We start from the raw sequence: 120,232 nt of genomic DNA, 5'->3' as shown, positions 1-120,232 counted from the left end.
AAACTAACAAGAAAAATAGAAAATATCTAAAACAGCACTCGACTGTTCAGAAAACTTTCAAAACCAATATGTAGTCAAAATGTAGTTTTAAGGTAAAATCTTTAACAAAATTCATGTGATCGAAAGTATTCGTTCAGTCCCCTCCAGATTTCGTTTCGGTCACCAGCAACAGCTATTTTAGGATTTGCAATAAAAAAAATCTAACGGTTTGTGAACGCTCGCTCTACACAATGAAGTACGCATTACGAACAAATTACAGTATTGAAATGATAGTGAATTAACATCGCATGAAGCAGTCAGTTTTTGTGCCCAATTATTATTAATTCATCATATTTATTAATTACTATTATGTTTGAAATAACAGTCAAAAAATAAATATAGATAACAAATACAAATGTTTATGTTTAGGCTTAAAATGGTAAATATACATAGGGTAATATTCCGACCCAATCGTTTTATCCTATCAGTCTTTAGTGACGAATGTAGACACAAAATCGCCTGATCGAACGCACGCACTTTTGGGATAATTATGACTATGAATTAGGACTGTTAGGCCTACATACAACTGTGTTACGCATTTGAACAGAATGCAAAATATAGCTTATTCTAATTACATCCAGTTTTTTTAATACGTCGAGGTCTAATCAGCTATTACTAAATTACAGTGGGATTTGATTCGTTTGCAGATCATTTGTGGCACAATTTGGACATCTGGACAGATAATTACTGGGAGATAATTTATGGAAATGAGCAGTGAGCCGTTGATGGAGACAGAGATAACACCAATCTTATCAAAGTGCCATGCGCTGATGCATAAATAAACGTCATGATTCATATGACACCAGCAGAACGTCAGGCGCGTGGCTGGGCCTGAGGAAGATGACGCGCGAGCAGGCGAACTGGAAAGACCTTGACCGTGATCTCCCATGGGAGCGCGCTTGATAGGTTACTTTTAAGGCTAATTAATAGTCACGGGCTGAAGCCAATGAACGTTTGGGGTGAATTTGATCAAAACAACGAAAAAGAAAGACCGAAGTGGCCTGATAGTACAGTTCCTGAATTTGAGGCTTCTAAAGGTGTACTGTAATCCTGTTTGCAATCAGCTTAAAAACACAGAAAAGCCATGTGATTTGTGGCCTTATGGGACGTTATTCAATTACCACTCCATGCTAATTCTCCGTTGGCCTCGCTCCATGGCAATTACATGAGATGATCATTATAACCGGCAACCACACAAAACTAAAGTTTAATCACATATCGCAAACAAGTGATCTGCAAAACACGTATATGAAAAGTTCAGGCATATAAAACTTCACCAAAGAGTTTCCGTGTAGTCACACATTGCATTAAAATCTGCGCCACTGATTAAGAGCCACCAAAATATTACCGCTGCAATAATATGGGCACCAGTTGAAACTAATTAGAAGCCATTAAGTGGAAATTTCATTAAGGGTAATGAAGAAATCAATGTTATCAAGATATGCAAATGACATATCAGCCAGTCTAGATAAACCCATCTATTCACAAGGCGCTCCCTCTGTCAAAGCAGTCTGTCAATTACAAACTGCGTCCTGCCCTCTCTTAGCCACCACTTCTGCTGTAGAATCTGTGCTGGCCTTTGTTGTTTATTGTGAGTGCAAAAAACCCACTCTCCCTCTACGGCTTTTAATAATCCACCTCCATATGAAAATGACTGCATCCTGATTTACATGCATAAAAGGACAAACTAATAAGACTCTAGATTAAGGAAAGATTTAGTTCAGTCATTCGTGTAGATTGGGGGGCCTATCAAAGACTGCGAGATCTGATGGCAGCAGATTAAAAGGCAAGCAGCTGTTGCAAAAAATTTGCTCTCTCTCTATCTCATCCGGGCTCACAAAGACAACTACGTAGGCCTATATATTTTTAAGTGAAATCTGCCATCTCCTGCATGCAAGCAAAACGTGACCTCCACATGAGATGTGACACACCCCTCTGTAGTTTTTAAAATCTCTTAAAATGAGAGCTTGACCAAACTTGTTACAATTACAGGATAATGCAACCCATACAAATATGTCGGAACGCCTGACTGCTATTTGTCTTTGCGAACAGGTAAAGAACTTTCACTCTGGAAGGTCACGGCAAGGTAATGAGCTTTGGGATGTGGCTGTATTATAGAGACATTGTATTGCATTAGCCCAACCCCTACACAGATTGCAGGCGCTTGATCTTCTCATGCCGGGCAATCTAAATGAAGAATCACTTGTGCTCTCTTGGTCATAATTCTGTATTTGCTATGTATTACAAATGAGGAATCATTTTTAATGTTGCATTTTGTTTTTGTGCACTCGCAACGCGCTGCACTAAGGAAAGAGTGAATTATATGAATGACAATGAAAAGAAAGCTTTAAGAGGATCATTCCTCCAAGTATAATGCCTTTAAAATGAATTGTGACGTATTTGACCTCTGTGCCCATAAAGAATCAAACGAAAGTCAAACATTTGAATTGTTCTTAAACGGGTTTCCTGAAAACGACCTTATCTGCTATTGGTTATGCATGCACAGTGGTTTATATGTGTCAGGCAGGTTTCTTTAAACAGTTTTGATACTGAACACAGTTTTGTACAAAAGTATTATTTATACTCTCATATTATTAAAAAGAAGATATTTTAAAGGTCCAGTGTATGGAATGTAGCGGCATCTAGTGGTGAGGTTGCAAATTACAACCAACAGCTCACTCCACGCCTCCCCCTTCCCTTTCGAAACACTTTTCACAACATGGTGAAGTAAGGGGACCCGCGATGATAGAAATAGCTCATTCTAAGGTAATAAAAACATAACGCTTCATTATGTAAGGTCTTTATATACCTCTGAACACATAGTTATGTATATTATATTGCATTTGTCAATATATCCTCTTAAAATTACACTCAGCAACTAATAAGGCTAATAAGGATCTTCACATTATATACTGAAGACAGCAGTCTGATACGGCAAACACCTTGTGCGGAGTAAGAAAAACGGTGAAGAAAAATCTTTCCCCGTATGAACCGTGTACGGCACCATGACCCGCTGATGCCAAGTGAGTTTGCTAGTTCCAGTTTTCTCATGGAACTCCCACAATAGCGTGTTTGGAAGCTGCCTGCCGGCATTGCTTAATTAGGCGAGGAGTTGATTAATTTGCACTAATTGACAGCTAATTAAAGGCCTGAGGGCACATCGGATTGACGTTTGTTAGGGCAGCAAGGCTCGCCGAGGTCAAGGCAACGGGTTGTTTATGGCTGAGCTTGTGTTTCTCTGTTCTTCCCCCAACCTTGGAGACAGCCCCTCTGTGGGGAATGACCCTCATCTTAAAGAGGATGTCTGGACACAACCTATTAGACAGGCAGCGGCGGGTGTCGTTACTTGAACTGCAACTTGCCGTTCACAACACACATTGCAAATCACCACTGTCACATTGTATGACTGCAACAAAGTCTAATAAACAAAACTGTATAGAAATGACAAAGTATAAAGTTTTTTCAAACTTTACGACCTCACGACTACACTCTTAAAAAAAAGGTGCTGCAAAAGGTTCTTCGATGACATAACAGAACCTTTTGGTTCCATAAAGAACTTTTAACGTCTGAAGAACCTTTCTGTTTCACAAAAGGAAATATATAAGTTTTTATAAAAAGGAAAGAAAGAGATGGTTCTTTAAAGAAGCTTTGACTGAATCTTTCTTTGTGGAACCAAAAATGGTTCTTCTATGGCATCACTGTGAAGAACCTTTTAAGCACCTTTATTTTTAAGAGTGTAGTAAACAGGAAAAATGTAGAGCTGTAGTTCAAATGGGAGAGCACTGTATTGTAAGACCAAAGGTCATATAATTTTGCTTCCGAGGGAACATGGGAATACTTACAGTAGTGGTCAAAAGAGATGCCTGGGTGGGAATATTTGTTTTTAATACACCCTATGGTTAGATTAAACCATCAAATGAGGTGAAAATGGATACACGTTTAAGGTATTTGGTAGACAAAATTGTAGACAGAAAAACAAAAAGCTCACAGGAAATAAAAGTTATGACAACAATTTGATCTGTTATTAATATTCCATGATTCTCACTTGTAGTAATATTTTCCTGGCCCTTTGACTCCACAAGTGTGTGCATTTGTTGCGTATATTCTTTTCTCCTTAAATTTTTCCCAAATATGTGCTTCAGATTACACTCTTAGCAAAACTGTGTGCAACATGCATACCCAAATTTAAATACGTCTTTAATATGGTATTTGAATAAAAAACAAAGAAATCAATTTCGCAAATGTTGACACTAATGTATAAGTTTTCACTGTAAGTTACATTGGATAAAAGCTGCCAAATGCATAAATGTAAATTAAATAGACAAAATGCAATCTCAAATAATGAGATTATTTGCCCAGAAAGTTGCCATGGCCCAGCAAACTTGCTTGCCTTTAAAAAAAACATTTAAACTTGATTCCTTTACAGTAAAACAAAAGTACTGAAACCTCTGAGCTTATTTGGACAGTATAAAATGAGATGTTTTGTTTAAGGTACATCAGCAGTCGCTTTGCAGCAGGTCGAGTCAGCAACTTTCTCAATCCATGTGAATCAGAAAGACAATTAGGGGCTTATTAGGCAGTGGGGGGATTCATACCTCTAAGAATCGGTGTGATCAAGAGTGAACTCTCGCCAACCGCAGCCGAAGCCTCTACGACATCTCCAGCCGAGAACAGTCCTGGCCACTGTCTAACCTAATTACGCTCGCTGGAGCATTCTTTGTTTGCCGTTCAGCATGCCTGTCTGATTCCCTTTTCTCCCAGACCATTCGCACCAATGTCCCTGCAAGTGTGCTAATTAGAGAAGAAATGGCCCTAGTAATTATGTCAAATCTTGTTAACAGGGATGACAATGAGCAATATTATTTTTATGCACTGTTTTGTGCTGGGGGCCTTCAAAACTTCCAATTCCCATTAAACTAAAAAAATGGCTTTGCACTCTCATGTCAAAGCCTCTTACTTGTCCAGGCCAAAAGAGGGTTATTGGAGCCAGTCAACGGAGTGGCATAGGCATGAAGTTATTGCCCTAATTAAAAGTTTTAACGCTGCTTCATAAACTCATTGTTTGAATGCTACTTTAAGGAAGCATCACTGGATGGCCAATGGGAGCCAAAGCTTACCAGTCGGTGACCTTAAAACCATTTTAGGACAAAATAGCATCTTTCATGTGCATGTAAAGCAAAACGAGACAGCCAACGGAATGCATATTTCACCAACGCAAAATTTTTATTAAACTGAAATTGTATTAAACTGTAATAAACACTGCAGAGAGAAAAATAAATACATTATGAACATTTATTGAAAAGTACTCCACTAGACTACTTCTATTTCTACTCAACACATGTCATTCAAGTGAAAACATGTTATGCTCAGCTATATACAAAAATGATGTTTTACTCGGAATCAGTCAAACTATAGTAAGAGCATTTCAAAGCTAATAGCATGCTACTGTTATTTTGCCTTAAAAGATCACATGCAGCTGGTATCCAACAAGTCAGCAGGTCACCGTCTGGATCTTCACTTTTTAGGTCTCTCCAAGATGTTCAGGAATTTCCCTCTTGTCATTTCTCTGGCTGGAAAAGAAAAAAGGTTGTTATTCATTTACATGAGAAAAAGTATGATCTCCTCTTTGCATGCACACTATTCTTTGTTTTTAAACACAACTTAAAAGCTTTTGGTAATTTTAAATCAGAAAAAGCAACAGAGGTGACATCCGACACTGTCAATTAAGTACATACTGTATATGTTCTTTCTGACATAAAGCTATCCAATTAAAACCTTTTTTCAAGATGTATAAGTAGTTTGTCAGTATATTACAAACATGTAAAACTGTTCTTAATGTTCCACCTAAATAAACTACAGCTCACTCTTCTGATCTTATAGAAAATAAAGCTGTAACATCTGTGACCTCTGTTGTAAGACGGGGATGTGAAGGGTGTGAGGTACAGGGCAAGCCATGATTTCGTTCGGGTGGATTGTAATTCAGATACCCGTGTGGAATATTAATGAAAATAAAAGCACTAGTGGATTCACATTTTCCATCACTGAATTAAATAGGATGCTGGACGCACGCACGCACGCACGCACGCACGCACGCACGCACGCACGCACGCACGCACACCACACACACACACACACACGACACACACACACAAAAGGCCAACACACACACACACACACACACACACACACACACACAGCAATGACCCTGTGAACCTTGTTGTCTTAATGCTTTACAATGTCTTGATAAAATTAAATAATTCTGGTGTATTAGCTGAAATAAATTGCATTTATTACAGTATTGTAATATTCAGGTCTAAATACTGTAAGAAACATTAACATACAAGCATTTAGAAGAAAGCATCAGATCCGTAGGGAAAACGATGACAGACATGTATACTGTTAACTAATACCTTTAGTAAAAGTATATGAAAACATTTCAAACCAATTCAAAATTATAAACAGAAATACTTGGTGTAAAAACTAATGAGCATTATTTGTTCATAATCTCACTGCAAGAGATTAGTGATTGAAGCACATTTCATAATCCAGGTTTCATGTCTGATGCGCCAGCAAACGGTTTGTTAAATGGGCCACTGGTTTCTGGATGGGTCCACAAACAGGGGAAAGAGCTTCGTCATAGTTGAACTAACAACCCCTCACTAACTCTTAGTACCCCTCTACCAGTCTCCCTCACATTTTCTGTCCAAAACAATACAGGAGTCTGTCTGGCTAAGCACTCTCCCACGAGACCCCTTCACCAGAGCGCACCCCTCTGATCCACTCATTAATTAGATTTCCATTTATCCTCAACTCCCGTCAGAGCAGAAGGGAAATGATTTGCATTGAGTGAGTTAGATTAAAAAGGGGAGTGTAGAGGTTCCTGCCAGCCAGCTAGCTTCCCTCAAACACACACGCATGCACACAGCGAGTGCTGTCACTGGATGGGGCAGATCAATACTGATTAGCAGGAGTTAGAGATTTGTTTAGTTGATTAGAAAGGTCAATTACTAATTCTGTACTTAGTTAATCAGCAGCTTGTTGCAGTTGACATCCATACTAAATGGCATATTATGGATTCCGGGTCCATATTATCTTCTTGATGTTGTATGTACGCTCATTAAAATTTCAACGAAGTGCTGTAAATATGCTTTGTGACGGGTTAATAACCAAAATAAATAATTGTAGACAATTATACGAGCCAGTATACAAGTAATAGGAAAGTTAAGTAACAAACAATTTAATGCAATATTTTTGTTGCTTCGAAGTATTGTTCCACATAAGATTACATAGATTATATGCCATTTTAATACAATGTTTTTAAATTAAACAGTGCTTTACAGATTTCTTATATTGACACATCATGATCTTAATCAGAAATTGATAATCAAATGATTGTTATTGTACAAACAGACAGAGGCTTTCTGGTTAAAGATAAAGTTAATATCAAAACAGGCAGCTGGATAACATAAATAACAAATCATCACCTTGGATTTATAAGGTTCTAACTGCATTCTTAGCAGTTTGGAGATACAAGCTTCAAAGTTTTTGCCTTCTATTTGAATTTGTAGATAAAACCTTTTTTCTTTCTAAAACAAGTCCTAAAATGTGCACGAAAAGAAGAAAAACATCACAAAAGTAAACTGTCACAATATAAGAATATGTGAATAACTTAATCTTGACAAAAATGTCAAATAGAACCTTATAATTCAAAGGCAACAAAATCTATGACAAATAATGAATAACACAAATATAATCTTCCTTGTTTTTACAATCTTCGAAAACTCTTTCAAATGGGCAAATGTGAGAATCTATTACAGATCATTATCTGGGTCATGCCACTTCCCTTTAAGTAATTTTGTACACATGTATTATACAGTATATCTTAATGAAAATATTATGCTAACTTTTAAAACAAGTCAAAATAGCTATGGTAACACGTCACAAACTTTATTTAACCTATTTAACCTGTTTTGGCCTGCCCCTATCGCTGTGCTCCAAATTTCAACTTGTTATATACACTCTTAAAAATAAAGATGCTTAAAAGGTACTTCCACAAAGAATCATACAGTCAAAGGTTCTTTAAAGAACCATCTCTTTCTTACTTTTTTATAATTTGAAGAATTCTTCAGATGTTAAAGGTTCTTTATTGAACCAAAAGGCTCTTCTATGGCATCGAAGAACCATTTTAAGAGTGTAGGTCTCACGATACTGGTTTAAAATCACACCCTGGCCTTGCAATTGAAATACAGCTTCATATAAATGATTTTTTTCACCCATATTACAGCAGGAGAAGAACCAGGTATTATCACCTATATATTTCATAATAGCTGCACCACCACCGTAAAAACAACAGTACTGTATGTCCCTTTAGAAAAAGCACTAAATTTAAGCCTCATTTTGGTAACACCAAATTTGAGCATTTTGAAACTTAATTGTGTACTCTGAAATCTTTATCATTGCATAAAAACATTCATAAATGCTCGCATTTGAAGCCTTATTAGTGACTCTTTTATAATTAAATGTTTAAGCATGTTGTCTGCAATTCATATAAAAAACTTTAAAGTGATAAAATACAAAAATGGTTTCTTTTTAAACCCAGAGAAGACAATGAGTCCCTGGCCCCAGAATTTCCTCCCAAACCTGGCTGCCCCTATTCACTTTCATTAAAAGTCAAGCATCCTAATCGTACCCCTGTTGCGCATCTGAAACTGCCACTTGGCTATTACGTGGAGTAATCTTTATTTAATAGATTTAACATTCATTCTCGCTGCCTAAATCTCACGGGACCAGGGAGGACAGACACGCGTTCGCGCACAAACCCCCGCCCGCCCCCCATGTTGGAACGCATACACCTGACGCTCATGTTTGTGTTCAAAATTCAATTACCTACTTATTGATACTTCACTGAGATATTTAAGATGCAGACATGTCGAGTGATTTCCCAAGGGAGCCACTGCTTCCTCTTAATGTCCCAGCCGAGAGCTCTTCTCTCCTCACCCCTCCCTCCAAGCGCTTGACACCGCGAATCATTACACACACGTGCACGCACACACCCAGCTGCCCCTGCCAGAGCCTATCCCTGTTCAAGAGGTGTCCTTATTAATAGGCAATCAGTCAAAATTCATTCATTAAAAACCCTAAAAGGTTTCACACGGGCACTATGATTAGCTGGGAAAGAAAATCCAATGAATTCCTAATGTATTTATGGAAATAAGGTGTCATTTCCGATCTGTTGACAGCGGTGGTGGGTAGGACAGAGAAGGAAGAGTGAGCCGGATGAATTTCATCCGCTTTGCTGCCATGCCAGACTAAATACAAGCCAATCTTGCATTTGTTATAGCCTATAATAGCCAATTCGAAATGTATATGAATTCATTACAATTAAATAAGTAAATTTCGGAAAAAAACTATCCTCCTGGAAACATTTTTCAGTACAGTTTTTGACTTGCTAGGTTTATCACCTTTCCACAAGATCTTCATATAATGCGTTCAGCTGTCTCATGGACATTATATGGTGAATGTGCGATTCTACATGGAGGTCTTTTCGCCTGAAAGCGTTTCCTCGGCCGTCTTTAGTTCTTGTAACTTTATTTTGATAGTTCAGGCAAAAATAAAAGATTTGTCATCATTTATTCACCGTCATGTAACCTGTATAACTTTTTTCATCTGTGCAACACAAAAGATGATATTTTGAGAAACGTCTTAGTGGTTCTGTGTCCACACAAAGGTTACCAACGTTCTTCAAAAGATTCTTTTGTGTTTTGCAGAAAGAAGGTCATTCAGGTTTTTGCTTGGAATGACATGAAGGTGAGTCAATGATCAATTTGGCTGCAGATACACCTGCCTCTTTTTTTCTAAATAAAGATAAATAAACTTTGAAATTCCACAAAAGTAAACAAAATAGATCAAGAAGTTGGCGTCTGAATGACTTAACAAGTAAAAAATTGTTTACCTATGAAAACAAACACATATATTACCATTGTTACAGTAATCTCAATCCCACAAAGATTCCCTGATCGATCCTGGTACTATATGGGCCAACAGGAAGCAAATTCGATATAGAGAAGGATTGTGTGAGGGGCGGGGAACATGAAGAGACGAGAGGACAGGAAGACAGAAGACAGTAAGTAGAGGAGAGCTACCCCCAGCTCAGCCTGTCATCTAGCAGCACTTCATAACCGCTTGCCCCTGCGGTGGGGTGTCTCTGATGGATTGATGGAAGCACATTACTACGGTAGGGTAGCATCACTGCAATCATATTCAGCGTCACAGTCCGCTTAATAGAGAAGAGATTGATCTAGGGGAGGAGGCAGTGAACATCGGAGCCATTAGTGCTGGACGAGTGTGACCTTCATACAGGGTGCAAGAACAGATTGAAGAGAGGATTGTTGAGTCTTCTGAGCCTTAGTTCTGCTCCTGATTTTACTTTGAGCAAATACCGCAGCAGAAAAAACAAGAGACCATTTAAAAGACCATTTTCAGTAGTTCTGAATGTACTATTTATAGGTATGTGTTTAGGTAAAATGATTACTTTTGTTTCATTATGGGAACTACAAACAATATTTCTCTCAAATTTCAAATGAAAATATTCTTTCTATTTGCATTCATTTGCAGAAAATGAAAACTGGAGAAACGGGTCAAAATAACAAAAAGATGCTCTGTATTTTTCAGACCTCAAATACTGCAAAAACAAGCTCATAGCACTTTTAGGCAATACAACAGTAATATTTGTACATCCATTTAGAAAAAATATTTTTTATGTAATAACCTCCATGTTTATCACAGTTTTCATGTGTCTTGTCATGCTGTCAGTCTTTCACATTGCTGTTCGATGACTCCTGAGGTTTGATTTTGTTGAAATTCAACAGACTGGACTGGAATGGCCACAATACATCTATAAATGCTGATTAAATGAAAATTTGGAATGGTCTCTTAATTTTTTTCCACTGCTGTATATCCTTACCCATATTCCTCCATATGCTTAAACTGTATATTTTACATTTATACAAACTTAGCTTCTGTAATAAACAGACATCTGTCCAGGTAAACAACAACAGATTAAAGGAAAAATGTACCCCAAATTTTAAATTCTTTCATTATTTACTTCCTCTTATATCATTCCAAACCTGTATGACTCTCTTTTTCTGATGTCTGAGACATTTCTCAAAAATTCTTCTTTTGTGTACCGATGTACAGATTTTAAACAACATGAGGGTGAATAAATTATGAAAGATATGTGAACTAGTTGCTAAGGCTGAACAAATCTCTTAGATAATTTGGTCCCTAGTTTTAGTTTAGGTCCCTTTTCATTTCCAAACAAGAAGAAATGTCCAATTACTTAACAGCACCATCAACAAGCCAACTGATATCATTCATGTCTACTGTAAACAGTTACAAGATTCCCCCCCAAAATTGCTACTAACCCCACAAAAATACAGTTGTAATCTTATCAACCCCACAAAAATACTGTTGTAATCTTATCAGACCTACACATGTCAAAATAATTGACGCCTTGTTAAAACAAATCCCCACATTTACTCAAGTAGAAACAAGTGTGTTACATCATGTGTAAAAGCAGCCGCAGTGGAATCAGGGGGTATCATCAGCACCGCCTGAGGCCTGGCTGTCCCAGAGGAGCGCTCTCCATTCAATTACCTTCAATAACAGCACTTATCAGTGTAGTGACTGGTCCTGTGGGAGCAGAGGGGCCTGATGACCATGCTCAGCAGCCCCCGACAGCAGCATTCATCACGGCCCGCAGCAGATGGGTACTGGTGGGGGGCTGGAGCGGTAGGCACGCGTCAGTCCCTCCCACAACGACCCCGATCAGCGTCACTCAGCTAAGAAAGGAGGGGTAAACGTCCCAGAGGAGACTGGTGTGCCACATGTCGCGCACACACAACGTGCACACACGCGACTTCCTGCATATTCGCGCAACTGCAGATTTCATTAGACGAAAAAAACAAACGCTGGCTGAGACAAATCAGGAGAAGCCTTCAATATTAATGTATATTTTTTTACTTTAAACTTAACGTAAGCCGGCGATTAATCAAAACTTAAATTATGCCAACGATTAGCATATTTTTTTCACCTGAAACGCATAATGCATCCGATACCTCCGGCATCTACATGTCCTCGAGCCCCAAGTAAATAAATAAACTAATAAACACTGCAGCTGATAACCTTGCCTTTGGGGTGAGTTTTCACTGCCTGATTGCATTATCCCCATTAACCAGATCAAGACTTTAATGGCCGATGTGCCAAAGGTGCAGTAAATCTTGCTGGTCCTCACCCTCCCATCACCTAACACTACCACTCGTCAGCTCGTTTAAAGGCGCTGAAGAGAGAAAGAAGCATGATGAAAAAGTAGCACAGATTTACAAGGCTTCCCCTGACAGCTAGGAAAAGGGAGAAAATTAAACCACACCACATTAAAGGGCGCTGCATTAAATGCTGCTCTGAGCTGAATGATAATCGTAATTTCATATCTACAGAGTAATGCCTCCTCTCTCCTCCGTGGAGGAGGCATTTCATTTCATGCTCATTTAAAAATACCCTCAACAGCACTGAAATACAGAATATTAAAATCAAACAAAATATCATTCTGAAATAGTACAACAAACAAATAGATTTTGTAACGCTAATTGAGTTAGTGGAACTAGTTCTCTTACTACGAAACCTAAATTACTTGTCTCATAATGATGATCTGTGGAAATGTGTGTACATACAATACAAAGAGACTTGAATCTCCTATGCTTTTATCATTTATCTTAGATTTTATGGCTGCAGACAACATGCTTCAACTTCATGCAAACATTTGCAACACAATTAATACCGCTAAAGATTTTAAACTGTCTATTCACATTGCAATAAGGATGGCCCAAGTGCCAGTGCTGTAATATATTTCACTATCATTGACCATATGCAGATTGTAATTTTATGGAATACAAACATAAATATTAGAATTTTTATCATGCAATGCTGTTGTCATAATACAACATTATTTAGCCAAAGCAGTAATAATCTGTCAAAATGTACACATATTTTAAAGCTGTAAGGGAGTTTAAAGGATAGTTCACCTTCAAAATGAAAATTCTGTCATCATTTACTCACCGTCTTGTCATTTCAAACCTGTATGACTTGACTATGAAAGAAGATATTTTGAAGAATGTTGCTAACAGCCCCCATTCACTTGCATTGGTTTTGTGTCCATCCAATAGAAGTGAATGGGCGGTGCTGTTCTGCTACCAACATTTTTCAAAATATCTTCTTTTGTAGAAGACAAAGTGACAAGAGGGCGTGTAAATGACGACAGAATCTTCATTTTGAAGGTGAACTACTCCTTTAAGCTGTTTGGTTATAAAAACGTTAAAAAAAGATATCTATAATACACACACATACACACGCACACACACACACACACACAAATAGACATTCCTAAGACGTTCTTTACATCTAACTTGACAAAACTGAGTGCAAAGTCACAAATCTTGACTGCTGACAGCACAGCCTCTATATATATATATATATATATATATATACAGTATATATATTTATATGTATATATTAGGGATGCGCCGATATGTACATTTTGGCCGATAACGATAATCAATAATTCTTGAACATTGGAAGCCTTGAACATATCGGATTCGGTATCGGCCGATAAACGGTCATTTTTAATGTTATCGGTATCGGCATATTTGAAAGAAAAACATAAAAAGCCAGACTGGAATTTGCTAAAATTCATATTGACAAGCCACAATCCTTCTGGGAGAATGTCCTTTGGACAGATGAGTAAAAACTGGAGCTTTTTGGCAAGTCACATCAGCTCTATGTTCACAGACGAAAAAATCAAGCTTTCAAAGAAGTGAACACCATACCTACAGTGAATCATGGAGCAGGCTCGGTTATGTTCTGGGGCTGCTCTGCTGCATCTGGCACAGGGTGCCTTGAATCTGTGCAGGGCACAATGAAATCTCAAGACTATCAAGGCATTCTGGAGCGAAACGTACTGCCCAGTGTCACAAAGCTCTGTCTCAGTCGCAGGTCATGGGTCCTCCAACAGGATAATGACACAAAACACAGCTAAAATCACCCAAGAATGGATAAGAACAAAACATTGGACTATTCTGAAGTGGCCTTCTATGAGTCCTGATCTGAATCCTATGGAACATCTATGGAATGAGCTGAAACTTGCAGTCTGGAGAAGGCACCCATCAAACCTGAGACAGCTGGAGCGGTTTGCTCAGGAAGAGTGGGCCAAACTACCTGTCAGGTGCAGAAGTCTCATTGAGAGCTACAGAAAACCTTTGCTTGCAGTGATTGCCTCTAAAGGTTGTGCAACAAAATATTAGGTTAGGGGTCCCATCATTTTTGTCCATGACATTTTCATTTGTTTTATTATTTACAATATTATGTTGAATAAAAAAAATCAAAAGCAAAGTCTGATTTCTATTAAATATAGAATAAATAATGGTGGATGCCAATTACTGTTGTCAGTTTCAAGTTATTTCAGAGAAAATTGTCTATCTTCTATTTTCATTTGGTTCAAGGGACAGTTCACCCAAAAATAAAAATTATGTCATCATTTACTCACCATTAAGTTGTTCCAAATCTCTATATAAATGTATTTGTTCTGATGAACACAGAGAAAGATATTTGGAAGATGCTTGCAAACAAACAGTTCTTGCCCACCTAGTAGGAAAACATACAATGGTAGTCAAAAGTGCCCCAGGCCCAGAACTCCTTGCTTTCCTACATTCTTCAAATTATCTTCTTTTGTGTTCAACAGAACAACTTAAGGGTGAGTAAATGAAGACAGAATTTTCAGTTCAGGTGAGTTGTTCCTTAAACAACGCTGTAACAGTACTTTAGAATCCTGACCGTGTATATTTACACAAATAAAGCTTTTCAGCAACAGATAAGCTCAATTTAAATGTAGAGTAGGGCTTCATATATTGTAAGTAGTTTGTCATTAGTTCATGTAAATCTATAAACATCAAATCCATTCTCTCAAACCAGATACCGTGGTAAGTTTCAGATGCTTAACATGCCATCTTTCTAATGATATGTACAAAGAAACGGTATCATAGATCAAACTGTGATAACAACAATTAAAACATGATAAAAGTCTAAGCTACTAGCTTCATATGTGAATTATTTTCTTTAGTGTAATAGCGCCATCTAGTGGAGAATGAGACTGAAATCAGGGCACTGGCACCAACACAAATGTGACCCTGCCTGTAAAAATTCAGCTAGTCATTTTTGTCATTTACTGTCTTCTACATAAAACCATCCTACATAATGTAAGAAACATTTTGTAAAAACAAAATCTTGATATCTTTAATATTGACAGAGTATAGCCATGTCAAAGATTGAAATCATAGTGAAATTAAAGGTTGAAATCAAACTTTGATGCTAGTTATCTCATAATCACAGACTTCAACCTGGTTTTCACAGGGAGGTTGACAAATTTCTGACAAGTTTCCAATTGAGGAGAAATCTGATTTTACTCACACTCTTCCAAGCCCAACTGATACGCCAGATTCTGCAGGCCCTTCACCTTCTCCATCAGATTTGCTGTGGTCAAACTTCCTAATTCTAGTCCAAAAAAAGCACAAGAATGATTTATTGAAAACAAATCACATTTAATCTGCCCTGTTCTATACCACCACAACCTTTCTAAATTCCTAACTTTATGTAACTATTTTTATGCCCCTTCATTGAAATTATCACCAGAAAACATCACATTTATACACAACAACAAAATTCAACATTTTGGAAATAAAGAAGAACAATATGTATTTGTTTGACTTCATTCAGACCTTTTAACATCTCTATATCTTCTGATTCCAGTTCAGCCATCCACTTGGGCGGAGAATTTGTAATAGGCTGGAAATAACAAACAGAATTCTCAGTTTCATTTCTTGCTCTTTTGCCTGCAAATCTTAAAGTGTAGCTACATAATACTCACATTTTTGAAAGATGCAGCAAATTCTGAGACACCCGGTACTGTAAAAATTTCAAAGAGGGCATGGTTTTAGGAGAAAATTGCATGAAACCTTTAAATGGAATTTTTAGCAATACTTTTGTGACAATAAAACTAATCTAAGACTAACACAGTTATTATATTTTAACAAATATACAATTGAAAATTATGAAAATATAAAATGGTGATATTTGTGAATGGGGCATTACATAAAAGTCTGTTATGTACGGTGGCCGCTAGGTGTCACCGCGCTGCAACGGAAGAAAACACATGCAAATAGAAAAAACACAATCACATTCAGAAAGCATCTTCATTAGTTTGGTGACACATGCCCTGCAAATTCTCGCAACACAAACAAATACAGAAACGCGCTGCAAATTCTCACAAAACAAACAATTGCAGAAACGCGCTGCAAATTCTAGCAACACAAATACAGAAACGCGCTGCAAGTACCACAAACGGCAACGGAAGTGTTTCCAGGGGACTACAAAACTGATGCACCATGGTTGGGACGCATGTCATTTCAGTGATATTCCAATCCGAAGTGAGAAAACATCAGTTCAAAGGGCACTATGAATGGCGTAACTGTTAGGGAATAAGGGAACATTTACATCACTTCGCTAGAAGTGGAGAGGGAAAACCACCCAACTGCGCCGCATCGCGAGTCAGAAAAACAACGGACGAGTTTACATATTGTGAAAGATTTATTTTACTATTTTAAATTATCTTTAATTCTATGATTTGTTTCACATAAATCTGTTATTTTACGTTTTGTAGCATTGTTATTGTATTACATTTGAGATGATGAATGAATGCCTTCACTGTTTATATTTTTATTTATATTTTATTATGGAATTAAAAGACGTTACGTATGCGTGTGAGTATTCATTTATTTTATATATAACTTAAAAACTGTTGTTCTTTAAATTCATGTTCGTTTGTTAAAATACAGCAACTTAATGCTAATTTAAGCTTAAAACATGAAAATGTATACATTTCACAGCGACTATTGAATTTGGCTTTAGCATAAGATTGTTACCTTTTCCATAGCCTACCTAAAAACCTGTATTTTCCTCCAAAGAACTTTGATGTGGTCGTCGCCTTCAAGTTATAGCCTGTAAATTAATTTGTAGCTGAAATTTGCACAGATGTTTTTTCATTTTAAAACGCGCTGTAGTTCCTGTTACCTTAGTTGATTTTATTTATTTATACAATGCAGAGTTAAATAAGACAGACACTGACAATGAAACGACAAAGAGAACAACATATATGCGCCGATCACTGATCGGTAGAATTAGTAAATATCTTCCTCAGATGACGGTCACTAATAAACGGGAAAACAGGCAAATGGCTCCGTCTTTGTTGCGGGGCATTTGTTAGGATCTTAACTCATACAGTCGGCATGGAGGTATCAAGTTTTTATTTATTTTTTATTTTATCCAGATTACAAATGATAAAAATTCTTGTCCGGCTATTGTCAGTCTTCTCCGCTGTCGGCTTTACAGTAACAGGCTGAGGAACAGACTTTCCGCTTGTTTTCTTACCAACAACATGTAAACAAAATACAAAAGATAACCTTATATCACAGACTGTCAATAAACATTCTGTTTTGTCAGTTTTTTTGTACATTCTGTTTTATGCATTTGCGCCGCGTGGGTTTAAATGCAGTTTTTATGCATTTGTCTATTCTAGCCGGCCGATTTGAACAATTTAACAAAAGAAACTATGAAATGTAGTGTTAGCTGCCCGACATGCTTTCACAAGTGTCACTAATGTGGAAGGATGAAAAAGTTTCATATTGTTTAATCAATTATTAAGTACATTTAACATGATCAACAACAAAGAAAATAGGACCCCAATATAAGTTCTTCTCCACCTACAAATATGGGCACAGTGAAATGAAGCACGTCCCAGCCATGGTGCATCATTTTTTTGAGTCCCCCGGAAACACTTCCGTTGTTGTTTGTGCCACTTGCAGCGCATTTCTGTGTTTGTTTGTGTTGTGAGGATTTGCAGCGCGTCTCTGTGTTTTTTTGTGGTGCGAGTATTTGCAGGGCATGCGTCGCCAAACTAATGAAGATGCTTTCTGAATTTGCTGGTGTTTTTTCTGTTTGCATGTGTTTTCCTCCGTTGCAGTGCGGTGACACCTAGCGGCCACCATAGTTATGGACCAAATACACAACCCTACACAAACATAAAGAAACTCACATTGCTCTGGCCACAGGTCAGGAGAAGCCCGGTCAAGTTTCTCAAAACTTAGTAAAGAGGACTCAAAGTCCTCACCTATAAAAAAAAGAAAACAATTATAGTGACCCACTCAGAAAAAATTTAGAAAATAATTCAAAGTATCTATAAAGCTTGACTGACATGAGCCAAGAGACATACTTAGTTTAAAGTGATACCTCACCCAAAATTGAAAATTCGGTCATCATTAACTCACACTCAAGTTGTTCCAAATCTGTATTAACTTCTTTGTTCTGATGAACACAGAGAAAGATATTTGGAAGAATGCTTATAACCAGACAGAATTTCCTCCCCATTGACTACCATAGTAGGAAAAAATACAATGGTAGTCAAAAGTGCCCCAGAACTGTTTGCTGTCCTATATTCTTCAAAATGTCTTGTTTTGTGTTCGACAGAACAAAAAAAAGATAAAGTAATTTTTCCTACTATGGGAGTCAATGGGGGGCAAAATCTGTCTGGTTATAAGCATTCTTACAAATATCTTTCTCTGTGTTCACCAGAACAAAGACATTTATACAGATTAGGAACAACTCAAATGTGAGTAAATGATGACAGAGTTTTCATTTTTGGGTGAAGTATCACTTTAAATGCTACGACAAAACAGTCTCAAGTTGGCAGGACATGAACAAAGTAACGTTAGCACTGGAGCGTGACGTGTTCGGTTTAACTGTTACTCAGCAGTGTAACGTTATTGTTGTTGTGAAATAGTTAGCTGGATGCCAGTGCTTATTAAAAGAGATATATATCCTTAAAAAAACTACGCTATAACGCAAAAGTAATCTTTGTCTGAATAACTGTCAGCATATTTATCTTGGGCATAATATTTATTGCAACATCTGATGTCGCATGACACGTAATTTAGCTTGCTAATGACGAACTACAAATTATTTTAAGACACTATTCTGAACAAAAACCTTCAATTAAACTCAAATACTTAAATTAATTAATAGAGTGTAATAGACCCCACAAATGTTTCTAAGGTTTAATACGCCTGTTATACTGCTACAATAACAACTAATCCTACCAGGGAGAAGAGGAATTAAAATTTACCTCCATTCGGAGACGCCATCTTGACAACAACACACGTGATTTATATCAGCCAATGTCCGAAGGCTGTTTGCATCCGTCGTCCCGCCCTCCTGTGGTGTGTTGTGTCTTCAGTTATTTGTTTACAGATTCCTTTGTTTATAAACGTACTTTTACGTGAACGTACAGAAATTAGGAAGTTTTTAGACTGATAGACATTTGATACACACCAGTGATACACACATACTTACTAAAAGAGCCGCAAGTTATTATAACAAATAAGCATTTAGTGTAAAGTAGTATTTCAGTCAGCGTATTGGTAAACAACCAGATGCAAAGAATATATTACATTCTAACTGTGATGTTCATAATGAGAAAGTATAATTTTCTGTGTTACTGTGCGGTATCATTGTACAGTAATGGTATCACACATAGCAAAGATAGTTGATTTAAATTAACTGGCATTAATAATCATGATTCTAATATGAAGGAAAACAATGAATAATAGCCAAACGATTTTTGTTTTAATCTTGCATAAGTGGCTGCTTTTATATTTATAACAACAGAAATTTGTTGTGTAAATAAACAAATGTCATACCAAATGACACTTATGCAGTTTTAAAATATTGTTAATATTACATTTTATTGGTAAAAGCCAATTGTATTTGACAAAATATATTACATAAAGGGGTGAAAATGGAAATCAATTTTCAAAAACATTCACCTGTCCTCTTTGATCTTTGAAAAGTGAAGCACAAAGGGAAAAAGTATCGCAAGCAGACTGTTGATTGAAATGCAAATTGAAAGAGCAAATAAATTAGTAGATATCACAAAGGGGAAAAATGCATAAATCATTGCTGCTGAAGAGAAATGGGACAATAGCTTAAAGGGACAGTCAACCAAAAAATACAAATTCTGCCATTATTTATTTACCCTCAAGTTATTTCAAATCAATATAAATGTATTTGTTCTGATGAACACAGAACGATATTTGTAAGAATGCTTGTATAACCAAACTTGTGCCACTTGTTTGCTTTCCTACATTCTTTAAAAATCTTCGTTTTTTGTTTAACAGAAAAAAATAAATTTACCAGAAGAAATTTTTCCTACTATGGTAGTCAATGGTGGCCAAGAATTGTTGGAAGCTCCTGTCACCAAGACAAATTCCTTGTGTGTGTAAACATACATGGCAATAAAACTCTTTCTGATTTAACAGTCTATAAACCGGGAAGGCACTTTATTGCTTATTTCAATTTATTTCAGTCCAACTGTATTTTAAATTCAACTGTAGTGTAAAATACTACTTAAATGTCATGATGTTTTCTAACATGAAAGTAAATACTGTCATTCAGCAATGAAATTACTAAATGTGTAATGAAAGTAAACCTACAAAGAGAAACACTGATAGAATCTATCTATATTCTTAAAAAATTATACTTCATGCAAGAAAAATGTCTTCCTCCACTTGTCAGTCAGTTATGTGTAGCAGCAGTCCATAGGTAACAACGAATCTAGTGTTTCATCAAGTTTCAAGCACTTTGAAAAGGTCTAAAATTCCCAGGAGTCCAGCCACTTGAGACCTGCCATTGAGGAGGCGGGGTCATCTGCCAGCGGCCCACTCATACCATAGGAGAGTGGGTGGAAGAGGTAAAAGCTAAACATGGTAGAAAGTGAACAGTAGTGGTTTTAATAATTTATATAAAAACTTCAACGATTCTCAAAGAGAATAAATAGGTAAAGATGAAAGAAAAGCATAAATGAGCCTTACCTGTAGATAAACCCTAAAATGAGTATTGAGTGACCTCCTCTCCAAAAATAACGGGCAATGGATGGCCTAAATATGATGTCTAAATTCTTCAGGAAAATGTCCAGTGTAATACCTTAAATGAAGATGTATTTAAGTGTTAGAATTTCATGTTATATTCTGACAATTTGGCCTCACCATATACAGGCTACGTGTTAAGTAAAATTTGTATGGAAGCAAATGGTATGATTTTAATAAACTATGCTACATATTATCAAAACACAACTAAAAGAGTTTCCTCCCTGAACACACCGATGTACGTCCAGTATTTTGGATATAAGTACTGGATATTTGCTTCAACATTTGCCTCGATACCTGTAAGCATACTGCTAAACAGCATCGCAGGGAAGTAATGGTGATAGTAGAGTACGCGACCCATGATGTAGAAGGGTAGATAGTGTAACATCCAACCCAGAAACAAAATTCCTCCACCCTCCATCAGTGTGTTATAGCGCACTGAAAAAAACAGATCAACCATTTTAGACCCAGATGATGTGCACACTTCATCTGAATTATGATTGGCTCATCTCGAGCAACATGATCTGCTCACCTTTCCTCTGTTCCTGCAGATTCACTCCTCTCTGAACTGCCACTGCAAGCACTGTTGCCATGACAACAAATAGACCCAGGCTGAACAGGTTAAGCCACCAGGTTATCTGAAGGACAAATATAACCTTCACTATCGACGGTCAAGTTGATCAAAGCAAAACTGCAGGCAATAGGAAGATGCACTTACTGGGTTTCCCAGGAGATAAACTCGATACTCTGTCTCATTAACTCCCGAAAACCTCAAACCCTAAATATCAGAAAGATCAGATGGGTTTAAATGACGATTAACGCCTGTTTTCTTTGTCAAACAGATTTTAGGCGACATACCTGATAATTGATGGGCCAGTGCCATGGCTTTGAATTTACTTCATTGTCTTTGGGTTTCAAGCCACTGTTTCCCTAAACAAAAAGAATCAATTTGGCCAATTCTGGTACAATGTACATTGTTTTCAATGTATTATTAATGTGCATTGTCCCTTATTAAATAAACCAATAATAAACAGCAATAATATAAATAAAAATGACCCTAAATATATGAAAAAAATGAAAAATATGCATATTGCCTTTTACAACCTCGGATGTCCAAATTCGCTGTTTTTCAGGAAATGGAAAAAAAACACCATACGTTTTAAATAATTAAATACGGTGTTGTGAAAGTTGACAAGTACTTTTTAATACTTTATATTGTTTAGATATATGCAAAACCCAGTGACAAACATAAATGGTAACTAATAAAAATCATAAAATTTGGATATACAAGGTTTTAGAATTACAGCAGCAATATGCATATTTCTTTTTTAGCAGAATCTTACCCTGATCATTACAATATGAGACTCCCAAAGAACCTCCAGGAAAGTGGGTTTAAGCACAGACAGACTGATGTTTGGCACTACAGATAAATGAACACATCACATATAAGCACTTGAACATAAGATCCAACAAATGGCTGATTTTTACAAACTGTTTTTAGACAGAAGTATTATTTGGGTGTACATTTAGGATTGATGTGATCCTCAATGTTCCACTGTGAATTGGGGGTCTCTTTGACATAAGGACTACACGTGACTTCAACTTGCTCCCACCCCCTGAAAAAAAAAAAAGTGAATAAGTGTGTTCTCTCATTTTATTATTCAAAAGTTTTAACATACAAACGTATTCCTTTTCAAACTATTTTTAACAGTTTAAAATAATATTCCAGAAAGTTAAAAAATTTGGTATTACGTAATGACCAAAAATGTTAAACAATTCGAAAACACACACATATCAAACTTGTCATTTGTAAAGCCACACTTTACTTTGAAACACTGCTTACATTCTTACAATCAACTTCATGAGATGCATCCTGGGATGCTTTTTAGACAGTGTTGAAGGAGTAACTTGTTGGATATGATTACTCCTTTACCTTATGACTAAAGTTCCTCACCACTTAGGGAGGGTCCTTCCAGAAGAGTAGAGCACGCAGCCCGTGGAGCGATGGAGAAAACGCACTTTACTACGCAGGACCTTTACTGGATCTCCGTTCTTACCTCCACACACCTCCACCTGCCACAAGTCATTAAGATCTCCAGACCCATTCTGAAAAAAACATTGGGGTGGTTTCCCAGACAAGGATTAGCTTAAGCCAGGACTAGGCCTTAGTTAAATTAGGATAATTAAGTTGTTTTAAAAAACATACTTTACAAAAACATATTACTGTGTGCATCTTGAGACAAAACAATCACAGTGAAATATTTTAAGATATGTCAGTGCAAGTTGTTTTCGATCAAGGCATCTCTCACATTTAAGTTAGTCTGAGACTAGCCTTAAACCCTGTCTGGGAAACCACCCCATTGTGTTTAAAATATGTAGTGTAATACTATTAAACATGAAATGATTCCTCATTAAAGTCAGTTTACGGACAATGTGCCATATTCAGCGTTGCATTTCTTCCCATTCATAATATCTATTATTATCTTTATTTCGCATCTACACATGACACAGACTACTTAACTATCATGTACGCATACAGTATAAGAACATTTTTATAATGAAGTTTTTATATCAACACTAAAACTTTGTAATATGTGAACACCAACATTAACTGAGAAATTTAGCAGTACTTACAATACCGTAACCAGTGACCTGCTGGTGTTTTTTGGTCAGAGGAGCTTTGTGGTAATGACTGTGAAGATTCCTGGTAGTTCTAATGAAGAGAAACAGCTGTTTAAAACCTCACCATTCAAACTATACTTTCAGATGATTATTCTTACACACAAAATAAATGAAACCGAAAAAACATGCCACTTACTCTTTGTGTTCCAGTCTGATGATGTCCCCATGTCGGACGAGCTCTGGGGTCCCTGTGAAATCTTGCATAAAACCAACAATGTTTGACTTCTGATTAGGGATGTAACGATTCACTGTGAGCCGGTTGAAAAACGATTATAATATGTGATGAATCAGGGTATCTTCCGTCCATTCCATATTCATTTTCAAATTAAAAACTCTTTTTTTCATTTCTTTCTCAAAATTAAAAATGAAATGATTACCTTTTTCTATATTGATTAAACTGGGAAAATGAAATAATGAACGTCTTCAAGCGGCCCTAACACACGCGGTTTCTGCCAATCTCATATTAATCTTGAGTACCTATAGAGTAGTATTGCATACTTCGTATCTTCGACGAGTATTTAGTTTGATCACATTTATAAAAGATAGATACAGGTGTACGAATTTTTCCGAAAGCATACGGCGCGTGCGGGGGGGAGCTGAACTAAAGCACGTGCGCACCCATTGCCAACAAAACACAGATATCAGTTTCACTCTCCGCATGCGCTTCATGTCCGGCATCTTTTAGCGCTGGGACGCCTCCATATATCAGTTTCAAACGATCTCCAAATCCAGCGTTATATCCACCGTTTATATAACATTCATCACCCAAATGCAGTGAACACACAAACACCTGAACTTTGCGAACGTATGCTCTCTCTCTCTCTCCTGCACACAAGTGAAAGTGACGTCTACGCATGCTCTTTCTCCTGCTCTCCTTGGTGCCACGTGGGCGTGCCGCATGCTTTTCTGGGAGAATTGTCCAATAAGAGAAAAAATTGTTACGAAACAGTTTTATATGTTCAAAAAAACCTTTCCGAGACCTGTACGATCGCTGGGGGAGTGTATCGAGCACAGAAATACTATGTAATATGCCCAACTCGTTTTTTGACAAGTTGACCATGTTAAGCATGAGAAGACAGCACGTTTAACATTGTAAAGAAGTCAGAATGCAAGACACACCGTTGCAGCATGCCTTTAAAAGGCTGTATTTTTAACCATAGGCTACAGTACATTTTGTCATAAACAGTTGTAAAGGTCGCCAAAAGGGGGAGGAAAAATACGGCTAATACGAGTCGTCCAAGGCCAGTTTTAGATATGCTCGACACGGTTCCGTGGTCTTAACAAAGGTCTTCTGAAGCGAATCGATGTGTTTGTTTAAGAGAAATATCCATATTGACAACGCTATTAACGATAATGTCTAACATCCGCTGCAGGCGAACGAGAGGCTTGTTTCTTGTTCTTTGATGGATGGATGGATGCACTTTTTGGAGCTTAAAAAAGCTCCCCCCCATTCACTCCCAAGTAAAAGTATATTTGGTATTATAACTCCGACTGCATTATTCTTTAAGAAGAAAGTCACATTCACTTAGGATGCCTTGAGGGTGAGTAAAACATGGGGATATTTTGATTCAAGCCTGAAGTATCCCTTTAATGGACTGTCTTACTAGATGTCTGCCTGCGGGATCGCTACAGTACAAATTCTTACAGCGATGGATTACATTTTTGTATAAAAGATGGTAAAGGTCGGGTTCTGTGCCTACTTTGAACGGGACGGCAGCCTACGCCTTCTAACTAACCACATGTGCAGCCTGATTTGAGGACTGTATTATGTATGCGCAGGGGTGTGTCTAAAAGTGTGGCACAGGGTGGCACCGGCCCCCCACAAAATATGCTTTTCCCCCTTGTGTCCCCCAACAGCACAGACTGATCAGAGTATAACATCTGCAGGAGTAATTCGGGTGCATTTAAAATCTCACGCGCTGTACTGATGTCATAATCTGCAGCGCCGCTTGAAGTAGAACACACCTACTCACTGTCTGGTTCACTACCAATTATTTCCCGTATATTTACGACACCATTGGATTAGAGTACTTTCAATTTTATATTGCTCAACGTCATTGGATTAAAGTGCTGTCAATTTTACAATGCTCAACGCTACTGGATTAGAGTGCTGTCAATTTCATAACCAATGCTCAACGCCATTGGATACGCTATGCGGAATACACACAGCTCAAACAGGAGAAGTGCGATTTCGCAGGCTGCACACCATGTCTATGTTCCTGTAAGTATTAAATTAAGTATGAAATACATTAAAGTATGTTGAAAGCTTGGTTGTGTTATTCAGCCTCGATGCATCAGCACCGCTTAAAATAGAAATCGTTGTGTTACGTTTCTTCCTGTTGTTTCAAAGATTAAAGGTACAATCACTGCAGTAATGTGGTAAAGGCTAAAATTCTTAGGGTTTTAAGAATGTTAGCGTTCTGACACTTGGAATTTTAGGATGTAGAATAGTAAATTTGAATAAACAAACGTTATTGCGTAATAGAGTCTTACATTTTTTTTTTGTTTGCAATGTTCAAGAACAGCTTCACGTTTAAATGATTTTGTCTTTAATCAGATGAAAATATGCTATTAAATATACTATTTGAGTAGTATTGATGATTAAGTTAGAAGTTTGTTTATTTTTAGACAGAATTTTGTAGAAAAAATGAAACGGGCACAAAGTCAGGCACAGCAGAAGGACATTCAAGGTTTCTTCAAGAAGAAACTATGTCAAAGACAGGCAGATGCAGTACAGTGCAGTGCAGTGCAGGTCAGAGCCAATCCAACAGCAAGGGCCAATTTAGCCAGCAAATTAGCAGCCCTGAACCTGGTAGCACGGGTCAGAGCCAGCCAGAGAGGGCCAGTGAGGACTACACCAGCATCCATCTCTGCAGCAACAGGTGAAAGTCAGAACATGAGCAATATTTTCAAAAAGTTCACACGATACCACTTCATAATCATAAATTAACCATTTAAAAATGACAATTGAAAAGAAGTTAACAACAATTATTGTCTGTTTAATGTATTTTATTTATAAAACAAGAGATGTGTTGTCCAGGCACTTGTGCAGTGCCATTTTTATGTCATCCCACTTTTCCCATGGCCCCCCCCTGTGCCGCCCCATTAAAAAAATCCTAGAATCGCCCCTGGTGCTGCGCGGGTGGGGATCAGTTCTTTGTTATAAGTTTAATTTGCATGCGTCAGCCCCCAGACAGAGCGGGCAGGTCGCCGACAAGAAAACCTAGAGAATAGAGAGAGCGTTCGGGTCAGTCATCCCAAAGAACCGCTGAACTGAAGAACCACTGAAGCACCAAGATATGGTTCTATATGGTACTTAAAGTGGTTTCCCCTATGATTACGAGCCAAGAAATATAGCACCATTTTTTTGAGTGTATAAATTGAGTTTAAATCGTATTTCATGTTTTTAATTTATTTTCTCTGTGACATTTTGTCTACTGTAACTGTGTTGACATTAAAATGTAAAAACAATTTTGTATATCGTCAAGACGAATAAAAATAATGACACATTTTTTTGCATAGCCTTCATTTTGTGTTTGTTATGTAGAAATTCAAATGTGAGATCTTAAATGTGAGATTTGGAATCGTGATCTAAATTTAAAGGGATCCGTCGGGTCGGGACAAAAATCATTGCTGGAGAACACAGAGTGAATTCTCAGTGGGAGCGGGTGGGTGCAGACCGACCAGCGGGCACTGCCCAGTTCTCTACACTCATAAACAAGGGGAGGAGTTTCATCATCAAATAACACTATTAAATAAGTTCACACATGCATTAACATAAAATTGTTATATGTTATATGTCCATAAGTGGTTATTAACTCTTTTCTTGCTAAGGATCTCATCTGCAAGTCCTGCTAAATGCCATAATAGTTTGTGTAAATGGATCTGAATGACTATAGTTGCTTAGCAGCATCTTTGCTCCCCCTGTTGGTGACTTTTGCAACTGTTCATAAAAAACGTACTGTAGCTCAAGGTTAAACATACAGTCTTTTAAGATGTTCATGGTTTCATTTTCTCAGTTAAAACAAAATATAGAAAAAGGTAATAATGTCCTTTTTATTTTGTGAAAGAATGAAACAAAAATGAACGTTTTTTCATTTCCGTTTTTGAGTTGAAAACGAAACCCTGATTGAGATGATTCAAGTCGGTTCGGGTAATTTTAAAAGAATCGCAGTACATGTTTTGAACAGCAGGGGCCGCTGTTTTTCTGCAAACTGTAAACGTGGATATGCTGATATTTCTTAAAAAACTAAGCTAGGAAAAGCACAGACACAGTCTTAGTTTGTTTATATTAAATAGACTTTTGTATTATCATTTTTTATTTGATTAGTAATTTTATATAAACTGTAATTTAGTTTTGTTATTTGACACAAAATATATTTTTATTTTACAATGAAATGTGCAGCATTTGAGAAATAATAAAAGGGCAGTTGTTCATTTTTAATTAATTAATTAACTCATTCTGTAAAAGAAATTGTGAATAAAATCGTATTGCGAGATCAGAATCGTGAATCGCATCGCATCATGAGCTGAGTGAATTGTTACATCCCTCCTTCTGATTATTAAGCATGTGCAGAAGAGTAAACTTCAATAAATATGTACAAAGATCTTTTCTTACCATCAGAGTCGTCAGGTCTCTTAACCAACCACAGGTTGTTATAATCTTTGTGCATATAGGCTGTCACCTAATAGGGGGTTAAAATGAAGCCAAGAACAATTCCCTTGAATAATTCAGAGTTGAAACACAACATAATCCTAGTTGTACATACAAGCATTTCAGTATCCTTGTATATGCAGAGCAGTACACGCAAGGGGAGACTTCAAAACATATTTTTTAACAGTTATTATTATGACTGTTGGATCAATTAAGAGAATATGAGAGGAACCTGACCTGCTGCTGCTGAACTCCAACTCCCTCTGGGTAAAGATGCCAGTGCGAATGCAAATAACCTCCTGCTATCCGCAAGTTCTTCACTGTTATGATAGAGCCATATGCCAGATCTGTAAAAACAATGTTGATGATAGATAAAATGATGACCCAGACAATAAAAATGGCAAAATGTAAAGCTTAAATTGACACTCACACTCTGGCATGGAGGCGTTGTGAAGGTTGTTTCCAATTAAGCATGACTGGAAAGCAGAGCTGAAGAAACCATCTCCAGGCCCGCTGTCAGGAAGAAAGTGGATTTAGTATTTTTTCATCTCCCTGAATTGTTGCTTTATAAACTAACACTGGGTCAACCATACCTTCTGTTTAAGACAATAAAGTGGACAGCAAATATTGTGGTGTACAGGAACAACGGGAGCATTATCAATCCAAAAACTCGAGCGAGCAAGTGCTTTCCAAAATCCATCTGATAAAAAACAACAAAAAGTTTGTATCCAAAACACAGATATTCAGACTAGGGCTGTTACAACATCAGAAATAACGGGTGCTTTATTATTTGTGATATCAACATATGTGTGGAATTAACAAAATAACAGCAATCATGTTTTTTTTTCTCACAGTTATTGTAAATACCTGTTTATGGTGACACCCCTAATTCAGACTATTTATTTAGACCACAAAATGTAAATGTATTATTTTCTAAAGTGATGTTACAAGATGTATGGGAACCCATAATGCATGAGACTATACAAACGTATTCGCCATTTATACCAGAGACAAACTGAGGTCCCCAAGTAACATCCAGAGATCCGAAACAGTGTTGAGTCCCACCAGCAGAATGACGAACAAACCCACAAACTTGACCCCAAGTGACCCAGAGAGGCACACCCCGGTCAGAAGCAGCCACAACCCCCAAGAAAAGCTGAAAGGTCTGATATTAGGACAAGTTAGGACAACAATATTAGAAAGTCAGAGTGCAATTATTTATACATAAAGAAACCAGTAAAACCACACACGCCACAGAGTTTCCTTTACCTTAGGCTCTGTGTGTTGAATTTGACCATGCACAGAACAGATCCCATGACGAAAAACATCAGAATGGGATCCAGAAGAATGTACTGAGAAACGGTGATGCAGCCAGTGTCTGTTAAAAAACAGACCATAATGATTGATTTGTTGTGTTTGCTATTATGTTGTCCCACCAAGGCCCTTGTACTATTGCACAAATTGTTTCTGTGTTGATGATTACTATCACACTTACCAAAGATAAGCAGACATGCCGCGACGAGAGCTGCTGGGGTGGAACTGGACAGCTCCAGGACAATAAGGAAGGCAAAAGGAGGCAGACATGAACCAAGAGCTGCACAAAACTGAACACAAAACAGGGAAATCACAGGCATTAGAGTTTAAACCTAAAGAATGACAGACCAGCAATGCTCATTTAAAGTGAGATAAAGGTTTACCCCTCTCATTCCCACGTAATTGTGGTGCTCATATTTGTCCCCTGGTTTTATGAAAGGAAAGGTGCCGTCATAGCCCGTCAGGTATCCAGCAAGACCGATCAGCATCTACGGTGGTGAAAAGCGTGTTAAAAGTCAGACACAAAAGACTTGACAAAATATTTCTGATTGCAGTGCATACAGCAAGGGGTCCAGATGCATTGAAACCCATACCTTTCCAAGGGGTGGATGGACATCAAAGAAAAAGGTGCGATTGATGTAATAGCTTCCCATTTTCCCAAAATGCGTCTCATCCCAACTGCAAATGGAAAATAATGTCTATTGATCGAGCATTGTGGCTGGGACGACACTTCTAAAGATCAATACTCACCATACATGTGTAGGTTCGGCGATCTTATAAAAGCGTGTACATACAGACAGCACGACCACCACGACCAGAGTGTAAACGCTGTCATTCCTGCAGGGAGATCCAAGAGGTCCATCTCGTCTGGGAAACCTTTTATATTCCCCATTAGAAGTCAGTCTACCAGCAGGATTGTATGTTATGGGTTTTTCACTGACCCCAGAGAGCGGAGACACCGGTTTGGCGTGGGGGAGACGTTCCCCGACCTCGTTTACCTTGCATGCTTTTCGATGTCTAACAGCTGATGTGTCTTCTCGTGTGTCATGCTCCTTAAGTCTGTCTTCCATTAGCAGCTTTCTGGGTGAAAAGGAGTCATTTATTCACGGCAAGGAACGACTTCAATTAAACATTCCGTATAGAGTTTATGCAATGCTTCTGGCTTACATTTTTTGTCCCTTCCACTAACTGTTCTGGATTGTTGGTTTGGGAAGTATTGGGAGTGTTTGCACTCAACTGCCACCTACAGGACAGGAGAAGGCCGCTCAGTCCGTACAGCGTAGTAAATCCAATGCACGATACTTGGGTAGAAACGTATGAGAAAAAAGGTTGAAAACAAACGTGATCAATTAGGACGTTTAACCTGTTAAAAACCTTTCTCTTGACTTCAGTGCATACTAATAATAAACGAATAATAATTACATTTATGGAATACACAATACCAAGTTGGTAGCTAAAAGGATCCCTTTCACATGTATACTGTGAGGTTATTTTTGTTTACTTGCATAATCCTTACATATATCTGCCCTGTTTTAGTTTTATTGACAGTTAAAATGTTAGATACTTTCTTAGATAATTTATATTAAAAAAAAACATTAAAACACTTGAAGGAAAGACAAATACAACGCACAACACTCTTGAATATACAGTACAACACAAACCTATTTTACAGGCTTTTAAATATATTTTATTCAGGAGTGAAACCATAAATGTGCATTTACTTTAGGTCCATTGGTCTTTACCCATTGATCACATTACAAAAAAATTAAACTTTCCACTCCTAAAACTCCATCAGATGAGTATAAGGTCCATTTGTATCTAGCTTCAGGACCTGTCTGTTTCCATAAGTTCCATGTTTAACCTCTGTAAACGTATCCGTTTTTTGGCAGGTAGAGAGTTCACTTTGACACAGAGACACAAAGGTGTAATAGAGCTTCAACCCTTCATCTTTCCCAATGATACAATGGTACTGCATCCCCTTTCCTTTTGGTTTCCCCCCAAGTGTGGCCTGGGGTACAATAAGAACACTGCCAGGTAGTTCAAGGACTGAGGTGTATTTTCCAGTAGATGTCTCACAAAGCTTCATGTTTAGCAATGTTGTCACTGAGAGGAAACAAACATGTTATAAAGCAAGGTATACATAACAGTGTGTTTGTTTGCAAGACAAGCAACATACCCATTTTGGGAATTATATCTTCAGTGGCGCCTTTGAAAAAGCAAATGTAGATCACCATCCCCCTATTGATCTAATCAGAAATGCACGTGCTGAGTAAGTTCATAAGACATTTCATTCATTCATTGAACGTTGCATGTTTGTATACCTCAACCCATTCAGCATCAATTTCTGCGTCTGGAGGTTTAACCTGGAGTCGTGCATGTAGACACTGCTGCAGAACCACTCGTGCCTTAATGCCGTTATCGGTTCTTTCGGCCATTGTCAAGAAATACCGCTGATGACAGCAACAGCAATCATTAACTTAATTCATGTATTAGATAAAAGTTTTTAGTATTAATGTTTATTATTATATAAATATGCATATATACGATATAATGCTACGGTATAATTTGATACGAAAAGAAGAAACTTTCCAGGAAAATGTCTTGGTTAACACCTTTTGACAGTGAACTATGGCACGACTCGCTTCCGCGTGAGAATCCAAACAATACGTCATCAAGAAGCGACAACAGGACGCAGCCTGAATACGATAGCTTTCTTCTAGTTTGTGAAATTGTACTGTATTTTGCCTCTCTACTTATGTTATTTTGAAAAAACTGCAGTGCGTTGAGTCGAGTGAGGAATTAACAGCCACAAAGTGTCACATGGAAACCACACTAGTGTTTGTATCTGTTGTCCTCTGCAGCCAGTTGGCAATCTGAAAGATTTAGAAGAAGATGGTTAAATTATACGACAGCTACAGAAAGTGTTTGCATATATATAAATTTGCCTCAGATAATATAAGCACACCTTTGTGGCCTGGCAGACATCTTCCATTGCTTCAACATAAGCATGAAATCCGTTTTAAGGTAGGTAAATATCACAAATAAATAACCATCTGCATAAGGGTTTGGTTAATATCACTCCGATGGGAATGTTATGTGTATATATAACTGTATGTGGAGTTCAAATGCATATGCACCCCAAAATGAAATCAAAATTATGTCATTTATTCACCCTACATGACTTTCTTATGTGGAACACAAAAGAAGATATGAGATATGTCTTAATGTGTCAATACATTGGAAGTCAATGGGGTCCAATGGTTTTTGTTTATTATTAACATTATGTGTTGAGCATAAGTCATACTGGTATGACATGACTCAAGGGTGAGTAAATAATGAAAGAATTTCATTTTTTTCTCTTCAGACGTCAGGTGCTGGTGAGAGAACATTGCAGGAAAGACAAAGGCAGCACATGGCACGAGGTTTGCCCAAACAGAAACCCATACCAGGAGTCAAAGAGGTCATTGTTGTTGCATCAGGAAAAGGAGGGGTGGGAAAGTCCACAACAGCAGGTCTCATGTCTTTTACTTGCCTTGACAATTGTGACCCTGGACAACAAAACTAGTCTTAAGCTCTCTATTGGTTTACCGCTGTAATTACGTTGTGGAGAGTAGATGAACCTGAAAGCTGAAATTCTAAGATTAACATAGATGCCAAACATGGGTAATTCTCAAAGAGCGGGCAGAAGCGAGTGAAGTTTGTAGGCATGTTTCCGGCCATTTTTGTTCGCAATTTTGCTGCATCCACTCACAAAAATAACGTTTTTATATATTTACGATAGGAAATTTACAAAATATCTTCATGGAACATGATCTATACTTAATATCCTAATGATTTTTGGCATAAAAGAAAAATCGATCATTTTGACCCATACAATGTATTTTGGGCTATTACTACAAATGATCTCGTGCTACTTAAGACTGGTTTTGTGGTCCAGGATCACACTTTGTTTATTGCCATAATCCCCCATATGTCTCTTGAATGCTTAATGTCTTCACAGTGAATCTTGCTCTTGGACTTATGGCTAATGATCAGGTAACTCTGTCTTAATCAATGTATTGACACCATGACATTATTGATATCACTACAGATGTAGATTTCAATTAAATCATTTCTTTCTATTTGGCTATTCTCACCACTGTTTTACTGGCAAGTAGAGTAAATCAGTGGGTCTTTTAGATGCTGATGTCTATGGCCCATCTGTTCCAAAGTTAATGAACCTAAAAGGAAACCCTGAATTAACAGACAGTGAGTGTTTGAATAATATCAGCATTTTTTTAAAGAGATGATTAGATAAACAATAACATATTTTCTATATTGCTTATATTGTTTTTTTTTCAGACCACTTAATGAGACCTCTTGTGAATTTTGGAATTCCTTGGTAAGTACATGGCTAAGTTATAGTTGGGGTGTAATAATTGTATCATTGAACTGTCACACTGTTTGCCTAATGGCATACAAATGCACCAAATGTGGTTAATGGTAATATGATAATTGATAGTGGTATATCATTGAATAATAATGATCGACTAATCAAACTTATAACCATTACTACCTCTGTTCTTTTCTTTAAATAATAATTTACTCACGTTTAACCATAAAGCCATTTTTCCCGTCTTCTAGATTTAGAAGTTTACTGTCATGTACAAACCCGATTCCAAAAAAGTTGGGACACTGTACAAATTGTGAATAAAAACAGAATGCAATGATGTGGAAGTTTCAAAGTTCAATATTTTATTTAGAATACAACATAGATGACATATCAAATGTTTAAACTGAGATAATGTATCATTTTAAGGGAAAAATAAGTTGATTTTAAATTTCATGGCATCAACACATCTCAAAAAAGTTGGGACAAGGCCATGTTTACCACTGTGTGGCATCCCCTCTTCTTTTTATAACAGTCTGCAAACGTCTGGGGACTGAGGAGACAAGTTGCTCAAGTTTAGGAATAGGAATGTTGTCCCATTCTTGTCTAATACAGGCTTCTAGTTGCTCGACTGTCTTAGGTCTTCTTTGTCGCATCTTCCTCTTTATGATGCGCCAAATGTTTTCTATGGGTGAAAGATCTGGACTGCAGGCTGGCCATTTCAGTACCCGGATCCTTCTTCTACGCAGCCATGATGTTGTAATTGATGCAGTATGTGGTCTGGCATTGTCATGTTGGAAAATGCAAGGTCTTCCCTGAAAGAGACGACGTCTGGATGGGAGCATATGTTGTTCTAGAACTTGGATATACCTTTCAGCATTGATGGTGCCTTTCCAGATGTGTAAGCTGCCCATGCCACACGCACTCATGCAACCCCATACCATCAGAGATGCAGGCTTCTGAACTGAGCGCTGATAACAACTTGGGTTGTCCTTGTCCTCTTTAGTCCGGATGACATGGCGTCCCAGTTTTCCAAAAAGAACTTCAAATTTTGATTCGTCTGACCACAGAACAGTTTTCCACTTTGCCACAGTCCATTTTAAATGAGCCTTGGCCCAGAGAAAACGCCTGCGCTTCTGGATCATGTTTAGATATGGCTTCTTTTTTGACCTATAGAGTTTTAGCCGGCAACGGCGAATGGCACGGTGGATTGTGTTCACCGACAATGTTTTCTGGAAGTATTCCTGAGCCCATGTTGTGATTTCCATTACAGTAGCATTCCTGTATGTGATGCAGTGCCGTCTAAGGGCCCGAAGATCACGGGCATCCAGTATGGTTTTCCGGCCTTGACCCTTACGCACAGAGATTGTTCCAGATTCTCTGAATCTTTGGATGATATTATGCACTGTAGATGATGATAACTTCAAACTCTTTGCAATTTTTCTCTGAGAAACTCCTTTCTGATATTGCTCCACTATTTTTCGCCGCAGCATTGGGGGAATTGGTGATCCTCTGCCCATCTTGACTTCTGAGAGACACTGCCACTCTGAGAGGCTCTTTTTATACCCAATCATGTTGCCAATTGACCTAATAAGTTGCAAATTGGTCCTCCAGCTGTTCCTTATATGTACATTTAACTTTTCCGGCCTCTTATTGCTACCTGTCCCAACTTTTTTGGAATGTGTAGCTCTCATGAAATCCAAAATGAGCCAATATTTGGCATGACATTTCAAAATGTCTCACTTTCAACATTTGATATGTTATCTATATTCTATTGTGAATAAAATATAAGTTTATGAGATTCGTAAATTATTGCATTCCTTTTTTATTCACAATTTGTACAGTGTCCCAACTTTTTTGGAATCGGGTTTGTATATAGAAACACTCTGGTTCACTTATAAAACGTTCAGTGTAATGTAAACATGGCTATGTGCATGTGTAAAGTCCGTGTAAGGTAGGTTGGAGATTGGCTAGGTTGTATATGCACAATCTGTGTTTTGCTGTAATACCGTTATGAATTAAATGATTACGGACCAATAAATCATTTATAACAAATGCAACAATATTCTGTTAAAAAATGAGCATTGTCATTTTTTATTTCATGGTGACTTTAAATAATGCCTGCCCTGTCTTCTACAGTATGTCAATGGGCTTTTTGGTCGAAGAGGTTGCACCAATTGTGTGGAGGGGTCTGATGGTGATGTCAGCTATTGAGAAACTCCTTAGGCAGGTGTGTCATTGGATTTAGAAATTTTTGGTAATAATGAGTTTTTGACTGATTTATTTGTCGTCCTCATCCTGTGCAAAAAGATTTGGTCATTGGAGGCCTTTTCGTATTATTTTCCTGACTTTTTCCCGTGTAGGTAGATTGGGGGCATCTAGATTATCTTGTGATTGATATGCCACCAGGAACTGGAGATGTCCAACTGACTATTACTCAGAACATACCAATAGCTGGTAAGTGAATGTTAAGGTTTATCTAGTCATTACCTGATATTCAGTGACAGTGTCTGTGTATGCAGTCCGCTTTGTATTGTAACATAATGCAGTATACACTGCAGCCAGCCAACCAAGAGGCATAATGTCAGTCTTAGAGCAACGGATTTTTTGCTATACCTGAATCTCTTCTAACAGGACCCGTATTATGGTCTTGCCCTCGCTTTTCAGGTGCAGTAATAGTATCCACTCCTCAAGACATTGCTTTGCTGGATGCACGCAGAGGTGCAGAGATGTTCCGAAAAGTTAACGTTCCGGTAAATATTTTGTTTTTCATGCATTTGAAACCCTTTTATCATATGAAGGGAAAAACAAAGGTTGAACAGCGATCTAGTGGATTTTATGTTGTGCTGCTCCCTCTATATCTCCATTAAACACGTTTTGTTCATTTTAGGTGTTGGGTCTGGTTCAAAATATGAGTGTTTTCCAGTGTCCCAAATGCAATCATCAAACACACATTTTTGGCTCAGATGGGGCTAAAGAGCTGGCTCACACCCTTAATGTGGAGTTGCTTGGTAGGATTGTTCTAACATAAATGTAACACTTGGAACAAAAAGTGAAATTTAGCAAATGACATAAGAAATATATATCATTTTAAATATCTATTTGTAAAGTCTTGGTTTTCTTTGTTCTAACTGCAGGAGACATTCCTCTGCATCTCAACATTAGAGAGACATCAGACAAGGGACAACCTGTGGTTGTGTCTTCCCCAGATAGCCCAGAGGTAAGTAGATTATTCTATACTTCTGTCTTGCCTTTCATTGTTTTCTGCTTATAAGGTTCATAAGGTGCCATTGGTAAAAAAAGATTTTATAGCATTGATTGAAACACACAAGATCTTTGAAGCATTCTCAGTTCATGCTGGGAGATCATAAGGTTTTACAGCCCAGGGTGCATTTTGCATGCCAGAAGATATTGAACATGTACTGATAGAGATTGTTATGAGTGAGCATGTACTCACTCACATTGTTATGCTCTGTTCTGCAGGCTGAGGCTTACAGAAATGTTGCAGCAGCAGTGATTCGACGACTGGCCGAGCTTTCAAGATGAATGACCTCCAGATTAGATGTAGCCTCTGTGATTTGAGGAAATGATCAGTATTCAGTTTCAAGACATCTTCAAAACAATGCATCTATTATTCATATGCCTACTAAAATATAGTTATTTATTTTCTCTTTATGTATCAACATGCAGTTGACATACGTGTGTACGCCACTTTCCAGGCAAAGGTTGTGGTCTATTAAAAGCAAACGCTGACCCATGAGTGCGCACATTTTGGAGACAAGAGGCCACACAAATGGTGAGTTAGTGAACTCAAGTTAGATTGCAGAAAGTAAGTGTGATAAAAACGATTAATGCCTCTGTTAAAGATCCTCATTATCACAAAGATTAAATCTGCAGAGTTATTTGCGCTTGAATTGAAAGTTGTTTCATGCACCTTCTTGTAAAATCCAACTCAAATCTTAAATAAAAATTCAATCTAAATATTTAATCAGCACTGTCTCACCATCACACTATGAGCGCAAATACGATAACTACAGAACACATTGTAAATAAATAACTAAATATATTTTCCTTAAATACTGTGCATAATCATCAAATGTCAAAGTCTGGAAATATAAGTTTGTCTTTATGTCCTCGTTATCAGTCCTATGTCTATAACAAAACCGGAATGAAGAAACACCTCTTTTGATTTTAATGAGGTGTTAAGGATCAGTCTAAATGCTGTAAACACCTATAAATGCTGCAGAGACCTTCTTTGGCTTTAATATAATTATGATTAATAATTATAACAATTATTAATTTGTAAATCTCAGTGAATCTCATGTGTGGCCATTTGTGATTTCATTACGGTGATAAAGGATGGGATCGGGGGTTTTCGGCAGTTTTACATCTTTTTTTGTTATTTTTTATGGCATCTGATAGCGGGGGCACGTAAGGATCCTAAGCACATTTTTATCAATTAGACCCCAGGTGTCTCCCCCTTCTCGATAGCCTATTTCAGAGGTAATTTATGACTCTGCTATTTTACATGAATAATTATAAGTTTTATACAACATAGCGGCTTTTAAGCAGCTTCTCGAGCCATTTCACACAATATGATAATAATAAAAATTATTCAAAATAAATTAAACATTTTAGTTTATTTCTTGTTAAAATGGCAGACTTAATCAGTTACACGCCACTACATGGCTTCGATGTTAGTCTATGAAAGCAAGGTTTGTGGAGATGGTTTTATTATGAACAACAAAATAACACAATAAATGAAAAAATATACGCTTACACATAGGGCTTATTTAAACACTATTATTCATATTGAACGAATTAAAAGATGTGTAAGTTACAAATGCATTTATGAATGTGATATTTAACTAATAAAATAAACATTAGATAAGCATCACGAGTAATTAACATTCATTAATATCTTAAAATAAAACTATCGATATGTGCTTTTTCAGTGTCAACATAAATTCTCTGTGCGCGTCTGATTTGTCTCTGTGATCACATCAGTGAAACTACACTACCATCTAGTGGCTAAAACTGAATTGGCCTTTTATTAGTAATTCCACGAGTGGCTCTTGCAAGTTATCAAGATCTGTTTCACATTTACTTTTCCAACAATCAGAATTGATTTCCATTGGCATTTTCACCTTTATATGTTGTCTTTAATGGCAAAAAGTATTGGCTGTTACCAACAACAACATAAGATTACACAGCAGAAACTGCACTTGAAATGTCATTTATTCATTTACACAGAATGTTAAATGCTGGTCATATGTGAAATTGCATAAAGTAATGAGTTTAATTTAACTGCATACATGATTTAAATGATAATCAAATAAAAAATGAAAATGACAAAAAATGCTCTTTTTATGTACACAGAAGCAAATCAGCATCAGAAGTGTCTTTAAACTGACATAGCTCAGAGCAGTATATCAGATATTATAAAAAACCTTTGCCTTTTGTATTATAAAAGTCAGTTAATGGAGTGCATTAAAAACGGCATATTCTTATAGGCTACAGAGACTAAACAAGCTAAGATGCGTTGATGAATTGTTGAAATTTTAAATTGAAAACGGTTATTCAAACCAGGAATAAATATATAAAGTGAGGCATCACTGAAGGATGACTTCTGTTTAATCACACAAAACTCACTTTATATGAATAAAAAGTGATAAAACAAGCCGAGAAGCTTAAATTAATGATTTTATTGCTGTTTTAGTAAATCAAGACTTTAAATGTACTTGTCTTTATGGCATGACCAACAAAACAGTTAGAAATTGTATGGAAAGTGATCAAAGTATTATATATAATATTCAGGGAAAACTGCTAAAGGCTGCTAAATGTAACGATTACTTTCCTGAAAAACAGCCCTCGTCTACAGCCCTTGGTTAGACTTTTCCACACACGCCGCATCAGATGGCTTTTAAGCAGTGCACAAAAACTGAAGGTTAATGCTGCCTTTGCCTAAACTGGCTGGACAGGACAGATGTTTTGGTGGGCTCAGCTAGCCGACCCCTGGCCATGTCTATATCCAGTCCCACCTTCAGAATAGGTGGGGCTACACCTGGGGTATACGCCTGTCGCTCTCTCTATAACTGATACTGCATTGATTTAGTTACATTATTTTCAATGTTTTCACGCCATGACCGCAGGGGTGGAAACCATTTCACATTACATGGGCACTGACTACACCCACTTATTCTAGCATTGTATGTTGAGGAGGACTCAACATAGCCTAGAAGCCTTAGAAGGACTGGTCTAGGAGGGTTGCAGGCTCCCTGTATGATATGAAACAAAATTGAATTAAATGTACTAATCCACTTACTTTGGAGCATAAGAACTGTAAACCTCAATGTCAACATATATTGTTGAATTCACATTTGTTATCTTTTGTGTTCTGCAGAAGAAAAAGTGATTTGGAAATAAACATACAAATTCTGACTTTAGGAGTCAGCAAGAGCACACTTTTGTCATTATTTGGTGTAAACAACAAGTACATCTTAGCTCTTCTCACATTATCAGAGACATCATTTGTTGCCCTCCTTTCTGCAAAGTGTACATGTAAGAGAAATCGTGACATTTATGATCATAAATCGTTTTAATAACTACAGGTTGGTCAAACCGTTGCAGTCTCTCGGTCCTTCCGGTTTTCTTACCACCTCTGCCTTGCTTTCGATTTCAACATGGCGGCGGAGGCGTGAAATCAGTCTATAATACATACATGTATATTTTAATAAAATTATGTAAGGGATAGCCTATACCTTTTGTGGTCCGGGTTGATATATATAATATACAGCCGTGGAAAAAATTTAAGGCATACTTCACCCAAAAATGAAAATTCTGTCATCATTTACTCACCTTCGGGTTGTTCCAAATGTGTATATATTTCTTTGTTCTGATGAACACAGAGAAAGATATTTGGAAGAATGCTTATAACCAGACAGAATTTGCCCCCCATTGACTACCATAGTAGGAAAACATACAATGGTAGTCAAAAGTGCCCCAGAACTGTTTGCTGTCCTACATTCTTCAAATTGTCTTCTTTTGTGTTCAACAGAACAATAAAATGATAAAGTAATTTTTCCTACTATGGGAGTCAATGGGGGGCAAGAGCTGTTTGGTTATAAGCATTCTTCCAAATATCTTTCTCTGTGCTCATCAGAACAAAGAAATTTATACACATTTCGAACAACTCAAAGGTGAGTAAATGATGACAGAATTTTCATTTTTGGGTGAACAGACTATTTCAGTTTTTTTTTTCATTTTTCTGAAGTTACTATTTAGATAAGCATTTAGGTAAAATTTTGTGAACTACTAAAAATATTTCTCCCAAATTTCAAATAAAAATATTGCTTCTATTTGCATTTATTTGCAGAAAATTAAAACTGGAGAAACAGATTAAATAACAGAAAAGATGCTCTTTATTTTTCATATTCACTTATTATATTAGGAAAAGTTCAAAAAAAAAGTTTTTGTGATAACCTGAATTTTTATCACAGTTTTCATGCGTCTTGTCATGCTGTCAGTCTCTAACATTGCTGTTGGATGACTTTATGTCACTGAGGTTTGATTTTGTAATTCAACAGAGACTGGCCAGAAATTAAAATTTGGAATAGTTTCTTATTTTTCTCACTGCTGTATCCACATTAATGCAACATGTTGCATCTTGTATAAAAGTCAATATTTTTCAATATAAGAAAGCTGATAGTAAACATCAATAAATTTGCATGAAATCTCTCTCTCTCCTAGTCAAAAGGCTTGTCTTTAGTGATCCGGAAACCCAGCCCTTCCCACAATCCCAAGTGTGAATCCATAACCATGGCAATGTAGCTGCCAGCAGCAGCTGGTTCCAATTGCACCAGCACAAGGGAACGGGGCAAATGTGCACTAAAAGGAGGTGGTGGATTGAAGGTGGTTTTGACTCCAACTCCAGCATTTACAATAAACTTTGAAAACATATTTCTGATATGTATTGGTTTATTATCAAGAAGGAGTTAAAGCTGTATTTCATGCTAAACTAGTAGTTTGAGTATTTTGAGGGGGTATTTATCGAAAATTAACTTGAGGGATACACTTCCTGTATGAATGTGTTTTTTTACCTCTGCTTACCTCATGTTAACAACTGTAAATCCAGACTGCAATGACTTGCTTCATCTTGCAAAATTAGACCCCACACAAAGGGTGTGGACACCGGTACTGCTCAGCAAGACTTCAAGCGCAGCTGATGGTGAATCTGCAAATCTAAGGGGTGCTGGAAGGGGATTTGGGGGTGGGGGAGGGTAAATAATTCATGATGTAAAAAAAGGGGAGATTTAAAAGAGGCAGAGAAAACAGACACATTAGTGAGGGTTGATGTGAGGCCTGAAGCTGAGCTTTTGATGTTCACACATTTGCACAATGTTTTGTGAGCAGCAGCTTTCACTCTAATGCATTTTAATTAACAACATCAATTGCTAGTCTGTATACAACCTGCATTAAACGGTGTGTGGGAAGCGGTCAACTATTACAGAAATGAATGTCGGGCTGTCTTATAGGCTAGTGTTGCTGTTAACACGGCACCCTTCAAAGAATCATTCTTTGGGAATCTACGGGATTTAACAAATCGGAAATATGTGAACGAAAATGAGCAGATTTCAAATATCTTGCCTACCCTCATTGTTTGGAATATGAGCAGAAGATGATTGAAACATGGCTGATGATATTCAGATCTTACACTAGCTAAGAATTAGCATTTGTCTTAGGGGCTATAAAAAAGGATGGTTTTTAGATAATATTAGATTGCCTGATTATCATTGAAGGACACAAAAATGAGCAGCAGAGCTCCTTTTGTCATTGGAACGCTACTGGAATCAGTACTTTGGCATTCAGACGCTTCAGCACTCCCAAAGTGAGTTATGGTCCACAGAGTTTCGAGAAGATATGAATAGAAATGAATCTCCTTAGAGGAAATAATGGGTGTGGATGGCTGATGCCTAACATTTGAATGTCAAATACACAGATAATCATGACTGATGAAATTCACTCTGCAGGCTTTTAAATGCAAAACAAATCAGCTCTGGATAATACACTGTAGATTTGGAGTTATATGAACATGATTCTATTTCCTGTCTTGACAAACATGATGACCTGCAGTGCATTATTCTACAACAAAACAATGCTTTTATAACGCATGTGTTTGATTGACCATTTGCATGTGCGGAAGGAGAAACTTGACATTTGCGCTGTTGTTCGATTCAGGGAGGGGCTGGCCACTGACCACACATAGGCGCTCTCTTGGGAACAGATGTTCTCTACACAATTGGTTTGGTGGAGAGATACTTATTTTATAAAACACAAAAAGTTAGAAATACAAGTCACTCATACACACTTAACGCAAAACCAAAATAGCAATATGGACACACCTCAGTGTGGGCTTACTCTATCCCATGCACCCATGTCTTGTCCTTATAGTTAGCACCAGAGGATCCTTTTGCCTAGCACAAAAAATATATTTTTTAAGAACCTATAGCACATAACTCTATAGCACTAGTAAGAATTTAGCTAGTTTTAAATAGATTCAAACATTAAGAATGCAGTATAAAACAAATAATAATCTTATGTACATTTATTTTATTTAATTAAAAAAGTGTGCAGTGGGTAAAAGTATGCCCATTCAAAAATGTTTAATCAGTTCCACTAAGCTCACAACTGCTGTTAAGATTAAATTAAATTGATTTGGTATTTAAAATTGTGCACTGTTTCAAAACAACTTTACATGAAAAGAAATAAAACCAAAATATACTTAGTTTACTTAGATAGCAAACAACGTGGGCCTTCAAAACATAAATGTTGTCCTGATTCTGTGTGTAAAGGAAAACAGCAGGTTGTAGATTATGAATACAATACATGTGTTCATTGGATAGTACGCCTAATTTTAAAGTGAATCACCAAGACGATCACTGACATGTTTTATTAATGTAATATAAATGGAAAATAAACCAGGTTATTAGAAAAGCATTTAACTTAGAGAAAAGTTAAAACTTTAGACTATGAATAGATACAAATAGGTGCAAACAGGACTAAAGGGAGCTTCTTAATCTATCCACTGTGTTCTCACTGAAATTGAAACAATAAAGCTGTACATTTAGAAACAGTTGTTTAAGTGAAAGAGATGTATAGCCTATATCACATAAACTATAGACATGCAAATAGATAAAAAATAGGCCAAATTAAAATTGTACCATTAAACTGGGATAAAAACATCAAGGCTATTTTTTATTAATAAATAAACTTTTGCAATTCACTTTTAAAGATTTGACACTTGAACACCATGAACAGCAGGAACCAAACCCACCTTCCCTTGACTCATATCCATCCAAGCACGTACGTTATTACAATGTAAATACACAACAGTGCATATTTAATAGTTTATTCCTTGACCTCACTCGTTACCGTAAAAGACAGGTCGCATTAAGAAGACATCACACAAATTCACAGAAAGTATCTGTTTAACCTACATGACCCTAAGAGCCAGTCGTGAGCGCGCAACGTGCCCCCGCGGTGAGCGGAATGGAAAAGTTAGTGGGGAGAGAGTGAGAGAGAGCCGGATCTATCCGTCGCCATTACTGACTGGAATGAGAGGGGAGGGGATGACTCTCCGGTTACACGCATACCACACTTACTGCTAGAAAACACCGAATACAGTCGGTTCTGGAAATTCGCCGATTATTCCAATCACTCACGGATAAAAAAGAAAACCCGGAATTTATTCTGGGACCGAATCTGTGGAAATCAAGGGAAATAGTTGGAATGCCACCTCCTGTCTGTGGTGTCGGGAGCTGGGAGCGACCATGTTAGGTAGGGGAATGCACAGGGAGTTTCTATAATGCTTTTTATGGTTTACTTCACCGAAATCACTTTGATCGGTTAAATGAGGCTCGCAGTTCCATATGGAAGCGGTAGTTATGTGACGTTAGCTTTGGATAATCGCTGAGATTTGTCCTCTTCGTTACAGCGCGTTGAATCGGTGTCACACTTAACTAGCGCTGGCTAACTGGGAAGCTAGCGAGCAAAGGAAGCGTCTAATGCCTTGTTAGGGGCAAGGCCCGTGTCGTTGCACACAATTCTAAACAGCACATTAAAAAGAAACTTAACTTATTTGACTTCGCATATTACTTGATACGACAAGCAGGCACGTGGTATTCATTTCATGTGTTGGTGAAATTCTGAGGTGAAAATCCTGGAATCCAGAATCGTAGTCGATACTTCTGGGTTGAGGTGTTTCGTTAAACGAAACCCAAGTGTTTGCCAAATTCTTACCCGGACCCTGCAGTTTGAAAATCTATATTTGGCTCGTTGTCATAGCACTGATTGCTAAAAAAATCTACTCTAGTTGTGTGAAACAAAGTCTACGCGAAGTCCTCGCGAGCACCCGTAACAATAGGGCTGCTCGCGTGCTCTTCTGAATTCCAGCAGCACGGTGATGCTCTTCACCTTCAGCCTATGCTCCCGTCTGCTTTACATCCTCTCCTTTTACATTTACAATTTACTAGTACATCCAACAAAGCTACCGAGATTTGCCATAATTTCAGAACGTGCTTGACAACGATAATTTTAGGTTTCTACGATGTAACGATTGTGGGATGTAGTCGTTGATATCCAGTAAGTGCGACTATAGTTTATGACATTGTTGACACCACTTAAGAATTTAAAACCTTTTATCAAGTACCTTTTATTTTAGATTTAGACTTTCTTCGCGCTTCTTTCGGAATAACAGCCAACCTAGTTTTTCAAAGGCAGCGATATTTTAGATTCTGCGGTTTTGTGACATTTTATATATTTTGCAGGGGTCTAGACTAACTTTTTGCACTGGTTGCACTGGTGCGCCTAACCTTTTTTCTTAGGTGCACCGGCACAAAAGTTAGGTGCACCCATATTTTCGACCGCATCGCACTTAACACCGCAGTTTTACCAGTTCACTTTTTTTAAAAATCGCTATCCATATAGGCAAAATTGACTTGTAAATGATTAACTAACAATCTGGTCAACATAAAGTTCTTTATTTGACGCACAATTCTACAAGAAAGGTAACTTACTGAAAAAGTGTTGGTGCTTAAAGTGCTTCACTGAACTGAAACTTAAAACATCTCAAGATAAATGGACCAGGGCTTGACATAACCTGGGAGGTTGATGGCTCCGTGTCAGAGCATTGCTTATGATTTTCGGACCTATCAGGCCTTAACTTAACATTATTCACGAAAAAGTTGTTAATCGTTCTTTTCATCTTCTCTCATCATCCGCGGCTACATCCACTCTGTTTAACTGACAGGCCTACAGGCTCTTCACATCTCTGTCTGACTGCAGCACACGCATTTTCACACGTACACACCAGAGGTTGCGCTAGACATTTTTATTGTCCGTCATTTTGACTGACAGGCTCGTAAAAAATCCGTCATAATCTATTATTACCCACTATGGTGCAAAGTGGCTTTACGTGGTAATTAGTATGTTCGTGACGTCATCACGCTGTACTTGCGTCTCGGAACGTGTTGTATTTTAATACAACTGAATGCCCAATAAAGCCGTTGTTGTTTATATTCATCTATATATTTAATGTTTTAATGTTTATGTTCATATGTGATTCGATCTGTGAAAACCCAACACATGGTGCAAATTTATATATTACAGTTTTTGATACCATATTCAAGCCCTTTCCAAAACAGTTTTAATTTTGCTCATACCTTGTGTATGTAACAAAAGTTATGGCTGAGGTCGGCTGAAGCGCTATGATTTTCAGGAACGGAATTTGGAGGAAAACGGGTTTAAAGATGAAAATAAAAGCACAACAGTCCAGTATCACAAGTAAAAGTCACTTTAGAGTAGTAAAAGACTTACTCTAATAACAATTTAATAAAAAAACATTTCCCAGTGTTGAAGTCTATAAAAATACTGTACAAAACCGTTTGAATAAAACGAAAGTAAGGAAAATAGTGCAGGGCACACTTAAGGAACGAGAGCTCTGCCATTATCACTACACAAGGAAACTAGCAAACATTACGGACAACAACTAATAAGCAGTGAAGCAAGTTTTACCTTGTTTATCATGTGCATAGTGTCTGGACTTTTGATCATCCCTTGTATGTTTTGCGATCTGATAACTCCCGGTGCTGCAGACGGGGAGCTCTGTCATCTCATGAAAACATTGTATAAAAAACTTTGCATGCCGTAGTTTACACAGGACTGGCGGGAAATGTGCATTGCTACTCCTTAATTCTTCATGTTATGTGGTTTACTTTGATAGGTGAACTCTCTTTCCCGCGTCCCAGCGCGACATCCGACGGGTTTTCCCAGATCGCCTCACATATGTCTAATTGGTAACAATGACATGTGAAAACACGCACGTCCCTTCGCGAGCATATCACGCTCTAATGAAGGGAAACGGGGAGTTACAAATTGCCCTCATTGTAATCCGTCAAAATGACGGACCGACGGCCTTCAGGTTTTTCCGTCACTGTTAAAAAAATCTGTCAATGACAGAGAATTTTCGTTTAACGCGACCTCTGGTACACACACGTACAGGAAAATCTGGACCACGGCCAATCAGAGGGGGGTCCGCCCTTCACTATCTCTGATTGGTTTAGACCACGATATGGGCCTAATGTGTGTCTGTTGTTGAATCACAGGGATTCTAATTTAATTCTAATTGCACTAACAGTGCAAGGGATTTTAATGCTAAACTTACATCACACGACAGCAGTTTGAAGTTATGGCTGCACTCAGTGACTTTGATTGGAGGTAGCTGGGTGGGTGTTGTAGGGAATGGGGGGGGCTTGTTGGTTGTGGTTCGGGGCGTTTCATTTGTTGGGACTGTGTGGGTCTGGTCTGGTTTGGTCTTGTTTTGTGGTCGATGTCGGACAACAGAGGAATAAAGTTAATTATGCCATTACTACTTTTCCCTGGTTGTCCCTCTGTTGTCTGTTGTTGACCACGGAATGGGACCGGGTTGGACCTGCACGGTTTCGGCGGGTGGGGCTTCCTGGGTCGCGGCTCGTGGGCTCTCCCTGTTCTTCGTGGACGTTGCTCGGTGGCTTGGTCGGGGTCACTGAGTGCAGCTATGACACGTCAGAGGAGATCTGGCCCTCCCGGCTGAGCCTGGTTTCTCCCGAGGTTTTTTTTCTCTCCATTATTCAGCATTGGAGTTTGGGTTCCTCGCCACAGCAGAGCAGTGCAGTGTTGGATTGCTCACCGGGAGACTGCATTTATTTATTTATTTATTCATTTATTTATTAGATATTATTTATTATAATGATCTTGCTTGGTCTATAAACACCATGCACTGTGCTGTGTTTTACCTTTCTGTGTTTTTCTTATTTGCTCCTGTAAAGCTGCTTTGGAACAATGCACATTGTGAAAAGCGCTATATAAATAAAATTGAATTGAAAATTGAATTGAAAGGGAGACTTTCAGAGTCGCGGAGACTTTTTTTTCTCCCTCGAACGGCTGGTCGCACCGGTGCGACCTCAGATTTTTCTTAGTCGCACCATTGAGAAATAAGGTCGCATGTGCGAAATTGGTCGCACTCTAGAGCCCTGTTTTGTGCCAATAGGTAACAAATGTCATATAAAAATCTATATGGTACGGACAGAGGCAGTTTATTTATCAATGCAAGGCTATGTTTACCTAATGACAAGCATTTATTTTAGTATTTAATATTTTAATTATTTATTATGTCAACCCTCCTATTTATAATCACATATTATGTTAGCTCAGTAAATCAGATGTGTCACACATATGACTTAAAGCATTTGAAATGCTTTCATATAAATGGATCATAGTACCCTGAATAAGTTTCGAATGTGTAGCAGTGGGTTGTTGCCATGATGACAGACTTTGAACTTTAAGAGTGGAATTGAATGTATTACCTTTTCAATATTAGAATGACAGGCATGTGTGTATTCCAACATTTTCAGTTATCATTTTTGACAAGTAGTTATTGTTATTAGGTTATTATAGTAAGCACGCAGTGCTGTTGTACTTCTTGGCATTGTGTCTGTGTAATTTCTCAAACTTTAAAGGAAGAGTTAAGCCAAAAATGAAAATTCAGTCATTATTTAATCACTGTCTTGCTGTTATAAATGTGTAGTTTTGTGCATTGTTTTTTATATGTAGAACACAAAAATAGAAATTTAAAGACTATGCATTTCCCCCATGAAATTACAAATAATGAAAGCTAAAATGTTTGTACAAAAATATTCTTCAGAAGACATAAGATAGCTTTGTTAACGAAACAAGCCAAGTAAGAGAATGAACAGCCATCAAAGTTGTTTCTGTCTGTTCCATCGAAGTTATTTTGGGCTGAACTATCCCTTTAAAGTTTATCTCATGATCAGTAATTGCATTTGTTTTATTGCAGGAAGGTGATAAGAGGGGAAAGATCAGTCGTCCGGGACAGATGATCCACATTAAAGACACATCAGCTCATTCACAGCGAAACATGGAAATGCACCTCCACTAGCAAATGGAAGTACACGCTTGCCTTGCCGGCATACTCCGCTCTGCGTAACAAGCAATGAGAGGGGCAGTATAATGGCCAAGAACAAGGAGTCCCGTCCGTCGTACGCTGTCAGCGTTGTCGGGCTCTCAGGCACAGAGAAAGAGAAAGGCAACTGTGGTGTAGGTAAATCCTGCCTATGCAACAGATATGTGCACCCCAGTGCGGACTGCTACTACTCGGAGCACACTTCTGTGTTGAGCACAATTGACTTTGGAGGGCGCGTGGTGAATAATGACCACTTCTTGTACTGGGGTGAAGTGTTTCATCGAGGGGATGATGGCCTCGAGTGTAGAATTCATGTCATTGAGCAGACCGAGTTCATCGATGACCAGACCTTTTTGCCTCATCGCAGCACAAATTTGCAGCCCTACACCAAACGGGCTGCAAATACAAAACTTCAGTCCGCTGAGAAGCTCATGTACATTTGCACAGACCAGCTTGGTTTAGAACAGGATTTTGATCAGAAACAGATGCCTGATGGCAAGCTCAATATTGATGGCTTTGTACTGTGTATAGACATAAGCAAAGGGTGCAATAGAAAATTTGACGATCAGATGAAATTCATTCACAGCCTTTACTCTCAGATTTCCAAGACAAAAAAACCCATGGTCATTGCTGCGATGAAATGTGACGAGTGCGTCGATCAATACCTAAGGGAAGTCCAGTCGTTTGTCGCAGGTAAAAAGAACCTTGTGCTGGTCGAGACGTCAGCTCGAGTGTCTGTTAATGTTGACCTCTGTTTCAATGCTCTGACACAGCAGATGGACAAAACTCGATGTAAACCCAAAGTAATTTCTTATTTGGAAGCTTACAAAGCCCAGAGACAATTAGTAGCTTCAGTCTCAGACAAGTTTGAAAAGCTCATTGTTCAGACTGTCAGAGACTATCACACGAGCTGGAAAATTGTGAGCAATAAATTGAAAAGCCACCCAGACTATGACGAGTACATCAATTTAGAAGGCACCAAAAAGGCGAGGAACACCTTTTCGAAGCACATTGAACAGCTAAGACAAGAGCATATCAAAAGGCGGAGGGAGGATTATCTTACCAGCCTGCCAAAAATTCTTAATAAGTTGCTTAACAACCTCGAGGAAATCGAGACTATGAGTTGGACTGAGGCTCAGAACCTTATAAAGAGCATTCCTGAGTTCCAGTACTTTTTCATTGAGTTGGAACAAACACCGTGGCATGAGACCGACCACCTCAATAAAACCGATGACAGAAGAGTGCCCTTCGACATCCTCAAAACCATGGAAGGAGAGAGGATTTATCAAAACCACGTCCAGCATTTGAAATCCGAGAAGAGGCGGTCGGAGATGAAGGAGAAATTCAAGAAGACCTTGGAGCGAGTGCATTTCATTAGCCCCGGACAGCCATGGGAAGAGGTCATGTGTTTTGTCATGGAGGACGAGGCGTACAAATACATCACTGAATCAGATCGCAGAGATGTTTATAGCCGGCACCAGCAGGAAATAGTTGAACGGGCCAAAGAGGAGTTTCAGGAAATGCTTTTTGAGCATGCAGAGCTGTTCTATGACCTGGATTTGAACGCCACCCCAAGCTGTGACAAAATGAGTGAGATTCATGCTGTACTTAATGAGGAGCCGAGATACAGAGCTCTTCAGAAACTTGCCACGGACAGGGAGTCTCTTTTACTGAAACACATTGGGTTTGTCTATCACCCCACGAAAGATACATGCCTCAGCGGCACGGCCTGTGTGGATCTGAAAGTCGAGCAAGTTCTCGCAAACAGGCTGGTTCAGCTGGATCACGGCCGCTCGAATATTTACTACAATAGTGCCAACATTGATAAAGTTAACCTTTGCCTCGTAGGCAGAGAAGGACTGGCACAGGAGCTTGCGAATGAAATCCGAGCTCAGTCTACTGATGATGAATATACCCTTGATGGGAAAATCTATGAATTAGAGCTTTTGCCTGTGGATGTCAATTCTGGCATGCTTTTGAATCATTCCTGGATATCGACTTTCAAGCCCCATGGGTTCTTTTGTGTCTTCAGCTCTATAGAGTCGCTTAATTATATTGGGGACCGTGTAAGCCGAATCCGAGCCGAGATTGCCCAGAGCAGAAGGGATAGGTATACTCAGCCAGTGCCATTCATTCTTATTCTAGCGAACCAGAGGGACAATGTTTGCAAAAACATGCCTATTTTGAGGCATCAGGGCCAACAGCTTGCGAATAAGCTACAGTGTACATTTATAGATATACCTTCCGGCACTTTTCCCAGAAAGTTTAATGAGTCTCAGATAAAGCAGGCCCTCAGAGCAGTGTTAGAAGGCTTCAAGCACAATTTCGACATGATGAGCCCCATGCCATCCATTAAAGATTTGTCCGAGACGGACTTGCGGATAGTCATGTGTGCCATGTGCGGAGATCCGTTCAGCGTGGATCTCATTCTTTCACCATTTCTGGACTCGCACTGTTGCAGTGCCGGACAGCCCGGGCAGAGCAACACTTTGATTCTTGACAAAATCATTGGTGACAGCCGGCGACGCATACAGGTCACTGTGCTCTCATACCACTCCTCCATCGGAATTAGAAAGGACGAACTGGTGCATGGGTACATTCTTGTTTACTCAGCAAAACGAAAGTCTTCCATGGCAATGCTGAGGGCGTTTTTGGCCGAGGTCCAGGATGTCATTCCGGTTCAAATGGTGGCCATTACGGACAGCCAGGCGGACTTCTTTGAGAATGAGGCGATAAAAGAGCTGATGACTGAGGGGGAGCACATTGCCACAGAAATCACAGCGAAATTTACAGCGCTCTACTCCTTGTCCCAGTATCACAGGCAGACAGAGGTTTTCACACCATTTTTCAACGAGGTTCTTGAGAAAAAGAGCAACATCGAAAGCTCCTTCATGTTTGAGAACAGCAGAGATGGAACGGGCACCAGTGAAGACGTCTTCCCTCAGTCCCCTCATAGACATTCACCTGCCTACCAATATTACCCTGACTCTGAGGATGATGGGGAGGGACCACCACCTTACAGTCCAATAGGGGATGATGTCCAGCTGCTGCCCAATCCGAGCGAGCGCAAGTACAAAATCGACCTCGAAGGCAATGAATACCCAGTTCACAGCACACCTGTTGGAGACCATGAACGCAATCACAAAGTGCCTCCTCCAATAAAACCCAAGCCCAACGTGCTGCCCAAACCCAATGTTAAGAAGCTGGATCCTAACCTCCTGAGGACCATCGAGGCTGGAATGAGGAGCTCCAGATGGGTGCGCAGTCCCATGATGGTTCATGGCGATGACCTTGAAGCATCAGACAACTATGCAGAGCCCGTGGATACGCTCCTCAGATCGAAAGGCTTCGGCGACGACATATATTCCATACCTGAAGATGCACACAGCAGATCTGGGAAGATTCGTAACTCGTTCGGTGGACTCGCTCTGCATGTGGATGAGGAGAACGGCTTTGATACCATGTCTAAGTCTCAGAGTGGCAGAAGGCCTTCAAAGTACAAACATCGGTCCAAGATCCTCTTTAGCAAAACAAAAGCTTATCATAGACGAGTACATTCAGATGTCAGTGATGATGAGGGTGGAGCTGCAACGCAGAAGAAGAAGAAAGGAAGGGGCAACAGGGGGAGTGAAGAGGACCCTCTTCTTTCACCAGTGGATCCTTGGAAAGGAGGAATAGACAATCCAGCCATCACATCAGACCCAGAGCAGGATGATAAAAAAATGAAGAAAAAGAAAGCACCAAAGATCAAGGAACCCAAAAAGGTTGGCTCCTTTTTTTACTTATCTGCTCAATTGTACCCTCCCTTAATCTAAATATCCAAAGGATTATATAATATGAATTATATATTTGTTTTAAAGGTACATAATGTAATCTATTTCTAATACACTATCTATTGCGCCCTTTATTATGCATAACTTCCAACATGTTCAGGTGGATAAGAAAAGCAAAATGTAAGCGCAGATATGTCTATATCCTACATTGTCTATGCATATTCATGTGCATCATCTTTCCTGAACAGACAAAATCAACAAAGACCACAAAGCCATTGTACCCACCAACTCGACGAAACTGGGAGAGCAACTATTTTGGGGTGCCTCTTCAGAACTTGGTCACTCTGGAAAGACCCATTCCTTTGTTTATCGAGAAGTGTGTTGAATACATTGAACGAACGGGTAAGTTTCCTGTTTTCTAAAGGTGTGAATATCTCAATTTAAGATCAGTAACTCAAGATATCTCCTGAAAATCTACTCAGTTTTAAACTGTAGGCTGTTATAGTCTATTCCGGGCTATTTAATCGGTTTTGAGCTTGATATGAGCTTTCCTCAAGATGAGTCCACCGCAGGCAAATTTTGAGGCATTGTTGTTTGTCTCTATGGGATGATTGTTTACAGGGGCTTGTGTGTTTTATTATTAGTGGCATTATTAACTTCTTAAAAACGAAACCCTTTAGTTTTTTCTTTCCTGGTTCTAATATACCTACCTGAAAAGTTGCACATGCTTGCATTGGGGTGTGATGCAACCAGGATTCTAAAGGGCAGAAAATTCTGCACACGATTCATGTATCATCAATAAATAAACAAATGAACGAAATCCATTACTCTGAGGTAATAAATTCTGACACAACAGGAAGTTGATGGCCGGGGGAGTAAGGGAACTCAGTCTGGTAAATGATTGAATGTTTTTTTATGGCCGTGTGATATGATGATCTAATTTTTCCCAGAGCACTTTGTTTAGCCAGATTGCTGTTTTCATGAAGTCTACAATCGACTCGTAAACATTTAGAGCTTGACATATGTCAAAAACACTAGATGGGATTTTAGTGCACTATTTCAGTATTAACAAAATGTGTTTCATACGTGTAAAGCAGTGATTCAGGTCTTTTGACAGTGGCAGGTTGTTTGATGACAACATGCCCTTCAGTAGCTTGTTCTGTAACTGATTCAGTGTTCAATGGAAACTCTGACTAGCACATCTGTCAATAAAGCCCAGCTGACCTGTCATATAGCTTGAGGTTTTATTAGCGAAGAGGTGACACTCGCATACGGCTGTGCAGGTTGGCAGGAGATGAGGCTCAGTCAAACTGCATGGATGAAAAGCACTGATGTGGTTTCTGAGGGAAATTATTAAGCTGCTGTTTGTGGTTTTTATGCCTGCGTTCTGGAAGTGGGCAAAGTGTCTGTGGTGAGAATAATACGAGACCAATTTACTGGCTCAAGTGGTTTTGCTTTGTGTATGTGTGGCCATGCACACATGAAGTCTGTGCTGTACATGTAAACGTTAGAAAGAAGCAATTTTTGTGATCTAACATATCGATTTCAAACAGTACTTGGGATGCAGTTAATGTGCACAACGATTAATTTGGTTGAAAAGTCACTTTATTCTGAATATGACACTTTTTCTGGTTTGTAAAGAAGCAGTGATGAACTGATGCGTTTTAAAATGTAGTTTGATCTTTTTATGACTTCTTTTCCACTCGGTTTAATGTTCTATTGTCTAATGCAGTAAAATGCGTTTTAAAAGTGGCTTGGTGTCTAAATAGTATTGGGGTTGTGTTACATTTTGAAACACTCATTTTGTGGTGAGTGTCTATTAACACAAGCTTTATGATGTTATTTAAAGGGATAGTTCAACCAAAAATTCTGTCATCATTTACTTATCCTTGTCATTTCAAACCTGTATGGGTTTCTTTCTTTCACAGAACACACAAGAAGATATTTTGAAGAACGTTGGTAACCGAACAATGATGGCACCCATTGACTTCTAGTGTACGGATTAAAAAAAACACTGCTAGTCAATGGGTACCACCGTTGTTTGGTTACTAACATTCTTCTAAATATCTTCTTTTGTGTTCTGCAGAAAGTCAAACAGTGACGAGGGTGAGCAAACGATGACAGAATTTTTCTTTTTGGGTGAACTATCTCTAAAAGACTGTGTGGTTAAAACTGAGCTGTGTTTTTGTGTTTAAGGCCCAGTGAGACGTTAACTTTATCTGGGCCTTGTTACGTTTTCCTTTGACTTCCTCCTGAATTCGAGAAGATGGCACAATATGCCCATAGCTTTATCTGAGCATCGCAGGGCAGTGTTTAAGAGCTTTCTGAAAGCATCTCAATTCAAAGAGCACTGCAGGTTCATTGCATACCATTCCAAAGGCCAACCGCTTACTCCTTCCATTTTATCTTGTTTTTCTGCTTCTGTTTTTGTGAAGAAACGTTAACCTCATTGTAGCGAGGAAGGCGGGACGAGAGCCGTGGGGCAGGAAGGCTGGGCCGGTGGCGTGAGTGATAATGAGTATCAGCTGTACGCGCACCGGTCTCGCATGCCTCACGGGGGAGCTCGGGAGCATAAGAGGACGAGCGACGGGACTGCCGACGAGAGAGGACCGGGCCGGAAGTGTTAAGTTTTGTTTATGTTCGTGTGGCCGGCAGTCGTCTGTGAGGGGCTGCCAGCCTGTTTTTACTGCTATTTATTGTTTATTTATTTTGGATTAAAATGTTTAAATGTTCGCCGGTTCCCGCCTCCTTCCTTCCGTTTTATTGAGCTTTGCTACACTCATACTTAACTTGGTCCAGACACAACTGGTCCAGAACCCACTCCTCCAAACATGCTGCATGTACATAGATTCTTTATTTTGCGTCTTGTGTTCTGAAAATCAAGAGCCTGTGGCATTAGAAACTGTAAGGAGAAAATGGACTTTATGGATGTTTTCTAATTGACTTTCATGGCTCATTTAGGGGCTAGATGCTCCATTTACCCAGCAGAAGAGAACCCCCATTGTCGTTTCCCCCTCACAGTGCTTCATAGTAATAAGCTCTTCTGTGCGTATCTCTTACGAAATGTTATGGATATTTGGATGTTTATTTGAGACACTAACTATAAAATAAGGTCAGAAGACCATGAACGGAACAGACAGTTAGAATACAAGCACAGAAAACCCCAGCTGCGTTAGTTCCAGGCATTATCTCAAAGGCTTGAATAGACCTTTCACAGTTCTTACTTGTTCGCCTTGAGTGATTACATGAGCTGACCGCAGTTGCTGTGATTGGTAATGGCGCTGATGTTGCAATCTTTAGACTGTCACAGTTGTATCTTTCTATCCAAATGAAGGAATTTTCTGCAATTATTGGAAACGCAGCAACAAACAAACAAACAAACAAACACAAATGAGGTGCTTTTCTGCATTTGATGTGTTCCCTGTGGGTGCAGGGGTGCATTTAACAACTCTTTAGAAAGGGTATAATTTATTGTCAGTTTTCCTAGCATCATTTTAATGTTTAAATGCAGTTTGGTCCAGAAAGCTGTTCTAAATATCAAATAGCCTTATTGTTTACCTGACAAACCATTTCCTTAAAGGTCTGGTGTGTCCTTTTTTGGAGGATCTATTGAAAGAAATGCAATATAATATATATAACTATGTCTTCAGAGGTGTATACCTTACATAATAAAGCGTCATGTTTTTATTACCTTAGAATGAGCTATTTCTATCTACTTACAGTACACCGCGGGTCCCCTTACATGGAATTTATCTCAAGAGGTGCCTACATGTTTGTCCTGTGTCAGTTGCTGTAGTGCTTTGAAAGGGAGGGGTGGAGTGAACCGTTGGTTGCTCTTCAAAACCTCACAACTACATGCCGCTAAAATCTCCACATTGTTCCTTTAAGTGTCATGAATTGTTGTGTGTGCAGTTGTAGGCCTGCTCTAGTTTTAGCTCGTTTAAGCGCAAGCTAGCCGTGTGCAGCAGCAAAACAGGTGAAACATCATAGCCCGTATTTCAAGTATAGTTTACGTTGCTTTGCCAACATCATTTCATCAGCTGTCATTGAAATCAACAAGATGGACTCAGGGCTAGTTGCAAAGCCAAACACAAAGGCTTCCCTGTGGGCTCATTGGGGCTTAACTCAAATCGAAACAGAAAGCCAAATAACTTGAATGGGCTGGCAATGCAGCAAAAAGGTGGAAGTCAAAGGCACAAAGCTGCTTGTCCTCCGCAGCAGGAGTTGGTGTCTAATATGAATGTAATATGAATGCATCTGAAGCTTGACAAACAATAGGAATTGTCTGGAAGAGATTTCTTAAGAATTCCAAAGATATCATAATTGACTAGTTTTGGATAGCTTGAATCTCTGTCCACGTGTGATGAAACTGGCTATAGGTTATTGTGACCCTCATTGGTGTATTATTTTTTTTTGTTTGTTTTCTTGTTTTCTAAAATAGCTGGATGGAACATAATGCAGGGGGCTATTTTTCTATATTTTGAACTTGACTCTATTGTTGTGGGATGCTCGAAAATGCAGGGGGCTATTTTTCTATATTTTGAACTTGACTCTATTGTTGTGGGATGCTCGAAAATAGCATGAGACAACTTGTGTGGCTTAAGTGGTGTTTTAAAGGGAATTCATTTAAAGGTTGCTTCTCGTCTGTGAGGGTTTTGTCATGTAATCCGCTAAAGCGCATACACTTACAGTATGCTAATTAGAGATGTCGCGATGATGAAATTTTTCCCACCGGTTAATCGAGATGTAAAAACACTGGTTAAGAAACGAATAAGAAAGGAATACGAAACGAAAAACATTTATGTTAAATAAATAAATAAGAAAGAATAAGAAAGGAATACAAAACAGAAAAAACGTTTATGTTAAATAAATGGCAAAAAAAGCACTGGCTTTTGAAAATTAGAACAAAAAGAAAATTAAAACTTAACTGGTTCTTGATAACAGTGCTTACATATTCTACTACATGTTCTTTGCCAGAAAAGCCTCCACCATCCGACATCCACAAATGTTATTGCATTGTTGACCCTAATAATTCATTACCTCACCGATGACTGGACTTTACAAAGTCTGAAATAAGATTTTTACCAGAAAATTCATTCAGTGTGTTTTGGGACACTATGTAAAAAACGTTGTAGTAAAAGACCTGCGTAAGAATTGATTTATAATAGTTATGGCAGCAGTAAACTCAGATGGACATTACATTTACATTTATTCATTTGGCAGACGCTTTTATCCAAAGTGACTTACAAGTAGGAGAGCATATAAACATTTTGTCAACACGCTAAACAGTTAGTTTACAAGGCCATGCTACTAGGCGGATTAAAGCTGGAGTAAGCAAAGGAGAGAATGAAGAACAGACAGTCAGACTTTTTTTAGACAGACAGACAGTCAGACAGTTATTGGTTAGTCAAATAAATGCTGAACTGGTATATGTTCTGAGCTGTTTTTTGAAAGATCTGAAGGATGCTGCAGTTCGGATGGAGGCTGGCAGTTCATTCCACCACAGGGGAACCGAATGAGTAAAGGTTTCTGCAAGCGATTTGGTGCCTCGCTGTGATGGAACAACCAGGCGTCGCTCATTTTCAGAACGAAGATGACGGGAGGGGATGTAGACCTGGAGCAGTGAGTTAAGGTAAATGGGCGAATTTGCCGTTATCGTTCTGAAGGCCAGTGTCAAGAGATTTAAACTTGATGCGGGCGGCAACTGGCAGCCAGTGAAGTGAAATCAGGAGGGGTGTTACATGGGTTCTTTTAGGCTGATTGAAAACTAGACGTGCTGGATCATTTGCAAGGGGTTGACTGCATTGGTTGGAAGGCCGGCCAGAGAATTGCAATTAATCTGCAGCCAGAATTTCATTGCGACATCTGCAGAACGCAGAGGTCAGAAGTGTATTTACAGACAGTCCGATTCATCTGAATGATGCTACAGTGGACTGTTTTCCCAGAGAAATTGAGAAATTTTAACAGGAAAAGCTTGTTTACGTTTTCCAACCTAACAAGCTTTAAGCCTGTGATTATTTTCACATTATAACACTACACCGCGGAACAAGTTTAAGAAAAAACTGTGAATACCTGACTGCGGTGTATCAGCCCTAAAATTGCTTTCTCACATGTATTACTAAAGGCAAAAGCTGCTCAGCTAAACAGCATTTTTGACAACACCTATCTAGACAGCAAGCATGCAGATAGGTTGTAGGACAAAGCCTCTTTACGGGCAGTCTTTGTATATCTCACGTGATTTTACCTTTGAAAGCATCCATACTGGCCACCGCCACAGGGTCACAAAAGCAGGATGCTGCGTTTTTTCAAAGATCTTGTTGCAATGATGCACTTTTTAAAGTGACTTTCTTGCACTGGAAGTGTAAGAGTCAGCCTTTTCACAAGTCCTTTAGCCTTTTAGCCCTGCTTTTCAATACGGCAAGGCTTCCTCTCAGCCACAGGGATTACTTAACTCAGTGGGGAATAATTGTCATGCCCCATTTCTGCAGCTTGAGGCCTACGGCTGCAGAGCAGCACCACTCAACATGATGTGTTGTGTTTGAAATGAGATGATAGCAAATCTTAGAATAAGGGTCCTTTGTCAGGATATTCTTGCAGTATCGTTATAAAAACATACCATTTCTATAGTCATTGTTATAACATGTGCAATCATTTTGAATTAACCATGTGTTAATCAGTGAATTTTTCTGTCATTTTGTGTTTTGATGATACTTATGGCTATTAACAGGTTTTTGGTGGCATTTGGCATTTTGGTGGAAACGTTGCTTACTATGATCATGATTTCATATTGGGTATTATAATAAATGTTATGTCTGCTTATACCTGCTCTGAAAATATGGTTACAAACCAGACTTGCAACAGGGAATGTTTCATTTTCTGATGTGCCCTGTTAAAGAGTATTGTTGTGTAGATGGCCCGATCCAAGATAATCCTGAACCTGCAGACACTATGTCAATGTAAGGTGTGGCTTTGGTTTGTGTTGTAAGAGTGGCTTGTATTGTTAAGTGCCCTGATTTACCACCTTGCTCCCTTTTACTAAAAATCATTTCTTATTAACTCTTAAACGTGTAAGGAAATATCTCAGAAAATTCATTTATTGCTTTTTTTCTCATACTTTTGCCTTTATTTGGAATTTTGCAGCTTGTATCCACCACATAAATAACAATTGTTTTTAAGATAAAGATGGTGACAGAGTTTCTATATCAAGTCCCTTGACCTGAGTACTTACATTGGTGTTTCCCAGAAACTGGGCCCACTCACTCTCTCACTGTCGATATTTGTATTCAGTGACTCGCTTATACACGCTTTGATCGAAGCACCTCCCTATGATGTCACTTCCCACTCTTCGGTTGTATGACAATTAAGGCGCGAACAGACACATTTGATGTACCAGGCTGCTCTGCCCTTTGATGACTGTTGCTCTGCCCACTTTAGACAAGCACCTTGCTGGAGGGTTGCAGGAAGTTTTGATGACTATGGCTTTTCCCTCCTTCGACACATCAAGGTCTCCTGTGAATGCTTAGCAATAAGTGTCCGACAACGCAAAGTCCTGTTATTCCCCTTGGTCTGCTACTGCTTGTTATGCTTGAGGGAAGGGGACGTCAGAAGCACTCGGCTTTGACATGCTGTCGGCACACATCAGGCAGCGCGGATAGACCCCAGAATGTGGCTTAGAAAATGTAATGAAGGGTGATGATGCCGTAGGCTTTGTGAGTTGGTGTGTGAGGAAACCAAGAAAAGAGCTGATGTGCTTAAAGGATTTTAGAAAGGAAGTAGAATTTTACCAACTTTTTGTGCTCTTATGTGCCTGATAAAGATTGCTTAGGGATAGTGTCCTTATTTGTGTATGAAATCTATGAAGTTCTTTATTAGCACAAACTATCAAAAGCATTGGCAGTGTTTCGAATAGTTTGCTAGCATACTACTACTCCTATGTTTGCATCAATTCGATCACAAAATATCCATTAATTTATATTCCAGAAAACTAGATTTCACTAAACGGGTGATTCTCACAAAATCTTGGTTTCAAGATGTCAAACATGATTTTTTTCAAAAACACTTGTATTAACAAATTCCTTTTATATTAATTTAAAACAAGGTATGACATGTTTAAAGGCATTCATTTCAAAACTTTTACTGACAGTTTAACAAAAACTCAAGAAAAAAAAAATGTCTCATTACCATAACCATTTAAAGGTACAGTGCGGGATGTTTTGTATGATCTATTAACAGAAATGCAATATAACATACAAAACTGTGTCTTTAGATGTGTATAAAAACCTTACGTAATGAAAAGTTATGTTTTTATTACCTTAGAATAAACCAGTTGTATCTACATAGGGAGCGGGCCTATTTACATCGAATTTGTTATGTTGCGCAGCCATGTTTTGTACAGTAAGCTCTAACGGACAAACAGCTCTACAGAGCGTGTTTCGTATATGTTGGTCTTCGTGTGTGTTTTTAGACGCAGCTTGCGTCATCACTGAGTTGAAGACGCACAAAGTAGTAAGTCGTAGTACGGAGAGGAGGAGTAGTCGTCGTCTAGCTGAAGCAATTGATTGTTCTGTCTTAGAAGTTTTGATAAAATGGAGGACCATGCGTATTGTGCACAAGCGCCAACAGAGCGTGAATCTCCGTCGTCAAAGAAGCACAAACGTGATGCTGCCAGACGAATTAGAGACAAACGGCGGCAGAAATCCAGGATAAACATCGGTGTATCTATTACCAGATGGAAGGCACTGTTGAAAGACAAATGTTTTCAAGGCGACGCCGAAGTTGCCTGTTTTCTGCTAGACTGGTAAGATAATTCAACATTTTCAATGTTTCCACTTTTTCAATGTTTACCAAACAACTGTTTTGTTGAAACGGTAACATTAGCATTTTATACAAATGGCCATATAACCTCCGAATAATAATGTTTTTCCGTCCCTGCAGTACGTACTCCGGTTGTTCCTGACTTTACAAAGGGGGAGACAAACGTCTACTAATTTACACCTAACTGCCTATGTCGCTGTCAGATCAAACGCTTTGAACAGCGTTGCTATTTACGATTAGCTAACTTTAGTTACTTCACTACTCTCAGCGTGTACTAGATAGCACGCAAGAAATATATCTAATTATAGAATTGTAACAGTAACTTTCACAATAGAATACATGTTAAATGATTAATTACGTTAATATATTGCCTTACCTGCTTGTATCACTACTATCCGCTGTCTCAGTAGACGACATCCTTTTTTACTCTTGCGGCCTCCGTCGTAATTCGAAAGGGAGGGGTGGGCAAATGACTCAGAGATTCATTGCAAAACTATAATACAAAGCTAGTGGCCGCTGATTTTCAAGAACTGCGCCTTTAACTTAAACTGTCAATTTCAGCATGTTTTGCCAAGGTTTTTCCTGGCTCAAAATGAGGCGGAGGTGGTGCCATCCTGATATTGTACATACGCAGCGCATGTGTAGGCCTACCATCCCTTTAAGTGGATTAACCAAACACTTTACAAACAACATGCACCGATATGTAAATTTTGGCCAATAATGATAACCGATAATTCTTTAACATTGGAAGCCAATAAACTATATATTGGCCGATATACAGTATCTTAATATTAATATAAAATTCCCTAATACTGAAACAAAAGGCAAAAAGTGGACAACTGCTTTTATTTGAAAACATTCACTGCAGAAAACAAGGTAACCATTAGTTATCTTTTTCCCCTGAAATCATGCACCAAGCCTACTTTACACTGTTAACGATGCTTTAACCTTCAAACCTTTCTGGTATAGTTTTTATTTAATGGACAAATTGAAGATGTTCTTCCAGAGCAAACCCAGAAAAATGTTCTTAATAGCCACATGTCTAACAGGTCTCAAGACCGAAAGCATTCAGACTGCAGTCTGATTCAAACATTATGCTTTTGTTCCTATAATTTACACATTCATAAATACTGTTTCTACATCAACAATGTTTTGCTATAGCAGTAAGTGAATGATCATGACAGAAAGACAGTACTGTATTTTAACTGAGCAAGCGTGCAGCTGAAGAAGTTTAACTAGAGGAAATTCTTTATGATTTATCTTTATGATTTATCGATGTTGAATGCATGCTGTCTTTTATTAAGATGTGATGAACTGGGCTTGTTTATTGTTTTATACTGTTGTATGAGGTCTACTTATTACGTTCGCGTGGTTTTTACATTCAAAAACATCAAAATCAATAAGTAATAGGCTATTTTCTACCCAGGTTTTGAGGCCGGCTTGACAAACGATCGGTTTGAATGGGTGTTCCGCCATGAAGACTTGGAAGTAAACGCCCACTGCTATGATTGGATAGCAGGTTGCGTAGTAAACTTAGTTGGAGCCTTCTGTGAATTTGGTTAGAGACGTAATGTTAGGTTACACATTCGCCCTATTCGCACGGGATTAGTATTATCTGGGGACCTCGTGTGATTTATAAATTACCTCCCCACATCTGTATTTCATGTGGCGCATTCGCACGGGATAAATGAAGCCTGTGATTTTACTCAAATTTACTTATTTCCCGGATGTGATGGCAACGCTTTGCGTATAGTTTGTATAGCTTATAGTTGTATGCCATTGTCAACCTCAGCCTTGTTCACAAAGGAATCCGCAGTAATGTTTTACCCATGTAAGCTGGAACGTCTTTAAAAATAAACTTCAACCACGCATTACTAATGTCGGAATCCGAAGGAAGGTTATGCAGCGACTGTGTTTTTCCACAACCAGGCACTGACTCCACAATATTTTGCGATCTTTAACGGCATGTTTATTGCTTGCTCGCTCTATCTGGTTCCGCGCAACTTGTGTTACTTCAGTACTGTCATGCGTGTACCAGTGGGCGGGGCTAGAGAAGTAGTCATTGATATTTTTCTGTGGAGGCAGTGTTCATAGATAGGTGCATTCCATCGCTGAGCCTCATGTCAATAACAGTTGTAATTTCAGTAACAAGGGCGTTTTCAGTTCTGACACTTACAGGATGTTCGCTTGAATACGATTCCCTCTTATGTAACAAAATCTCGGGTTAAAATTGAGGTCTTAATTCATCACCCCTTTAAGACCCCCTACATAAATTTAGCCAGAGACTGAGGCGGCACGAAATTTGACTGAGGCGGCCGCCTCCAGTTTTTCTATGCAGGAAAAACCCTGTTTGCCAAAAACAAGCTAAGCCATGATGCCTAAACAAGTTTTTATGATCACATATAACAAGACATTAATGAATTATATTTTAATAAAATATTTTACATGTAAAATCATTAAATGTGGAAAACTACCTGTATTGGTAATGAGAAGGGAAAAAGTCGCGTACACAGCGTGACAAGAGAATATTAAGTGTTTAACTAGAAAAATATAAAGTCATTTGTTAACCATTTAAAAGGTACTTGTAGATGGGTTTCTTGACATAAAATCAAACTTCATGTAAATATATTTGTGTTTAAACAGTCTTTAAAAAAATGTTACAGAGGATGAGAATATCAGTCCTGGACACTTCCACTATTTCTTCATGTTTATTATACATAACTTGTCAGGGGATGGGAGGCAGAACCCAGGCGCAGACAACAAGGGGTTAAACATAACCAAAACTCTTTATTAAATAACACAAAGAAAAACCCACAAGGGGGTAAAAACAAAAAACAGGGGAATATAATAACACAGACTTAACAGGAACACTAAACTAAATAAACTAGACTTAAGACAACACTTGACAAAGACTTAACACTGACTAGACTTACTGTGACCAGAAGTTTCCAGGACATGAAAAGCCGCAACACAAAGCATTGAACACATCGAACTGGCTCAAGACAGAAAACATGAAGGCATTATATAGGGGAAACTAACAAAGGGTAATTAACAAGGGACAGGTGTGGGGAATGAAATACTAATGGAAAGCTAAACGAGGAAACGAGTGGGGCGGGGCCATAGACGAGACCGGAGAGAACGCACATTCTCCGACATCGTGACCGACAATAATATGTTTCTCTCCACACAAAACAAGAGGCTCTGCCATGGTTCTGCCACAAGACCAAGAAAGACATGACAAGAAGAGGCAGAACCATGACATAAATATTCTTTTTGTAATTTGAGAACATCTAGTAGAACATCCAATTGTTATTTTCACAATATTTTAATTTTACCCTCTTTAAATTATAACATAAGTTGCACACAAGACGCGTTACGGTTATGAGAATTTCATTAGAAAAAGCAATAAAAATATATAAATAATGAATTCCAATGTCAAAATTATGTTTTGTCCAAGGTAGAGAACACAATTATCTTTATTATGATCATTTTTGTGTTACCGAATTGTTTGTTTTATAATTCAAATCTTTACTGCCATGATGTTTCAGTGGTTTCTTGAGATTCACCCAAACGTGCAATGTAAGAACAGAGTTGCATACTACTCAACTCAACTCAACTTTATTTATATAGCGCTTTTACAATTTTCATTGTTACAAAGCAGCTGCACATGAGACACATTGACTACAAGCAAAACAATCAAAGTTGTACCTGCAAAAACAAGAAAAGGTTGAAAACACAGAAGACAGACACACCCACACACAAAACACTCCACACACACAACACGCACACGCACTAACACACACACACACGGATGCGCACGCACGCACACACACACACACAACACACACACACTTATTTTCACAGACAAGTACGCACACACACACACGCTCAGTGAGAGCACACATTTAGGATAAAGGAGAGAGAAGCACAGGTCAAATATAACAGACTATAAATTCCTATATGCAATATTAATTAAGTAAAACTTTAACTACTGTTAGAAATGTTAATCATTACATGTACAAAAATTAAGCAGCACGCAGCACATACTGTAAAGTATAATGATTATACAGTAGTTTAAGATTTCATATTTTTTATGTTGCTTGTAGCAGTAGTGTATTCTCACATTAAAGAGCTTCAGTTTTCTCGTGAACTCACCTACTCTCAAATGGACACGCTCTCTTATGCAATTGCGGGAGTTTGCAGATAAAAAAAGCCACTATTTTTAAGGATATCCCATCTGTTTGTGATGAATTAGAGATGAGCTGGAGCGAATGATGCCATCACTGTTTGCTGAAGGACAGATGTCCTGTGTATGCTGGTCAGTCTGAACAAACTGACCACAGTTCATCTGACTAAAGCCAGACGACACATTACACATGCATCGCTGCCTTAAGCACAGACCCCTAACCAGCATCACTGCGGTGGGAGCACTGGTTCTGAATGATAATTGTTGCTGAATAATTGAACGTGGTTTGTTTTTTGGTTTCATTAGCTTGCACGGCTAGCTTTTCCGTGATATCAGAATTCACGTCCGTCAACCCGTCACGCACCTGCATGTTGCAAAGCAGATATTCTTTGTTAAATCAGTGTCATGCAGTTCTCAGGGCCGTGCGAGGGGACGCCGTTTAGCTGCAGGCTGTAGATAAGGCCGCTCAGCTCTGCTAAATCCTTCCGACTGCCATGAATTTCTCATGGGGCTAAACACACGCAAACCCACCCCGTTTGATAACAACCAACTTGCTGCATGCACAACTTAGTTTCGACTTGTTTTATTTCTTAAAAGCACTTACGTCAGTCACGCAGCCGTCAACTCAGCACGACTAAATATGTCAAGGCTTAATTTTGAACTACTCTCAGACAGTTGCTTGCCTTTGGACGCATCTCTGTGTTTATGTAAAACATTTGATGACACGACTCGATCTGAAAATATAGCAGATCTTACAGGGATTTGTTTTGGGACTGACGTTTCCAACCCTCTTTTGCTTTTTTGCGTGTTATATCAAAGTATTTTAGGGAAGTCTGGGCACTTGGCGGCAATGTTTGCAACGTTGGGCGTTGACTGAAGACTGAAGTCCTATCAACTTGAAGAGGGGAAGATGATATCTCTCTGGCCACAATCACAATTAGATAACATATTTCAAACCAACAATTAAACTTGACATCAACTGTAACTTAACCTTTGGTTTTTAAGCTTAACTTTTGCTAAAAACTAATTTTTTCGAGGTTGCTTCAGCTACTGCGCATGCGCACAGGTTGGCTCACGAGATTCTTTACAGAGCCCCTCTCCCAGAGAATCGTCAGTTGTTATCAATTGACGATTGGCTCTTTTTATTGGGAGGCGGGACTTAATTTGCCTCTATCGGTTTTTGTTTTTACTTGTGCGTTGTAGTCGTCAGTGTCCAGGGGCGTGTTGCTTGTGTAACCAAGACAAGAGCCGAAGAGGAAGCAGCTTGTTGTGTACGCTGTCGTAGAAGCTTGAAGCAGTGATAGCGGCAAGTAAACAGTAATTTTTGTTGCAGCTTCAGTTGTTAATTATAGAACAAATAATTTACTTAAAGAATTCATTCGGAAATGCGTTTGATTAAACGCGACGCAATCGCTGATTTTGTTTACCTGAGGGAGTGTTCAAACAGACCAATCACAGCACTTGCGGTCCGCATGGTGTCCGTGTTTAGTTGATGCAATGTTACATTTTTGGAGGGTGCACGTCAGGCTACGCAGAGCTACACACAGCCTACGGCGTAGGTCCTACGCACAACCATATATTGGCCTTAAAAGCAAAGCCGCATCTTGTTAATATCTATTATCTTTGATGTTATATCCACAGTTACCTATAAAGCGACGCTGTCGACTCGTTTTTCTCACATTGATTTTTAAATCAATAGTAGGAGAGCTAACACGCTTTGATATTCCACTTCGCATCTGCTGCTTTGATTTTTAGATGCTGAGAACTGCAGGGAAGGGCAATTATTATCACTGTAGTGTTGAAATTGATGACTCGACTGGGCTTCTGCACCTTTGTGCTTTCCAGAGAAGCTTTTGTTTGTTTGTAGAACTGGAGATGGAGTAACTTTAAGTGACACTTATGTTGGCCTGTGATGGTTCACGTCTGACGTTGCAGGATCAACCCTGACCTGCGCTCATTTCCCAAACCTTGTTACGTTTATTGAAACCCTGTGAGGAATAAGGTTAATAAGGGTTGGTTTATTTTTAAAGAGATTTCCTGTGGAATGAGCATGTGAGTTGACACCTCCCCCCGCTGATTTATTATGGGGTGTTAGTGGAATGCTGAGGCAATAGCTTTGAGACTCACGTTTGCCCCCTGCTAACACAATCATACTGTATCTCATGGAACATTTCTTCACCATGTGTCTGCGCTGACAAATGGGGGTTGCCGTAGAAAAGCACTTTCTCTCCATCTCTATTTTCCGACCATGATGTTTGGTCCTCAACTCGACTGCGGGGGTGGGCATTATGTGCGGAATAATTACGCAGATGGTGATCGTGTATAATAGTTCAGCATGGGATGCACAAAATCTTCCCATTGATTTAAATGGTTACTGGAAAGATGGCTGAAGTGACTCACGGTTCCTACACTGACCGAGAAGCACTTCTTGTTTCAGTTTTTTCATTTCACACATACATTTTTGTTTTGTAAAAAAGGTTTGTTTAACATTTTGATTTAGCTCTTAATGTTCTATTGGTTGTATTTTGTGCTAAAGTGTGCGTAGTATTAAAAAACTAAAACAGGAAGCGCTTCTGGACCTGTGTTGTTTACATCTTGCGAAACGGTCTGTTGAAAAGACAAGCTATGTTCCAAAGTGCAGTGAGCTGCCTTGCTGTATGGTATTTCTGTGTAACGTGTGTCGCTATGCATTGTGGGATTGCACTTTTTGTGATGGATGCAAGCAGTTCTTCCAAATATCTTTCACTGTGTTCAGCAGAACAAATTTATAAATTTATACAGGTTTGGAACAATTTAAGGGTGAGTAAATAATGACAGCATTTTCAGTTTTGGGGGAGCTATGCCTTTAAAATACTGTCTAGGTCTTACCATGTTTTGGAACAGAGCTTGTGTTTTAACACCGTCTTGAAATTATGTATTTATTTAACTTTTCATTCATGCTGTGCTTTCAAGTTTGGGCACTGTAAAACAGAGCCATCTGGGTACCTCGAAGGAACGCTTGCTTTTAAAGCAAATTGTTCCTTTTGAGATACCCAAACATTTCAAAACCACAAAAGTTGCAATTCCAAATGCAAGGTGTTGCATATGAAACGGATCAAAGTCAGCACTGGGAATAGTATTCTGCGTTGGGTTGTTTATACAGGCCTCTGTGAAGGTATGAATCTTTTGATAGCAGCCCATCCCTGGTGCGTTCCTCTGCAGGCACACCCTTTTCAGAAAAGATTTGATGACAGCATCATAAAGAAAGCTCAGTAAAAAGGTTACCGTCCCGGCGTGACGTTATTTAAGCGCTAAAGCAAGAACATTGATTCCACGCAGACATGTGCTGTAGCATTGACCCCAAGCCTTGTCCTTTTATTGCATGACCCCTATTCGGACATCAGGGTTACATGGGAGGAAATATGGCGCGTGACATTTGCCATTATACACTAGCAGTGGATCTAGTTTTGCCCGAGGACCCAGCTTTGACATTGGACATCATGTGGCGACCGACAGGGTACCACAGTATAATTTATTGTGTAAAAGTAAACAGATTTTTGTTGTTTCTGTTGTCTTCATATCAGTTGGTAAATGTGTGTTAAAGGTAAACTGTGCAGAAAATGAAAATTCTGCCATGAATTATTCACCCTCAAGTTGTTTTTACAACCCTAGGACATCCGTTCATCTTTGGAACACAAATTAATAATGTTTTGATGAGGTCCGGCCGTCCGGGAGCGTTGAATTGACATTCAAAGGGCATAAATTTCATTTTTCGGTGGAGTTTCCCTTTAAATGTGTTTTGGTTTGATAATCCCAGGCCTATGAGCCAGGGCTGTGTATTGGCAAGTGCCTCCCGATACGATACATATCACGATAGATGGGTCACGATACAATACATTGCTATGTATTTCGATACGATACACATTTGCGATATATTGCAATACTTTAAATAGAAAAGGGTTTTCTTTAAGGATAAGTGTAAAAACATCCCTTACCTCTGCAGAGTGGCCATGATGTGCGATTCATGGACCTTTAGATCAGAGGTTTGGGTTCTCAAACTGTGGATTGCGCCCCTCAAGTGGGTAGCACAGGGGAATAAGGTGGCTCACGCAAGTCACTTGGCTGTTGTGGTGCATTACAGTTAAAACACTGAACACGGGCAGTATAAAACCTCTGGTTCATCCGTGCTGTAAATGTGCTGGTGTCACATCCGTGAAAGCACAATAAATGTCATTGTTACTTTTCTTAATAAACTTTTTGTCTAATGCACTGCAGTAGCCAAGTGACTTGTGTCATGACTTGCGAAGCCTACAAACAGCATTAGTTGATATAACTCATTACTCCATGACTTATTTTGAAAACCAGAGCACACCCACACATCAGCTCTGAGAGCTCTAAGCGTTCTTATATTTTTCGCCATGCTTGCTTCCACTTACTTTTGGCCGTATGTATATGACATGATTTTAAAAAAATCGATAGTAGAGGTATCACTATCGATACACTATCGGGAAAAAAAAAATTGCGATAGTTACATGTATCGATATTTTTGCACAGCCCTACTTTTTACTGTCTTAAATATTCATGTTATGTTGTTAGTCGCCTTTTACCATTTGCATTTAGCATTGTTTTCTCTGAACAGGACAGACCCACCAGTTGTAAAGCACTGCTGTAAAGTCCAGTCTTACTCTCATGAACAACCTGACAATGATGCATTTGTTCTCATAGTGCAGCGTCTGATAGGTGGAGTCTGGGTGCAACACCTTGCTTGTAATATTGTCCACTTTCCCATTGTGTAAACACTCACCAGGCGGTCTAGAGATAAAACAGCGGCCCTCAATGACAAAAGCTTCATTACCACACTGACCTTTTGTGTACCTTGTTTCATTTAATTCCAAGCCCGGGTGGAAATGAAATGGCTCTTTTGACGAGAAGTACTGATGTGTCAAGCTTGTAAATGGAGCGTGCATTTGGATTTCTGGGTTTCAAAATGTATTTCTGATTTGATTTATGGCATGTTTTTGCAAACGCATTCTATTTTGACATTTCCTTTGTGATTTCCTGCATCACGATGGCCTTTTGTTGCCTGTGAGGCTGTGTGTGATGATAATCTGCTGATGAGGAGGTCCAGATAAAGTCCAGTGGTGGATAGGGTGGGCTTTGAGGGACAATAGATGTGCATCCAAATTAAGATAGTTTCCCTTGGTGACGCTTCCTGTTACTGCTTTCATGACACCTATGACATTGAACTTCCTTGAACGATTTAACTAAATAAGATCTTCACATCTGAATTCATTTCAGCGCACAGAATCTGTGGCTGCTGTGTTTAATCGCACAATTACTGATAAAAAGGTTTTCCAAAAGGTTTTTTAATACCCCTGGGGTAAAAATTATGTCTTTGTGGTGTTTTTAATATGTGTTTGCTGAACAACAGAAACAGAAAAATGTCTATTAGAACGGCTTTATTGGGCAGTTAGTTGCATTAAAAAACAGTATGTGACAGTTCGGAGACTAGAAGCAATAGTGCCAACACTAGTCTGACTAATACTACGTGATGATGTCATAAATATGCAAATTTGCATATCTGAATCGAGCCATGACCCTCAGAATCGATTCTGAATCGATTCGTAAAGGACCAGAGGATTCTCACCCCTAGCATATACTGAATGAAGCAATCATGTAGTTACATTTAAGCTATTTCAAAGCACAAATATTTTTTTTTACAGGAAACAACTTTAAAGAGTAACTATTACAATGTCCTTAAAATTACATTTCATGCAGTGTGTAATGTTGCTGTGTGTAAATGGAAAGCAGTCTGCCAAGTAAAGCCGAAAGTGAACGAATAACAAAGTTCTTGGCTAGGGAAGAAAGGAGTCGACTCGTTCTTTCCAGATTTGTAATGCCCGCCTACGTTCCATTTGCGACACTGCACGTGGTAGACCAATCACAGCAGACTAGACCATCTGACCAATCAGATCAGAGTAGGCTCACAGAAAGGAGGAGATTAGACAGATGAATCGCCGAACAAATAATTTGAGAGTCAGTCAAGAAGTGAGGTAATAATAACTGCCTATTATTAGAAAAGGAAAGTGTTTTTACACCATGTATGTACGTAAACTTGTTTTTGGAAACTCCATAAATCAAAGTAGGACCTTAAAAATCACAAAATATTTACTCTTTAAATATGTAATTTTGATGATCAAAGATGAGTTTTAAGGGATACATTTATTGACTACAGGGGGACTTTAAAGTAGTGTTGTCACGATACTGGAATTTCTCATTTCGATACAATACCTAGAAAAATATCGATATTCGATACCATTTTCGATACCACGGGGAAAAACTGCCACAACATTAAGGCCTTAATACATTTTCTTTTTATTAAAAGATAAATATAACAAGGCTAGAACATGAAATTGAGCTTGGATGAGGTATATTTTAACATGAACAAAAACATATTGTGCAGGTCAAAAACCTTTATTCCAAGGCAATAAAGTGCAAGAAAAAATAAATAAAACCGCACAATCTTTTGTATTTTAAGAAAAATATTTTTCTTTCGCAAAGCATGTCAAAATATATATATATATATACAGTATATATATATAAACAAAAAAATGACATGGGAACAATTATTATTCCATTAAATGGACACATTTTCTACAGATGTGAGTGAGAGTGACATCCTAATTATAGCCTAAGGTTTCTTTGCAACATTCAAATTTTGAGCTAGGAACACCATCATGTCAATGTGTTCCTCTGTAAGTCGTGCCCTTCTTGGACTGCAAATGAGCCCTGATGTACTAAAAACACGCTCTGAAGCTGAGCTTGATGCAGAGATACACAAATACTTCTTAGCAAACTGGGCCAAGTTAGGTAAAGTCTTCTCATGGGTCTTCCACCATGAGAGAGGGTCCTCTTCTGCACAGATTTCGGGCATCTTTCCATATACTGAGAACTCATTTTTGAGTTCCGATTCTGCACCAATATTCTCTTCTCTGGATGATACATCTTCCAAGTTCACTCTTTTTTCCCCTTGTATGCTTGTTAACAGTCCCTTCAGATCTTTTTTAGCTTTCTTTGCTGGTTGCTGCTTGTCACCTGGAGAAGATGTTTGCTGACTTTGGCCCCCTTCTTTTGCCAAATTCACATTGACAACAAGATTATTTTTAACCTCCTCTCCTAAAGTAACAAAACTGTTTTTGAACCTTGGGTCGAGAAACGTGGCTGTGTTCAGTGTCAGCTGAAGATGTGTGTCCTCATATCTCTGTCTGAGATCTTCTCTAATACGATCTTTAAGCTGACATTTTAGGTTGCTGTCACTTTCCTCAACTGTCAAAGTAGAGATGATCTTCCAAGTCAGAGGCAGAACGGCAGAGAGTGTGGTGTGTTTTTCACCACTTAGGGCATCCGTGAAAGAGCTGATAGGGCTCAATACATCTTTTACAGCCTCAAGAACTGTAATGTCTGAATCCTTAGGCATGAGGTGCCATTTCTTTCGATCATCAGCTAAAACAGAACAGACCGCCTGCTGCTGTTCTAGAAATCTCTCCACCATTTCATAAGCTGAGTCCCAGCGTGTGGGCTCATCATGGATCATTCTGTGTTCAGGGAGTTGCAAATCTTTTTGTTTCTTCTTCAGCTGTCGAAACATCTTCGGTGACCTGCTGAAGGCAGACACTGTCTTTCTCAATCTTGACAGTGCTCCAAACACACGGTCTATATCCAGGCCCTTGTTAATGGCAAGATGTAAATTGTGGCCAAAGCAGGGGACCCATGTGAAGTCCTGCTGAAATGCTTTCTTGTTTGCCGAGGCATTATCAGTGGTGATACCAGCCATGTATGACATATCCAGCTTCCACGTTTCTTGTATGATTTCCTCCAAGGCCTCCCTCAAGCATTCTGCAGTGTGCTCACAGTTGAGCCCAACACACCCCAAGCACCAGCTCTGCATGTTCCAGGATTCAGTTATAAATTGCACAGTTACTGCCATGAATGTGGAAGTGGCCCTGCTGGTCCACAGGTCAGTGGTGCATGAAAAAAAAGGTTTATCCCCAAGACTGTTCATGAGTTTTTCTTTTGTTTCATTGTATAGGGCTGGGATTTCAGTGTACATGAAGTAGTTCCGTGAAGGAAGGGCATACCTGCTATTTAAATGTTCAAGAAGTTGTCTGAACCCAGGTTTCTCAACAGTGTAGACAGGGACCTGATCCATGCATATGTACTCTGCTACGGCCCTGTTCAGTTTCTTTGCTTCATTTGAGTTTGCTTCATACTTTCTTCGTAGTTCAAAAGCAGCTAGTAGGGTGGGCTGTGAGTGGGTTTTCACTGTAGATGGATTCTCAGCTTCCTTCTGAAGCTATAAAGGAAATATTTCACATTTAATTTTTAGATCAGGCCTTTAAAATGAACAAAACTACCTAATCTTAGAATTTATGTTAATGGTAATAACTTGCAAAAACATGAATAAACAAATACTTCAAGTATTTATTAATCTACTGTTAATACATTTACATAAAATCAAAAGTTGTATAAGTGTTAATTTAATTAAATAACCCAGAGTTATCATGAACTGTAGTATTTTATGAGCAGATTTTAATTTGGGCTTTAACATTATCATTGATCAGCGCACACATAGAGCCCTATGGTAAACAAAAGTGCAAACGTGCATCACACGCTCACTGAAATTACACGAGAGTTAATAAATTACATAATTTTATGGCATTTTCTTGTCAGATGCAACTACTTTGTCCGAAATTTTTAGTCTGACAACTGTCTTGGGTTTATATTACAATTAAGGGGAAAACGGGTCAACACACATCAATTTGATTTGTGATTAATGCTACACTTTTGTTTAAAACGAGAACAGTTACCAACCTCTCTAAATTCTTTATACAAGTCCGCGTGTCGGTCCTTCAAGTGCTTTGCTAAATTAGTGGTGTTAGCGCCTTTTGTTAGCACTCCTCTGTAGCAACGCTTGCATATCGGCTTGCTTGTGTCCTTCGCCTTTCCATGTTCATTTGCCTCAAAGCCGAAAAAGTTCCAAACAGCACTCCTGCCATGTTCTTTGTCGACCAAAGCCGGTTGCGAAGACTCCGCATTGGCCATCTTTCAACTCTTCGCACAATTTACATGAGCGCATGAGACGAGTCAGTGAGAGGAGGCGGAGCTCTGTTGATACTGCGTGCCGCTCACGTGCAGTGTGTCGGAGAGGAGAGAGAGAATGGGAAAGCGCAGCTGGCATCGATATATCGATACTGTTGGACATGAGTATTGGAATCGTTTTAGATTTTTCAGAATCGATATGTATCGAAAAATCGATATTTTTGACAACACTACTTTAAAGCATACATAATGAAATAAAGAATGAATCATGCATTAACTACTATAAAGTAGCTAATTAGTCTTGTTATTTTGCCAAATTTTGGCACAATCAAAACTTTTTGTTGATATGATCTGTGTATATTTGGTCTTTTTACAGCTTTCTTTATATAGTTTAGTGTAGACTGACAGGAAATAAGGTGGGATGAGACTATTTTTTGTTTTCTAGCATTTATTCTAATAAGTGTGGCATTATTGTTTTGCATTTTATTGTTAACTAAAATACTATATTTGTTGAATAAAACGGTCATATTTAAATGGACTAAAACAATGGACTCAATGGACTGAACAAAAATGTCTCACAATAATGGTGGTCACAATATGGATATGTGGATTTACCTTTATAACCCGGATGATTTTATTTGGCAAGTGTCTGATACTGTTGTATCACTGCTGGGAAGTGATTTTTTTCTGGCTGAATCCCGTTTCTACTGTTCATCACAAATCATTCTTGGAAAGCGTGTCACCCTATTGGCTACATTTCAAGGAACATACGAGTGTTTGTATCGAATGTTTGTACTGCGCTTTATCACTGCTGTAGTAAATAAGCTGCAGCTGACATGTTCCTGAGCAGGTTGACAGTTTTGTATTTGTGAACTCCTTCTAAGCTTTGTCTTTGATATCATACAGTGCGGTTAGTGTCGACATGCTCCTGCACTTGTTAGTGAGCTCACGCTCTGTTCACAGTGACAGACTGGACATGACAGCACCAGGCCTGACAAGAGCGCTGGATCCAAACCCACGGCATTGCATGGGAACCACAGTAAAGCATCACTTAATCTCCATGGGTCATCTGTTGGCCTCCAATAATGCACATGCCCACAGTTTTAGTTCAATGACATCACATAACAACAAGCTACAAGCTTTCTCTAGTTCACATTTAGATTCTAGGTGGGTTGATATACTGAATATATTTTTATATTACATCCATTTTGTGAATAACTTTTTAACAGTTTTATTTTCCATTATAAAATTTGTATTATAAATAGCCAATACAAAGACACATCTTTCAAAGGATCTCTGTTCTGTTACACCTTGTAACCTGTTTGTGTATGGAGGACTAAACCTGCAAAAATGTTAAATAAATAAATGTATAAATAAATAAATATATAAACGAATAAATGTAATAATATGAAAATAAATAAAGGAATGAATGGTTTGATAAACAAAATAATTCGTTTTAGCTATTATTGATCTTAGCTTTAACTTTTCTTTTCATTTTTTAAATTGATTTATTATTTTTTGTGTCCATTTTTTAATTATTTTTAATTATTATTATTATTATTATTTTTAGATTATTTTATTTATCATTTCCTTTTATTTTTACATTTATTTATTTATACGTTTATTTATTTTTATATTTATTTATTATCGCATGTATTTATTTCCACTTTTATTTATTTATTCTTGAATTTATTCTTACTTTTCTGTGTCTTGTATGATAATTAGATGGGTTGGTCTTGCCTACTATTGGTTCAGCGTAGATTGAAGCGTTTGATCGATTACTCTTGTCTTGTTTTGGACTCACGTCACTCACTGATCGTTTGCTTCGTGTATAACGTTAAGTAACTATGGCGGGCGCACAATTAGCTAGAGAGTTACAGCATTTAGCCAATGAAGTCGATAACCATGCATCAAATGACTGTGTGTCATTTAGATTAGGTGCGCTTATTGATGTTTTATTACAGATTGACGGTGAGATAAATGACAAAGTTCTTCCTATAATAATAGCTAAAACGAATTATTTTGTTTATCAAACCATTCATTCCTTTATTTATTTTCATATTATTACATTTATTCTTTTATATATTTATTTATTTATACATTTATTTATTTATAATTTTTGCAGGTTTAGTCCTCCATATTTGTGAGGTCACCCAGGCAGCGAACCAGCCCATAATCGTCACGCACACCTGCCCTTCCAATAAACGCGAGTTAAACAGGTGCCGTTCGGTAACCTCCCACTTCTGAGGAGGAAGAACTAGCTCTGACATGTGGGAGCATCTGAAGAATGCGCAGTTTTGACTTGAAGCAGTTAGCGGCCCACAAGGCTTCAGCAGTGAGTGCGGGGGCCTGAGCAGAGCTGCACACAAGGTCACAGCTTCACAGAGCTATCTTTAGCTTGATAAAAACGAGCTTTGGTGGATCAGACCAAATGAAAAGAAGAGATACAAACGGTGTTATCTGTCAGGCAACGGGGAACTGTGGGCTGTATTTGACGGTATTATCTGCATTACTGGCCTACTTTTTCTGGTCTGGTCGTGATATCAGCCGCATGTCCACTCATCCATTCAGAGTGGCCCAGTTTACCAGCTTGAGTGCATGACGTTAAATATTTGAGCATAAGAACCGTTCTGTGAGGTGTGGGTTTAAGTTGTATTCGGTCTTCAGGGAAAGATTTGCACCGGTCTGTGTACATTTCTATTTAAGTGTGTATACATATATATATACATATTACACACAAAATTAAGATACCATTCCAATTTCTAGATGTATTCTGGTCATTCCAGTCCATGTTGAATTTCAACAAAATGAACCCTCAGTAGTGACAAAGTCATCCAGCAGACACATAAAAACTGTGATAAAAATTGAGGTTATCACAAAATATTTTTTTGAACTTTTTTTGTACAAATGTGTTCTATTGCTTAAAAGTGAATATGAACTTGTTTGCTTTGTAGTATTTGATGTCTCAAATAAAATAGAGCATCTTTTCTGTTATTTTGACCTATTTCTCCAGTTTTCATTTTCTGCAAGTAAATGCAAATAGAAACAATATTTTGATTTGAAATATTTGGGAGAAATATTGTTAGTAGTTCACAGACTGAAACAAAAATTTAATAATTTTACTTAAACACATACCTCTAAATAGTCAATTCAGTAAAACAGAGAATAATTTTGAAATGGACTCATGGCATGGCGCTAGCAAGGTCATGGGTTCGATCCCAGGGGATTGCACATACTCAGATACAATGTATAGTATAATGCAATGTAAGTCGCTTTGGATAAAAGCGTCTGCCAAATGCGTAAATGTGCGCGTGTGTGTGTTTATGTGTATATGTATGTGTATGTCCTAAATGTCATCCATACAGTCTATTAAACAATTATGAGTTTATGAAATGTATGTTTTTATGTTAAAAATCCATAAATAGATAGGCTTCGTTTTTTTTCTCTTGTCCTTATTGTTTATTCTCTTCTTTTTGCAATAGCTTTTATCCTATTACAATGTTTAGTATGGAATAGTAGCATTGATAGCTATGCTGTTAGGGCTGTCACGATTATTAAATAATCGTCTCATCGCGATTGTTTGACCTCATCGCTATGGTTTCAGATCATCGCAATTATTGCACATCTCTATAGAAGACACTAGGGGGAGCTGTAGTGCATCTGCATATTGCATATTTTATTGTATATATTGTAACTAAAGCATGGTAATACTTGTAAAATGTACCACCACAACACAATCACTTAAAAAAAAACTAAAGCATATACCATAAAAATAACCTGCAGTACAATTTAATATTATTTCAGTGTGAAAACCAGTCTACCGAAATCTCATTAACATAGAAGTAAACTTTTATTGTAGTCTTGCAAGTGAGAAAAAAACAGACTAGAAGCTTTTCTATGACTGATAGTATTTTAATGGTGGCTTCAATTCACTCCTGATCAATTTACTTAATTTACAAGTATGTGGCAGTTGTATTATTGACAGTTAAAAGCCTAAACCTTAAGTATGATGACCCAATTTTTTCCTATGCTTTTTCAAGAAAAAGAACAGTCTTTATTCAGAACAATATGGTCGTTTCAAAGCTGAATAAAAAATGTATGAGAATTAAAAGTCAAAGCTCTAAAACAGACAATTAAGCGTCATAATCGCAATGATTTATTAGACAATTAATCGTCAGCCAAATTTCATAATCGTGACAGCCCTATATGCTGTTTTCTCAAATCACCTTTTTTATGGTTTCTTTATATGGTACTACTACATTGGAACTGCTTTGTTCCACTGAGGTTTTGTTGCGTAACCTTTTCAGGATTGATTTTAATGAAGTGTCGCTCTTAATTCGCAGGTCTCACCACAGAGGGCCTTTATCGAGTGAGCGGAAACAAGACGGATCAAGACAACATTCAGAAACAATTTGACCAGGGTATGTACTGATTCGAACTCTGTGGGAAAATCAGGCTTCATATGTGTGCGTTTGATGTTGCTACAACACATGTAGGAATAGATTTCACGGTTAAATTGTTTACTTGATTTGGTCTTGCACAATAGTTGGATATCTCTTGGATTCATTATGGTTAAGGCTATCCTGAGAGATGCTATCTGCAGTTTTTACATAGAGAAGTTTTTATCCAGCGGTTTGCCAGTCAAACAGTTTGTTCTGTAAATTCGCTGTTTATTGCAGTACAGTACTTTCTTATCTACTCTTTATGGATGGTATATGATTTTAAGAAGCCAATTGGAACATAACCATTGCTGTTTACTATACGTCTATGTGGGTTTTGGACCAATGAGATTCTCGATGTCATTTGTACTTTGGCCACCAAACCGCAACACTCAGTGAAATATTAACTTGTTCCCCAGTGCTTCAATTCCTACATTTCTAGCATCCAGGCTTAAACAGCGAGCTCTCCATTCAGCATCTTAAAAGAATGCAGCTGCCAAATAAATTTAAAAAAGCACTGAATTACATGATTATAATCTGTCACACTGCAAATGGACCATTTCTATGAAAACAAACTTGACATTTGTGGCTTCTGAGAGACGTGCTGCCGGCAGGCTACCATCAAGCTGTGATTCACATTAGTTGTAAGGTTATGCAGTATTTTTTCCCTTTTACTCAAATCTCCTCATGACTAAACTACAGATATTAGATGCTGTCAAAAGTGAAAATTAAAATCCATCTCGGAAATGTATCGAGACAGATACAGTCACTGCAGAACACAAAAGAAGATATTTTAAAGAATGTTGGTAACCAAACAACGCCGATACCCATTGATTTGCACTGGTTTTTTGTCTATAAAACAGAAGTGAATGGGTACCGCCATGGTTTGATTACCAACATTCTTCAAAATATCTTCTTTTGTGTTCTGCAGAAGAAGAAAAGACTCGTGAGGAAATGGTGAGGAAACGATGACAGAATTTTCATTTTTGGGTGAACTATCCCTAAGTTTAATAGTTTTAACAGTAAAGCTATATTATTAATGCTGAGAACATGTTCGCATCAGATGCATCGTGTGATGTAATTTTCTTTGAACATTTACGATCGATTGTTGCTTATTATTGTTGCTTATTCGCCGCTGTGGCTCGTGTGGAAAACACGAAATAACTTAGAAACGGTACCTTTTGCGATCTTGTCTCATGTGGACACGCTTTAACTGTGATTGAATGTGGTGAATTCGATGAGCCCGTTATATTATTGCGACACGTTGCCTTGTTGCTCGGCAGCCAAAAACAACTAAACTCTTAAACAACTTCATGTTTTGTCAAACAATTCCCCTTAGTTACAGGTTCTTCCTCATTTTGCTTGAAATACGAACACTTTCCAACACTCTTATTTGTACCACTTCACATTTTTCTCATCACACAGTGTAGTTTATATATGCAGCTCAGCTACAGGAAATAAATTTGTGACCAAATGAAACACACACTGTGTTATCATACATCTTTCAAATCATATACTGTCATCTCTAGCTGGTGAGCTGTGCAGCGGGTGAAAATCTTCAAGCGACTGACCAGATTATTCACTCAGTGAGCCATCGCTCACCCAAAAGAGCCACTGCAGGCATCAGTCTGCACGCTAGCTAAAAGCTATTAGTCTCTCTCTCTTTCTCTATCCCCACAAATCTGTGAATTAGCTGCTTCTTGTGTTCATTCAGTCCTTTTAAAGAGATTTAATCTGACAGCTGTCATTTCAATTTAAAACAACTCTGTCCCCCTTTCATCATTATTTCCCTCACTTTCATTTTTCCCAGTTTTCCTTCATTCTGTTTCAGCTAAATCTAGTTAGTTGTTTTATTGCCTTTATCATCACACATGAGGCAGTCACACGCTAACACTGTTTTCCTTTCTCTTCCAGACCACAGTATAGATCTGTTTGTGATGGATGTAGCTGTGAACGCCGTGGCTGGGGCTCTGAAAGCCTTTTTCGCCGACCTTCCCGACCCCCTTATACCGTACAGTCTCCATCCAGAACTAGTGGAAGCAGCCAGTGAGTATCGACACCATCACTTCCTGTTTTGTTCTTCCACTTTTTCTTTTTGTAAAGTTTGTGGTTGCTGATTATGTTGGAAAAATCACATTTTACTCACTGCAAATGGGTTAAGACTTTTATTTATTGTGGTAGTTAGCGGCTTTTCTTATGTAGCTGTAAATGTATTGTTTTAAGAGGTTTAAAGACGTGTTTATACTAAGAACTAAAGAAGTGCTTTGAAACTGAGGAAGGACGTCATTTGAAATACTACCTCTATCTTTTATACCAACAGTACTTGCACAGATTATGATTTTAGAATGACTTACTCCTATCTTGAGAACAAAAAGTGATGGATTTTTAAGAATGTTGGTAACCACAACATTGGACCCCATTGACTTCCATTGTGTGAACACAAAATCACTGAGACTTTTCTCTAAATATCTTCTTTGTGTTCCACAGAAGAAAGAGTTGTATACAGGTTTTGAACATCATAAGGCTGAATAAATGATGACAGACGCAGCATGTACAATAGAGGGTATGCATTGACGTCACTTTCCCACGTGAACACGCCGCGAGACGCCCCCTTAAGTGCCAAGACACGTTTCCTTGAGTGGTAAAACACGCAGCAAAATGGGTGCTTTCAATAGGAGGAACACTTAAACCGGGACTAAAACACGCAATTATTTGCTGAAATTAAAAGCAGTTGGACTCGACGTTGATCCTTACGATTTACAAACGAACCAGGTGTCCTTGGACACTGATATGTTGTGCGGAATTGCGTTTCCTGATATTGTAAGCAGCCATTTTGCTGAGTGTTTTGCCACTCAAGGGAGCGTGTTTTGGCATGTTCACGTTTGCTCCATACATGAAAACATGTAAAGACCTGCTTGTGTTACCTCTCCAGCCTACAAGTCTAGTTTTTTCTTTCACATAGCCGGTTTCTTTTTCTACTGCTTTCAACTACGTTCGATATTAATCCCATCACCACGTGTCTAATCCCAGCCCAAGGAAACTGGTAAAGTCATTTAAATGCATCTGCATTTCCGTTTGATGCTTCCGAGGGCTGAATTGAATCCAGGCCCCCTGTGATGTATTCCTCATTATTTCTGATCCACGCCGCTGTAGATAAATGACTTTAAGCACCGGGATGGTGTTCTCTCTTCACTTACAGCTTTTTTTCAGCATTTGCAATTTGTACATCATTGCCCAATAATCTGTGTTTAATGTGTTGGGGCCCAAACAGTGTGTGTAAATCCAGCGCAACTGTTATTATTTTGGTTGCTTGGTCTTTATTATTGCGTTTTTGCTGGAAACAATAAAATGAGTTTAATAAATTTCTTGTGATATTAGCACACTTTTCTAAGCCTGATTGTTTTCTTCTAATGACGTTATGTTAAATGTGTCTCTCCCCAGAAATTGTAGATTATTACGAGAGGCTGCAGGTGCTTAAGGAAATCGTGAGAAAATTTTCTCCTATAAACTACGATGTTTTCAAATACGTCATCACTCACCTCAACAGGTAAAGCCTTTTCCTGTCTATAGAAATAAAGTCGATGTGAATTTTGAATTGAACCTTTTTATTTGTAATACGCGTTCTATATCTTATTTTGCACAATTTGTCAGTCCACATTATTTCAGTGGATTTATTTTTACGATCTTCCATTAAATTGTAAATGAAAATATAACGTATTAGGAATTGTTAAAGTAATTGTTGATATAGTAAAGGTTAAAGCAAGGAAAAAGCATTGGAATGTTGAGATGCTCTTGAGGTTAAACTTGATCTTCAGCCTCCATGTAACACACTATTTTCCTTATCATTCAGTTGTAGAAAATATTTTGTTAAAAAATGGACTTTCGCCTCAGATTCTGTGTTCTGTTTTCTGAATTCTCATTAATGTACTATTAAACCTCTGTATTATTAAACCTATTATCTTTCACTACACATTATATTTCAGATTTTTTTTCACTCAATACATTTTTAAATTAATAGAATTAAACAATAAAAGCCATCTCTGCATCTCCTCTTCTCTTTACCAGGGTAAGTCAGCAGAGCAAGACCACGCTGATGACCGCCGACAATCTCTCCATTTGTTTCTGGCCCACACTGATGCGGCCCGACTTTGAGAACAAGGACACGCTTTCCACCACCAAACTCAACCAATCCGTCATCGAGACCTTCATCCAGCAGTGCCAGTACTTCTTCTATGGCGGTGACATCACGGAGCCCTCCAGCGCTGAGGGAACCCCTCCTCCACACGGCCACGGCTTGGAGTCGCTGCTGGCCCTGCAACTCCCTCCACCACTCCAACCGCAGCAGATCCAGCACCCGCTACCCCCCGAACCCCTCATATAGACCCTGCTTTTGATGTTCTGACTGCAGTGCGCGTGCACCCGTGCGTGTAAAAAGTGAATTAAAAAAGATTTTGTACAAAGGAAAATGTGACTGTTGCATTAGACATTCGTTTTTTCAGAGCCGTTTTTATTTTCCCTTTTATGCTTCTCGGCCAGACTGAATATGAATATAAAAATGTAAAAAATGTCAATGTAAATTTGACACGACAAACATGCACATACACTAAATTTAAACATGGACGTAAGGACGATATATTTATATGACCTTTTTTGTTTGTTTGTTTGTTTGTAAAGACAATGAAGTTGTCAATCACTAAAATCAACACCACGCGCACGGCTTGTTTTTGTCTTTTTTGTTTTTATCCTCTTTGTGTCAATGGACTAAAGAGATACTTTTAGGATATTTTATCTTAAAGACAGCAGGAGTTGTTGGGGGGGGTGGCATCCCGAGGATTTGCTCTACTTGGGATGGAATTAAAAATCAGGGGCACCAGGATGCATTTTGTCCTGCAGACGTTGGGCCCGTCGTGCCCTTGAAACCACTGAAGGGAAAGAGCCCACTGCAACCATTTGGCACATCTCAGAGATCCAGGTGTTTGAAGATGGCCTGGTTATCTCCGTCTCGTTTAATGTTCATTTTTGTCTCGTTTCAGTTGCGTAGACCACCTTCGTAATTTCCATGGTTCTGTTTATTCATTTCCTGAACTGAACTTGCATGTCATTCTCCACTTGTGATAACTGAAAGAGTTCAAGCGGAGGAAAAGAGTTAAATGCTTTTAATGCCAGTTTTTTAACTAACTTGTTTGAGGGAACATTAAACTGGGGTTAAATTGTTCTATTCGTTCATTTGTCATGCCATCATTCGACTTTTAATATCATATTTTGGCATTGTTTCCCTAAAATAAGAAATTATAAATATCTCTATATATACAGTATATATAACGTCAGCTTTGAGAGTTGACGAAACAAAAATCACGGGGTACTGGAGCTCTGTATAATCTTGTAAAACCTATAATCAGATTTCATTGTGGTATGATGTATTAAAAATTTGGGCTTAGATTCATTGACTTTGTACTTAATTCCCTATAAAACTTTTTTTATTAGATGGTACTGAATTTTGTTCCACTGTAACAGATGCTGTGTAGAAAGCTTGCAGTCTTTGTTTGGAATACAGCACAACACAGATGTTTAGTTTTGAGCGAGTGATGCGGGAGTCTGTATGTGAACAGAAGCGATAAGGTTTTCGCCAAACCTTTCTAAGTTGAGATTTATATCTTAATCGAATCAATAAAACTGAGGAAAGGGCTCAATAGGAGTGTGTGCCGCTGCTAGGATCCCATTAGTCTAGTTCGGAAAAAAAAGGGCAACATTGTTCATATGACTGCCTCATATGATGTACAAACTAAATATTTTAACATCATCTGCTATGTATTATAGTAAATAAATGATTTTGACAAATGGCGTTTGTCTGATATTATTATTAATTTTATTTGTGAGTTTTATGTGTAATAAAAGCAAGGCCCTGTTTAAAATGTTGAGTTTCAGAGTAGCACTGCAGACCTGTGAATGAAGTGCGCCACCACCAGGCCATGACATCAACTACACAACCAAATATAATACTGTGCACTACTGCACTTCATCTATTTATGTTTTTTCATATTGTTAGGCACAACCTTTACATCTTTTTGCTGCGAACATTCACATACCTAGCCCCCTAAACAAATGAGGAGTTTTTGTAAGTTAAAGATAATCAATTATTGGATAAAAACACAAAAATGATTGTTCAAAATTACTTTTAATGTCAATACCACCTGGGTTCTTGTTCTGCAGTCTGAGTACGGCTGAAAGATTTCACGGTCCTCTTGTGAGAATTTGACACCGGCACACTTGGTGCAAAGCAGATTGTTCTTGCTCTAACATCATACATCTGTTATCTCTGCTCTCTGTCTGTGTGAAGAGTAACAAATCGAATAGATATTCTTGGCTGGAGGTGGAAATCTTGTCTTGTGTCAAAATCTGATCTCTTTAAAGTCTTGCTGTTTCCTCTCTTCACCTGTGAAGGCTGAGTGTATTTTACAGACGGCAAGATATTGATCAACCTAAAAAAAAGAGATACGGATCACATTGAAGAAACAATTGCCCTTATAAAACATTTTATTATATTCAAAAGTCTTGAGATAATTTAAGCCTTTATGACACCAATGCTGATAATGCAATCTGTTTGCTAAAATACTAGAATCCTACTACAGTTGGGAGTTTGTCTTACAGTTGGATCCAAGTCTGAGACCACTAGTTAAAACACCCATTTTCCGTTTTTCTAATATTAATGAATAATAAAAATATATAAAGGTCCAATGTGTTATATTTAGGAGGATCTATTGACAGAAATGCACCATTATATACATTAAATGCAGTTGTGCCACTGTTGAGTAGTGTTGGTCTATGCATCAAAGTGCTTTATAAAGGTCCAGTGTGACATTTTTCAGGGATCTATTGACAGATATGCAATCTTATATACATACCTATATCTTCAGAGGTGTATAAAGTGTGGAGTGAGCCGTTGGTTGTAATTCATAACCTCACCACTAGATGCCACTAAGTTTCATACACTGGACCTTAAAAAGCAAAACTAGTGAAAATGAATACTGAAAAACTAATCTGGGTTTCAGAATTTCATAGTATGCGGTTTCACTTTTGCTTTACTGACAGCATGTTCTCCAGCTGTCACAGACCGCACAAATTTGTGAAAGCCCTGATGCATTGTGTTAAAACAGAATGTTCCCATAAGCAAACAAGGAAATCTGTCCTTTTAAACAATGTCAAATTTGCATAAATAATTTGGAATCCAAGTTTTGAATGTGATCTCAGACTGTTGGATCCCACTTTATATTTGTAAACATGGTGGCAGATTTACGGCAGAAGTGAATGGGAACGGTTAATACGAGCAGGTGCTTGTTGCAGTAGTGCAACAGCCTGCCAAGCACAGATTGCACTTGTAAAACATAACATGCACTAAGAGACTTGACTCCAGTTCTGATGGGAACAATGTTAATCACTCACAGCTGCTCGATTTGCAGAAAAACATTCATGTTCGACCTGCAGCTGATAAACATATTCTTCGTAATTTCATCAAATGACTTTAACCAAGCATCATTTCACCATTCAAATGGCCATATTTGGATTTATTTCATTTCAGATTTGAAAGCGTCTATTATGTTACAAGGCAAAATGGCAACCATCTCTACATTTTGCCATTGAATTTACAGGGCTGTTTCACCTGTTGTTGCAAACCGTGACAAGATTTTAATTGATCATAAATAGTACATTTTTTAAAAACAAAAGTGTTCATATATATCATTTTAAGCTGCACTTTGTATCAGAAACTCTGCTGAACCCAAGTGGTATAGCTAAAATGTTCAGTGTTAGTATAATAAAGTTGTTTTTAAAGCTCTTAGGGACTGCCGAAACAAGACCGTGTAGTTTAAATGTGGCATTTTTCCATGTCAGTGTCATTGTTCAGTTATTGTTGAAAAGCAAGGGTGCCATCACATTTTGGCATTACACAAGAAAACAGATGCCGAGGCTGAAAACCAGGACTAAGTCAATGCAACACGATACTGACTGAAACATCTGTCAGTGGACTCCCATTCACACTCATGCCAGTGAACAAGCCTTTGTTATTTTTGCACAACCCAAACTGGAGAAGTATAGTGAATGAAAGGTGAGACATTCTTGGCCTCTGTCAAGATAAATGTCAGAGCGTCAGATCCTGAGATAAAAAACAAGACTAAAATGAGATTCTTTCAGTGAACAAACTCAACAGATAATCAGTCTCATTCAAGTGTTTTGTGCGAACGATGCTCAAAGCGCTACTTGCGCGAATCTCACAAACTCAGTCTGATGAACACAGAGAAAGATATTTGGAAGAATGCTTGTAACCAAACCGTTCTTGGCCACCATTGACTCCCATAGTAGGAAAAATTTCAATGGTAGTTAAAGGTGCCCTAGAACGGTTTGCTTTCCTAAATTCTTCCAAATATCTCATTTTGTGTTCAGCAGAACAACAAAAAAGATACAATAATTTTTCCTACTATGGACAACTTGAGGGTGAGTAAATTATGATTTTTGGGTGGAGTATCCCTATAGCTAGCTCAATGTACCTTAAACATCTTTACTTCACATTACCATGGAGCGTTAAATTGAGTAATCTCTGCATTATTTCGAAAAAAATAAACACAAGATGAAGAGTGAGAAGCAACATTCCTGGTACTGTAAAAGAATCCTGAGATTGATGATGTCATTGTTTGATCTTTGCCTCGTCCGATGAAATCAAGGCTGAATTCTAATTGGCTGACGGGATTGGCTCTTTCAAACAGCATGACTGTAAATTATGTTAAAGCTCGTTGGTAAAAACGTTTGAATTTCAGCAGAAAACAACAGTTCATTCATCATGACAAAAACGTGTTAGTTTAAATCAACCTAATGAAATTATTAGTGATCTACATAAAATAAAACCCTTTTAAGATGGTTTTCACAAATAGGCCATTATATTACTCAACAGAAGATAAAAACAACATAAAATAACTTTTCTAGAACAAGAACCGTTCTACATCAAGTGTCAGAAAGGTGCAGTCCTAAGCACTGTACATTTAGTCTTTTTTTAATCTGTCTCATTTGTGAAGCACTGAACAACAGTCATGGACTAAGCTCACGCAGAGATGAATTTGAAGGCCACAAAAAACCCCACAGTTCCCTTTGCTTTTCTATTCAAATGCAGATCAAAAGAAGGCAGAAAAGTGCAAGAGGTAAATGGTGAATGAACTGAACAATTCCGGTAGGTAGCAAATGCCAAGAGAGAACCGGTAAGCGGGATACACCTCTCCACCCAAACACAACCAGAGAGCAAAGCATGAAAAGAGAACAGGGTCCATCGGCCCATCAGGATGGCGATGTTATTCCAAAAGCACTTTGGAACTCTCAACCGTGTACATCAGGATAATATTTTCTCAACTTGCAAAAGGCAAGTGCTGCTCTGCTTTCTGAATAACACCCCATCCTTTTCTTCACAATCATAATCTCGTATATATGTCTTTATCCCTATCCCCAAGCTTCTGTTTAAATACTATGAGCCCGGTGGGCTGTGAGCATCTCCGTCAGGCCACAGGGTAGCAGGTCGCCCCAATGTAACGGCTTCTGTTACAGACGACGGCTGCAATTGCTCGCTAACCAAGTTCTCGTACTCACTACTGTCCCCATAATCGTCGTCCTCTTGATCTTCCTGTCCGGTGGCCTGACGGTTCAGTGAATCCGAGCTCGAGCCGTCTCCGTTGCCCAGGCCCAGACCGGGCGAAGGGTGGCCGGGCGAGCCCACGGCTTGTGGTCGAGGCAGCAGTATAGCATTCGGTGAGTCCGGAGGCAGCGTTGTGCTGTAAAGTTGTGGAGATGAGGAGTTTACAGGTCTCTCTAAACTGGGCTCCGCTGAGGGAGTGGAGGAGAGCTCGGCTCGCGTCAGAGTCGACGGTGAGGGGTCGGGCGGAGCCGAGTCATCGGGAAGTGTGTCGGGTGCGTTGGTTGCCTCTTGGAGTCCTACAAAGGTAACAAGTAAGATATTCAAAACCTCTGTTTGTTAACAGATACCGTAACAAATGCAAAGGGTTCAGCACATACTTCTCTCTTCCTCTGCTGCATTAAGTTTCCTGAGAGCGATTTCGTCTTTGAGTTTGTTCACCTCTTCTTGGATTTTCTCTCTCACTCGTTCACTCTGATCGACTTCACAACAAACTGCCTGGAAGACAGGAAGAAATTTTAAGTCATAAAAGTGTGGTCACATTACTGACAAGTCGACAAAGCTGGTAAAACTCACCTGCACTCTTTCTTGAAGAGCGCTATACACTTGAAAAATAGCTCGAATGTCTTTCATCACCCCATCCTTATCAAAGAACTCAGCCCTATTAATTCAAAGTGATTTCATTAGCAATCAGTTATTATAAATCCGTTAATATTCATGAATTTGCTCCACGCAAAGTTGGATCTTTCCATCATGCCGTGCTGTTTATTATCATCAACTTGCAGTGGAGGTGAAATTTAATTAAAATATTTCACAGAATGCCAAGTAAGTCTCACCCGTGGTCTTTAATGACACTAGCGTAGTTTTTGGAAGTGTTGGGTACAGAAGAGACTTTATATTCCTGTTGGCTGGTGTTGCCCAGGTTTGGGATGCTAAGAGATATCCTCTGATTAAACCTGAGGTACAGAACCAAAAGTTATTATCAGCAGTTTCAAATAAAAACATGAGAAATGTCAAGAAAAAATCTTTACGTCTACGTACTTTCTGTTGGGCCTGAAGAGCACATACTCCAGAGCATGCGTGGAACTGTTGGCTGTGGAGATGAAGCTAAACAGAAGGAAGACGAGATCTGGGATGCCAAGTATATGAGTCAGCTGCTTATGGATCACCTGCTCTCTGAATGACATTTGCTGCTGGGTGTTTCGTCGAAACCGGTACCAGCCGATAACACTCTGCATGGAAACGAACAGAAGCAGGTAGAGATTAGCAGGGCTCAATCCTACAGGTGTAGTGCATTCATGAATATGACTATGATTTTGAAATGTGTGGATATGAAAAAATTGTGCTCATAAACGACTGTTGAGTTAGTAGTCTCACTTAAAGGTCCAGTGTGTCATTTTTTTGAGGATCTACTGATAGAAATGCAATATATACTATATATTCTACACTGTCTTTAGAGGTGTATAAAGACCTTACATAATGAAGCATTATGTTTTATTACCTTAGAATGAGCTATTTCTATCTAAATACACAGCGGGTCCTTTTACGTGGAATTCTTGATGTTGTTTCTACAGCAGCCCTAAACAGACAAACTGCTCTACAGAGCGTGTTTCGTAAAAACGTTATTTCCTTCAGCAAAGAAGTGAAATGTGATGACATCTTAGTTCTGTGTCAGCCACTATAGTGCTTCGAAGGGAGGGGTGGAGCGAGCCGTTGGTTGCAGTTTGCAACCTCACCATTAGATGCCGCTAAATTTCATACACTGGACCTTCAAAACAAGTGGCGGCTTTGACACAGAGATAGTATTTCTTACATCTCAACTTAACAAGCGGATATTAGCATAGTATATAAAAAACAGGAGAATTGCTTTTATAGATACAAATCAAGAAGTTGTAAAAATGCAGTCAATTGTTTTTTTTAAACTTTTAACGCATGATATTAATCAGATAACAGCACTGCTTACTTTTCTTCTGTCCTTGAGGATTCGGTTGAGATATTCTTCATTTATATTACCTGCATAGTCATAAAAGCTGAAAACATAAAAAGTTACTTTCAGTCAACTACAGGGAAACTGTAATATAGACATTAAAATGTATATGAACAGTAGGTAAAATACACAAATTTTAAAAACAATTATATATTAAAAACGTCGACTAAATCCAAAGGGATTTTTTGGAAGTTCTCACCTAAACAGTTTTGCACAAGGTTCATGATTGTGGACCTCTGAAAGACAAGCAGAACATATGACTAGTCATCAAATCATATTAATTGCTTTTTAATTTCTCTGACAATACGTTTAAATCTGATTCATCTAAATCTGATACAAATTTTTGCTATAATAGCTCAAAATGATTAAATAAAAAACGTTGACAAATAAATCTGACAATTATGAAAAACAATAGATAAATGAATGTCTCTTTATTCAGTAACCTGCCAAATAAGCTTGGGCATTGAACATGAGTCAATGAAAAATAGATAAAGAATACTTGAATCAGTTCTTCCCTCTAACAACATTTGATCATAGCCTACACAACTGTGGAATGTTATCTAAAAAATACCACTTTTGAATGTTAAAGGCCTTTGTAAGGTCTTTCTAAACTGATTTTTTGAGATAAAGGCATCAGAAAATGAATGTTCTCCCCCAAATATTGGAGAAAAACTACACTGTCTACATAAGGCTTTATCTCCTATCTTAACTGAAAATATATGTTGTTAAGTAATGAAGTGCAAAATTAATAAATATTGAAACAGAATTAAGTGGGTCACTGGCACGACTAAAAAAACTCTTAAGCACATCTTAGTTAAACATGTCTTGTTATCAGTTTGTTAGTCAAACAGTTGGGTGATTGTCAGGTTATTGACAACCAAGCTTGTCGAAAGCACTTTGGATAGGCCTAGTTGACATAAAGCAAACAGTTTGCTCTCTACCTAACCAAACATTGATCATGCAGTGATGTCATGTGCTCTGTCTTGCATCAGACCCTGTGAGTAGGTCATGCCATATCTTCTACTGATAAAGACCCCCGTGTTTCCAGCTACCATGACAGTTCACTCACAATACTACCCCACCCAACATATTATGTCTATGACGTGAGTCTGATATTCTAGGAATTCAAAGATTGCATACACCATGTTTCAATGTTGCATTGTCAAGGTTTTAAAATGAAAGGATTACATTTTGTCTATAGCTTTGGCACTGTTTATGTAAGCAAAGTTGGTTTTACCTATTACACTAAGGAATTCTGAGCTACCGATGTGTGAGTCACTGATGCTTAAAGTCTCCTCCTGTCTAACTTCTCCCAACAGGAAGCCCTCCTAGAAAAGTCAATAAACAAACAAACAAACAAACAAACTTGTTTGTCTGTCTGGACACTTACAATTGCATGTGAATGACAAAAAAGTCAGAAATCAATTAAACAGTCAAATATAATGAAAATACCTAATATTTAACCAAACATTGCTGTAACAAAACTGCTATAACAGAAACACAGTTGTCCTACTTTTAATTTGGTAAAATTAAGAAAATATACTTAATTAATACATATAAACAAAACACATGCACATTTAATATTGACTCCACAACTTTATAATGTTTGTAAACATAAACATACATTTTGCAATAAAAATCAAACTATGTTTACGAAGGTGTTCTAGCATCAAAAGCCATGTAAATGCTTTAGATTTTGTCATAGTCCCATGCTCAGATCACAGATAGGATTGCTGTCAATCAGATTATTATTAAAGAAAAAACGACTGAAAGGTTTACAGCAGGTTAAGCAAAAAGTTAACTGATAAACCTGTTAATAACAACTATGCAAAGCCTGCATGCTCGATGGAACAGCACGTACTTCAAAGTACCTAAACTTATAATAGTGCAGGCACAAAACAATGCTGATCAGTTATCATATCAAGCAGAGTGTACAGATATCATCATATGAGTTGTATTATATAACGTTACATATAATATTCTATTAAATATGACGCGACTTGTTACATAGTTTGGATTTGACAGTTGTTGCTGACAAACAAGTTAGCCGGGAAGCTAATGTGACTTACGTCCTGTAACACGACCTAGTCGAAATATAACACACTGAAAACCACTCAGTGTTACACATACATTACAGTAAACAATCAAGCAACGCTTAAATGGCAATGTCACTTTTTGACAAGCTTGTAAATGCTGTCGGCTTGCCAGCTGTCATCCGGGTTGTGTTACTAAACCTAGGGAGCTGCCTACATAGACATCATTTCTACGAATCAGAGGCGCATTCCGGGACATCTCAACTTGACCTATTATACCTGAAAATGCTGCTAACGCAAAACTCTCTAAAAAAACAACTAACTAGGAAAATCGATCCTTTTAACTAGCCTATGACAGCTTGCAATGTTGTCTAGGTAGACAGCTAACAGGGTTTTAAGACACAGCCCCTGTGCAGCCACACCAGGAAGATGACACCGGGAAATGAATTAATTTTGATTTAATGGTGCAATCTGCTCGTTGTTTCGATATGCGGTCGTGCCCTAAACCATTAACGTTAACTCACAAAGTCGGGTGGCAGAGTACTTACATGGTCGGAATTGCTGTTGGCACTGTGATAACACACAGAACTAAAAGTGTAACCCGAAATTGACGCCGCCATGATGGAAACATACGCGCCTACCCCACAATCCTTTGCGCTCGCACTGTACGTTAGCCAAAAGAGATATAAAATAAAACCAGAATATTAATAAACAAAATGTGTGGACTTTGGTGTGTTGGTAGTACTGAGACTTTAAAACGAGTCAAATATGTTTTCTTTGAATCTTTTCTGCTTTTGGTTGAATACTTTTTAAAGTCCCAGTGAAATAAAAAAAATACAATTCTTATTTGTTTCATGAAATATTTCAGCGTTTTCAGTAAATAGCTTATCAATGTGGGTCATTTTCTTTTTAAAATTCATGTACCCTCATAATCTTCAGTTAAAATTTGAAAATGCACTTCCGCCCTGAAATGACTATGCATCTCAAATTACGTAAATTAGATGGCTTGGGCGGAGCATCCGTTAACCCCTCCCCTTCAAGTGTCAAGGCTTTTTCGAGATGACCCATACTAGCCTGCCACTGACTGGCGAGATCAGCCGGTTGCAGGCGGGGGAGGAGTAAAAAGACGTCCGTCAGGTCGGACACTTCGTGCTTCCCGTAGGGAGCTGAACCTACAGCAGGCCACGGGATATTCATTTCTTTATCACAGATTAAGTGAATATGATAGGAATACCTATTTTTTTTGCATTAAGATCAGTACGATAAACATAAAATGTGATACAAAAATCAAATTTGTGAGTATAATCGTAATTGAGTGTGTCAGAATAAACACGCAACACATTCACGTGAACATTCTGGCCAATGAGAATAAAGTGCGTCGTCACCAAGGCAAAATCGCAGCCGATTTTGAGCAACTGCAGCGCCTGACCTAGGCGGCTGGTCTCGTTTTGCTCTCGCGGTACTTTAATGACACATGTGATCTTAAGGCGCCGATCAAAAGGCTCCGATCAAAGTTGGACAAATTAGGCTTGTTCGACTTGATGTGGCGTCACCGCATCAAGTCGAACAAGCCTATTTTCTAACCAGAATGCATTGCTGTTGTCAGGTGGATGCAGATTCTTGCGGCGACGCATGAAGTCGAACAAGCCTTCAGTCTGCTGCTAGTTTCACTTCAAAATGCAACAGCTGTTTTTATTCATCCAATCAATTCACAGTAAAAAACGCAAGCCACGCCCACAATTTTTCTCCTTTGAAATTCCTTTACACTAGGAAATGCGTCAGAACACGGAAGTAAAAACGATCGCTACTTCATTGGTAGTGTTTTCAAAATAATTCAAAATAAAACATTAAGTTAACATTCTTTAAACAACATTATACCACTTGTCAAATGTATAATATTTTTATATTCTGTTATTATTACGTTTTTCACTTTGATATCGTTGAATTTTGTTTACATTTATGTTTTCATGATGTTGTTTTAAATAGTGTCATTGCTCCCACCATTCAATGGCTTACAACTTTTATTTTGAAGTGTTGTCACATCAAGCGTCATGACTTTAATACGTCCCCGGATGTTGTTGATTTGAGTTATGATGGAGCCGTCAGTGAGCGTACATGTGACAGTGGACTGTCGGCTGCAGTGTAATGAAACGGGAGATGATTTTGCTCCATCAAAACTCGGAACAAAAGAGTAGTAAGTGCTATCACTTATTAAAACGTGGTCGAGGGAGAACACCCAGAACAGGGGTACACGTTGTTTTGCATTTTTAACACAGTTACATGTTTTATGCCAGCAGTTGCTAACGTTACTAATAAAATGATACATCTGTGTCCAAAAATGTTTTTCCTTAAGTGATTGCTTCGTCATTTGAAGTTTGACTTTAAGTTAGGCGGGAAGTGCCTTTATTTGACTTTCCCATCCATTTGGTCTCTGTATTTGAAAACTTAAAGAAATATTGAAACATTTATTAGTATTTGAATGATCTTACAACGAATAAACACATTTTTTACAATGCTGTTTTCATTGAAGCTGGGATGATGCTTATAAAAGGGAGTTGCAGTCTTACAAGGATATCGGAGATGTGGGAGAAATATGGTGGGTTTGATTTTTCTTGTCTGTCAGACATTTTCTCTTCAACAGTTTTGCTTAAAAAGATGATATTGTTGTACATTAGTCTAGTCTGACAGCATATGTAATACATTATAATCACCACACTATTATTTAGTATATTATGTGTGTATAGATTTGTTGAACTTTATGGACCATTTAAAAACCTATATGCAATACATTACATTTTTCATCAACCTTTAGGTTTGGTGAGGAAAGCATGGACAGAGTGATCAGATGGATGGCAGCGCAAAATTTACCCAAAAATGCTTCCGTGCTTGACATTGGGACTGGAAATGGAATCTTCCTTGTGGAACTGGCAAGTCAAAATTTCAATATGTCACTGTATTTAATGATTTTAATGATATGATTTTTTAAAAAAATTATAACAATTGTTCAAACTGTCCCTTTAGGCCAAGAATGGTTACTCAAATCTTACCGGTATTGACTATTCCAAGACTGCTTTAGAGCTTACAACAAATATTCTTGAAGAGGAAGGTTTTACAAATATAACAATTCAGGTAGGGAAGGTATATAATTAGAATTGATTTAACATTAAAGCGATATTTCAGAGGCAAAAAATTTTCCCCCTGTTTTATTCACCCTCAAGGCGATAATGTTATTTACATTTACATTTAGCAGACGCTTTTATCCAAAGCGACTTACAAAGAGTTCAGGGAGCAATAAGCGATATGTCATACATTCGTCACCGGAACTTACGACACGCCTACGTCATTTGCTGGAAAAACAAGCCTAAGGATCACGCGCAGCCGAGGGATAACGAAACTTAGACATTAACGTTAATAGCGCTCTCAATATGGATAAATGATATGTGGTATTATAACTCCTACTTCATTATTCTTCAAGAAGAAAGTCATATTCAGTCAGGATGCCTTGAGGGTGAGTAAAACATGGGGAAATTTTGTTTTGCCTCTGAAATGTCCCTTTAACATATTACCATTTTATTTTGTAATATGTAATGTGGACAAAATTATTTAATACTTACATAACTTTATATAAGTATATATAGCTATATATAACTTTACATAGGAATATTGCCTGCGATATAAACAAATAATTTGTTAAAAATGTAAGTTACACAAAGTGTTTTTTATATGCTTTCAGGTTGAGGATTTCCTAAACCCCAGCACAGAAATAAAGAGTTTTGATACATGTATAGATAAAGGTACGTTTGATGCCATTAGTTTGAGTCCAGAAGGCAGGGAAGAAGCAAAAACACGCTATGTGGCATCTTTAAGAACTGTTCTGCAGCCAGAGGGCTTCTTCATTATCACCTCCTGCAACTGGACCAAAGAGCAGCTGCTGCAGATCTTCAGACCTGGTACAGAAGTAAAAACATTTTTTTATATAAATAATGATCTGTTGTAAAATATTAATATAGGTATGTTTCTTGCAGGCTTTGAGTTGGTACAAGAACTGCCTACGCCTCGCTTTCAGTTTGGTGGTGTGACAGGAAATAGTGTGACGGCTTTAGTGTTCAAACGAAATGACTGATTTCCAAATTTAATACAAATCTATTACTACAAATAATGCATTTGTGTAGTTCCTTTTTTCTGTTTTCTTCCTGTCATTTCAGTTCTATCGTTTTTTAATAAAAAGGTTTTGAACATTTCTCATTGGCTAAATCATTACATTTTCTACGTTTAACACTTTTAACAACATACTTTTAGCATCTGCTAAATGACTAAATGTAAATGTAAACATGTTTGGTGTAATAGCAAGCTAATACTCAACAAATTAACATAACAATTTGTTCATATTGTGGAATAAGTCAGAGTGACTTCTTATTTCAAGATCAATGACTGTATTCTTATTGACAAGCCCAATCTCATTGATTATAAAGGATTGTTTGGTCTATAGTAGTGTTGGCTCGATACCAAAATTCTGGCTTCGGTACGGTACCAGAATCTAATACCGGTAATATCGGTACCACAGGTGATCAATAACCAGCCCCAAAATAAATTATTTGAAAAAATATTAATAAGACTGCATGAAACTGCTTTAATGCATATTTTATATATTATTTTTATATTTTATATAGCACAGTTTTATTTTTACACTGTATTACTGAAAAATGCTTTGGTTATATAGATTTATCATCATAATCCCACAAATATGAACAATTAAATTTTGAACAACAATTAAATGTTTCAAGTAGGTCTATTTAACAGAAGCATTCAAGATGAAAATTGAATGATCAATAAAAATAAAACACTGCACACTGTCTTCACTGTATAAAATAAATATGGAATGACTCTATATAAAGCTACAAAAGTTTCATTTTCTCTTTAATATGTGACACAGATGCATTAGGTTACTGTCACTTTAAGGCTAATTGTTTTTTGATGCGGATATACATTTAAAACACAACGGACTGTGCTTATGTGAACCTTTTGTGTTTTTGACATAACAGCGTGTGTATTTGACGGTATAAGAACATATACAAGACGCGAAAGGGAACTTCATGATGATTAGTAGGCTAACTGAGATGTCTGGAACAGAGATAAAGTTATGCTATGTATGCCGTTGAATGGGGATGTACAGACGCATCGCAGCATGTAGGCTAGAATATACGTTACACTGAAACAATCTAAAGATCTCTCAGCAAAAGTAGAAAGAGCCGAATTTGTAATAAATCACTCACAGTAGCTGCGTTTACATGGACCAATGTATTGTGATTTAACAGTCCAATCCGAATGAACACGCTCCATATAAACACGTCCTTCAGATTAATAATGCCCAAGCCGATTGAAATTTCATTTGGATTGTAGGGTGGTTTATGTCGTTTGTAATCCGCTTGATATTTAAAATGTCTATGCATTTAAACGGTTTCCCTGGAGTGAGTTTTTAACGGCAATTTCTCAGTTCGTTTTTAAAACACGATACACTTGCAGATGTACAAACATACTGTAGGCTAAAATATCTAATAATAAAATTTCATTTATATTCGTAGTAGCTACTAAACATTTATTTTATTTATCGTTTACTTACATGTGCTTTGGAATGATTAACTGTTTTTACCATGGTAAGTCACTGTAACAACCTTGCTTCATTGATATGTAGACATTATTTTGCGTTTATGAATTGTACATTATTAAGGGCTCAGCATACTACAATCGAAATCTGATTTTTTTTGTTCCAAAGCGACAATTCGTTTCACTAGTTCGCAGCAGCAAACCAAACAGAACTCTCCGGGAAAGTTCGTGTTGGCCGGTAAACACCCTCGAGCCACCATTGGTCCATGGCCATTACGTAATAGGTGGGTGTGTTGTTTGTGTGGCCACGTGCGCAGAGGCTATTTGGATACGTCATGTAAACCCCGCCTGCAGAAACAAAGGGGTGTTGGATTGTTCGAAAACACTATACTGTCTCTCAACGTTTTCGAGCTTCGTTTTATCCCCAAACGCAGAACGAAAGCGCAATTCGCATGGACTATGCTGAGCCCTTTATGCTGGTGTCTGTGACATAAAATAAATACATCTGTGCTTACAACATTGTTCGAGTAGCCATTTCGTGAATATTATAATGATACCCGCGTCCACCACGCCGTCTCTGTTTATACCGTTAATGCTGATATATGAATCCGCATATTATCACTTCTAAAGTTCGGTATTAGCTGTTGTTAAACATTTATTTTAATTATTGTTTGCCTGCAGACTCTCTGGTGGGTCTTGGTAGTTTTGTCATGGTAAAACCGCATCGGATGTGCTCGTGCTTCATTGGCGCGAGACATTACTCTGCCTTTATAAACTGTACATTCGTGCCGTTTGTAAAATAAAATATACACAACATGTGCTTTAAAACACTGTTTTAGTGGGTATTTAGGTGAACACTTGTGCAGTGTGTGCATGTCAGCAGATTATATCGGATTTAAGCTTGTCATGTAAACACGCACATCAATCATATCACTTAATTTACCTTTCATGTAAACACTACATTCAGATTGCACAATCTGATTAAATTCAATTCGATGTGTCCATGTAAACGCAGCTAGTGTCTCAGTTTAAATGGTCGCAAAAGTGCTTGTGTAACCGGTCCTACTCGCCCCGCTCTGCGCGGGCCTCGAACCGACGACGGTCCGGATGGGAGACGGGCGCTCTAACGAGGAGGCTAAAGACCGCAGTCTCTAGCTAGAGCGTCTCTGTTGGTCGGGGAGTGAGGTTTACACACTGCACAGCTCTTCACTAGCTGGCCTCCGTTACACTCACCACCCTAAACCTCACTCCCATCCGGGTCACGGCACCAATGTAACCGGTCCTACTCGCCCCGCCCTGCGCGGGCCTCGAACCGAAGACGGTCCGAATGGGAGACGGGCGCTCTAACGAGGAGGCTAAAGACCGCAGTCTCTAGCGTCTGTCGCTAGAGCGTCTCTGTTGGTCGGGAGTGAGGTTTACACACTGCACAGCTCTTCACTAGCTGGCCTCCGTTACACTTGTAGAGAGATTCATCTTGTTCTTCGATGTTGTCGGTTCTGTGGCATACTGCCGCATAGCAGTGAACTGTGGAACAGCAGTTTTTCAAGTATCGAATTGTACCGAACTCACCATAGGATCTTGAGGGAACGACTTCACATCGCGTGGCCACAACATAAGGATGTCGTTACCTCAACAAGCTGATCTCGTTGCCACAACATAATATCGCGTTCCCACGAGGTAACATCTCGTGTCACAACAAAACTAAGTGAAACGAGCATGTCCCTTCCCGGTCACCGTAAACAAGCCTTTTGAAAACGCATTCTTTGCGCAATGCATGGTTTGCTCAATTTGGGTTTTATTGTTAATTTTACAATTATTTATAGGAGATTTATTTTCCATAGCCTAAATTAAACTGTACAGAGAAGAAACAATATTTGCAGTTATTTTTGGTGGAATTGGTTAACTTATTATGATTTGGTAAAGCGATGTAGTAATAGAAAAGCAATAAGATGTTACATTTTTTTATTTATATAATTTTATAATAATGATTAATGTGCAAACCTCTTTTTAATCTTTTCAATTAGTTTAAATGTTTTATTTTTTTTATTCATTTTTTCATATATTGTTCTGTTAAATGTGTCTTTACATTGTGCTTTCAATAAAAGAAGGTTTGCCAAATCATCCAGCAAAGCGAGATCAGCCATGACACTAACTACATTTCAAATTGTATATTTACGCACATTTCTAGATATAGGTACAAATTGGTAGATCCCACACTTTGCGTGAAACTGTTCTTACGCACTCACTACGCACACATCTAAGAGTAGCACTATTGATAAATGAGGCCCCAGGACTTCTAGAAGACAATCTTTATTTTGTTGTAGTGTACATATTGTGACACATGAGGGTAGTATTGAGTTACATTTGGTGAATATGTCGGGTATTTTCAGACTAGAGGATGTGTGTTGTTTTAGACTTTTAGTTCGTTTACTACAGTGTCATTTATTTGAATCACTTTTTATTGTCTTTATTGTTTATTGTCTTTTAAGTTTAAAACTCTTAGGGGCGGTTTTCCGGGACAGGGCTTGAGCCTAGTCCCAGACTAACTTAAATGTTAGAGGTGTCTTGATCAGAAACAACGTACACTGACATAAATATATCAGTTCAATTGTTTTGTGTTAAGATGCACAAGATGTTTTTTTTGTAAAGTATGTTTTTTTTAATGACTTAAAGAGTACACAACAAGGGATTTTAAGGTCCTACTTTGGTTTATGGTGTCTCCAACAACAAGTTTATGTACATAGAAGGTGTAAAACACTATTATTTCGTAATAATAATCGTAATAGGTAATTATTCTTACCTTACTTCTTGACGAAGTCTCAAATGATTCTTGGGGGATGACTCGTTTGTGTGATTCAGAGTCGACTCCCTTTTTTCCAAGCCAATAACTTTGTTATTCATTCACCTTAGGATTTACAACTTGGCAGACTGCTTACTTTCAAACACGGCAACATTACACACTGCATGAAATGTAATTTTCTTGATCTCATGTTATGTACTCTTTAAATATCCCAATTTAAGGCCTAGTTCTGATTTAAGATAATCACTGTCCGGGAAACCGCACCTTAGCACTCCAAATATAATCAAATTTTTTTTTAATGTTTAAGCATGGTTTCACTTTGTTAACAACATACAGCAGGATAAACTGTAAAAATGATTAACCAATCAATGACTATGTGCAAGAAACCCATCTGGGAGGTTAAACCTGGTTGTTTATGTGTGCATCAGTAAATGTTTGTAACGATGAGTCTCTGACTTGCCCTGTGTGAAAAGCTGGATCTCAACATCATCCTTGTTGGAAAGGTGTCAAATAAGAATTGTGCAGGACCTGGAAGATTTTCTAAAGACCAGTGGAAAAACAAGACTGATCAACAAATAGCTTTTTCAAACTGTTTCTTATTATTCCCAAATTGAAATTTTCCAGATTCTGTAGACATAGTGTGAACATATTACCCTGAGGGTTCAATATATATGTATATATATGTATGAGTAGTGAATGTATTCTATTCTCAGAATTGACCAAATTACCTCATGACAGTATCACTTCCATTGATCGTACCTTTTAATTACACTCTAAATTGACTTCAGCCATTATTATTTGGTTGACAATATAGATGTATTTCCTTTTATTATTTTGGCGAAATTTAAAACATCAAATCAACAATAGTCTTCAAAATAGATTTTAAAACAGTTGTTGTTTTGAAAAAGAAACAAGCAAAATAACATGCATAGTTAAATGTATTCCCTGTGAAAATTGCACCATTTAACGGTAAAAAATATTTCCTATATGTGCTGTGCTTGGATAAGGTATCTCTGGTTTTCTGTATTTATTTAAGCTATCAAGGCCATATATTGAAAATGAATTTAATGAAAGAATTTAGAGTGTAGTTTGTATGAACTTTGGTTGAACGTTTTCATGCCCCAATGTAAAAGCTGATCTAACAGCAAATTAAACAATCAATTCAACTCGAGCACAATATCATCAACTAGCTTATTTACGTAATTTAATTTTTCTTATCACAATTTTCAAGCAGGAACATTTTACCCTGCAGCATTTAGGGCACTTTCAGGTTTCTGTGCTTGAATAAATGTTTCTCTCTCTGTATCCTTTTGGAAGTGAACAAAAAAGGCTGAACTTTTGCAAATGTCTCTTGCTTAATACTGGCTCACAGTATTGACACTTCAAGAATAACATCTTTACGTATCTGTAACCTCTCTTTTACTCTGGGATATTTCTCTTTTTCTGGGTCATTTTTAAGAAAAACTCTTGACAGCTGTACTTGATAAGAAAATGATCGAGCATCCAGGACACGACCGCTACCACGGCAACAGTGAAAGAGCAATAAAAGACTGGCTTTGGGCCATGACTCTGTGGTCCTTTTTAAATCCCCCACCCCTCTTTGGTTATCATCCCATTCCCTGCTAGCCGGAGAATGAAATGAAAAACAAAACCTGAATTTGAATCTCTCTTGGCACCCACTATAGTTCAAAAAGAAGTTTACATAAAATAAAAAGACTAAGGGTGTGAAAACTCATTTTTTCATGGCTCAGCATTTCTGTGTGGGTATAAATCTTAGCAGAGCATGCAGGCTGCGTTTACTGTAGTAGGGAGTACTGAAGGGTGATTTAATAGTGTGCGAGATCGATGGATGTAGCCAGTGTACATAATATGTGTGGCAATTAGTAAATTCACAGCATTGGATCAGCTGTATGGCCATGAGACGGTGACCTTGAGCTAGTTAGTAACTTGCAGACTGACTATTAATTATTATGAGTGCAGAATAAAATAAGAACATTAATGGACCCAAGAGACAGTTGCTGGTCAATTGCCAATAATGTATGGTACGGTACCACGTTGATTCATATTTAAAAGTAAATATATTGCATGAAAAAATGTCAAAATGAACAACTATAGAAAAACCCTATACATTCTCAGAGAATTTCCTTTTCAAGTTTTGACTCAAAATGCTGGAATTGCCCATCCACAAAATACATATAGCGTACATACTGTATACCACTGACAGGTTTTAACATGAGTGAATTTAAACAGGTTGCATTAGATGAATCATAAAAGCTCACTCAGTATTCTTCAATGTGAAACTTGATTGTTCTGGACTGTTGACCCGTGTCCTCTATTTGAATTCCAGCGTACGGCTTCATTTATCTCACATTAATCTGTATAATTGGGTTGCTTAGCCTTTAATTCAACATCCAAGCATGGGCTGCTCTAATGAAGAATAAGGTATCCACTGTGTTTAATTGAATTAATTTACCACACAAGTCTGCGTTCTCCCTATTGTGATAAACACAGGCTGGATGTATCTTATCAGGTGTCATGATTTCGTGTTTGGTCATGCTAGCTCTTGGTTTTTCAAGGATCTTCATCAGACAAATGGAAGGTGATGGAAGAAATAAGAAACGGGGCTGGAGGCTGTTCTGAAACATCTTGCACACAATCTTTCTCATTACGCACAGGAACGGGCCCCAGCAGGTTCAACACATACTAATGGCCAGACTAAAATACATCACCTTTGTTCGAAGAGGAGGTCGAGAATTTATGGAAAAAAAGATGAGGCGGTTAGAAGACGGCGCATACAGAGAGAAGCAGCGCATATGACATCTGACAGCGATTGATAGGGTTTTGGTAAATTGATGGCATTCAGTTTAGGGCTGTTGTGGATGCAAACAGGGACAGGTTATTGTTTACGTATAGATATACAGCCGTGAAAGGACTGTTAAACTGTGAAAAAGGAGATGAATGAGATTTGATCTTGCAAAAAGTATTATCACAAATAACTCTCTTAAGCTTTCAATTTCATCTTCTATCAAAATACATTACATTTTCATTCGGCAGGGGTCAAAATCTACATCTAAGGTAAATTGTGAAAAGGTGTGTTCTTAAACTAAAATGAAATGCTGACAGCTACTTTAGTAGCTCCAAGGTCATTCTGTCTTTTGGGGTCTACTTGTACATCAAAACACCTTTGGGATGTAAATAAAGACGAGTCCTGTTGTAAAGAGGCAGTCTTTAAAATATTCTCATTTTCAGTTGGGCTTATATGGTGTCTAAAAAACACATATTACAAGTTCATTTTTTTTGATGGATGCTAGGCAAAATTTATAATACACGCATTGCACCACACCTCAATGCATCATGTTGGAAACCTTTTAAATTTTTTTATTCCACATGACTACATTGCAATACAATGCATCAAATATAAGCTTGTATAAGCTGCATATTCACTGTGTGATATATTCACACTAATGTACAGACAGTGTTGGGTAATTTACTCTGAAAAAGTAATGAATTACTAGTTACTAATTACATATTCAATAGTGTAATTAGATTACTGTACAAATTACTCTCTCCAAAAAGTATTTAATTTATATATATAAAAAATCATTAATTACGTTCTATATTCTTCATCAACTTTGATTAGAATTGATTGAAGGATAGACATGAAACGGCTCTTTTATTTCATTCAAATAATTAATAAATAACTTTTTATTTATTCTTATTAACTGACCAAAGTATACAAATGTGAGAAGGATACATTAAAGCATACATTTTAAAGTTAGACTAATAATTTTGATGTTATTTCCACTATTGAATATATTGCACAGTATTTAGTTCAATTACATCAGAAGTAACTGTAATTAAATTACAGAAAAAATAAGCGTAATCCCGTACTTTATTTTTTCTAAGGAAAAGTATTTAAATTACAGTAACTAATTACTTAGTAACTAGTTACACCCAACACTGTGTAGAGAAAATACTATCACACTGCCAAGCTCTACTATACTAGGTAGAGTTTACTGTTGTTCAAAATCAATTGATGCCATTTTTTTATACTTCTGTGGAACACAATATTATACATTTCGAGAAATGTGTCTTTGTATCCATTCAATGGAAGTCAAAGGATGCCAATGTTGTTTGGTTACCAGCATTCTTTAAAATATTTTCTTTTGTGTTCTGGTGAAGAAAGAAAGTCATGCAGGTTTGAACATGCGGGTGAATAAATGATGAAATAATGTTAATTTTAGGGTGACCTATCACTTAAATAGCATCTAACACTAAACCTAACCTAAATCTCTCATTTGCTCGCAAATGCAAAGGTCTTAAGTTGTTCTACAGCAGGAGCCATCATAGACAAACAGTACTATGCAAATAGGGAGTTGGGTATGATTTAATAGGCAGTAGCAGAAGTAGCACCTCTGACCCCCACAGTTCAGAAGGAGATTTAAAAACCCAACCGTTATTCAAACAAAAAAATATGACAGATTGACTAAATGGCTCCATAGTAATTAATAGCCACAAAATCGATAAAGTTGGAACAGAATGTACTTGGCCAGCTATAGCCTACAGAGAGGCCTGCGTTACTGTATGCTATACGAGTCCTTGGCCGGATCACAAGTGTGAACTATCTGCATGGAGTTCATAGAAGCAATTTCCATATGATAACTAGAGGCTAAAGGTCCATCTGCAGCTCGCTGTGATCTCCATCTGGACCCGTGCAGACGGATGTGCCATTACTGCTGTAGACAGGACAGATGTTGCAGATATGTCATTAGTGTGACACCCTGCTAGTTAACTACATTAGTTCACTTTTCTCACTATTTGCCCTCTTGGCTGTGCCAAGGACTAACAAAGACGGCCGTCAGCTTTAATGAAGGCTGTTGCTAATGCAACGTTATAATGGAGTACATATATCAAAGTGATGTATGATAGAAAGCATATATCATACAGTATACTATAGCATGCATAGATGATTTGTAGTATATACACAGTACATATAGGTTTCTTAAGGTTTCACATTTTAAAACAATATATGTTGTTCAACAAAAAAAGTATTTGGACCCTTAATGGTTGTCAAATGGAATTGGGATGTAAAGACATAGTTCACCCAAATATTTTGTCATCGTTTATTCCCTCGTGTCAATCAAAACCTGTATATGACTCTTCTGTGGAACACAAAACAAGATATGTTGAGAAATGTCTCAGTGGTTTTGTGTCTGTACAATAAAAGTCACTGGGTCCCTAATGTTGTTTGGGCACCAACATTCTTCAAAATATTTCATGTCATGTTAGGACATAAGTCATACAGGTTTGGGATGACAAGGTTAAGAAAATAACTAAATCATTTTAATTTTAGGTTAACTAAACCCTTTAAGTGACTTTGGGGATTTCATATCCACTAAATATGACACTGGAAGCAGATGGTTAAGAATAATTGGAAAAAGTGGCAAGTGAACTTGAGGAAAAAGTCTAGCGTCATTTGTTTGCGGATACCACTTGGTTTTGATACTGCAATGAGTTTCATACATTTGAAATGACTTTAGTAAACAATATCAGTCAAAATTTTGGACATATTTGCCCAATATAAAATAAAATAGGATAGTGATGAAAAAGCAGCCACAGATTGTCACGAAATACGGAGTGGAAGAACCCAGATGCAGGCAGGCGGTGAAGGGGTTAACACGAGACTTTAATTTTAAACAAAAACACACAAAACAAAAACCCACGAGGGGGTATCAAACAGGAACTAAACTAAGAAACAAACAGAAAACAAAAGACTTCCCACGAGGGGGCAAAAGGAAAAACAAGAACAGCAAAACCCTAACTGGTCGTGTCTTTTAAACGTCTTAAATAATACAATGAACAAAACTCACAAAACACGAACAGGACAAGGAACAGGACCACGGGTAACACCAGCAAGAACACGCGAGACCACAGTACACCGTACGTACACAGTACACAACGCAGTTCACGCAATACAAGAGCACAGGACAAAGAAACAAGAGGGTATATATAGGGAAGACAAACGAGGGATAACGACATGGGGCAGGTGTGGGACATTAAACACTCAGGGAAAGATAACGAGGAAACGAGAGGAATGGGGTCAATGACAAGACACTGGAGAGAACGTATATTATTGTCAAACGGACAATAATATGTTTCTCTCCACACATAACCAAAGACTTTGTCATGGCTCTGCTACAGGACCAAGAAAAACATGACTAAGGAAGCAGAGCCATGACANCTGGGTCATTTTTAAGAAAAACTCTTGACAGCTGTACTTGATAAGAAAATGATCGAGCATCCAGGACACGACCGCTACCACGGCAACAGTGAAAGAGCAATAAAAGACTGGCTTTGGGCCATGACTCTGTGGTCCTTTTTAAATCCCCCACCCCTCTTTGGTTATCATCCCATTCCCTGCTAGCCGGAGAATGAAATGAAAAACAAAACCTGAATTTGAATCTCTCTTGGCACCCACTATAGTTCAAAAAGAAGTTTACATAAAATAAAAAGACTAAGGGTGTGAAAACTCATTTTTTCATGGCTCAGCATTTCTGTGTGGGTATAAATCTTAGCAGAGCATGCAGGCTGCGTTTACTGTAGTAGGGAGTACTGAAGGGTGATTTAATAGTGTGCGAGATCGATGGATGTAGCCAGTGTACATAATATGTGTGGCAATTAGTAAATTCACAGCATTGGATCAGCTGTATGGCCATGAGACGGTGACCTTGAGCTAGTTAGTAACTTGCAGACTGACTATTAATTATTATGAGTGCAGAATAAAATAAGAACATTAATGGACCCAAGAGACAGTTGCTGGTCAATTGCCAATAATGTATGGTACGGTACCACGTTGATTCATATTTAAAAGTAAATATATTGCATGAAAAAATGTCAAAATGAACAACTATAGAAAAACCCTATACATTCTCTGAGAATTTCCTTTTCAAGTTTTGACTCAAAATGCTGGAATTGCCCATCCACAAAATACATATAGCGTACATACTGTATACCACTGACAGGTTTTAACATGAGTGAATTTAAACAGGTTGCATTAGATGAATCATAAAAGCTCACTCAGTATTCTTCAATGTGAAACTTGATTGTTCTGGACTGTTGACCCGTGTCCTCTATTTGAATTCCAGCGTACGGCTTCATTTATCTCACATTAATCTGTATAATTGGGTTGCTTAGCCTTTAATTCAACATCCAAGCATGGGCTGCTCTAATGAAGAATAAGGTATCCACTGTGTTTAATTGAATTAATTTACCACACAAGTCTGCGTTCTCCCTATTGTGATAAACACAGGCTGGATGTATCTTATCAGGTGTCATGATTTCGTGTTTGGTCATGCTAGCTCTTGGTTTTTCAAGGATCTTCATCAGACAAATGGAAGGTGATGGAAGAAATAAGAAACGGGGCTGGAGGCTGTTCTGAAACATCTTGCACACAATCTTTCTCATTACGCACAGGAACGGGCCCCAGCAGGTTCAACACATACTAATGGCCAGACTAAAATACATCACCTTTGTTCGAAGAGGAGGTCGAGAATTTATGGAAAAAAAGATGAGGCGGTTAGAAGACGGCGCATACAGAGAGAAGCAGCGCATATGACATCTGACAGCGATTGATAGGGTTTTGGTAAATTGATGGCATTCAGTTTAGGGCTGTTGTGGATGCAAACAGGGACAGGTTATTGTTTACGTATAGATATACAGCCGTGAAAGGACTGTTAAACTGTGAAAAAGGAGATGAATGAGATTTGATCTTGCAAAAAGTATTATCACAAATAACTCTCTTAAGCTTTCAATTTCATCTTCTATCAAAATACATTACATTTTCATTCGGCAGGGGTCAAAATCTACATCTAAGGTAAATTGTGAAAAGGTGTGTTCTTAAACTAAAATGAAATGCTGACAGCTACTTTAGTAGCTCCAAGGTCATTCTGTCTTTTGGGGTCTACTTGTACATCAAAACACCTTTGGGATGTAAATAAAGACGAGTCCTGTTGTAAAGAGGCAGTCTTTAAAATATTCTCATTTTCAGTTGGGCTTATATGGTGTCTAAAAAACACATATTACAAGTTCATTTTTTTTGATGGATGCTAGGCAAAATTTATAATACACGCATTGCACCACACCTCAATGCATCATGTTGGAAACCTTTTAAATTTTTTTATTCCACATGACTACATTGCAATACAATGCATCAAATATAAGCTTGTATAAGCTGCATATTCACTGTGTGATATATTCACACTAATGTACAGACAGTGTTGGGTAATTTACTCTGAAAAAGTAATGAATTACTAGTTACTAATTACATATTCAATAGTGTAATTAGATTACTGTACAAATTACTCTCTCCAAAAAGTATTTAATTTATATATATAAAAAATCATTAATTACGTTCTATATTCTTCATCAACTTTGATTAGAATTGATTGAAGGATAGACATGAAACGGCTCTTTTATTTCATTCAAATAATTAATAAATAACTTTTTATTTATTCTTATTAACTGACCAAAGTATACAAATGTGAGAAGGATACATTAAAGCATACATTTTAAAGTTAGACTAATAATTTTGATGTTATTTCCACTATTGAATATATTGCACAGTATTTAGTTCAATTACATCAGAAGTAACTGTAATTAAATTACAGAAAAAATAAGCGTAATCCCGTACTTTATTTTTTCTAAGGAAAAGTATTTAAATTACAGTAACTAATTACTTAGTAACTAGTTACACCCAACACTGTGTAGAGAAAATACTATCACACTGCCAAGCTCTACTATACTAGGTAGAGTTTACTGTTGTTCAAAATCAATTGATGCCATTTTTTTATACTTCTGTGGAACACAATATTATACATTTCGAGAAATGTGTCTTTGTATCCATTCAATGGAAGTCAAAGGATGCCAATGTTGTTTGGTTACCAGCATTCTTTAAAATATTTTCTTTTGTGTTCTGGTGAAGAAAGAAAGTCATGCAGGTTTGAACATGCGGGTGAATAAATGATGAAATAATGTTAATTTTAGGGTGACCTATCACTTAAATAGCATCTAACACTAAACCTAACCTAAATCTCTCATTTGCTCGCAAATGCAAAGGTCTTAAGTTGTTCTACAGCAGGAGCCATCATAGACAAACAGTACTATGCAAATAGGGAGTTGGGTATGATTTAATAGGCAGTAGCAGAAGTAGCACCTCTGACCCCCACAGTTCAGAAGGAGATTTAAAAACCCAACCGTTATTCAAACAAAAAAATATGACAGATTGACTAAATGGCTCCATAGTAATTAATAGCCACAAAATCGATAAAGTTGGAACAGAATGTACTTGGCCAGCTATAGCCTACAGAGAGGCCTGCGTTACTGTATGCTATACGAGTCCTTGGCCGGATCACAAGTGTGAACTATCTGCATGGAGTTCATAGAAGCAATTTCCATATGATAACTAGAGGCTAAAGGTCCATCTGCAGCTCGCTGTGATCTCCATCTGGACCCGTGCAGACGGATGTGCCATTACTGCTGTAGACAGGACAGATGTTGCAGATATGTCATTAGTGTGACACCCTGCTAGTTAACTACATTAGTTCACTTTTCTCACTATTTGCCCTCTTGGCTGTGCCAAGGACTAACAAAGACGGCCGTCAGCTTTAATGAAGGCTGTTGCTAATGCAACGTTATAATGGAGTACATATATCAAAGTGATGTATGATAGAAAGCATATATCATACAGTATACTATAGCATGCATAGATGATTTGTAGTATATACACAGTACATATAGGTTTCTTAAGGTTTCACATTTTAAAACAATATATGTTGTTCAACAAAAAAAGTATTTGGACCCTTAATGGTTGTCAAATGGAATTGGGATGTAAAGACATAGTTCACCCAAATATTTTGTCATCGTTTATTCCCTCGTGTCAATCAAAACCTGTATATGACTCTTCTGTGGAACACAAAACAAGATATGTTGAGAAATGTCTCAGTGGTTTTGTGTCTGTACAATAAAAGTCACTGGGTCCCTAATGTTGTTTGGGCACCAACATTCTTCAAAATATTTCATGTCATGTTAGGACATAAGTCATACAGGTTTGGGATGACATAAGGTTAAGAAAATAACTAAATCATTTTAATTTTAGGTTAACTAAACCCTTTAAGTGACTTTGGGGATTTCATATCCACTAAATATGACACTGGAAGCAGATGGTTAAGAATAATTGGAAAAAGTGGCAAGTGAACTTGAGGAAAAAGTCTAGCGTCATTTGTTTGCGGATACCACTTGGTTTTGATACTGCAATGAGTTTCATACATTTGAAATGACTTTAGTAAACAATATCAGTCAAAATTTTGGACATATTTGCCCAATATAAAATAAAATAGGATAGTGATGAAAAAGCAGCCACAGATTGTCACGAAATACGGAGTGGAAGAACCCAGATGCAGGCAGGCGGTGAAGGGGTTAACACGAGACTTTAATTTTAAACAAAAACACACAAAACAAAAACCCACGAGGGGGTATCAAACAGGAACTAAACTAAGAAACAAACAGAAAACAAAAGACTTCCCACGAGGGGGCAAAAGGAAAAACAAGAACAGCAAAACCCTAACTAAAAGACACGACCAAACGTCTTAAATAATACAATGAACAAAACTCACAAAACACGAACAGGACAAGGAACAGGACCACGGGTAACACCAGCAAGAACACGCGAGACCACAGTACACCGTACGTACACAGTACACAACGCAGTTCACGCAATACAAGAGCACAGGACAAAGAAACAAGAGGGTATATATAGGGAAGACAAACGAGGGATAACGACATGGGGCAGGTGTGGGACATTAAACACTCAGGGAAAGATAACGAGGAAACGAGAGGAATGGGAGGGGGGGTGGGGCAAAACAAGAGTTCACGGGGGGAAACCAAAAGGGTTGGGGGGAAAGTCCCAGTCCCCGGCTGCGCTCGAGGGCGCGTGAGTCCTGGGGGACTTAGGAGGAGTCCGGGGGAACAGTCTTTGGCCCTGGGGTTCCCATGGACCAGGGCTTGACGCCGGCTGGATCACCGGACTGGACGCCGGCTGGATCACCGGACTGGACGCCGGCTGGACACCGGCTCGCCGGCTGGATCACCGGACTGGACGCCGGCTGGATCACCGGACTGGACGCCGGCTGGATCACCGGACTGGACGCCGGCTGGATCACCGGACTGGACGCCGGCTGGATCACCGGACTGGACGCCGGCTGGATCACCGGACTGGACGCCGGCTGGATCACCGGACTGGACGCCGGCTGGATCACCGGACTGGACGCCGGCTGGACACCGGACTGGACGCCGGCTGGACACCGGACTGGACGCCGGCTGGATCACCGGACTGGACGCCGGCTGCACCGGACTGGACGCCGGCTGGACACCTGGACTGGACGCCGGCTGACACCGGACTGGACGCCGGCTGCTGCACCGGACAGGGAGGCGAAGTCCGCGCGTGCTCGCCGCTGCCTCTTCCTCTTAGCTGGCCACCCGCCCGGTGGCCGGCTGCAAGTAGAAGGCAAACGGTACGTTGGCTCCGGGTTGGAGTCCTCCGAGATGACGCCCAGGACTCTCGCCTTCCCCGCTTCCCACCGAGGCTGACTGGTGGTAGGGAGGCTGCAGGAGGTGAGGAGGATGACGGCTGGAGTTCCCCAAGGTGAGAGTACCCACCACACGGTCCTCCTGGAATGGACGCCAGACCGGGACGAGAGGAGATTGGATGATTGCTGGGAGAGGAGTCTTTGCCACACTCCTCTCGAAGCTGCAACCGTTCCACTAACTGTGGGAACGGCTGGTAAACCAACTCCTCCCGCTCCGGAAAAGATGGTGGGTCGTCCATCCCGGCCATGAGGTAGGCACTCACCAGCACCTCGGGGACGGATGCCTTCCTGGCCTCGACCTCCTGAGCATAGTCCAGTAAAGGCCGATGGCACTGGGCCGGGAACGGGCCACCTCCGGCATGTGACTGGGAGGCTAATGCCTCCCACCATACTGGGTTGCCGGTACACGGCCACCGGCTGGTTGGGAGTCTGTCCATGGCTGCCTGCTGGGTTCAGTAATGGCTGTTGGATTCTGTCACGGATTTGGCAGGAAGAACCCAAGCGCAGGCAGGCAGTGAAGGGGTTAACAGATAATATTTATTAAATGAACAAAACAAAGGAAAAACCCACGAGGGGGTATCAAACAGGAACTAAACTAAGAAACAAACAGAAAACAAAAGACTTCCCACGAGGGGGCAAAATGAAAACAAGAACAGTAAAACTAAACTAAAAGACACGACCAAACGTCTTAAATAATACAATGAACAAAACTCACAAAACACGAACAGGACAAGGAACAGGACCACGGGTAACAACACCAGCAAGAACACACGAGACCACAGTACACCGTACGTACCCAATACACAACGCAGTTCACGCAATACAAGAGCACAGGACAAAGAAACAAGAGGGTATATATAGGGAAGACAAACGAGGGATAACGACATGGGGCAGGTGTGGGACATTAAACACTCAGGGAAAGATAACGAGGAAACGAGAGGAATGGGGTCAATGACAAGACACTGGAGAGAACGTATATCATTGTCAAACGGACAATAATATGTTTCTCTCCACACATAACCAAAGACTTTGCCATGGCTCTGCTACAGGACCAAGAAAAACATGACTAAGGAAGCAGAGCCATGACACAGATTATGTGAACTCTATCAGAACTTTAAAAATCATTCTTAGTGCCCAAGGATATTTAAAGTTGGTTTAAGTGTGCAAAGCTATGATCTAGGAAAAGGCTGGGTATTTTTGAAGAAGTCTATTTTTTAGAAGTCTTCCCGTGCGGTTTGCAAACTTCTCGGTACGACCTATGTCTGGCATGTTGAAAATGCATTACAGTTCATCATTCCCTTCCTCGTGCACTGCACTGCCCCTCCATCATTTGGCTTCCTGCAGATTTATTGCTTCGCATTAAATTCGGTGACACAGTTTTTGTCTCAGCTGAGCAATTGGCCGCTTAAGCAGCTCTGCTAATTGATCCTGTAAGACTTGTAAATCATGCTGGTGTTCCTCCTTTTTCTTTCTCTCAGTCTACGGATTAATCTCATTAAGAGCCGCATTACACTCGCCAAGGTGCATTACCACACACTTTTACAGCTTACGAGGGACTACCTGAACGAAATAACTCTAGCAACTTCTACAGCGGACTACTTAAAGACTATGTAAAAATAGTTAGTAGTTAGTTAGTATAGATAGTGATCTTTAATGAAAACATAGGGCCTCGGTTGCTACATTGCTTTAGAGGGATAGTTCACACCAAAATGAAAATTCTGTCATCAATTATTCACCCTCTTGTCATTTTAAACCGTTATAACTTACTTTCTTCTGCAGAAAACAAAAGACGATATTTTAAAGAATGTTGATAACCGAACAATGACACCATTCATTTGCACTGGTTTAGTGTCTATACGATAGAAACCAATACCACCGTTGTTCGGTTAGCAACATTTTTCAAAATATCTTCTTTTGTGTTCTACAGAATTAAGAAAACCATACAGGTTTGAAATGACAAGAGGCTGAGTAAATGATGACAGAATTTTCATTTTTGGGTGAACTATCCCTTTAAAACCTAAAGTTAAGCTCAAGGTCACAGTCTTTCATACCATCCTGATGTTTAAAATAAGCTTCATTGAATAAAAAAGAAATGACAAAATGAAAGCCCAACTTGCCAGTATTAAGGCAACACGCAGTACATTGCACATTAAGGTCACTACTAAGCGATCCAATACTTTTTCACCCAAGCAATAGTAATTGGATGAATGTCCCCTGAGCCTCAGATTTATTGCATCTCTGTCTCTCCCGATGATGTAAACTATCGATATGCCCCTTACGATCTAATAAGAAATGCATCACAAACCCCATGAATAAGTTCTGTTACTCCTCAATCATAAAATTCAAGCCCTAAAACAAGCACATTGATCAGCCTGGTTTTAAGTACTGTGTTTCATCATCCTCATAGGGCACTCTTATTTGACACATTTGCGAGCTCTTCGATACCCTTCGATCCATACAGTGCCTGTATTTACTTCCCATGACAATGCTGCGGTATGGCTTGAGAAGACTTTGAATATAGTGAGCTGCACAGACCACTAATTCCCTTTCAGTAATCCATAAAAAAAAGAACTTGTACAGGTTTAGAAGACCATGAGGATGAGTATATAAATGAATTTTTTTATTTAAATTTTTTGTTTCTGAAAACTCCCATACGACACTCTAAAGTACATAACCTGTTGAGAGGAAATCTACCACCTGAACTAATATATTTAGAGTTGTGTCTCATTTATGAACACTTTTTCTGGCTCACTAGACTCATCAAGTAAGAGCTGTTTGATTCTTATAGGCCGCATTTAGACAGATATACAAAATCCTTTTCCTGCAATTCAAGGCATGACTCTTTCCAAATGCAGGCAACCAGAAAATTGAATTCTCTAAACAACTAAGTTGAAAAAAAAAACAGAAACAGTGCTTGGTGAGAAGGGTGGTCACGTATTTATTATTTGATTGTATTTGTATTTTCAATGCATTTAATAGACATTATTACATCACCCACCTTTTTCAGAATGGCATAATTTGATGGTATATATTTAGATGTGAATCCAAGTTCTGTTGTAGCTTATAGTTTCTATCAATCTCTGCCGGTGTGTCTAAGCTCTGCTTTGATGTCTTTGTTTTAGTAGATCAGTTTAATGGGTCCTAACCCTATTTAGTCCCTAATCATGATTAAGATAAATATGTTGGACACTCAACCTCACTTCTGAGTGACTTAAAACACACACTGCTTTGCAGATTTGTGTGGTGTACTGTACATTCTCTCTCTCTCTCTCTCCTGTTCATGAATGCAAATGGATTTACAAACCTTGAAAATATTTTGAAACTGTGATTTATGAATGTATTACATATACAGTATGTAATACATTCATGAATCAAAAAATATTTTCAATTTTCAATATTACAGAGCTGTCAGTCGTGCAGTGCAGTGTGTTGAATATTGTATATTCAGAATACTAAAAAGTTGTAGTCTATAAATCTATACTGAGTGAGTGGCCTTTTGTCTTGGCATTTAAAACCAGATTTTTCAGTGATTAAGACATTTGTTTGGAGAAATGACAGATTCCACTCTTCAATTCCTGAACAAACTGTGCTTAGTATGTAAAGTTCAACAGTTGTTGTATTCCTAAATTTCATCAAATGTTATTGCTGTGGCTGTCCATAAAGCTATAAAGTTTCCAAATGTTTACATTGATATGTATTCTTTTGTTTTATTCAAAGTTAATTTCTGTGGCATCTGGTTGAATACAATTTGGATGTAAGAAAATTAAACTGATTATGATTCACGTGTCTGATAAATGTCGTTTGTTTTTCATATTAGCCTAAAAAATCCTCACCATGTTTGTTTACACGAATGACAACAAATCTCTAATAATACAGTTCATTCTCAATTATTTTTCCTGATTGAAGGAGAATCTGTTCAAAATGGATTCATATGACTAATTAAACACAGTTGTAATTAGTTGCTTTCTAATGAGCGAAACTCATATGAATAAATTGTTAGAAATGATAAAGTTTGCAACAAATGACTCTAGTTTCTGTTATTATATTACCCCCAAAAAATTCAAACTACAATGTTTTTTAAGCAAATCAATAGCACAATTATTAAATCACATATAGTATACAGTAGTTTAATCTGACAGTTCTTATGGATAAACTACCTCTGCACCATATGACCAGTTAACCTTGTGCATTATGAAAGCTTAAGAACTGAACTTCAGTCTGTATCTTTAACCTTCAATTGAACCAGACTAAACTTGAAAAAAGACTCTTGTATAAACGATGTTATGCTATACATTACAAATCTTTTGACGATTTTGCGGTCATGAATCAAGTTGATCGCATCTGTGCTAGTCATTGCTCATGCGGGGGTGGGAGATGGCTCTCATCGCCATGGAGATAAGAGTGCTTCATTTTTTGCGTGAGTGGAGTGGCTTGTCAAGGTCGGAAGCAACGTGGTCCTGCGCTGTCTCACAGCCCACACAAGAGAGGGTGGAATGGGGCATGGTGGTAATTGTTCACTGGGGTGGGACCTGCTCTGAAGATTTGACTGTAATGACAAGGCTGAACTGTAAATAAGAATGTGGTCGACTGGAACTGCTTCGGTTCAGGCTTTAATGTTGTAGGATCATTCTTAAAATGCTTATTGCTAAGTGCTAAGTTTGTCATGTATGTGATTTAAATCTGTTAAGTGGTTAGAAATGCAATGATATTTGAAAAACACAATTCATATGTATTTTGATAGTTTAAAATCAGATTATTTGAATAAATCTGCTTGCCACAATCTGGCAATTATGAAAAATATTCGCATTTGGGTTAATATGAAGAGTTTGGTTCCAAAATGAGATACAATTTTTTTTTCAAAAATCATGTTTTTATTATGTTATCATGTTTTTATTGTGTCTATTGTGTTAGTTAGCTGTATTTTTTGAGTTATTATTGCTTAAATCAAAACAAACCAACTGCAGTTTGATTGAAATTAATTGGAATGCACAATAAAAAAATATGGGTATAATGATAATCATTATAAGCATGTATTTTCTGTGTGTAGAGTGGAGCATATGCACTGTCCCTCAAATGGCGAGGGCCAGAGGAAGAGCAACCACATCTATAATTATGTGTGATTATGTGTCTCATCGAGTGGGAGGAAAAGCTAGCTGTGATTATATAATTATTAATCAACCCTGTCCATAACCCTCTGCTGGCAGCCAGGTAGAGTGGAAGCCCTCATCAACTCAGTTTCTAAGAATTCTCGGAAAGAGATGCGTGTCGTTTTCTGTTATATTTAAATCTACTGCCATTGGCTGTCACTATATGCGAGACATGTAATTATTAGTATTATTTATTTTTTCTTCTGAGTCTGAAAGTTAATGTTACGGTCGTGTCATCCTTGTGTAAGGATGTATTTTTCTAGTCTTGTGTGATTGGAATCCATGGCAGCCGTGTATTCATTACTTGTGACAAGCAACTTCTAAACTTAAGGGGAAAGTTCACCCGAAAATGAAAATTCTGTCATCATTTACTCCCCCTCAAGTTGTTCCAAACCTGTTTAAATTTCTTTGTTCCATTATACACAAAAGAGGATATTTGGAAAAATGTTTGTAACCAGACATTTCTGGGGCACTATTGACTACCATAGTTGTTTCCCTATTATGATAATCAGTAGTGCCCCAGAATTGTTTGGCTACAAACAAACAAGCTCCCAAATATCTTTCTTTGTTCTCAGCAGAAGAACAAACTTTATACAAGTTTGGAGCAACTTGGGAGTAAATGATGAAAGAATTTTCATTTTTGGGCGAACTATCCCTTTAAGAATCTTTGAACCAAAAGATTCTTTGGGGAGGCAAAAATGGCCCTTCTTTGGCATTGCTGAAAAAACATTTCCTTTCAAAAAATGTATATTTAAGAATGTAAAGAAGGTGATTCAATAACATGCATTTATTGAGGGCTTGATTTCCCTCAAACGACATCAGTAACAATACTTTACCTATTGACCTACACATTTAAAGTAAGATGGTTTAAACTTTAGTCCCCTGCTTATAAGTTTACACAGAGGTGCAGGGTTTTATACAAGGTCATTCTTGGTCAGAGACTCACTATAAACCTTATGAAGCATCTTGCTGGCTGTTTTCTGGCTGAGGGCAATGCTTCTGACCTATAGTCTCAGATAGGAGTCTTTGACGGTCATAAAAATATAATAAAACTCATTCCCTTTTGAGACCCGCCATGGCCTGTTTTTATTATAGTCATGTTTCAAGATTGTTAAGGGATAATTTGACGAGTCATCTGATTGCTTTGTGACAGTGATAGTTAGAAACATCTGAAATAACCTCGTTGACAAGATGTTTTTCCCTGCAGGAGTTTATTTCGGCTACTAAGTAAAATCTTATGTGCATTGCCCCTCCATGCCCTGCCACCCTGAAGACATTTTGTTTGTGTGTGTATGTGTGTGTGCTAGCCTGGGTGGCTTCTGTGAGATCAATATATGCTTCTTTCGTTGTGCAACGTGAAACAGGCCCAGATCCCTGATTTAAAGCCTTTTTGGTCTACAAGCACAC

The 120,232-nt window shown here is 38.2% G+C and overlaps 7 protein-coding genes across 10 annotated transcripts; 3 read left to right on the top strand and 4 right to left on the bottom strand.

The window, feature by feature from the left end:
• Window positions 1–5,244: 5,244 nt before the first annotated feature.
• On the bottom strand, window positions 5,245–19,348 carry lin52 (lin-52 DREAM MuvB core complex component). Its single transcript, XM_057344826.1, has 6 exons — window positions 19,322–19,348; window positions 18,236–18,310; window positions 16,013–16,050; window positions 15,864–15,930; window positions 15,556–15,639; window positions 5,245–5,609 (listed from the first exon to the last, which is right to left on the bottom strand). The coding sequence occupies exons 1-6, from the start codon at window positions 19,338–19,340 to the stop codon at window positions 5,554–5,556; spliced, it is 339 nt and encodes a 112-aa protein (XP_057200809.1). The 5' UTR covers window positions 19,341–19,348; the 3' UTR covers window positions 5,245–5,553.
• Window positions 19,349–20,519: 1,171 nt separating this feature from the next.
• Window positions 20,520–31,049, bottom strand: pomt2 (protein-O-mannosyltransferase 2). Of its 2 annotated transcripts, XM_057343732.1 has the most exons (22): window positions 30,937–31,049; window positions 30,520–30,849; window positions 30,363–30,447; window positions 30,153–30,257; window positions 29,951–30,059; window positions 29,725–29,833; window positions 29,461–29,620; window positions 29,049–29,155; window positions 28,886–28,968; window positions 28,693–28,802; window positions 28,420–28,486; window positions 23,938–23,998; window positions 23,754–23,832; window positions 23,074–23,225; window positions 22,644–22,735; window positions 22,463–22,539; window positions 21,978–22,049; window positions 21,838–21,897; window positions 21,652–21,757; window positions 21,417–21,557; window positions 21,066–21,177; window positions 20,520–20,951 (listed from the first exon to the last, which is right to left on the bottom strand). In XM_057343732.1, exons 2-22 carry the CDS (start codon window positions 30,837–30,839, stop codon window positions 20,846–20,848), a joined length of 2,313 nt encoding a protein of 770 aa, XP_057199715.1. In that variant the 5' UTR covers window positions 30,840–30,849; window positions 30,937–31,049; the 3' UTR covers window positions 20,520–20,845. The 2 variants fall into 2 exon arrangements, with proteins under 2 accessions (XP_057199715.1, XP_057199713.1); XM_057343730.1 differs by having other exon boundaries at window positions 30,520–30,957.
• A 374-nt stretch (window positions 31,050–31,423) lies between these two features.
• On the bottom strand, window positions 31,424–32,425 carry dtd2 (D-aminoacyl-tRNA deacylase 2). Of its 2 annotated transcripts, none has more exons than XM_057343734.1 (4): window positions 32,382–32,425; window positions 32,091–32,219; window positions 31,946–32,015; window positions 31,424–31,872 (listed from the first exon to the last, which is right to left on the bottom strand). In XM_057343734.1, exons 2-4 carry the CDS (start codon window positions 32,202–32,204, stop codon window positions 31,550–31,552), a joined length of 507 nt encoding a protein of 168 aa, XP_057199717.1. In that variant the 5' UTR covers window positions 32,205–32,219; window positions 32,382–32,425; the 3' UTR covers window positions 31,424–31,549. The 2 variants fall into 2 exon arrangements, with proteins under 2 accessions (XP_057199717.1, XP_057199718.1); XM_057343735.1 differs by having other exon boundaries at window positions 32,091–32,220; window positions 32,360–32,419.
• Window positions 32,426–32,430: 5 nt separating this feature from the next.
• nubpl (nucleotide binding protein-like) lies at window positions 32,431–42,085 on the top strand. Of its 2 annotated transcripts, XR_008963660.1 has the most exons (12): window positions 32,431–32,793; window positions 33,134–33,281; window positions 33,770–33,804; window positions 33,927–34,017; window positions 34,111–34,150; window positions 36,278–36,368; window positions 36,502–36,595; window positions 36,806–36,891; window positions 37,029–37,149; window positions 37,276–37,358; window positions 37,622–37,934; window positions 41,888–42,085. XR_008963660.1 is itself a non-coding variant. In XM_057343733.1 (11 exons), the coding sequence occupies exons 1-11, from the start codon at window positions 32,662–32,664 to the stop codon at window positions 37,682–37,684; spliced, it is 984 nt and encodes a 327-aa protein (XP_057199716.1). In that variant the 5' UTR covers window positions 32,431–32,661; the 3' UTR covers window positions 37,685–40,591. The 2 variants fall into 2 exon arrangements, 1 of the variants encoding a protein (XP_057199716.1); XM_057343733.1 differs by lacking the exon at window positions 41,888–42,085 and having other exon boundaries at window positions 37,622–40,591.
• Window positions 42,086–44,727: 2,642 nt separating this feature from the next.
• Window positions 44,728–85,786, top strand: arhgap5 (Rho GTPase activating protein 5). Its single transcript, XM_057343304.1, has 7 exons — window positions 44,728–44,974; window positions 49,530–53,419; window positions 53,677–53,830; window positions 79,850–79,927; window positions 81,860–81,991; window positions 83,387–83,492; window positions 84,011–85,786. Exons 2-7 carry the CDS (start codon window positions 49,703–49,705, stop codon window positions 84,324–84,326), a joined length of 4,503 nt encoding a protein of 1,500 aa, XP_057199287.1. The 5' UTR covers window positions 44,728–44,974; window positions 49,530–49,702; the 3' UTR covers window positions 84,327–85,786.
• Window positions 85,787–85,810: 24 nt separating this feature from the next.
• Window positions 85,811–94,270, bottom strand: abraxas2 (abraxas 2, BRISC complex subunit). The gene is made up of 9 exons (XM_057343303.1): window positions 94,181–94,270; window positions 92,837–92,927; window positions 91,799–91,835; window positions 91,576–91,642; window positions 90,654–90,844; window positions 90,449–90,568; window positions 90,189–90,273; window positions 89,993–90,110; window positions 85,811–89,911 (listed from the first exon to the last, which is right to left on the bottom strand). Exons 1-9 carry the CDS (start codon window positions 94,250–94,252, stop codon window positions 89,448–89,450), a joined length of 1,245 nt encoding a protein of 414 aa, XP_057199286.1. The 5' UTR covers window positions 94,253–94,270; the 3' UTR covers window positions 85,811–89,447.
• A 1,435-nt stretch (window positions 94,271–95,705) lies between these two features.
• eef1akmt2 (EEF1A lysine methyltransferase 2) lies at window positions 95,706–98,471 on the top strand. Its single transcript, XM_057344294.1, has 6 exons — window positions 95,706–95,826; window positions 96,163–96,228; window positions 96,445–96,559; window positions 96,654–96,761; window positions 97,366–97,582; window positions 97,658–98,471. Exons 1-6 carry the CDS (start codon window positions 95,723–95,725, stop codon window positions 97,753–97,755), a joined length of 708 nt encoding a protein of 235 aa, XP_057200277.1. The 5' UTR covers window positions 95,706–95,722; the 3' UTR covers window positions 97,756–98,471.
• Window positions 98,472–120,232: the final 21,761 nt, after the last annotated feature.

Source organism: Triplophysa rosa, linkage group LG10 (assembly GCF_024868665.1).
Source record: "Triplophysa rosa linkage group LG10, Trosa_1v2, whole genome shotgun sequence".
Taxonomy (NCBI): domain Eukaryota; kingdom Metazoa; phylum Chordata; class Actinopteri; order Cypriniformes; family Nemacheilidae; genus Triplophysa; species Triplophysa rosa.
This window is presented reverse-complemented; position numbering and strand designations above follow the sequence as displayed.

What these genes read in the sequence shown, in the direction of transcription:
- arhgap5 (XM_057343304.1), top strand. Translation starts at nt 49,703, where the DNA reads ATGGCCAAGAACAAGGAGTCCCGTCCGTCGTACGCTGTCAGCGTTGTC. An exon ending in AGATCAAGGAACCCAAAAAG is followed by an intron (nt 53,420 to 53,676) that starts GTTGGCTCCTTT and finishes TTTCCTGAACAG; the next exon opens with ACAAAATCAACAAAGACCAC. An exon ending in GTCATCACTCACCTCAACAG is followed by an intron (nt 83,493 to 84,010) that starts GTAAAGCCTTTT and finishes TCTCTTTACCAG; the next exon opens with GGTAAGTCAGCAGAGCAAGA.
- nubpl (XM_057343733.1), top strand. Translation starts at nt 32,662, where the DNA reads ATGGTTAAATTATACGACAGCTACAGAAAGTGTTTGCATATATATAAA. An exon ending in GGGAAAGTCCACAACAGCAG is followed by an intron (nt 33,282 to 33,769) that starts GTCTCATGTCTT and finishes ATGTCTTCACAG; the next exon opens with TGAATCTTGCTCTTGGACTT. An exon ending in TCCGAAAAGTTAACGTTCCG is followed by an intron (nt 36,892 to 37,028) that starts GTAAATATTTTG and finishes TGTTCATTTTAG; the next exon opens with GTGTTGGGTCTGGTTCAAAA.
- dtd2 (XM_057343734.1), bottom strand. Translation starts at nt 32,204, where the DNA reads ATGGCCGAAAGAACCGATAACGGCATTAAGGCACGAGTGGTTCTGCAG. An exon ending in TTGATGCTGAATGGGTTGAG is followed by an intron (nt 32,016 to 32,090) that starts GTATACAAACAT and finishes ATTTCTGATTAG; the next exon opens with ATCAATAGGGGGATGGTGAT. An exon ending in AGATATAATTCCCAAAATGG is followed by an intron (nt 31,873 to 31,945) that starts GTATGTTGCTTG and finishes GTTTCCTCTCAG; the next exon opens with TGACAACATTGCTAAACATG.
- abraxas2 (XM_057343303.1), bottom strand. Translation starts at nt 94,252, where the DNA reads ATGGCGGCGTCAATTTCGGGTTACACTTTTAGTTCTGTGTGTTATCAC. An exon ending in AGTGTCATTAAAGACCACGG is followed by an intron (nt 90,274 to 90,448) that starts GTGAGACTTACT and finishes TTGAATTAATAG; the next exon opens with GGCTGAGTTCTTTGATAAGG. An exon ending in TGCAGCAGAGGAAGAGAGAA is followed by an intron (nt 89,912 to 89,992) that starts GTATGTGCTGAA and finishes TTACCTTTGTAG; the next exon opens with GACTCCAAGAGGCAACCAAC.
- eef1akmt2 (XM_057344294.1), top strand. Translation starts at nt 95,723, where the DNA reads ATGATGGAGCCGTCAGTGAGCGTACATGTGACAGTGGACTGTCGGCTG. An exon ending in AAACTCGGAACAAAAGAGTA is followed by an intron (nt 95,827 to 96,162) that starts GTAAGTGCTATC and finishes TTTTCATTGAAG; the next exon opens with CTGGGATGATGCTTATAAAA. An exon ending in GGAGATGTGGGAGAAATATG is followed by an intron (nt 96,229 to 96,444) that starts GTGGGTTTGATT and finishes ATCAACCTTTAG; the next exon opens with GTTTGGTGAGGAAAGCATGG.
- lin52 (XM_057344826.1), bottom strand. An exon ending in TTGCTGCATCTTTCAAAAAT is followed by an intron (nt 15,931 to 16,012) that starts GTGAGTATTATG and finishes TGTTATTTCCAG; the next exon opens with CCTATTACAAATTCTCCGCC. An exon ending in TCAGTTGGGCTTGGAAGAGT is followed by an intron (nt 5,610 to 15,555) that starts GTGAGTAAAATC and finishes TTTCTTTTCCAG; the next exon opens with CCAGAGAAATGACAAGAGGG.
- pomt2 (XM_057343732.1), bottom strand. Translation starts at nt 30,839, where the DNA reads ATGGAAGACAGACTTAAGGAGCATGACACACGAGAAGACACATCAGCT. An exon ending in ACTGGCCCATCAATTATCAG is followed by an intron (nt 21,898 to 21,977) that starts GTATGTCGCCTA and finishes TCTGATATTTAG; the next exon opens with GGTTTGAGGTTTTCGGGAGT. An exon ending in TTTATCTCCTGGGAAACCCA is followed by an intron (nt 21,758 to 21,837) that starts GTAAGTGCATCT and finishes TTTGTCCTTCAG; the next exon opens with ATAACCTGGTGGCTTAACCT.